General features: G+C 49.5%; 3 long non-coding RNA genes across 6 annotated transcripts; 2 read left to right on the forward strand and 1 right to left on the reverse strand.

The window, feature by feature from the left end:
• The first annotated feature begins 62843 nt into the window (after nt 1-62843).
• On the forward strand, nt 62844-91161 carry LOC140621681 (uncharacterized). 2 transcript variants are annotated; one of them, XR_012021459.1, is made up of 3 exons: nt 62844-64686; nt 68304-68419; nt 90575-91161. It is a non-coding gene; the product is annotated as an uncharacterized lncRNA (long non-coding RNA). The 2 variants fall into 2 exon arrangements; XR_012021458.1 differs by lacking the exon at nt 90575-91161 and adding an exon at nt 70726-71864.
• A 19683-nt stretch (nt 91162-110844) lies between these two features.
• Nucleotides 110845-112136, reverse strand: LOC140621350 (uncharacterized). The gene is made up of 2 exons (XR_012021064.1): nt 111995-112136; nt 110845-111540 (listed from the first exon to the last, which is right to left on the reverse strand). It is a non-coding gene; the product is annotated as an uncharacterized lncRNA (long non-coding RNA).
• Nucleotides 112137-116964: 4828 nt separating this feature from the next.
• LOC140621351 (uncharacterized) lies at nt 116965-128221 on the forward strand. 3 transcript variants are annotated; one of them, XR_012021065.1, is made up of 4 exons: nt 116965-117124; nt 125366-125431; nt 126144-126480; nt 126723-128221. It is a non-coding gene; the product is annotated as an uncharacterized lncRNA (long non-coding RNA). The 3 variants fall into 3 exon arrangements; XR_012021067.1 differs by having other exon boundaries at nt 126846-128221; XR_012021066.1 differs by lacking the exons at nt 125366-125431; nt 126144-126480; nt 126723-128221 and adding an exon at nt 120664-120849.
• The last annotated feature ends 15958 nt before the right edge of the window (nt 128222-144179 follow it).

Below are 144179 nucleotides of genomic sequence, written 5' to 3' on the forward strand. Positions count from 1 at the left end.
CCTCCAGCCAGAGACTGCAAGGGCCTCCAGATGCTGGACGAGCCAAGGAATGGATGCTCCCCTAGAGCCTCTAGTGAGAGCTCAGATCAGCCAACATCTTGGTTTCAGCTCAGTGAAACTGACCTCACCCCTCCAGCCTCCGGAACCATGAGACAATACATTTCCGTCCCTTGGAGCCACTAACATGTGGTGCTTTGTTACAGCCACTGAGAAAGCTCTTCCAGCCTAGAAAGGATGTAAGCCCCTATATTCTGTCTTCAGAACCTGCATGGTTGTTTTGTTTTATTTTGTTAAGATTTTGAAAAACTTTCTTCTTCAGGTTTTAAGATTTAAAACATTTTTTTAACAAGGTAAATTTCATAGAATGAAATACATAATACACTTTGTATTTCAAATGTAAACACCTGTGCAGCCCCTACCCTAATCAGGAGACATAGCGCACTATTCCCCTTTCCAGTCAGTCCATTTTATGCCCCGAGGCAGGGGCCAGAGTCCTGATTTCCATCATCATACACTGGTATGCCTGTTCTTCAACTTCTTTAAACAAGAGCATATGTTGCTTATGTGTATTCGTACTTTTTGCTTCTCATCCAACCACAGTCTGAATATCCCAGTTTGCTTATCATTTGCGTGGTGTCCCCAAGAGGGAGTTTTGAACATCTCCTGCACCATTGAAGTCAAACCAGAGAGAAATGCAAGCCAGCCAAGAGGGCCACATGGTGGGGTTTGTTGTGAGGTCGAAATGGGACAACCTATGAAAGTCCTGGGATAGCACCTCTCAGCACACAGTTAGTGCCATAGAAATAGTCCTTTGCTAAATGAGAGTTCTTTCATCTTAAAAGTAAGCAGCTTTGGACCATATGGCCACAAAATGACATTTTATGAGCTGTTGAGGAGGGACTTTCCTCTACCCTCCTAGGCTCCGCAGCTGGTGTATGAAATAAACAGACAACAGGCACATTAACAGCAGAGAAGAGAGACAAATGTATTCATTTTTGATATTACGCATTCAGGGGCATCATAGGGAAAAAAAGAGAAGACCCCAGAATGGGTGAGATTTGAAAGCTTATATATGTCTTCATAAGGGAAGGGAAAGGGTACAGGCAACTTCGAGGAGAGCAAATGGTTTTAGGAAAGTAGAAGGGACCCTCAGAAGACTCTATGTGGGGGGTCTGACAGTTGGGGACAGAGTGTGTCTGGGTGGGGTGTCAACTTCTAGTCTCATCCCCTGTGATGAGAGTCCATCTTCTGCTGAAGATACTCCCAGCAGGGGATTGATGACAACCGACGTCCTTTTGGAGGATCTGTCTTCAGGAAGATGAGGGAGATCTGAGAGGCACCCCTGCACCTGCTGTTGTTAAGTGCCTTCGACTCAAAGTAAACAATGTACCAAAGCAGCACCCATTTTGCAACCCCAGTGAGCGATCTGTAGTTCCCTCACAGATGAGGAAGATAGAAATGGCTCAGGAAATGGAGCTTGAGCCTTTCCACATGGAAGAAATGAAACTGGGCCCTCACCACACACTATCCACACAACTCCAGATAGCTCTAAGACTCAACTGCCAAAAGCAAAAAAGTAGAAAAGCGAGGTGAATATCTTCCTAACGTAAGTAGGGAAGGGTCTCTTAAGACACGAAAGGCGTACCCATAAATTAAATACTTGACAATTTTCACTCTTTTAAAGTTAATCATTTTTGTTCATCATAAAATACCTTAAAGAAGGCACCTGGGGGGCTCTGTCGGTTGAGCATCCAACTCTTGGTTTCAGCTCAGATCATGATCTCACAGTTATGAGATCGAGCCCTGAGTTAGGCTCCATGCTCAGTGTGGGGTCTTCTTCAGATTCTCTCTCTCCCTCTTCCCCTGCCTATCTTTCTCTAAAAAAAAAAGTTTAAATACCTCAAAGAAAGTGAAAAGACAAGATGATACTTTAATATACATAACAAAAAAGTGATTAGAATCAGAATATGTAAAGAACCCCTATGAAATAAGGGAAGTCCAAACAAACACAGATATGCCATTTTTAATATCTACGTGATATATATATACATTCTCTGATATTTCAGAGAAGACAAAACAAAGGCAATAAGCATATAAAGGGATATTAGAACACATTTGTGACCAAGAAACTACAAATACAGACCATAAGGAGGTTTCGGTTTGTACCCATTTTTTTAAATTTTTTTTTAATATTTTATTTATTTATGACAGATACAGAGAGAGAGAGAGAGAGAGAGGCAGAGACACAGGCAGAGGGAGAAGCAGGCTCCATGCACTGGGAGCCCGATGTGGGATTTGATCCCGGGTCTCCAGGATCACGCCCTGGGCCAAAGGCAGGCGCCAAACCGCTGCGCCACCCAGGGATCCCTTGTACCCATTTTATTGGCAAAATTGAGACCACCTGGCAGTGCCAGATGCTGGAGGAGGGTCACCGTGGCTGTTGTCTCTCCATCCACCTCCCCGGTCCCTGGCAGCCACGACCATCTGTGCATCTCTCCACTGGCCTACAGGACCCCCCACCACCCCGGGTGGTTCTCTGTTCATGCTCTGACCCTCCCTCAATCCCTTCTTCATACAGTAGGGGCTGTGCATTGTCTTTCCAAAGACCTGAATCAGGGTTTCCCTTCCCTGCAACTCTTCTTGAAAGAGTCCCTGACCACTCTGAAGCATCCCTCGGCCGCTTCACTCTGTCACTGCACACCACAGTTTCCTCTGTAGCCATCCTGCTCCCCGCTCCCCGCCAGGAAGAAGGAAGGGAAAACACTGCTTCCTGAGCCCGGATCAGGTCAGCCAGGGAGCAGGGGTTTTAGCAAAGGGAGGCTTCTTCGGGTGTCGGGACAGCAGCCTGTAGTGTCACATGTGAGACTGTGACCAGGACTTGGTCTAAAAACAGCCCTTCCATTCCAGGACTCTCCCGCCACCATGGCCCCAGGCATGCACATGTATGTGCACATGCATACACAGCCCTGGGATGTCAGGCTCTGCACACACACCCACACATGCACACTCACTGCAGATTAAACACTTCCCATACTTCCCATATCTCTCCAAATCCTCACAGCAACCGTCCTTACGAAGTTGGTGTCATTGCCAAGCCCCCTGTCATTGCACAGGTGAGGCTCTGAGAAGCGAAGCCCCTTACCCAAGGCACCAGCTCACGAGTGGCCGAACTGAGCTGCTAACACATTGCTGACATCCTGTCACTTCCAGGAAGCTGCAGGATGCCCACAGCAACCCAGAGGAGGCGCAGGCAAGGACACACCTCGTGCCCACACAGACCCCACGACCGACTGTGAATCACCACACATTTCTGTTTACCTGTCAGGAACTTGGCCTTTTCTGTCTGCGTCAAAGGTAGGAGGTAGAGGATGGGAAGTCGCTGTTGCTTATAAATATACTGTTAATAGCCTCCCCATGCTCCTGGTTACACAATGGAAAATGTGGGAGGAAACAGAGCTGCTTTAGCCCATCCAGTGCCTTTGTCTGTGTTAGAAAAGACTCCCCTTTCTCCAGGTACAGCAAGTGCTCATCAGGGCTCATACACTGTGTAAGGAGCAAAGGCAAGCTCAGACCTACAGAGCCCTTCTTTGGGTGCCTGGTGCGGGATGCAACCTGTGCAACTGTACATGGCAGCCATGTGACAGGAGAGATCAGCCTCGGATGCAGTGGGCTGAGGGTAGTTTTTACTGTGGTTAGTTTTGCTAAACCTTCTGGTGCCACGCTCAGAGCAGAGGAGCAAGGGGAGAGAGGCTCCAGTCTACCCCCAGCAGGAGCTAAAAATCTATTCAAAGAGACATGTGCCTCTTCCTAATGCCACTAACAGCTCCAGAAGTGCTTCTCCCATCCACTGTGTCTCTCTCTGTTCTCCCCTTTCTCTCTGTTAGGACCCCTCTTCTTTCTGTGCCCCTGCCCCCGATAGATTCTATTTAAATTTACTGCAAAAAAAAAAAGAAAAAAGGACACTGTGCTCAGGGAGACAGCATCTCAGAATCACGGAGGACCTTACAGAAGCGCTTGGCTCAGGGCGCAGGCCTGAACCCCGCCTGCGATTGGCCAGGGACCTCGTTGCCTTGGCGACGTGACTGGCGCTTCCTGCCCGACCCCCTGTGCCGGCATCCCCTTCATTACCCTCAGCGACACCATAGATTATTAAAGCACTTTAATTAAGTCAGCTTTGGTGTGGGGAGCTTCATCATTGTTCCGGGGATGGGACCCATCACTCTCTGCGGGAACCCGGGCCACCCCGTGGCAGCTCCAGAATCAGTGGTGGCCCTTCTGGCATTCTGGGCTAGAAGAAATTTATGGCCAAGTGGTCCCGGGTCAGCTTCTAAGCAAACAGCTACACCCACCTGTCTTGCCTTCCACAGGGCATGAGGTCCCTGTGTCTTCCTGAGACACATTCATCTCGAATAAACACTAACATCTTTGAGAAAAGAACGAGCCCATTGTTAGACATATCTAGGAAGAATATAATTTGTAGGGGTTCCAGAGCTGGGGAGTTGGTGCCCGGACCAGCGTAGACCCCACCCCTGCCTTCCTGGAACCTCACCCTGGAAGGAGGAACAAAGTGGGGAGGGAGGGGATGCCATGGAGCCAAACCAAGTGGGTAGGGCTCCTACCCTGGATCCAGGAATATAAAAGGTTAAACCTTGCTATTTTTCTTTTTTTTTTTTTAATTTTGGCAGGCCTCTAAATGAAATTCAACATTTCCTTCCAGTATGTGTGTAGGCAACAACCACAGTGTGTTTGCAGCCCTTGTGACCTTGAGAGCAACATAAATCACAGATCATTCCACACCATGTTCCATGTGTTGTAGAGACCCGGACACATCACTGATGCCCGTCGCCACTTCAAAAGCCCATGAGTGTTAGTCCCACCCATGGGTCTTGTTACAGGTCTGGTTATGATAACCATATAGGTCGCTCAGTAATCCATTTGTTCTATAATCATATCTTAATATCATTGATTCCCTTTATAACCCATGCGTTCTATTTCATGCATTTAAAAACCTTATTCTGAAAAGGGATCCATAGGCTTCACAGACTGCCGAACAGGGCCATGGACATACCTGGGTTAAGGATCCTGGAAAGGAAAAGATACCATCACCAGTGTTGTCCATTCTTATCAGGGTTTTTCCCTTTGTGGGACCTCATTGAGAAGACGTATGTCCATATCGACCTATTTTCCAATCCACTGATGGGAGAGATTAAAAAACCCTGGATAGGTATAGATAGATATGTATATGGGATACGGAGAGGGGGAGAGAGAAGGGAGAAAAGGAGAGACAGGTAGGTTTATTTGCAAGGAAAATTAAGGACTTCAACATTTCTGTACCTCTATTTTTTTATGATTCTTGTCCTTTACATATGACAGTGGGAACAGGTGAATTTGACCTGGGCTTTCTAATGAGGAAAAACATATTTAAGAAATTAAAACCCAAGGCACAGAAGATCATCTCATGAAGCTCACTGTATGCTTGAAACCATTACACTGGTTATTTAAAACCTAATTCTGTTTTAATTAATTCTGCCAAAACAGACACTGAAGAAGGATACTCTCCAACATAAATTGATCACACACAAGGTCCCAGAACAAGTGTTAAGAGTTTTACATAGACGGCCTCTCATTTATCCATTTCTTTACTTTGTTTAATAAATACTCATGTGCTCAGCAACATCCCAGGTCCTTCAAAAGCATTAGCTTATCTTAATAATTCACCGCCTACTGACAGCGCAACCACTGCCCCCCATTTTCAGATGAAGAACTGAGAACTGAGCCAGACAGTACAGTAACAGAGTGAAGACCCCGTAGATCAGGTAGGTGCCCCCACATCTGGTGCCACATCCCCTTAGCCAACCTCCCCCCAAAACACACACACCCAGGTGCTCTGGGCTTGGCCTCGGGGTCCCTGTCGTTTCCAGTCTTACCACCACTGCATGGTAGGACTCAAACCACGTCTGAGTGGGTACACGTGCTAACCAGCAGGCCTTCCCAAGCTGTCATTGAGGTGGGAAAACAGGCATCAAAGAACTAAAGGAGTTTGGTAAGATCATGCCTTGGGCTGCTTGGGAAATCCTCAGAGCAGCTCACCACCCTGTCCAGTCATGGGAGGGCATGAACTGTTAAGAGTCTCAAAGGAAACTCCTATTTCCCTGACTTTGCTTGCTTATTTTTCATTCTTCAAAGGACACCTGTTGTGCAGATACCAAACCAGCATCAGATAAAAGCTCAGGAGTGGTATCTAATGGGTCATCTTTATCCCATGCTTAATAGCCACCTGCCCCAACAGGTCCATCATTATGAGCGAGGCTGCTACTCAGCACTTACGCCACACTTGGTAATTGGTTCTAGAGCCACGTGATGGCCAGCCAGCGTACCAGCACCGCCCCGTGCCTCAGAACAGGGTCAGGGACATCGCTGCTTTCGGAGGATGGAGAAGCAGGCCTTGGCGACTCAATGACCTGGCTCAGCTCCACACAATCATCAGAGGCAAGATCCTAACCCAACTCAGTCTTGCGGGTCTCCTTCCTCCCAACCAATGACTGTGGCATTCCCTTGTTTCTAAATCAACATTATTGGCATATAATTTACGCGCAATAAGATGCACCCATTTGGTTTGCTCAGTTTGATGAGTTTTGACCAGTGTAAACACTCGTGTAACCAACACGACAATAAATACATAGAATGATCTCAACACCATGAAAGTTTCTCAAACCCTTTGACCCCAATCCCATCCCCGGCCCTCGGCAACCACTGAATGGCTCTCTGACACTGGATTTGGCTTCCCTTTTCTGGAACTTCATATAAATGAAATAAAGTGTACCCTGCATGTAGATGGAAGCTGGATGTGATGCTTGCTGAGCATTTACAATTGCTATGCTCTTGCAGAGGTTGGGAGGATACGTACGTACATCGATGCCACGTGAAGCATGGCTCCATCCTAAACAGGCACACCTCACGAACGAGAGTTGGAGGAGCCTGGCTGAAACAGGAATGACAAAGCCAGGTGCTCAGCCTCCATGCACAGAACTCGGCAGAGCTTTCTGCACACAGCTCCGCACACCCACGTACACCTGTCCCCTCCTCAGGCCGGTTGCTATGGAACATGTGCTCCTTTCCCCTTCATAGAGGATGCAGCGCATCACCTTGAGTTCCTGGGGTGGCTCTCCTCAGCTCGGCTTCATTGCCTCTTTCTCAGCTCAAATCCCTTTTGGGGTCAACAGGCTTCCCGAGCCTCCCCTTCTTGACTCCCCAGGCCCCCACTTCCAGCCTCCCTCTTCAGGTTGTAAACCATTTCCATCTCTGGCTCCCCCACCTGCCCTGGAACGTTGCTCACTGGTTAAGTAGTGTGCTTTCTCTTGACTCATAGGCAGAACCGATGCATTTCGATCTTGATAAACTGGAGAGGTGAACATTTTCTCTTCCCCAAATTGGCCTGGGGGGGGCCTCACTGGGCTCTCCCTAGAGCCCCTTCTCAATAGAGAAGCACAAGTAGGTGGTTCTTCCTGTTTCTTTTTTGGTGAACAGGAATGCAAAGCTATGGGCGATGGGTGGGGGGAGCTCTGGGAAGAAAAATCTCACAGAAGAGCAGGATTTCAGGCCTGGACAGTCCCTCTCACTGTCAGACGAGAGAGGCCCGTGTCCCGGAGCCTGTTTCCACATGAGACACGTGCGCTAAGCGTGGTCAGGGGAGCCCTCACCACCCGGCCTTGCATGTAGCACGAGTGCCCAGTAAGTGTTCACCATTGTTCATACACACCTTGCCTCAATGGCAGAGGGTAAGAATGAAGGGCAGTGAGAACAGTGGGCAAAGAGAGCCATGGCCTAGGCAACCCCACAGCGGCACCCACTTTATACAAGCTTCATACTCAGACCAATGAAACCATGCCCCTGTTTCAGAACCGTGGTGGGCACAACGGTCCCCAAAGATGTCCACATCCTAAACCCTGGGGCCCATGAATATGTTGCGCTTCCAAAGGGACTTTTCAGATATAGTTAAGGTTCATGCTTTAAAATAGAGAAGAGGGACACCTGGGTGGTTCAGTGGTTGAGTCTGCCTTTGGCCCAGGGCGTGATCCTGGAGTCCAGGGATCGAGTCCCACGTCAGGCTCCCGGCATGGGGCCTGCTTCTCCCTCTGCCTGGTCTCTGCCTCTCTCTGTGTGTCTCTCATGAATAAATAAATAAAATCTTTAAAAAAATAAAAAATAAAATAAAATAGAGAAGAATATCCTAGATTATTCAGGTGGGCCCAATCCACTTGTTTGACCCTTCAGAGAAGAGAACTTTCTCCCGCAGGAAGCAGAGAAATGAGGCAGCCGATGGAGAATCAGAGAGACTCCAAGAAGGGGAAGGGTTTGCGTGTCCTTCTCAGCTCTGAGATGCAGGCATGGAGAGCAGGGACCGGAGAGGGCCCCCAGCTGACAGCTGCAGGGAAACAGGACCTCAGCCTCCACAAGAACAGGGAACGGGATCCCGCTAACCACGTGGAAGAGCTTGGAAGCTGATTGCCCCCCTGAACATCGTGTGGGAACCCGGCTGGCCCACACCTTGATTTTCATCCACAAGACCCGAAGCAGAGAAACCAGTGAGCCCATCTGGCCCTCGGACCTGAGGATCTGTGAGATGACAGGTGTCATAAGGCCCATCTCTGCCTGTGCTGACCTCCCTGCAGCCCCAGTGCGTCAGTCTAGTCCTGGCTGCACAGCCCCTGAGCCTCTGGCCTGTGTCCTCCACAGCCCAGCCAACTGGCCCCTTGGACTTTGCTGGCACTTGCCAGGCATGCCCCTCTCCCAGGCTTCTTCACCCAGAACACTCTTGTCCACCATCACTTCTTTCCTCACCTCCTTGGGGACTTTGTTCAAGTGGTCCTTCTCAGTAAGACCCCCCCATGGCCCACTGTCCCCGACCCCTGCTTTATCTCTCCCTGTAATTTAGCGCATGTATTTCCTCACTTACTTCATTTATTGTCTGGCTTTTCTATTAGACCAATTGCTGCCAGGAGGGTGTGATGTCTGCCCCCATCCCACTCCCACCCTCAAGGGGGTAGATGGCACTGTCTGGAGATATTTCTGATTGTCAGGAATAACTGGGGTTACTATGGCGCCACTGGCAAGAGGCAGGCAGAGACCAGGGATGCTGCTGGACACCCCGTGGTGCTCAGGCCAGCCCCCCAAGCAAAGAATGGTCCTGCCCAAAACTACAACAGGGCTGAGGTTGAGAAACTCGATCTTAAACTACAAAGTGCACGAAGACCATTCTCCTTTTCAGCTCTGGGTCCCAGGGCCTAGAGCAAAACCTGGCACACAGTAGGAGCTCCACGGATTTGCGGACTAAGGAGAATGTAGAAGATTGTTCTTCAGGACTCAGAAGTGTTTGCTCATCCATAATTGGCTGGTCCCCTTCCCTTCTTTGGGAAGAGGTCATCCACCTCTTCCCAAAGTCGGAAAACCAGGAACTACGTTCAATGCTCCTCTTCCTGCTTCCCCTCCACTGTTCACAGGGGCCCTTCATCACTGGGCATGGGTCCCTCACCCCTCTCTCCACCCTCCTCTGCCCACCTTGATCCTCCCAACCAGCAATCTGTGGAAGATGATGGGATCCCATGGCCCCGAAGGCAGAAGTGGAGCAAAGAAACTGAGGCAGGCCCTTCCTCACCCTTCCAAAAACAACCCGCTGTTTCCTGCCCTTCTTAGCTCTCAAGAGCATTCAAGAATTCCGGAATGGGAGGAATCAAACTTAAATCCATCTCACAGTGGGAGACCAGCGCTCACATTTTGTTCCCGGGGCTGTGGGATGACCAGGGTCAGGGCAGCCTGATTTACTGGAGCTGTTTTAACAAAGTAAGTGAATGAAAGAGCCATGGAGTCCCTGTAAACAAAGCCAGACTTGCTGGCAGCCTGCTGAGCTGAAAACCGCAGGAAGAAAGAGAAGAGATTCAAGCCATGGCTCTCAAATAAGACTTTCTCCCAGAACCTAATGTTCTGGAAAAATCTTCCTAATTAGTCATTAATTGGTACATTATCAGCGCCGTGTGCCCAGGATTAAATGGGTAATGGCCATTATTTCTAGAGAGCAAGGTAATGCATCTCTCAGCTGGGCACCACCCCTTTGCTTATGTAAGTCCCAGCCGCCCCCACCAGCACCACGGAGACTCCTTTGCCACTTGTTGGATGTACACTTTTTGAGAATGGATTTTTCCTCTTAAAGGATCCTTTATCGTGGACGTCTCATTCTCCTGTTCAGGAACTCTGAGCTTCCAACCCTTTGGTCATTCAAGGAGAACGCTGCAGGTAATTTTAGTATGGCTAATTAGCTCTGCGAAAGAAACTTATTTTATGTTTTTTCTCATTTTATTTTATTTTTTTTAATTGGAGTTCAATTTGTCAACATAAAGAAACTTATTTTAAGCACTGTGATCCAGCTCTTAATCACAGCATTTTGTTATAATGTCATTACGAGAGGAAAAAAAAAAAAAAACCCTGGACTTTAGTCTCCACTAAATTAATTAATTAATTAATTAATTAAGCATCTTAAAGTTTGGCCATGTTCTCTGCTGGTCAAAACCTTCTATATTTCTATATCATCCAAATGTCTTATGGCCATATGTATCTTATGGCCATATGTCTTGTGGCACTGTGATACATGGAGAGAGAAATAGTGGGAGAGAGAGAGAGAGAAAGGGAAGGAGGGAGAGAGAAAGAGAGGAAGAGCTTGGGCATCAGAAGTCTTGGGTTTGAGTCCCAGTTCATTCTTGTACCTACTGACTGCATACGCACATCCTCACCCTACCTGGACCACAGGGACAGCCCTGTCTCAGGGACTGGGAGGGGATGACTTCTCAGGAGAGGTGAAGGGGAGCTGAGCTGAAGAAGCCATGATGAGCAAGATGCTGGCACCACCAGGGAGAGGAAGCAAATGCCCTAGAGAGGCTCAGATGTCAGGCTTGGATGGCAGGCTTGGGCCATGTCCACCAGTGGGATGGAAGGGCCAGACAGTGGTGGAGAGGGCTGTGGGGGTACGGGGAGTGTCAGGGGTTAGGAAGAGCTCAGGCTCTCTTTGGGTTGAAAAAGTAACCCCTCCTCCCCCTCCTCCTCCTCCTCCTCCTCCTCTTCCTCTCCCTCTGCCTCTCAGGACTTTCAGAAACAGAGACACTGAGAAGTGGGGGCAGATGCCCTGCCTTGGCTCTGTGCTTCTCTGCCTCTTCTTTCCCAGCGTGGCTGTCCCTGGGAGGAGAGCTGGACACCAGCCAGCCAGCACTGCAGTGGAGGTGCACAAGCATCTGGACCAGCCTGCAGGGCCGACAAGGGACCTGGGTCATTAAGTGCTTGATGCTGCTAGGAAGGGAGTGTGGGGGACCCTCCTGGACACTGTACCTCCTCCATTTGTTTGTTTCCTGCTCCTCTAACTTGGGTTGAAAGACTTGGAAGACCTCCCGCATCTCCTGGGGACTAGGTTTGTGGCCGCTGTTCTGCTTTCCCTTTTTTTTTTTTTTTTTTAAGGATCCAGACCCCAGAACATCTGTTGCAGCATCTCTGGGCTGTTCTCAGGCAGCGCACTGCACCCTGAGAGCCCATCATATGCGTCAACGGTGCTCTCTTGAGTGACCCGGGAGATGTGCCTTTTTAGATTGTTGCAAAAGGTGGAGCAGGCTGGGAGAACACAGGTACAACAAAGGGCAGCGGTCTTGGGGAAGCCAAGAGAAGCCACCCTCCTCTCTGGATGGCTGCTCCCTGGGCACCTAGTGGGTGGACCAGTGGTCTACACGCACTACTCAGACATCCCATTTTAGTCTGAAAAAGTCTGGAAGTGAAGGATTTGCATATTCCACCAGCTAGAACAAGGTTAGTGTCAGAGACACCATATACCAATAGTTTAAACACATGAATGGGGGCTTCCTTCTCTAGTAGAGTCCAGCAGAAGTGATCCAGGTCCAGTCCACCAGGCCCTAGGGCCCAGCTCCATCTGCCCTTCCAGTTGGCCACCCCTGGGTGGGGGGGTGGTCCTCAGCTCATGGACCATGGCACCCCAGGCACCAGACCTTCATTCCAAGCTGCAAGCAGGGGGAAGGCTCCAGGTTCCGCACTGGGACTCGATTTGCTGTTGTCTCCTTGGCTAGAACCAGTCACATGTCTTCACTTTGTTGCAAAGGAGGCTGGGAGATGTAGTCTTTCTTACAGGCGGCACATACCCAACTCAAATTTCTATTCTTTGGAAGGAAGATATTTAAGGCAAACAGCAAACTCTGCCTCACACATAATGGTGTGGGCAAGCGGTTGATTCCCGGAAAACAAAAAGATCTCCACGGCCCGTTTCTGTGAGCACCGCCCTGCATATGTCTGAACGACACAATAGGAAGGTGAGAACAGCTCAAGAGCAGGTCCCGGTGGGGGTGTAGAGCTGGCACCATGTGCAGACTACCCCCCATCCCAGAACCAGTGTCTCTCCCCCCATCCCAGGGCCAGTGTCTCTCCCCCCCATCCCAGAGCCAGTGTTTCTTCCCCTCCCCCAATCCCAGTGGCCAATGTTTCTTCCCTTCCCCCCACCATCCCAGGGCCAGTGATTCTTCCCCTCCCCCAATCCCAGTGGCCAATGTTTCTTCCCTTCCCCCGCCATCCCAGGACCAGTGTTTCTTCCCCTCCCCCAATCCCAGTGGCCAATGTTTCTTCTCCTCCCCCCCAATCCCAGTGGTCAATGTTTCTCCCCAAGTGTCAGTGAGGCTGAGACAGTGCTGGGCAGCCATATGGGACCCTGCATATGGCTTTCTGCAGGGACCCTGCTGGGCTCAGGCAAAGGGGTCTTTCTTCTGCAGTCTCCACAACACAAGCCCTGTGGGCCACCATCACCAGTCCCTCACCTCAACAAACTCCCTGCCACCACTCTACCCTAAACCAGTTTCCCATCAACAATGTGGGCTGGACACATCTTTGTTGTGGGGCTGTCCCGTGCTGTGCATGATATTTAGCAGCATCCCAGCTATGATAACCAAAATGCCTCCAGACATTGCTAAATACTCCTGGGAGCAAAATCACACATATCTCTCCCCTGCTGAGACCACTGTCCAGAGCCCAGTACCAACTACTTCTATACCCCCAGCTGAAGCATCCATGTTTTTAAGACCTAGAAAGGGAAGCAAGGATGGGTGGGATCTCCTCTATCTGCAAGGAGAGGAGGTGATTTTTGAAGCCGGGATGCAGGATTTCAAATGAAGAGATGGGCAATAGGGAAGAGAGGCAGAGTGACACAAGGGAATGCCACTGGAGATGTACTTATTTGAAAGCCTAAGGCTAGAGGTGGCCCAGAGTTCTTTGGGGAAATTGAAATAGAGCTTAGGGTAAGAAATCACTTCGTCTGTAGGTCTAAGAGCTCTTAGGGATCATCCTGCAACCACATGGAGAACGACCGCCTGAGGCTAAAGTTAAGCAGAGGCCGGTAGAGCTGCGAGAAGGGAGAGAGATAGGCCTGCTGACATCATCTGAGACCCTGGATCCAGCTGAGCCTGAAGCCTTATTCTTCTCTTCTCTTCTCTTCTCTTCTCTTCTCTTCTCTTCTCTTCTCTTCTCTTCTTTTTACTTGTTTTTTCTCTTTTCTTTCCTTTCCTTTTCCTTCCTTTTCCTTTTGCTTAACCCAGTCTAAACTTGATTTCTGTCACTTATACCTAAAGGAGTCCTGATCTAGGTAGTATTAGTATTTGGGTCTGGGTTGGTATTAGCTCTGTAAAGCCTCAGCATCTCCAGAGCTAATTGTTCTTAATGTTATTTAATTTCTGTTAACTGAGTGAGACGCTTTCCGATCTAGGGTTTGCATTTCTTCAGCATGAAAGTGAAGAACAGAACCAAATGCAGATTTTATTTTTAACTGGAACCTGGAGATAGAGTTTGGCTTCTAGAGGGAAAAAAAGAAAAAGAAAGAAGCTTCATTGATTTGAGCATGGAGGATGGGCTTAGGGAGCATCTTTGTGTGAACATAAGAAGCCTGTGCTTGCTTGGAGCCTCCAGAGCAGGCCTTGTCTACACCACTGGTCAAGCACAGAACGTGTTACTCAATATCTTTGCTTCAGAGAAAGCATGTAGATTGTAAGATTCACAAAGCTCTTGGTGACTTTTTTGTTTTCAACTCCTTTGCTAGACTTGACTCAAGGTCTGGACTAGAGATCACACTCAATAAGTAGTACTTATGGTTGAAAGAACATAGGTGACAGGAATCAGATACGTGAGATTGGTCTTTGATTTTAACAACCTATTATCCAGCATGATTATTCATTGAAAACCTTCCAAGTAGAAGACATTGTCCTTAGTTTCACACACTACGGAATTATTTTTAAGCTGCATAATAGTATCATATTTATTACGAAAACTTGCTGAATGAGGGATGACTAAAGTTACAGCAAAGAAAACCAAAGAGTACAAACAATCAAAAGCTTAGAGATCATTGAAAAGCATCTTTTAGTTTGTAGTATAAATAATATCAGTAGTTTTTAATTAGCTAATTGTGTCCCAGAAACACAGTGTGATTCAAAAGATTGTTATTATACTTAGGATCTCAGAAAGATTTCTTTTTGCCTTTGTTTTTTTTTTTTCTTTAAACACACAAGCCCAATCTGAGATATATCCCTCCAGTGTTTAGATTTTTCTGTTTGTATTAGAGACAAAACTGTTTTGTTGAGAGAAAACTATCTTTTCTGGTTTGGGTAACAGCAAGAATGGACCAACCAAAATAAAAGCCTTGGTTAATGAAAAAAAATCACTAGGAGGAAAAAAATCTTCGAAATAGAGTGAGTTTCCATATGTTTACGGTAAAAGTAACCTAGATTCCATCTTGAAGGTAATAGATATACAGACTGTTCATTGTATATATTGGCTTTGGTTTAAAAAAAAAAAAAAAGCTTTTGCAAACAAATCCTATTAAAACTTAATTGCTACTTTTATCATTTACTCAAATAACATATGAAAGGACTAGGGCACATTCATCACGGAAGTAGTCATTTTATGAAGGCTCAGGGACGGTGACTTATTGTGCAACGTCCCCTGTCTTTCTGGTTTATGAGACAGTTAGAGTACATAGCTGGTAAGTGTTATCTGCACACGGCTGTAAAGAGCCTTTTCAAGACTATCCAGAAACATCAACTCATTAAACAGCTCTATTTGTAAGTCTGTGTGTATATATTTTTCAATTTCCTAGGTCGTGTTTGTTTAAGAAAAAACCCAACCAAGTATCTTTCAGCCCAAACATTGGATTTCAACTCTGAATGTGGGGCAAAATGGGAAACTTTCATCAGGATTGAACGTTAGACCCAGGGCAACTTCCAGAAATCCTATTAAACCCTAAGAATCCCAGATGTTAGGTGGACGTAAACAGATTTCCATCAGGTGATTCCTGTGTGCTTGGGGCTAAGCCCGGTCCAGCATCTATTACTGAGTCCAGCTAGATTCTACAAGGTTGAATTTTTTTTTTTGTCTTCTTTTTATCATCAGGACATGGTGGCTCTGAGAGCCTTGCCTGGGAATGGAGTCAGGTGGCCGACCTTCAGCCTTTGAACAGTCCTTGCCAGCAACATGACAATCAGCTCAGGCCAATGTGACAACACAGATTCTGATTCAGGTTGGGGATGGGGCTGAGAGTCCACATTTCAACAACCTCCCCGTGATGTTGATGTGTCAGTGCCCCAGCACACCTGGAGGGAAAAGGCCCATCTGTCCAGCTAGTAAGGAGCTTGTCACAACCATCCCATCATCAGACTTCCCACTGAAAAGTGAGCTCCAGGATGCCTAGAAACTCCTATGGCCAAAATTACTCTGAAGACACCAAACCAGGGACACCTGGATTTTCATCTGCCAAGTGAGAATAACGAGCCTCCATTTAGAAGGTCTATAGGATCATCACTCTCAGTACAGGAATTTCACCAAGGAAATCTAGGTGACGCCGAAAAATGACATGTGGCCAATTCCCACAGAAATTATGGAATTGTTGGTCTGGAAAAGACACTAGAGGGATGAGCTCTCATTCTTCATCATTTAAAGATATCAGTTGTTATCAGGCTCTGCTCCTCCCCAGTTGAATTCTTCAGGTTCCAGAGGAAAGTCAGAAATGCTCAGATTTAATGCACTATTTTTCCTTCCTTTTTATCATGGAGGGCAAGTTCATATAAGACAAAATTAGCTATTTTAAACAATTCTGTGGCATTCAATATCTTCACAATGCTGGGCCTGTATCTGTCGAGCTCCAACACATTTTCATCCCCCCAGAAGACCCACACCCACTTAGCAGCCTGGTGCCTGGTGGCCACCAACCAGCCTTCTGTTTCAACACATTCACTTCGTCTAGATATTTCAGTTAAGTGGAATCATATGAAATGTGGTTTTTTGTATTGTCTTCTCCTGCTTTGAGGAAGGCTTTCAAGCTTCATCCACATGGCAGCATGTGTGAGAACCTCATTGATTTTATAGTGAGTTACATCCATTGTGCGGCAGGCCATGCTTTGTTTATTCACCCGTCCATGAACTGGGTTGCTTCCATCTTTTGGCCATTGTGAATAATGCTGCTACAAACCTGCATGTGTACAGATTTTAGTCCCCGTTGCTAATTCTTTGGGGGTAAATACCTCAGTGCACCAGTTTCCTAGGTGAAGAAGCAGGCCACAAGAGGCTGGGTGATTTGCCAGGGACTGGAGGGTCTAGCCCAGCTCCGAGGAGCATATCAGCCCACCATCCCCCCACTAGTCACCCCCACACTGGTTTACTGGCTGGCAGAGACTGCCTTATTTCTCTTCCTTTCCAGATCTTTCCACCTTCCAATCTCAGCTCTCTATCCACCTTCCAATGGGTTCATGATCCTCTCAGGAACTGAAACTGACCCCTATATGCAGAGGGCAGCGAGACCTCCAAGAGAGAGGTGGTCACTCCAGGCTGGTAGGTGGCAGCTCTAATAAGTAAATGAAACCTACATCTGAGGCTGATCTTGAATAGCAATGAGATGAAAAAATCCCCACTCAGCCCACTAAATCTATAAAGAGGCCTTACTTGGGTTCAGTCACGTGTACCCCATAGGTATCTCAATTTTATATCATCATCTCAAGGTCATAGCCCCTGGGAGCCAGAAAGTCCAGCAGAACTCACATTCCAAGGATGAGGAGAGGTGAGGAGCCTCTGAGTGCCTGGATCCAGCTCATGAGTCAGTTGGAGTCATGTTTTTTTGAAGACCTTCCCCAACACATCCCCATGAGCCTGCCCTGACCATGCCACGGTCCCTCTGCCCTCTGGCCCTCCTTCCTCTACTGTCCACAGTTTTATAATAATCTCAGCAGAGTCCCATATGGCACGCCATGTAATCCCACACTGCCACTTGTTTCATAGTATCTCGCCAACCTGCATAGACTATAAGATCTTGGAGGGCAGAAGCTCATCAAGTCTTTGTGATGAAAGCCTGTGTGTGCAGCCAGCCTGGTGACAGCCCATCTGTGGGTGTCCACTCGGGGTGATGTCATGGCTGTTGCAGGTGCATATGGTGGTGACCGTTCACCTCATTACCTGCGACACTGAGGGGCAGCCACTCTGGGTTCTGGAACTTGTTATACAGCACATTATAGCACCTGCTGGTGATGGCCACGCAGTGAAGTCACCAGGAATACACAGAGAGACACAAACCTTGTCAACCCCATCCTGCCCACTTCAGTCCATTAACCGAGTGCAGCCAGGAGGGGAACGGACAGCCCCCCTCTCACCCTTGAATGCAGAGTGGCCAGTGGAGGCCCTGCTGACTAGTGACAACCTCCATGAGCTCATCTGCTAGGGGATCTGGACCTCAGTTTTCCCAGTTTGGGCACCTGATCCTTTTGTAGAGATTGTTAAGGAAGTACTCTAGGGCCTCTGGGGAAAGGCCAATAAAAACTAGAATTTAACAAAATCCATCCCAGAGAGTTCCATTCTCCAATTTCCAGAGGCCCTCACTACCTCTGTTACAAGTGAGGAAACCGGGGGCAACAGTGCAGCTTCAGTGGTTAAGCATCTGCCTTCAACTCAGTTCTTGATCCCAGTGGGATCAAGTCCCTCATTGGGTTCCCTGCTCAGCGGGGAGCCTACTGGCTCTCTCCCTCTTTCTCTCCCTCTGCCCCGTATTCTCTCTTGTTGTTGCACTCTCTCTAATAAACTGAATCTCCCTTTTTAAAAAAGATTTATTTATTTATTTATTTATTTATTTATTTATTTATTTATGAATGAATGAAAGAGAGTAGGAGCAGGGGAAGGGGTAGAAGGAGAAGGCGAAGCAGATTCCCCAGTGAGCAGGGAGCCCAATACGGGGCTCGATCCCAGGATCCTGAGATCATGACCCAAGCCAAAGGCAGATGCTTAGCCAACTGAGGCACCCAGGTGCCCCTAATAAATAAAATCTTTAAAAAAGAGTGAGGAAACCAAAACTTGGGACAACCTCACAAGGACACCAGGTGATAAGCCCCACAGCTCTGCTTTCCCCCCAAACTTGAGAGGAAGTGATGGAAACTAGGGACTTTATAGAAGAGTCTGCAGAGTGGCCACCAGTACTCCAGTAGCACTTGGGCCGTGCCTGCCACCACCGTGTGCTTTGTGTCAGCTGGGCCCCAGGGAGGCACTGGGCCCCTTGACCTCTTCACCTGCTAAGCAAACCCCGTCATCCAAACAACCAGGTGCCCCAGGTGCTGTGTACACAAGACTCCAATAAGAGGACACCTGTGTGTATCCAATTTCTCACCAACACCAGCTCACCCACGAGCATGAAGGGGAGGGAAGCTGCTGAGCTGCTCATTAGGTGAATAGTCACTGTTTGTCTTCATGCTAGAATAACCCCCTGTGCAGGAAGATAAGGATGTGTGGAAAGGGGGAGAGACCAGGGGCAGGAAGCAGACCATCATAGGTGGGGAGCCTACTTCTCCACTCATGCGGACAAGGTACTCCCTCTTAGCCTCAGTATTCCTGTCTGAAAATGGGAGTAACAATCAAACCACCCTTGTATAAAAATAATGTTTGTCCATGGCAGTCAAAAGGCAGAAGCAACCCAAGTGTCCACTGACAGATGAACGGAGAAACCAAGTGAGCTCTTTACATGCAGTGTAGTAGTATCCAGTCTTAGAAAGGAAGAACATTTGACACTGCTCCAACATAAAGAAACCCTGAGGACATCACATGAGCGACATCAGCCGGTCACGAAAGGATGGATACTGTCTGATTCCACATGTATGAGGTCCCTAGAGGAGTTAGGAGCAGAACATGGATGCCAGGGGCTGAAGGGAGCAGGAAGTGAGGAGTGAGTGTTTGATGGGGACAGGTTTTCACTTCTGCAAGAGTTCTGGAGATGGACCGTGGGGATGGCTGCACCACGTTGTGAATGTCCGTAATGCCACTCTACACACAACTCAGAACTGGTTAAGATGGGTATGTGCATTCTATCACAATTTCAAAAATAATAATAATAGTAATATGTTTGCCCCAATTCCATCTTTGTTGCTAAGGAGAAGAGAAAGCCACCCTGCATCATGGACCTCCATTCACTGAGCCCATTGTTCTCAATCTTGGCTGCACGTGAGAGTCCCCCTCTGGCAGTGGAGAGGCCAACAACCAATGCCCATCTGGACAATTCAAATCAGAATCCTGGAGTGGGGTGCGAGCAGCAGATTTATCTGAAGATTTATCTTCTTCCCAGAAGTCCCATTGTGAGCATGGGCCACAGATTACCACCTAGACAAGAGCTCAGCTCAGCGGCTTTAGGCCTAATGCTTGTTCATGGCCCAGCTCTATGACAACAAAATGCATGGAGGGTACGTTGGCATCTGTGTGCTTTGCACTGAATTTTTTATTTAATTCAACTCAAGAAACATGCATTGCCTACAAACAAGGCTGGCATCATAGGCAAGAGTAACCTGTACGGTGGCACGGGCCTGCCTATAGAAGGGCCTCATTCTTGGTTAAATGCTCTGTAGTCACCATCTTGAAATTCTTAATAATTTTTCAACACAGGGTCCGAAGTTTAGGTAGCCAGTTAGCAAGCAATTGAATGTGAACTTGGGTCTTTGGCTTTGAAGTCTGCACCTCTGTCACTCACAATAATATACTCTCTGGTTGAACCGCAAGCAGTGGCATTTGGCCAAATACTATGGATTTCATAAGGCAGCATGTGACCCCACACAAACTGAGCCAATTCGTAAGCACTTTAGGAGGTCAGTGAACACACAGATAAATCTAGATCACTCCCTAATCTATATTTCCCTGTGCCTGGTAAACAGTTTTCCTAAGGAGAGATGTGAGGAGAGAGAACACACGAATCGAAAGCTCTGTAGGAACAGCACATTGTGGACCCTTGGCCTCTTTCCTCATTCCAACCAGCTTGCTTAACAGGGAAGGTGGCCAGTCTGCTAGGAGGAACTTTTTTAAAAAGTGACGGTGGACAGGTGCACTCTAGATAATGAAGCTGAGTGGGGCCATTAAGCCGCAGTAGAGATAATGCTGCTTTTCTCAGGAATAAATTTTAGGGCATGGTAAACTGAAAAATGTGTAATCTCAGGTAAGAGGCAATAAACACTCCGTCTTGGAGCTTCTAAATGAAGGTTGTGCACCTGGTTGCTGGGTGGCTATGGCGTTACCACCAAGGCTGCAGATGGCTTTGGACGCCAGCCGTCTCTGGTTTTCCCCAATAAAATACCACTCTGTACTTTGCCACCAGTTTCTTCATCTCTCTTGGTGGAAAACTACTGCCTCCTTAAACTAGTGCATGGAAAAATACATGGTCAGTGCCACTCCAGGCTAGAAAGGCACACATCCCACAGTGATTTCAAATGATCCAGGCTTTCATCATTTAAAAAAAAAAAAAAAGTCTGTGGGCGAGAAAGGAGGAAGAATCGTGAGGGCCCGCAGCAGATGAGTCACTTCAGAGAGAAATGACAAAGCCATTTTTGAGCAGATGGGTTGACAGGACACTTAGCCAACCTTCTCTTCATTCATTCATGCAGGCATGCGTGCATTCATTCAACAAACATTACTGAGTGCTCACTGAGCACTGGGATCCGGTGTGGGCGCTGGGGAAGTCTCGGGAACACATAGAACGAAACCACGACCTGGCTCTTCCCTTCGAGTTTCCACTCATGGGGGATGGAGAGGCAGCTGTTAGGAAACCATACCACGAGGTGATGAGCTGAGGGGTGCGGGGTGGGGTAGATGGGAGTCATGGGAGCAGGGGCTGCCGCAATTTCAAATGGGGATAGCCTCAGAGGAAATGTGTTATTACAGCCAAGAACTAAAGAAGGTGCAGCAGGAGCTATGAGGCTGTCTGGGGGAGAGGGGTCCCTCCAGGGAGTTGGGGGGGAGGTGAGGGGTGGAGACAGGCAGTGTGGCTAAAGCTGAGCCCACGGAGAGCAGGGTGGGAGGTGAGGCAAGTCTACAGAGGGCTGGATGGCCACCATGGGCATCGTAGCTTCTACTCTGGATGACATGGGAGCCACTGCTCTGTGCAAAGGGAAACTGTGATTGCATTTGCTTTGTCCTGGGCTCACTCCAGCTGCTGTGTGCAGTAAGGCTGAAGGGGAGCAAGTAGCTGGAGTCATGGAGGAGCTGATGAAGCGGGGGGGTGCAGTAGGGAACAGGATCTATCTGTGTGTTGATGGCCATGTGATTGCTAGACTAGAGATTTCTCTGGGTTGTGCACCCCATGGACAGAATGGCCACAGGAGTCTCACCAGGAAGCCTCCCTGGGGGCAGCCTGTGGGTAGCAGAGGTCCCTATCTGTCTTTGTGGCCAGGATTCACGGGCTCCTGGAGCTGTGGCAATGTCATTCCCCCAAAGCCTCAGAATTAGGTCGTGGTCTCTCTTTACTAACAGGAAAGGACACTTGGATGGAGGACTCAAATAGCTGGAAATGGTAGAAATGGCAGTTGTGGGTCACACACCTGCCTCTTCCCCATGCAGTGGCTGTCTTGTGTGCGCATACCTGTCCTGAGCCTGCTGACCCAGCAAGAAGGGCACTTCTCACTTCCATGGGAGCAAGGTATAGAATCACACCTTGTAACCTGATTCCTGTTTGCTCAGAAGACAATCTGTTTTTTACATCGTGATTAGGAAAGAGGAAATGATAAGTTTCAAGGTCTTCAGCCATTTATTGTTCAGGGCTTATCAGAATGAAATAAAAAGTAAAACAGTCTAACATGAAGAAAAGGTTTCCTTCCTCATCCAGAAACTTCAAGGCATGCATATATTTCTTTTAAAAAAACAGTGTATTGATCACCTGAAATGAAGAAGTAATTAAGCTCAGACCTCAAATGCAAATTATTCCAGAGCAAACAACCTAGCAGGTGTTACTTGAGCTAGCCTAGGTGATGATTAACTGGGTTTTGCACCTATACCTTGAATCATTTTCCAATCAATAGGACACAACTCTGTGTCGTGTTTCTGAAGATGCTGCTCTTATGCACTGAAGGTCTTTCACTCACATTAAAATTAATATAAGAAGTTTCCCTAGTGAAACCCCTGGGAGGCTTTGAGTGGGAAGGTTTTAACATGGGTGCCCCGAGCAAGGCAGTTGGAAAGGGTTGAATGATGCGCACCCCCAGATACGTCCATGTCCTAACCCTCAGACCCTGTGAATGCGACCTTTTCAGTAAAAAGGGTTTTTGCCGATGTGATTTAAGTTAAGGACCACAAGATGAGGTCATCCCAGATGTAGGGTGGGCCTTAACTCCTTATAAGAGACAGAAAGGAAGACACAGACACAGAGAAGAGCCATGTGAAGAGGCAGAGACGAAAGCCATTGAAAGCTGGAAGATATTTCCCACTCATTTTTTCTCCTTTCCCCTTTATTCCCTTCTATTATTTTTTATATTCCCCAAATGAATGAGACCATATAATGTTTCAGAAAGGGAGACAGAACATGAGAGACTCCTAACTCTGGGAAACGAACAGGGGGTGATGGAAAGGGAGGTGGGTGGGGGTGGGGGTGACTGGGTGATGGGCACTGAGGGGGGCACTTGATGGGATGAGCACCGGGTGTTATGCTATATGTTGGCAAATTGAACTCCAATAAAAAAATAAATAAATAAAGTAAAATAAAATAAAACAAAACAAAACAGGAAAAAAAAAAAAAAAAAAGAAAAGAAAGCTGGAAGATCCTGCCCTGGAGCCTACCAAGGGGACATCACTCTTTTGACTTTGATCTCTGACTTCTGGCCTCCAGAACTGTGAAAGCGTGAATTCTTGGGGTGTTTTTGTTTTTTGGACCACCTGGTTTGGAATGCTTTGTTGTAGCAGCCCCAGGAAAGGAAGGGAACATGGCCCCTGATTTCAAACTTGTGAGTCCTCAAACAGGGAACCAGCCAAGCACACTTCCACCTGGAGAACCATGAGCTAAGAACTCATGATGCTTTGTTACATCAGCAACTGGACACCAGCACAGTGGAGATGTCATGTGAGTGGCCAGCAGGGCCATTGGCCTCGCCAGAGGGTCAGAGAAGGCCTCCTTGAATGAGTGGCTTCAGGCTGACAGTGAAGGAGTGGGTCACAGAGAAAGCCCACTATGAAGGTCTCAGGGACCTGGAGGCATTGAACACCGGACTGACACCCTCAATTTTCATTTATAGTCAAAATCCCAGAGCCAGAGAAGCCATCGAGGGTGTTGAAAAGCAGACAATAGAGAACCCAAAGGTCTGGGGCAAGATGGTGGCCTCATGGACGCTGAAGGCAGCTGCTTCCTGAGAAACCCTGCAAACACTCTCGCTGGCCCAGAGGTTGCAGGTACGTGGGCCATGGCGTTTTCTGTATGCATGGTGATAGTCCAGGCAGCCCCATGACTGACATCTTACATCACCCAATAAATACTTAAGGGGTGAAACCAAGTCAACCAAGGGTAAATGGCACTTCTCTGTGGGATCTTGCCTCCTTGGAGACTTTCCAGTGGAGTGTAAGGCATGATGCTGGCTTTAAAATTTCTCAACAACATCAGCAATAAATCCCCCAAGTGGTTTCATCTTTCTCCAGTTTCTCTCCGAATGAAATTCAAGTCTGCCCAAATGTCTATTCCAAAACATTATTCAGACGCCAGCGACATTAAGCAAAGTGGCAGTTTTCAGAATATCTTGGGTAAGAGGCTAGAGCTGTGTGCACTTCCTGTGCAGAGAATCACGCAGAGTCCACAGTGTTTGCGTAGTTCCTCAATGGGCTCCTCACACAGAGCCCCGTTCCACAGTCACTGAGGGATGAGGCCCCGTCACCCACAGTCAGTGAGGTCTTGTGAATATTCCAAACACATTGACGTTGTTGTTTTTCACTACTAAATATCTTTGAGTAGCATCTTTATCGAAAACTAAACAGATCAGAACACCAATTGAGAAAATCTTCATTATATCTTTCCAGCCACACACAAACAAGGGCTTCCTGGCGAAGATTAAACTCAAATATTATCAGTGTTCTGCTGCCCCGGGGAACAGGTCCAAGGGAGGAGTCAGGTCGCACTATGACAATAAGAGCTTTCCCATTGTGTCTCTGACCCCCTCTTCTCACATCCCTGGTCCAACTCCCATCCTGGCCAAGGCTGCAGGTGGGGTCTGGGGAGAAGCACACCTGACACCCAATGGTCTCGCGGGGATTCGCCTGCTGGACACAAGCAGAGTGAACCTGTTAAGAATGAGCAGAGAGTCCATAGGCCAAAGAAAATTTAGCTTGTGTGTGATTGGTGGAGGCTAATCTAACACATGTTGCCACGTCCAGAGTCATGCTCTGTGTGTCTTGGGGGAAAAAAAATCACAGCAAATCCGGCAGCCGTGGGACTAGCACAGCTCTGAGTCTCTTTGCCGGAGGAACCTACCCATCACTGGGGGACAGAGGTCCCACCCATGCTTCTCACCCCACATCTGCCACTGGCCAAAGCAACTGGCTCTTATAAGAGACAGATGGGTCCCCAAAAATCCCCTTGGATCCATTCAGTGTTTCTTAGTAGGATTTAGTTCCCTGCATCTGGATTAGTTTCCTACAGCTGCTGTAACATGACTGCAATTTTAGTGGCTTAAAAAACACAAACTTGTTATCTTAAGGTTCTGAAGGTCAGAAGCTCAAAACTTAGTCTACTGGGCTACAATCAAGGTGTTGGCAGAGCTGGTTCCTTCTTCTTGGCCTTCTCTGGCTCCTAGAGGCACCACCTGTGCCCTTGGCTGTGCCCCCCACCCCCCGCCCGTCTTCAGGGCTAGCAGGAAAACCAGAGCATTCACCGACCTCTCTCTCTCTCTGCTTCCAGCATCACATCCTCTTTTTCTTTTTCTTACCTGCCTGCCTCCTTCCCCTAAGGACCGCCCATACAGATAATCTGGAACTGTCTCCCTGCTCAGCATCCTAAACATAGCCGCATCTGCAAAGGCCCGTCAGGAAACCACAGCCCCAGTTCCAGCTAGGGCCTCAGCCATGCCACACGGCGCCATGCACATCAGGTGGCAGGAGGGGGGATGGAGCAGCTGTGGCCTCCTGGTCTGGCGTCCCATGGTGACAATACCTATGGCCCAGTTCTCCAGAAAAAGCTCCCTGACCCTATAAATCCCTTTCTCTGGCCAGCCGAGCATACTGATCTGGCATCTGGAAAATATGGCCACCAGAAACCAAATGGGAACCCACCCACCCATCACTGTGGATGTCACCCCAGGATACACACACCCACTAAAAAGCTCAGGGCATCAGATGCCCTTTGCCACATCCGGCGGCATTCACTATCCTACATCCATGTGGGCTGTATGCTAATCCTCCGTGTGTCTGGGCAGCTCCATCAAAACCTGTCCCAAACCCATGCCCATCCTCCCTCTCTGCCCACTGTTCTCCTGGTCCAGGCTGCCAGTCTCTCCCTGGGACAACTGCCGCGGCCACATGAAACTTCTCCCGCAAAAAAAGAAAGAAAGAAAGAAAGAAAGAAAGAAAGAAAGAAAGAAAGAAAGAAAGAAAGAAAGAGAAAGAAAGAAACTTCTCCCGCTTCCCCAGCATGGCCCTCAGCTCCTCTGTTAGCATGCTTCCCAAAATGCACGCTCATCACGTCCCCTACTCCTACTGAGAACCTTCTGGCAGCTTCTCATCACACACAGAGTGAAATGTAACAGGTTCAAATGGCCTCAAAGTCCCCGTGACATGGTCCTAGCTCCATCACCACCCCATCCCACACCTCTCCCTTCACTCATTCTCCTGGCTCCAAGCTTGTCCTGCTCTCCCTCAAATGAAGCTCATTCTGGCATTAGACCTTTGTCGCCAACTGTTCCCTCTGAGTCGATTCTGGCCCCAGCAGCCCACCCCTTCTGGCCTGTGGTGGACAATGAGTAGACCTTCAGCCCTGTCCATTCCATCTTCCTTCCAGGTACCTTCCTCCTGCAGAGGCTGGGTGCTCTAGGTAGAACTGTGTCCCTCAAATTCATATGTTGAAGTCCTAACCCCCAGTTGTCTCAGAAGATGACCTAGTTTGGGAATATCATTCTTGCACATGTAATTAGTTATGGTGATGTCATGAGAGTAACCCGAAGTGACTGGTGTCCCCGTAAAGAGGGGAAATTTGGACACAGAAATAGGTGCATAAGGAGAATGCCATGCAAAGAAGCAGGCAGAAGGAGGTGATGCTTACACGAGCCATGGAACGCCGAAGATGCTGGCAAACCCCCAGAAGTTGGGGAAGAGCCCAGGATAGACTTATTCACTGCCCTCAGGAGGAACCAACCCTGCTGACCCCTTGATCTCAGACTTCCAGCCTCTAGAACTGAGAGACAATACATTCCTATTGTTCAAGCCACCAAGTGTGCGGTGCTCTGTTCCAGCAGCCCTAGGAATCTGATACTCCAGGGAAGCCAACAACCACATTACAAGACCCCCATGGCCGGGCCTCCAGGAGAAGTAGGTCCCACCGACTCAAGTACCTGTGTGAGATTTGGAGGAGGGTGAGCTCCTGCCCTGGGAGCACAGTGACAGCAAGGCCGGGGTAGGAGGGTGTTCCTGTAGCAGCATCCTAAGGCTTCCCTGTGTCCCGAGGCAGTTACAGGGCCAGCAGGTGCTGAATTAAAGCTCTGTGGGTGTCCAGAGGCATTTCCAGGGGCTTCCAGATCCTAAGTTCCAGCGTCTGATGGAGCCTCCTTCCTAAGCCAGGGCTCCCATCATTGACTGCTGGTTCCCTGCCTGCCCGATAGAAGCAGAGGGCACTGCTCCTGGCAGGCTATCTGAGTGCTCTAGGCCTTGGAAGGCTCCTGGGAGCACCTAGTTGCCCACATGGAATCTCGTTCCGATTAACACAGCCAGATGGCTGCTCTTCTACAGCTGGATGCTGAGTAGTAGATAGCATCCATGTGGACTCAGATATGGCTTTCCCCAAAATCGTCATCCACTCTTCTCTCGTGTTGGGCTTCCATTCTTGGTGCCTTCGCCAAACGAATTGTTTGGTGTTTACTGTCAGAGTGGTGACCTTGTGGAGACACTGATCTTGTCTCCCTTGCCCACAGCCCCCTGCCCAGCACAAGGCTCAGCTCACAGCTGGTGCTCGCTGGGTGTCTAGGGGAAGAAGGGACTGAGGGTCGCAGAAGAGGCCACCCCAGTATCGGCCTCTTTGGCAGGAGGATTCTTTTGAGCCGGTTGTTTTTGAGAAACTGCCGACACGGGAGGAGCTCTGAAAAGAAAGCTGAAGTTAGAGTTTATAAGGGACATTTACATGTGGCCATCTCCACGGGTAAGGGTGTCACCCTCTCTCCACCAGAACAGGGGGTGTCTCTCAATCACCAGAACCTTCATCAGTGGAGAAGGCCAGACTTCAATCTGCATATGGACCCTACCCCTGTTAGCTGTGCTTTTCCTGCTCACCTCCTATAACTGCCTCCTTCTCACCACCAACATCTTCCTTTTGTCTGGAGCTGAAAATTGTATTTAAGGCAGTGGCTTGGACCCTCTTGGGGTGTGTATTCATTTTCCCTGATCTTCCCCATGTGTCCATGAGGTATGCACACTAATTCACTTCTCTTTGTCTTGTTCATCTCTTTTATGACAGCAGGTCTAAGCCAAGAACCCAGAAGAGGGGAGGGAACATTATTTTTCTCTACAGGAGAGAAAGAAGGAATTGCTAAGTTTAGCTTCTCCTTCATGAAGCCTCCAAAGGCCTTGTCAAAACACTTAAAATATTTGAAAATAAGACCTACATAAGTTCTATGTTAAGTGAATTATGCTGAAGAAGACAGTCTGTGGCTGCTAGCTTCTTTCCTCTGCTATTAGGTATGTGTTACCATCTCAGACAAGAAAGTAACAGCTCCAAAATGGTGAGATAGTTTGCTTCCCTTTAAAAAGTCCTAGGAGGGACACTTCAGTTGGTTAAATGTCTAACTTCAGCTCAGCTCATGATCTCAGGGACCTGGGACTGAGCCCCACGCCGAGACCTAGGTTGGGCTCCCTGCTCAGCAGAGAGCCTGCTTCTCCCTCTCCCTCTGACCCTGCCCCCTGCTCATATTTGCTCTCTCAAATAAATAAATTAAATCTTTAAAAAAAAAAGTCACAAGAATGAAGGAAGTCCTTAAGGATCTATGGGTCACCTTAGTTACTGAATCCCTCACTATGGCCATTTTGGATACAGTGACAACTACCTCACTCTGCCCCACAGCTTACTGTGGCCCTCTCTGCCTGGCTGGCTTCACTTGGAATCCTATGTTTTTATTAAAAACACAATTTTGGTTTTCTGAAGGATGCCCTGGGCCACTCTAAACCAGAGTGCTAAACCAGAGTTTGCTGACTCTGGTTTAGAGTGGCCCACCTGCTTTTGTTAATAAAGTTTTATTGGAACACGGTCAATCCATTTGTTTACATTGTCCATGGCTGCTTTCCAGAGTTGAGCAGGTGAGTGTGAGACCCTTGGCCACAAAGCCTAAAACATTTACTGCCTGACCCTTTAGCAAATACGTGTTGACTCCTGCTCTCAATAAACCCCCCTGGCCAAATGGCCTCTGGCCCTGGCTACAATCTCTGTGGGCATGGTGCAGATCAACTGTGCCCACTGGCAGCCCATCCCCCTCTTCTTTCTGGGCACAAACAAACCCACCCTTGCCAGCCCCGTGGGACCCATTCTGGCCCATGAAACACAAGCAAAAGTGATACGTGTCCCTTCCAGGCTGAGGTGGTGACAAGCCCCTGTGCAATCCTCAGCACTCCTCCCCCCATCTTGGTGGAGACCCTGAGTGATAATAGAGAGCGGAGTCCCCACCACTGCTGATAGAAGGTGGGCATGCAGTGAGCAAGAAATAAACTTTCACATATTATGCCACTGAGTGTTTAGGACTATCTGTCACAGCGGCATGAGCCTAGCTTGTCCTGACTACTACAGCGGTCTTCTGGGGGAAATAATTGAGTGTCTCAAAGCTTAAAAGGGTGCACTTGTCCAAAATCTCAGATGGACATTTGTGAACTTACTCAGAGGAAACAACACAACTGAGACGAAAAGGCTTTTTGGCCAGCAAAGATGGCCACTCACTAGTACCTCTAAGCATGTTAAGGACTCCAAGACCCCAATTTCTGCTGCATGCCGCTGGGCTGGCAAGAGCCCATGTATACACCCACTGCTACTACTGCTACTAATACCACCACAACTACTACTAACAACTGTGCAGCAAAAACATTTTAAATATGCCAGGCACTGTGGCAACTGCTTTCCCAGCACTATCTTACTTCATCTGAACAAAACCCTATAAAGTAGAGACCATTCTCTACCATTTTATGGATCAGGAATCTGAAGTCCAAAGAAGGTAACTTGTTCAAGGTCACCCACAGCTATCAAGTGGTAGCACTTGGATATAAAACAGGCTCCTTTTGCAGACTACAGAGGGAAGGCAGAGAATACAGGATGTAAGAGACACTGATTCGCATTGTGGTCCTTGCAAAGGGGATGTGTTGAGACGCAAAGGCAGGAGGAAAATGAATGGCTATTTCTGACTGTCCAGCCAAGGAGGACTGGGGACACACATGCTAGTCCCCACTTTACTTTCCATCAGCAATGTCAACACCATCCCCCTTGAGATAATGAAAATAATATTATTTGATGTGGAGTTGTTTTTCATAATCTTAAGCAAATGTGGATAAAAGCATGTTGCTCATTTTATTAGCCTGAAACATGGCATCCTCGTAAGAATTTGCCAACTTCATGTACAAACTCAACTTTTCCTTCCATCCAGATTATATCTACAAGTCTCTCCTTTGGGGAGATTCTGGAACCCACACTGCTGCCCAGCCCACCTGTGAGCACACCTATGCCCCAGACATCAGGGTAGGGCTGAGGAGTTCGTCCCTCTGGTGACAAGAAACCAGGTGCTCCTCTTAACTCCCTCAATAGAAATCTCTTCTCTGGCATTTGACTTCACAACAACCATCTTACCTTTGTTATATACATTTTTTTTGTTTTGGTTTTTGTTTTTGTTTTTTTTCACATTTCGGCACATTTTGGTTTGGTTTTGAGATTTGGGGGTAAAGGTAGGTTTCATGACATTATGAAATAACCAGAGATACCCTGTTACCTATCAGGTCCTCTACAGAAAATCACTACCTTGAAAGAAGGAATAAAGGCAGCTGAGACATCTTTGCTTATGAACTAGAATGGCATTATCTCCCCTTCCCCAGATAACCCAACCCCAAGGATGAAGGGATGATTCTTATGATACCTTAAAGCATTGTAGCTCGGATATGGTCACTTTGGAGACCACGGTTCACAGCACTCTTGTTTGTATTTTGTGATTATCAAAATATCTACCTGAGTCCTGGGTGGCCCCAAGTCCTGGAGCTCTGAGGCTCCTAATCAGAGCAATCTGGCCCCCCCTCCAAGGGTATTTGGCCACATCTGGAATGGGGAGAAGCAAGTAAAGAACAAGGAAGAAATGCAGAAGGTCCTCCCTCTTGGGTCGTGCAAATGCCAGTCACCTCACTTGCCCACCCTTCTGGCCCAGGCCTGGAGACACTATTGGCTCTCACAACTGGAGGAGTAGCTACTGGCTAGACTTACTGGGTGGAGGCCAGGGTCATTGCTCAATATCCCACAATGTGCACAACAGCCCTCAGGACAAAGAATGATCGGGTCCAGAATATTGGCGGTGCCAAGCTTGAAAACCTCTGGACTAGCTTTGTGTATTTAATAAAGAAATGAGAGCCACAGTTGATTCTGGAATTCTAGACTCTTATGAGAGCCAACTGCCAGCTTCCACCCTGCTGTAATTACCCAGGCAAAGTGAGTTAGCAATCTGAGCCTCCCCATAAAACTAGCCCTCTAATTGTTGTGGTTTAACAGACTCAGACCTCAGCCTGAGCAAGAGAGGAGGGCAGGCCCCACAGAAGCCAGCCGAGGCCACTTCCACAGGGAATGCTGGGCAAGGGCATTTGGGCCCAGCCCTATGGTTCCCATTTGTTTTATAGAGAATACAATTTCCAAGGCCACCCGTAAGCTCAACATCATGTATGGGACAAAACAAGTGAAGCTGAGCCCGTGATTTAAATATTCCCAACTGTCTACAAAAATTGTAAGCCCAGCATTATTCTATTCCACTAAAAGCCCGGTGACGTATCACTAAGTTACTATCTACAGTTTTATCCCTTTTGGTTGATGAGTAGACTGAGGTTTAGGGAGGTCCAGTGACCCATGGGAGGTTGTACAGCCAACAGCAGCAATCCTAGGCAGCCAAGGTCTGCCTCCTAGACCCTTGGTCAGCCCACGCATCGACTTCAAAGCCAAGGAAGAAAAAAGATAGCACCTACTCATCTGTTCTAAATCTTTTTTTTTTTTTTCTTGAGAGGGCAGGGGAGGTTCTCATTCCAACTTAATACTGGGCGTCTTCACAGAGAGTTCTCCCTGTGGGTTCAGGCTTGACCTTGACTCTCATAGATGGGAACGACAGGACAGAGCCTTCGAACTGCCTGTACCCAAACAGACCACGTGTCCAGACCAGGGCCACTCAGTGATGAAGGAGGAGGCACCAAGTCTCATCTAACAGAAGAGGCTGGGTCAATTTTAGACATGTTTTTCCCTTAAATTGTGTGAACTAATGTCCTTCCGTGTCTTTTCTTGGAGGACCATCTGAACGGGAAATGGGATTGGAGCTTTGATCTTGGATTTTTGGGTCATTTCTCTTCCCAGTTCCTAATTCATTCTTCTCCATGGTTTTGCCGTAGCCTACTTGGGTCTTGTTTCACAAGACCTAGATCAGCCCAAGCCTGCTTTCAAAGAGAATTGAAGAAATCGCGTTAAATGTTCAAGATTTTGTCTTGCCCCACAAGTGTCCTTGCTTACTAAGTAAATGGCACTAATGGCTCATACTCCCATTTCTTGGACGTGGAAACCAGAAGCTGCTCTCTAGAAAGTGTCATACGCTCTCTTTACTGTAACCCCCACCCCAACCCCACTCTGTGATGCCCACACAGTGGGTACACCTCGCAGTGCTGACTTTAACCACCTTTTGGAGAACCTACTTTGTTCCAGGGCCTGGACCACAAAGGTCTCTACATATGCTGAGAAAACAAATAGATGTCAGCTCGACGCAGGCTCTGCTCATCTGGGACACACCTCAGGAAGCACTCAACTCACTTGAGACGGCATGGCAAAGAGGTGCGCACCTCCACTCCGAGCTGGATTGTGGGATAAATCCCAGCTCCACCACTTAGGACCGTGTGATCTTGGCAAGCTACCCAGCTGGAATGTACCTTTGCTCCCACTTCTGTCAAAAAGGGATAAAAGCCAAGCCTGCTCCTAGAGTTTGTCTTGGGAATTAAATGGGTCACCAGGCATGAAAGGCTCAGCCAAGTGCTGGCCAGGGGAATCCTCAGAAACAGGGACTGTTACCATCTACCTTCACGATAACCCTGGAAGTGGGTATTTTGGGGCCTCTTATCACAGATGAGGAACCTGAGGCTCAGAAAATGAATGTGACTCACTGAAGTTCACTCAGCTGCTAAGTGGCAGATAGAGGTAACCCTAAAGCCAGTAAATCCTTCCCCAGGGCAGCTACTACAGGAATTAGCCCAGTCCCAGCCTAACTGGGAAGAGAGGGCTCGCCTTGTTTTTGGTGACTGTACACCCTTCACAAGTGTGTTTTTGTTGTGACTCTAACCTGCTTCTAATGGAAATCTAACTTTGAGTCTAATGGGGACGATCGCCATGCCATGCCCTGCTGCACCTTCACTCATTTGCCCATGGCAAAGCCAAAAGCGTCAGGACCCAACACTGCCTTGTTGTGGACTTGATTTGAAAAACTCTCCCTTCAAGGGTTGGGACTCCATTTAATCCCTATTGTAATGCTGAAGTAGAGGATTTAATTAGAGGAATGGGGAAAGATGCCCTTGGCTGCTGACTGCTTTGCTTTGTGTCTCATTATATTGCTGTGCCTGAATGGTCTGCACAAGTGGCCAACTGGATACAAAGCCCCCCTACCCCACGCGATGGTCTGGGGTGGATGGGACATCAAGAGGGGAGAAGGGGAAGGCAGAGACAATGTCCACTCCAAGAAGAGGGAACTGGCCTTCCACTCTAAATAAGTCTCTAAGTGAGACTCACCTGACCTTTCCTCACACTCAACCCCCTGCTCTCCTCATACCCCTTCTTGACCCATTAACATCTTTCTAATGCAGCCCCTATTTGTGGGCAGCTGAGAGAGTAAGCGACTCATTGGCTTGGCCTGGCAATAAATGTTGGATGGCTAAAGGAAGGAAGGAAGAAAGGAAGGAAAGAAGGGAGGAAGGATGATCTATTCTGACATCTGTGTGCTCAAACAATAAGAAGTCATGGCTTCTACCACATGGCAGTACCAAGTCCCTTTCCTGCCCCCAAAACCAGGAAGCTAGACTTGCTGCTGACTCTTGACTTCATGCAGAGGCCAGGCCAGCTGGCCTCTTTCATGTTGTTGCTGCTGTCCTTGCAGACCCAGGCATGAGGGCCGGGGAGCGAGGAGCCCAGAGATGGTTGGGTTGGGTTAGAAGAGCCCAGACCTGGCTGGTCTCAGGCAGCATGCAAGGACAGAGCAGAGGAGTGTGTCCTGCTAGGAACCACAAGAGTCACTTCCCCAGAGAGGTGTGTCCCCACCTCCGAGTCCAGCCTGGACGCCCCTAGGACCATGCCTCCTGCACTCCTCCTCCCCTTTGTGGTTAGAGCCCTTAGCTTATTCATCACAGCTGCCTTAAATTCCCCATCTGATCATTCCAACCTCTCGGCCACAATGAAGTCAAGTGCTGATGCTTGCTCTGTCTCTTCAGGTTCCCTTTTCTCTCTTTTCGTATGTGTTGTGATTTTTTTTTGTTGAAAACTAGTGTCACATGGCATGTAGGTCCCAGGGAGGTTTGCTCCTCATATATTTCTGCTCCCAAGCTGTGTATCTCTCCCTCTCCACCTCACATTTTGGAGGCAGTGGTTTATCTTGTGACCTCAGTCCTCTGATAGTTGTTGAGCTTCCTTCTTGTTGTGTGAATGGGAGGGATGCCCTCCAAGCTCTTGACACGCCGGACCAGGAACCAAGTACCCCCACTCCTTTCTTGCTCCCCACACCTCCTGATCTCTGTCCCTGGGACTGCATCTGGGCCTAGGGTGATGCTGTGAGCTCCCCCTGAGTCCTCTCCCTCCCCTCCCTCCAGCTCCACATCTCAACATCTCTTGAGTCTGGCTAAAGGTTATTGCATCCTGCAAAGTCTTCTCTGAACCCCAATGCCTTTCAATGTCTTTGCTCCCTCTCTCCATTGGCACAAAGGACACTGTGCTCCGTGGAGTCACACATTGTGTATTGTCACTCGTGAGACAAAATGTGGGCCTGGTCATCTTTCCATTCCCAAGTGTGGATGCTTAGGAAATATTGCTCAGACAACTAAATTGTCACAGCAGAGCCCTTAATCTCCCTCCTACAGCCAACCCATGTTGTATGGATCTCCAAAAGTGTATTATCTTGTTACAAGAATATCTCTTAGGGAACGAGGTCTCTGTTTAGCAAAATTATCTCAATGAATCTGCTTAGAGGAGGAACTGAGGACCCAAGGGCATGGCTCAGTGTGAAAGAAGGAGCAGAAATGCAGGCCCAGGGTGGGGCACGGGGTCATCCTAGGAACTGGGGAAGGGGAAAAAGCAGAGAAGCAGGGGTAAGGGGAGGAGGGCTAAAAACCACAAAGTAAGCCGTGAGCTGATGCTGAGCGTGTGGCCCACAGCGACCATTTCAGGCACAGAAACGTTTCTTCCCAGAGCAGCTGCCATTGCTGTGGCATAAGTGGGCCAGCTCCCCATGCCACTGGTCAGCTCACACATGCTTTGCATGAGTGAATTTATAACAGAAAGCTCTAGAACCTGATGTGGGTGGACACTGTGAGAAACAGGGATTGTAGAGGGTTTCTAAAGGGAACCAATGCAACAGAAGTAGAAATTTAGAGGAACTGGGCTTATCACAGCCCACAAAGCAGATGGGACACAGCCTGGCATCGAAGGGGCCAAGGCACCGCAGCCAAGGTCTGCAGCCCAGATGCCCGAACCAGCTGTGACCGCTGTGCTGTTGTGTCGTGGTGCTGCGGGGAGGGTCTGCTGCTGTGGGCTCTGCGGTGACATGAGGAGCAGCACCGGCCACAGAGAGAGCGTGAAGGGAATACCGCTCAGGGCACAGACCTCTGCCAGTTTGCCTTGTTCTGCTGTATTTTGCAAAGCAGACACAATCATGACTTCATTTGCCCCAAAAGGAGTGAATGGGGAGGGATTTGCAGCCACCGTCTGCCAGCCATGAGTGAGGCGACCATGCAGGTGAAGAGCAAAGGTCAGGTGGCCATGCAGGTCAGAGCCACTGGGCTCATCAGGTGGCCTTTTGGTGCTGGTCTGGTCAGGGGACCCAGGGTGACCTCTTCTTCCTCCTGCCTGGGGGTCAGAGCATGGGCTCAGGACTGACCCAGGAGGGGGTGGTGACCTAGAATGGTTGGCCCAGAGGTAGAGTCTCTCTCTTCTCTCTGTCTCTATCTCTGTCTCTCTCTCTCTCTCCCCTTCCCCTCCTCTCTCTCATTTCTATTCGGAGCCTGGTTCTGAGAAGACTGCACCCTCAGATTCCTCCTATAAATCTTCCAGCCAGACTCCCTCCGGTAACCCCATTATCCAATACAAGGGAGAGACCCCCCCGCCCCCAGACAACCTCCAAACACACAATACAACATAAACTATTTGCCAGGAGACATCCCCAGAGATCACACGGAAACTCTACCAAAGGAAAATAAATCCCAACCACAAAAGCCCCTCTTCAAGAGGCCAAGGTGCTAAAGTATATTATAACGCAACACGGGTAATTTTGCTCAGGGAAACAAAGACCCGCATAACACATGGCTTTTCACAAAAAATCTTGAATGCTTTCATGCAGCTTCAACAACAGTGCTTGGTGGATTAAAGCCGTCACTATACCTACAGGTGTATATCAAGTTCAGACATCTGATTCCCGTTACCAGGCCCCAGCAGGGCTGGCGGGCTCGCAGCAGACATAACCATCCTGCTTACTGCTTTCCTCAAAGTCCATGTAATTCACTGCGGGCATCGTGTTTCATGTTTACCTTGTCTGGCTTTCTTTGTTCTTAAGAACCAACCAAGACCAGCAGACCAAACATTCTTAAGAGTCATGAAATCATAAAGGGTCAGCCTTGGGAGGCAGCTCAGAAATCCAGGCTCCGTTCTCTCTGGTTTTCAGGAAAGGTATGAGGCCTGCAGAAGGGAAGCAAAAGGCCAGGGGCACAAGGAATCTGGGAGGGAAGGGATAGCCCTCGGCCAAGAAGCAGATTCCAGAGCTTACATGAAATAGTCCCTCCCAATTTCACACCACTGGGATTCAACAATAAGAAACTCCACTGTTTATACAATGTTTTTCTGGTTTATAAAGAGCTCTCCATTGGAATCTCTTATGATGATCACAATGTGTATCTAAACATGTGTGTTATGATCCCCATTTTACAGAGCAGGAAATGAAGACGATGATGGTGATGGGGCGAATCAGTGATTTGCCCAAGATCCCAAGGCTGGAGCAAATGGTGAGGCTAATCACATCTTTTGTCAGCTTTGAGGGTTGGAGGGCCAATCGCGAACTGCACCAGTCACAGCCGGGGTCCGATCACCCCACCTGTGGCCTCGAGCCATACCAGTCCCACTCAGCCACATCGCCCCTGATCTGAAGTCCATTGCATTAGGATTCATAGTTTTCAAAGGACTTTTATGGCTCTCTGGTGCTAAGCGACCCTGTGAGTTAGGCAGGACAGGTGGAGGAAGACAAGATGAGGCCTCCAGAGTTGGCTTTTCCAAGACGATCCAGGGTCCTTTACTTCTGCTCTAGAGCCCCCTTCCCCACAGGCATTTCCCCCACCCATGGAACGGAGGGTGTTTACAGACTGGTTACATATGAAACCAAAAATATTTGTTTAAGAAAGAGAAAATGTTGGTAGACCAAAGCAGCACCTTCCCGGAGTCAGGCCTCCAGGCAATTTCCCAGAATCCAGTCTGTGAGAGCAGGTTCTGGGACAGCACGCCGACCAGGAGGATGAGGAGGATCCTAGTTGCCCACAGACCACAGGGCGCACAGCTATGAAAAGGAAGAGGCACCTGGTTATGTTGGTTTTTGAGACCAAATCATACCCTGACCCAGGGCCCCCGTCTGGGCAGCTCAACGGAGCCACCGGGAATCTGAGGCCCCCAGATCTAGCAGCCAGAGTCTGGTTTTAACCAGATCTCCAGGCAACTCCAGCGGGCAGCCAGGTGGGAGCCAGGGATTTCAAGGATTCCACTGGCCTTACAACGATGTGAAAATCTCTATTTTATTTCGAATGAGACAATGAAAAAAAAAATTTGTCAAAGTAAAAAAGCAAATTGTCTAATCATTATTTTTACAAAGCACTTTCAGGAAGCAGTTTTAAGGTATGTGGGTGAAGCCTGGGTTTGAGCAACAGAAGGCCCTGGGCTGAGATGCTGGCCCTGACCATAACGAGCTGGGAGGCCCCAGGCAAGTCACCCCATCTTCCCAAACCGTGGTTCTCCCAACTGTAAGGTGATGATGACGACGACGATGGTGATGGGATGAGCGTTGCAGGGTGTTTTTGAGCATCAGATGATCTGCTATGTCTATCCACCACCTTGTGCATTGGGAGCATCCAAAAAACAACAGCTTTTAGATATACTGTTTTGTTATCATTGTGCAGTTTGGTAATCTGGGAAATGCACACTGTGAAGTGCAGGACTTTACTTCTCTCCCTGAGTCACCACACTGGCACCCAGTTTGAGCCGAGGAAGCAGACCATACTTTGCCTTGCACTTTGCACCCGACCCTGCAGTCTGAGACGGTGTCTTGCTGTCCTGGATCTAAGGCAGTTATAGGAGCACAGGGTAGTTCTGTTGAATGTTTTCCCCGGTCGGGCTCAGACCCAGAGCCTCTGGGGGAGATGAGGGAGTGCAGTGAAAGCCTTTCCCATCAGTGAAATAGGAGAATCCCAAACCTGAACATGAGGTAGGCGTTGGAACAGCGCAGTGGGAGTTCCAAAGTGTGGCTGGGAAAGTGGTTGGGGGTGGAGACATCTCAGCCAGACTGTGATGAGCAGGTGAGATTTGGGCATTAAGGACGGCTGCGAGGGCTCTCTGGGCAAAGGGAGTGGTGCAGGCAAGAGCTCAGTGAGAGGTCCCAGTGGCCCGGAGTCTGAGCCACCATGAATTACCAGCCTGGTTGGTGGTGTGGCCACACTCGGGGAGAGGGGAGAGGGTGGGAAGAGCATGAGAGATGGGGCTGCTGGAGAGCCAGCAAATCCCTGCTCCTAATCCTTGCAGGACCTTTCATGCCCCAAACCAGCAGGGCAACCCACGCCTGAGCCATCTCTAAGAACCCCCTTTGCACAATGGGCTGAGAGGGACGAGGACGTATCGGGCCCTCTCCTTTCTTCTTCTGGTCTATATGTACTGCTTATACTCGGAGCCCGGGGTTGCCCGTGGGCCATGGTTTTGACTTTACAATTAAACTACAAGCAGCCTCGACTGTGTGACTATTCGGGAGTATTTATACCAAGAGTTATCAAAGTTAGACTGGAGGGCACCTACATGCTAGAAGGTGCTTAGGGGTGCTGGACAGCACTGGGCCAGGTGAGAAGCCACCATGAGGTCAAGGTGACATCCCAGCCATGATCTTTCCAATGGCTGACGCTGGGATAACATTTGGATTGGCCAAAAAGGGGGTTGGTACACGGCCTCCCTAACTCCTTTTGAGACACATTTCAATTTGGTTTCATGCTCAGGAGAAGGCATTGGGGGGCGGAAGGGCGTGTTGGCGAGTTTTCCTCCCCCAGGAGGCCGGGTCATGCAGCCCTGTATACTGTCCACTAAACCAGTACTGGCGCTGAGCTCCCGAGTTGGTTAGGCATTGAACACAATCTTGCAGTTAGAAGCTTTGTTCCCAAGGCCACGAAATTCAGGGGTCATATTAAATGTGGAATGGCCCTTTCTCTGCAAGATGATGGATGCCTCCGTTGAGAGAGGGGCAGGACTAACAAGAAAGAAAGCAAAGCACTCGGGATTGGAGACATGATCTTGTTCCATGGAATGCAGCTCCATGAAGGCCAGAGCGGGGCCGGTCTCACTCACTCCTTGTCACCCACGCCGGGCTCTCCAAAGTGCTCAGTAACTAGTAGTTGGAAGGATAAGATGAAGGGAACAGCTCTAGGTCTATGTAGAGGCAAAATTTACAAGCAATTTGAAGCAGTTATTTTTATCTTTTAAGATTTTATTTATTCATGAGAGACACAGAGAGAGGCAGAGACACAGACAGAGGGAGAAGCAGGCTCCCTGTGGGAAGCCTGATGTGGGACTCGATCCCAGGACCCTAGGAGCTGAAGGCAGATTCTCAACCACTGACCACCCAGAAGCCCTGAAGCAGTTACTAATAGCAAACTTCATAGTCTGGCTTCATAATTAGCCTTCAGGGTTTCTTTCTGCCTGTAATGTTCCACCTCCAGGTAGAACATTTATCAGAGTGGATCCTGTTTTTACATAAATCATAATATTGACACTTTAGGTCAACATACAGGCAAGCCATGTGTCCTCTCTCGGATCGTTCTACACAGAGGAAACTGCCCTCTGCACCCACGACAGGGATCCTCGGGGACTCGTGAGAAAGCAATTTCCTAGTCCCACTGACCAAACTCTCTGGCCATAGGCCAGGAATCTGCATTTTTCCGGGCTCCCCAGATGAATCTAGCAGACACTAATGTTTGAGAACCTACCTTGACTCCCTGAAGCAGTGTGGCCATTCACCCCGTGGAGGCTTCCTCTGGTACCTGGGGGCATAGTCACCTTTCCCAGGGCCACCCTGCCACTCCTCTGACCTCTTTTCATGATGGAAAGCTCCCAGCCACCAGCAAATCCACCACCCCCAAAATAAGTAAAACAGGAAAAGGGACCCTGCATAGAAGTGATGACAACTTTTTTTGCAAAAAGACAGAACTCTGAGAACACCTCTCATTTTATGTCACCAGTGAGCAGAGCTGACCCTACAGCCTCTGTCACAGTGAGTAAGCAGGTTTACAAGCTCCATAAATAAATCTGAGCAGAGCTATGATGTAATTACCTTTCCAAAACTACATCTCACAGCCCGGAGTTGACCTTCCTCAGGACCAGCCCGCGGCACCACCCACCCACCCGTGGGGCTCAGATAATCCCACACCAACCTCTCCAATCAGCTGTTTCTTCTGTCTTGCGTGTCCCCATGTATCACATTCCTCCAGCTAATTGTGGTTGTGTGGCCTTAACCTTGGCAATTAGCCATCATAAAAAGAAATGCTATACCTCCTGAAAGAAGTCTTCTTGGGACGCCTGGGTGGCGCAGTGGTTGAGCGTCTGCCTTCGGATCAGGTCATGATCCCAGGGTCCCAAGATTGAGTCCCACATCGGGCTCCCTGCAGGGAGCCTGTTTCTCCCTCTGCCTATGTTTCTGCCTTTCTCTGTGTGTCCCTCATGAATAAATAAATAAAATCTTTTTAAAAAGAAGAAGAAGAAGAAGAAGAAGAAGAAGAAGAAGAAGAAGAAGAAGAAGAAGAAGAAGTCTTCTGAAGCTACCAGAGAACTCATTCCTCCAACTTCCGACTGCTGTTCCACCTTCCCGGCAAGCTGGGCAAACATTTGCAGATTCTTAAACTCCTGAACCCATGCAGGAAGGATAGGAAGATAATTAAAGAAGAATCTAGAATCAGGGACCAAAGTCAGTCCCCCTGGTTCCTGATGAGCTAAGCAGAATTTCTTGCAAATGCATGGATACAAGGAGACCTTGTGGCTCTTCCTGCTGGATTAGATGAGCAGGTCAGGGCCAGCTCTGGACCCAGCACAGGGAGCCATGCCCAGAGCACGCCATGGATGGGAAAGGATACGCGGGCTTTGTCCAAGAGTACTAAGGGGCACCTCTGCCTGTTGTTCAGTATCTGGATGACAAAGAGTGTCCCATGCCCGGAGGACATAGCACTTGGTGCATTTGGCTCTCATGAGGCTGCAGAAAGCACTTCCTTCTTCCCCAATCAGGTAGGCTCTGGTTGCACATTTGGCCAGATGACCCCAGAGAACCAACTGATCTGGGGGCGCCTTTGTGTAGGTTCAGGGCTCCTGCATCACCAGTCTGTGCCCCATGGAGCACTTGTTGGCATTTTGACACACTCCAGCTTGGTTCATTACTAACTCTCCTTCCCTGGAGCCTTCCTTCCCAGGGTCCTTGGGTTGGGAGGGGATGTTCGTGGGGAGGAATTGGAGAGACCCAGGCCTCCGACATGTCTCCCATGCCATGCCCAGGTTAGAGGAACAGAGAAGCGCAGCGTGCAGATGTCCAGACACACCTGCACATTTTCGGGAAGATGATGCAACCTGATCAAGAGGTATTCAAGCTGCCCTTCATAAATGAGTCAGGAAAGTGGCAGGAAAGATGTCCCCCAAATGCCCCAAGTTCCAGCCTTTCACAGGAGGGGTGGGAACCCAGCGGGCCCTCCCCTAAGAGATGGCCACTCACCTTCACAGGTTGGCTTGTATTGCACTGTAAATTCAAAAGCAGCGGCTTCTCAGCGAGAAAGCCATCCAGGGCTCAGAAGGAACCTTGGCACAAACAGCATCAGGGAAGCACACACAGTCAGCCCCAGCACGCCTCGGCCTTGTGACTCGAGCACACGCACTCCTCCTCTCCCAGGGCGGGAGCTTCAGGCTGGGCACCCACAGCCCTTCCATCCTGTGACTCTCGTGCTCGCCCTTGGGCCCATTCCACACCTTGACCACATGCTTGACAGTTTCCCCAATGGTTTTTGATTCTTATCTGGACCAAGGTGGCACAGGAGTGATCCCCACAGCCTTGCGTACAGCTGGAACCTGCCTCCACTTATGAAGGACAAAGGCCACGAAAGCCCCACCCCATCTAAAGCACTGAGCTCCCTGAGGCAGAGCCAACTGCAGGATCTCCCTCCGTGTGTGCCAGTCACTGGGAACCCAGGCCAGCGGCGCCCGTCACGGTGTCCCCTCACCCCGTTGCCCCAGCAACAGGGCTGCCTCCTCCCCACTAACAAGCGCTGTTTGAGCTGTCATGATTGGGGCATGACTGTCTGCTTTCATTTCTTATTTAGTTTTCACTAGGGCCATCATAAAAAATAGACCAATGTTCAAGAAATCCCCCCAACTGCAAGAAAATGAATTGGGTGATCCCATAGCCAGTGGGTCCCCACCCATCTGTGAACACAATGAAGCTCAATCGAGTGGACTGCACCAAAAAATAAGGAGTTTAAGTTTATTTTATATCTAGGTCAAGGACACCATTGTAATCTCTGGACCTTTGTGAGAAAACCCAGTCTACCTCTTGCCTCGTCTTAGTGCGGTGGAGGAAGAGAATCTACTCGTGTGTTTCTGAGTGAGGAGGTCTGTGTCTTGTGGTTGTGTGGTTCTATGGTGGCCTCAGAGGACCCAGAGTGCAACCACCCTCTGACATCTCCTGGAATGCAGTTGACTTTTGAAATCTCTCTTCCACTGGTCTGCCTCTCATTGGCTTCTTTCTCCATCCACCTTATTTGTTGGGGGGAAAAAAAGGCCAGAACTGAGGATTCCAGGTATTACACCATTAATACAGGTATTATTATAAAATAAACATGAGCATCAATCTAGAGCAGTACTGCCCAAAAAACTTTCTGCACTATTGCAAAGTTTCCATGTCTGTGTTGTCCAACAGGGTGGCCACTCACCACCACTCCAGGAATGGGATTTTTAAGTTTTATTCCATTTTAATTATTTTATATTTAAATAGACACATGATGGGGCATGAGGGTGGCTCAGTTGGTAAAATATCCTACTTTTGGTTTTGGATCAAATCATGATCTCAGGGTTGTGAGATCAAGTCCTGAATCAGGATCCACACTCAGCAGAAAGTCTGCCTGAGGTTTTCTCTCCTCCTCTCACCTCCGCCCCCCTCACTTGCTCTCTCTCTCTCTCTCTCTCTCTCTCTCAAATAAATAGGGGCACCTGGGTGGCTCAGTTGGTTAAGCACCTGCCTTCGGCTCAGGTCATGATCCCAGAGTCCTGAGATCAAGCCCTGAGTCAGGCTCCCAGCTCAGCGCAGTGTCTGCCTTTCCCTCTTCCTCTGTGTGCTGCTGGGCCTACTTACACACATGCGCTCTCTCAAGTAGACTCCGTGCCAAGCATAGAGCCCAATACGAGGCTCCATCTCAAGACCCTGAGATCAGGACCTGAGCCGAAACTAGGAGTCAGATATTTTACCGACTGAGCCACCCAGGGGGATGGGGAACTCAATCTTATTTTTAATGCATTAGGACAGAAGTACATGGGTAATCATGTCACTCTTCTGGGTTTTTGTCGTATTTTATGACCTGTGTTTCAGAATAATGTTTTTTCTTTGTAATCCTGTGTGATTTATTTATTGCATTTTAAGTCCCTATTCAAAGGAGGGATCCGTAGGCCTCACGAGGCTGTCAAAGGGATCTGGGACACAACACAGGTTAAGAACTCCCTGATTTGGACATTAGGAACCTTCAAAGGTACAGTTGTGTCGCTTTCGAGACAAGCTTTGAGAAGCTCGAATTTTTTAAAGATGTACTGTCACATGAAGAAAACAGGTGACCGTCCTTAGGTGCTAACCAGAAGCAAACAGATTTGTCCCCATCTTTGTAGAACAATGCAACCGATAAATAGCCAATAATCTCCACCAAATTAGCACTGGTCCGCTGCCTACAGGGAACAGGCATATTTGTCTCTGTAAATTGTTTTACTATGACGCTGTCTTATTTCCAGGAACCAGATGGTAAAAATAATATATTTTTGTGGTTTGGCATTTGAAGCTTTGCTCTGGCTTTGCTGGTTACTGCCAACATCTGCAAATTATTATGTGCTTAAAAAAAACCCAACCGCCACCGCAGACTGCACCCACAGTCCCCAACCGGGCTCGGCCTCAACACAGCAAGTTGTGGGACCAGGAGGCAACTGGTCAGGACCCGAGGCTTCCTAGTAAACCCTTAAAGACATCCGTGGATCGAGCGGGGTGCACCCTCTATGTGTGGCTGTCTCGTGGTTCGCAAGTCCTGATTCTCACCATCGTTGGCCCATCGGGTCGAGGAGCGGAGAAACAAAGCTGTGGCCGCCCAAAATGAAGATTATTCATCATGTTCAGGTCACTGTCAAGAAACATTCAGTTTCGCGCCACATGTTAGCCCAAGGCCACCAGGACGAGGGCACAGGTGCTGGGTGCTTGTTCATAAATCCAGCAGCAGCAGCAGCCGCCACTCTGCAATCATGGAAGATGGTTCAGTCCAACCGGGAGGCTCAGGCCTGGTGCTCAGACACTTGGCAGCCCCCAGCACCTCACCCAGGAATCCGTGGCTGGCTCTCGTGACCGGCCGGGAACAGCGGAGCAGATGTTTGTGTGGGAAGCCAGCCGCACCCGACATCTGTCCTGCGGTGGGAGGCGTGTGCGTTCACAGACAGCCCGGGGTTCCCTGGGGGGGCGGGGCAGGCAATCAGAGGCCAGCATCACGAGCCATCTAACTACAGGGGAAATGGGGTAAAGCCCCGTGTGATAAGCAGTGCCACTGGCGGGGCGGGGAGGGGGGGTCCCTGTCATTTTTCTTCCATTGATTTGCTCCAAAACTCACATGAATGTCACACAGGTTATTTAAAGAGCATGGGTGGATTCCGTGTCACGTGTAACTGAGCAAAAAAAAGTGCTGCATGTCTGTTCGTGTGTGGAAGGGAGGAGGGAGCAATAGGCCACAAGCGTGGAGTGAAATTGAGGATTCCGGAAAGAAGCTACAGAAGGTCTGGGTGAAATCCCACACACGCAGTAAGGCAGTATGTCAGCACGCACCCACTTACGTATACTCCGATGGATTACGGAAAGAGGTGAGGATGGAAGGCTAAGGCATGATTCCAGGAAGCCTTCCTGGAAGAGGTGAGCTCTTAAAAGAGGCGACATGCATTTTTGGTGGGAAAGGGGCAGATATGGAAACAAGAGGTGGCTCAATGGTTGAGGGTCTGCCTTCGGCTCAGGTCATGATCCCGGGGTCCCAAGATCGAGCCGCACGTGGTGCTCCCCGCAGGGAGCCAGCTTTTCCCTCTGCCTGTGTCTCTGCTCCTCTCTCTGTGTCTCGAATGAATAAGTAAATAAAATATTTTTTAAAAGAAAAGGCATTAAAACCAAGGTAAAAGTAGGAGCAGAATCAAAGGGGCAAGAATCCAAACCACATGGTTGGAACTGCAAGACGAGGAAGCTGACTCAAGGGAGGGCCTTCGGGGATGCCAGCTGATGAAGAAGGGAGTGGAGAAAGCAGAGGGAGTCCAACCCCAGGCTGACGACAGACACCCAACCCTCACCTGCAACCTGGGTCAAAGCAGCAGAGCGCACCATTCATGTCACCCAGAGTCCCTGAGACACCAAATGTAGACACACCTGCCTGCCTGGTACACCGAAGCCTGGGAACATCTAGGAATCGCTGCCAGTAGGCAAGGGATGGGCAGGTGTCAAACCTAAGACCTTTGATCTAAACTCACCACCTCTACTGCTTGTGGATGAGCCAAATGAAAGAGCCCTCGGATTATCCAAGGCAGAGGCAGCGCATTATCCCAAGCAAAAGGTAACGAAACTGGAGTTTTCCATTCATCTCCATATTAGATCACAGGAGGATTACTTTGTGTTTCCGGAGCATACCCAGCTGATGGGGTTGGAGGGCGAAATGCAACACGTATCACCACCTCCCCACCCCGAGCAGGAGGCGTGTATATGAAAGCCACATTTCCCAAGAGGAGTCCTCATATCTAGAAATGAGACGGACTTTGCCAGCTTTGTCCTCTGAGCTAGTCACCTTGCTGACGATATCTCAGGCAATTATTTTAATGTGAGACTTCACGATGACAATCAAAGATTCCTTGAGTGCGACCCCAGCAGGGAAGGCATCATACAGAGCATAGTAAATAGATAATGTAAGACGCGTCCTTCGACCCACAAACACACACGCCTAAGTTAGGAATATGTGACAATGTACTCCGGGTGTTGCCAAGCCTGTAGTGGGCACGAGAAACAGTTCCCCCCTGGGTCTGGCCGGAGCAGCCTTATTTTTGTGTCTGGATTCACTAATTCTGGGAGACCTTCTCTATGCACGCTGCTATTTCACTGCCCTGAGTGTTGGCATAGCCTCTTCCTTGAATTCAGGACTTGGAATTAACTGTAGCGCATGCTCCGTCTTCTTGTTTGCAATCAAGGGGAGGTCGCTCTACAGTTTCACAGGGCTGCTGAAGCAAAGCACCACAGACGGGGTGGCTTAACCACCAGAAGTTTACTGTCTCTCGGTTCTAGAGACCTGAAGTGCAAAACCAAGGCGCAGGCAGGGTTGGTTCCTTCTCAGGGCTGTGAGGGGGGGTCCATTCCACGTCTCTGTGTCAGCCTCTGGGGTTGCCAGCAGTCCCTGGCGTTTCTTGGCTTGTAGACACATCACTCCCAACTCTGTCTCCGCCAACGTGGCCGTCTCCCTGTGGCTGTCAATAGGCTGCACCTTGTGTTTTCACACACTCCCACATACAGACACCAGGCCTTTGGCAGGAGGAGAATGATGTCTAGGTTGAGTTTATTTGAAGGAGCCTTCCCCCAGAAGTGTTGCCACATATAAATTTAAATTTCAGGGGCACCCGAGTGGCTCCGTGGGTGAGCATCTGCCTTTGGCTCAGGTTGTGACCCTGGGGTCCTGGGATCGGGTCTGACATCAGGCTCCCCACAAAGAGCCAGCTTCTCCCTCTGCCTTTGTCTTTGCCTCTCTCTCTCTCTCTCTGGGTCTCTCATGAATAAATTAATAAAATCTAAAAAAAAATTTCTATTTTGCATAAACAATGAATGATTTTTCCATATAAGTATGTATATATTTATAAATAATATAATATTTTGAACATATTTGTACATTAAAAACCATGAAATGGAAATGTAATTGGGTGCCCTGTATTTTGTGTGGCAACCCCACCCCCTGTGGTGGAAAAATCGTTGATATGGGCTGTGGGATCATCCTCAACCCCGTCTTCTATTCTGAATGGCTCTGACAACTCTCTCCACAGACTCACCAAGGTAACCCTCCTCCTCCTCCTTATCCAAACCTGATGGGAACGATGTCCTTGGTCTGGGCCCTTCCTCCTCTCTGCCCTGTACAGTGAATGCAGCTGAGGCCGGCTTCACACTGGCCCAGGACCATCTCTAGTCTCTAGTCAATAGCTGGCACCGTGTGCCTTTCCCCTTGGCCCGTGGAGAACCAGCTCACCTTCCCACCCCTGCCTTCCTCTCCCTCCCCTCTCCACCTCCGTGGACACATTTGGGAGCTGGACATCAGCCAACCTGAGTGGTGCTCAGGAAGACTTTGAGATCCAGTTGTGATCTTGCCAGGCTTCGGAGTGTTCTAATGCTCCACACGCACAGCTTCTGCCTCACTTTTTGCTCCAACTTAAAAATGAGACTAGAAACATCCCCTTAAAATAAGGCTTTTTTAACTGTGGCGAAGCATATCATTTTCTGAGACCGCAGACCTAAAATCTGATTGCTAATTTCCAGGGCAGTTTTGCGTCTATTCCTGACTTTCCTGTCCATCTGTCCCTTCCGTAGGCCACACCCGTGCGCTGCTGCAGAGATGTCCCTCTCGGCTCAGGAAACCAAGCACTGTCCCAACCTGAGAAGGTGCCACCCCACTCCCCGCTGGGCTGGCAGCAGCTGTTTTGTTTATCTCGATCATCACTAGCAGCTCATGACTCTCCCCTTGCCCGCCCTGGTCACAGGAAGGTAGGCCCAGTTCTGACTTTTTGTCGGAATGCGTCAAAGCATAAAGAAGATTGTAGCCGCCCAAGACCATGAATCGGGCAACAGGTGCAGGCAAGGAGTCTGAGCTGTGCCCCAGTGGAAGAGGCAGCAAGTAGGGGTCAGGCGGGCACTTAGAGGTCAGTAAAATATAAGACGGGCCGGTGGCAATGCCCACTGTCCACCAGGTAAGGGACTTTGTCTTGCCATCAGTTGAATGGATGGATGTCCTTGGAGATGGGAAAACAGTGTCCTTCTGGTTGGTCACCTGGAGCTATCCTGAGCTGGAAACAGCATCAGAGTCTCCACCCCGCAGCAGAAAGGGGGCACCTTATCTGAGTCCCTTGCTGTGAGCCCTGACACCTTCTCTAGCCTTGACTCCCCTCTCAGGACAAATGAGATTTAAAAAAAAAAAAAAAAAGTGAATGAAAGGATGATAAGTATGAGTGAAAGGGGTTTTCTTCAACTGGAAAATCCATACCAGCATCTCTTCCGTGAGCCTGGGCAGGCAAGGCTCATCAACAACTGAGTAGATTAGCCCTTTCAGCAGAGCTGCGTGCTGGCGTGGCCGTCACTATGGTCTGAACACCAGGCTGGTGTCAGGCTGGTATGGTCCCCAAAACAAAAACTCCAAGAAAATGAGATTAGAGTCCGCAAGGGGTTTGTTTGTTGACATCAGGATCACATGCCCCTTTCACGTCCGGTTCCAAAAACTCCCCATACCGAGGCTCCAAGGGAGGGAGTCGGCAGGCAGGGTGTAGGTGGGCTGTTCATCCAGCCCAGTCTTGGGAGGCTGGTCCTTCCTGTCTCTATGGAGCAGAGTGTCTCTATGGAGCAGAGTGTCTCTATGGAGCAGAGTGTCTCTATGGAGCAGAAATGCAGAAGGGTAATCACCGGATCACCGCCCTCTTTGCATTTCCTGGGGGTCACTGTGCAAGCTGCATCTGCAAGGGCTTTTTCTGCTCGTTATTCTGCTTTGCCTTTTCTGATCCATCTGGGAGAGATCCCTGTGGCAAGAGCTCTGCAAGTAAAAGATGTGCTGTAATCCAGGCGCTGGGCAGTAGCTCCGTGCAGGACAGAGCTGCTGCCCACAAGGTTTGCAGAAAGCGCCCACATACCTCCCGGGGCCCCGGCAGAGAGGCGTGCTGTCGGCAGCCAACCTCCTAAAATGCTGGTGGGAATTGCACTCGAAATTGGAGGCACAGAGCTTGCTCCACCCAGCCTGGCTCTGTGGACACCAGACGGGCTTTCTGGGGAAGGGGGCCACCCGGGCTTCTCCTTCACTCATTTTCGTCTGGGTGAACATAGCCTGGTAGCCCAGCAGCCAGGAAACGCTCCATCACCTGGAATCGTGCTCCTCAGAGAATTCCACTCCCCTCCCTGACTCCGCACACAGAAACTCCTCTGCCAGTAGAGAGCGTGTGCCAACGTGAGAGTCTGCGTGTGTGCGTGTGCATGTGTGTGGGCATGTGTGCATGTATATATGGGCATGTGTGTGCTTATGTATATGGGTATCTGTGTGTGTGTATGTGTGCATGTGTATGTGTGCATGTGTGTGGGCATGAGTATGTGGGCATGTGTGTGTCCATGTGTGCATGTGTGTGTGCGTGGGGGGGCATGTGTGTGGGCATTTGTGTGTATGCATGCATGTGTGTGAGTGTGTGTATGTGGGCATGTGAGTGGACATGTGGAGGGGCATGTGGGGGGCATGTGTGCATATGTGGGCATGTGTGTGAGTGGGGGGCATGTGCTTATGTGTGCGGGCATGTGTGTGTGGACATGTGTGTGCTTGTGGGGACATGTGCATGTGGGGGGGGTGTTGGCATATGGGGGCATGTGTGTGCATATGTGGGGGGGCACGCACATGCATGTGTATGTGAGCATGTGTATGGACATGTGTGTGCACATGTTTAATGAAAAGCAACTTGTTCAGAGTCCGTCAAAGCCCTTGCAAGTCAAGCGTGGCTTTGAGTCTCCCCACTGCGGAGCGTGCACCCTCTCAGGGGAGGCGTTGACTGGTCAGAACGCGGAACCAGAAGCCTGGACTGCCGCCATCCAAACCCAAACCAGCTCCCTTGCGGGGGCCATGCAGGGCGTTTCATTCCTCTGCTTGTCCTTCCTTCCATCTACAAAAATCTAGAAGTAGAAGGGGAGAGACTATGAGACCAAAAACGCTTATTATTACCGGACCCAGAGGGCCACTGGACTTGACCAAAGTCGGCGAAACGCTTTGAAGATTAATGGGGCCCAGCGAACGTGCACCTGTTCTGAGGCCTCTCCGGGACGCACACAGAGCACGGGGATCTGCTTATAAAATGCAGCACAGGGCCCTCTGCTTTAGTGACGGTCTCTATGGGCTTCCTGGTGACATTCAGGTGAAGCCATCGCCCAGGGGTCGAGGAGCTCATCCAGCGCTCTTTCCTTTAGACAAAGAAAGTGAGACTGTGGGTTGATAGGTTCTTCATGATCGTGGCGTGGGAAGCAAAGACACCAAGGGGAGGAGTCAATGACCCTCCATGAACGTGGGGACATCCAACGGGACCCCCTCTGGGGGACTCAGAGTCCCTCAAGCTGACCAAGGTGACCAACATCTTTGGTCTGCCATCATCTGCAGGGCGCTCCCTGCTCTGAGTTAGAGAGGATGAGTCTCCACAAGTGCAGGCTTTTGAAAACACTGGAAACACCCCTTCCCACAAAGTCAGGGTGCTTCTTGTGGGAACACACCTCCTACCTGTTGACAGCAAAGAGGTACAGCTGGCCTTGAAATCCTCTCAGGGAGGGGGCGCCGGGGTGGCTCAGTGGTTGAGGGTCTGCCTTTGGCTCAGGTTGTGACCCCAGGGTCCTGGGGTCCCCCCAGGGAGCCTGCTTCTCCCTCTGCCTGTGTCTCTGCCTCTCTGTGTCTCTCATGACTAAGTAAATAAAATCTTAAAAAAAGAAGAAAAGAAAAGAAATCTGTTGTTTAAGCCACCTAGCTTGTAGTATTTGGTATGGCAGCCCTAGCTGTTTCGAGACCCAGAGACCACAGGGCTCCCTCCAGCCTGGACATCGTGGGCACCACACCCCCACTTGGGGTCCTGTGTGCCCTGCCCTAACCCCTCACTGCCCGACATCAGCTCAAGGCTACAACTCCACGGTTGCAGGAGCCTAGTAGGCAGTGGTAGGTACTGAGGAGAATGCTCATCTGAGGGGTCACCTCCTCCAGGCAGCTTTTCCTGATTGCTGCCCCCTCTTCTGGGCTGGGGGTCCTGTGCTCCTCTTCCAGCCTTTCGAAGAACCCTAGAGTCTCATGTATAAACCACTTTGGACGCCCTATGGTAGTTCCCTGCCTCCCCCCGCCAGCCCCAGGAGACCCTAACCCTGTGTTTTTTGCTAGGCCCAACGTCCCTGTGCCCACCTCGGTGCCAGCAATTATCCAGTAGTTATCAGCCGACTACTGTGAGCAGGCCCTGGGGAGAGAGGGGCAGCACATAGGCCTGGTCCTCGCAGAGCTGACACACCAGGTGAGGGGGCACTGAGGCCAGAGGCTGACCCCTGGGGTCCTGCCTGCACCATCCTAGGAAACCATGAGGCATGTGGGAGCACAGGGCCAAGCCCCCGATGCGTTTACGGTGGTCAAGGATGACCACGCTCGGGGGTACCCCACGGAAGCTGAAACCTGCTGGGGGATTAGGACACTGCAGGCAGGGCAGGGAAGAGTGTTTTGTCAGAAGGAACAGAACATATGACAGCCCAGAGGTGAGTGAGGGCGGTTCCAGTAGCTGGAAGAAGCTGAGGATGGCTGCGGGCCAGAGCTCAGGGAGCTCAAGACAGGGCTCGCATGGGGCTGGGAGGTTGTAAGAGCAGAGCATGAAGCATCTTTGTCAACCAAGGTCAGGGCTGTGACAATCCACTGAAAAAGGAATGGCTCAGGCCAGGGCGGACTGAGGGGGACGGGGAGGTGGGGATCCACCCCTGAGGCTCTTCTGCTGGTTCCAAACCCTATAGCACCTACCAGCTCATGGCTCTCAAATAGCATAACCCCAACCCATGGAATCCTGCCCCTAAAGATACCCATGGGTGAAGGCTGCCTCCCTGCAAGGCTCTTGTAAGGGGACCCTCGGAACTTACCCAGGGAGCTGCGGAGGGTGGGAGCTGCTCTGCTCTGGGGCCTTATCCTATTCCCCTCCACCTCCCCGAAATGAGAGAGTCAGATGGCAATGTTAGTCACTGCAGGGGTCAGAGGCCGGCCCTGCCTCTGAGTGACAGGGCTGCGAGACCCTGACACCTTTGTCAAAAGATGGTCAGCCTGGCCCCTGCCCCGGGAAGACCCAGCCTGCAGCCCGGGCAGACAAAGACAAGCTTCTGTCCAAGTGGCGAGTAAACAGCACAATCTGGTCCATGGATGTGAAAAAACCCGATGGCTTTTCGGAGAGGAGACAAAATATGGGCATCACCAGCATGTCCTTGGCCCCATCGAAGGGCCCAGTCGCGGGGGGTTATGCATCCCAGAAACCAGCAGAACTGGAGAAGTCGACGAGGAAAACATGCGGCTTTCCGAACAAAGGGAGGAAGTGGCCAAAAAACAGAGGAAATGATCATTTCCAAACAGCCCCTGAATGTGCAGAAGAATGGGAGAAGAAGGCGACAGGATGGTGGCTCTCCAACCTGAGTGGCATCAGACTCCCCCCGACGGCTCCGTGAGTCTCTGACTCAGGAGGCCTCGTGGCGCCAGAGAATCTGCATTTCCAGTGACACCGGAGCTCTGCTGACCTCCGGGATGGGGCAGGGACGCCCCTCTTGGGGGACACTCAGCAGCCCAGAGGAGGGGTCACGGCATCAGTGACTGGACTCCACAGACCAGGACGGCGAGCAGAAGGCTGCCCATCCTCCCTACCCTGGTGCCTGGCTGAATTCACAGGGCGTCAGGCATGGCTCTCCAGGGAGCACCTTCCAGAAGGCGTCAGGGAACCCCGACGTCAGCAGTCCAGTTACCTGCACAAGCCCGGGGTCGCCGTGCTGAGGAATGCACACAGAACAACCCCAAGCCAGTCCCAACATCACGGGGTTGTCCCCCAGCAGAGGTCCCCAAGCCTCCAGCCCCCGTGAGAGGGGGGTAGCCGTGGTCTCTGGGACGTGGCCTCGGCCCCTCATGATGATGTGGCCCCCTTCCCACTCGGCTACAACATTTGAACAGGAAACCCTAAAAAGTGATTTCATCGGGTTCATTCAGCGACCCTTGACTCCTCCAAGGAGTCCTCCCAGGTCATCTACTCAACACCGGTGCCCAGAGACCCAGATCGTTTCCAGAGGGGACCTAGCTGCACCCAGCAAACTCACTCCTCTGCTGCCTGAGGAGGAGCCCTGTGCCCCCCGCACCCGCTGTAGGGCCGGTCCTCCCTGCCTCCACCTGTCAGCCCACCTGCCTCTGGCGGCTGAACCCCGTTCCCCTCATGCATTTCACTGTTCGGCTCAGAATCTCTAAGAGCTGCCCGGGCCCGCGTCCCTGCAGAGGCCCCGACCTCCCTAATTTACCATTTACTTGCCCTTTGTCAAGCCCTCATCTACAGCCCCGCGATGGGGTCGGGCTCCACTTCGGAACATGACGTCCTCCCTCTGGTCCCTGGCCAGCCTGACGTCCCCTCCCCACCCACCCGAATCCCTCCTGTCCTCCAAGGACACCTCCTCCGCGAAGACTTTCCAGCCCCTGAACATACAAAATACCCTACCCTCCTCTGGTGCCCGTGAAGCAGGAACCGCTCCCCAACTAGGATTTCTCGTGAGCCACGGTAATTAGACACATGAGGGCCAGCCAGAGGCGCGCGAGGGTAATATAGAGATACACGTCACCCTTTATCGTTACTGGAACGTAGGCCTTCCCAAACTCCCCACCACCACACCCCCTGCCACTCCACCCAGACCCAGAACACCTACCTTCCCCCAGGAAAGCACCCTGAGCAACTCAGCATCGCGAACCTATATAACATGAGAGTTATTTTACAAGTATACAAACATAAATTTATATCATATTGTAATTACTACTCACATGAGTATGTATCTGTGGGAGGCAGGAAAATGCCCCCCAAATTACGCGCCCGTCCCAAGCCCTGGGAACTGGACATGTGCTACATCACATGGCAAAGGGCCTTTGCAGGCAGGTGTGAGCAGGTTGTGAGGCAGGAGGGGCCTCTGGATTACCCGGGTGGGCCCACCCAACCCCACGGGTCCTTACAAGCAGAGACCCTTTCCCTGCTGTGGCCACAGAGACATGAGGACAGGGAAAGAGGGTCAGAGATGCGGGAGGGGACCACCAGCCAAGGGACCACCAGATGCTGGAAAACGCAAGAAACCAGGTGCTCCAGAAAGGAGAGCACGCGGCTGACACCCGATCTTAGACCCATGAGACCTGTTCGGGTTTCGGACTTCCAGAATGGTAGAGACGACCTTTGTCTTGTTTTAAGCCACGGAAGTCCCGGTCAACGGTTACCGTAGCAACAGAACCGATACAATATTATGCTGCGTATGAGGTCTAGGGGCCAAATGATGTCTGATTCGCCCCGACCTCTTACGGAACCCAGAAAGTGCCATCGCTCAGTGCGTGCTTTTCATATACGTCTGTGTGATTCCTCCTCTCGATTGGTAATTTTTGCAATGACACAGCATATCCATTGATGAGGGCCAATATTCATTCCCAGGTGGAAAAATGGGGCCGGGATGCAGAAAGCAAAGAGGATGGGTGCCCTCAGGGTTCCCCAAAATCTCTCACCCCAGAAGAGGCTTTCAGGGAAGAGACGTGGCCCACATCAGACCACGAGGGATTGCTCGCTGGCCTGTAATTACTTCATCTGATAACCACCTGAAACCCGCTGGCTGCCAGGGAGCCGGGGCTGCTGCTGAGTCATGTTCGAGGGCCTTCGCCCACGGATGCTCCCGGGTGGGCCTGAGTAGCTGCAGAACAGCAGAAGGCAGAGTCTGTGGCCGGAGCGATGGGGAAGGCCCAGGCAGGTGCTGGGGAGCAGCGGGAGGGTGTCCCCAGGATGGAGACTCCTCTGGGGAAGCCCTGATCCCGACCCGATGGCCAGGACCCCGGGGTTCCCTGCTGAGCTGAAGAGCCTGGTGATGGTCACAGCACCCGGTGGCCCAGCCCAAACCACCAGGGCAGGTGCACGCTGACCCACGGCTGACCGAAATCTGAGAAACCCTACAACAAACATAGAGGGAAGCTCTTCTGCCGATGAAGGCGAGGCGGTAAGCTGCGTGGGTAGCTTCCTTACAGAATTACAGAAATGTCGTTCGAGGCGACCTTCCTCTGAACGGACGCTGGCTGCTGAGTTACCACGGGCCAGGCAGCAAGGACACAGGTGGCATTTCCAGTCTGCAGGGACGAAGAATAGGTTCCTGGGACTAAAATCTGATGGGCGCCCTACACAATCCCCAATTAGTCTTCCCAGCAGCAGATGAGCCATCCAAGGTATCAACAGAGGCCCATTGTAGAGAAGAAACACTGAGTGTCTGGAGGTCAGCCATTGACCCCGGGTCGGGGGAGCATACTTGTAGCCTGGGTCCCTCAGAGGAGGAGGTGCCGGACACCCAGGCAGCCGGGTTCGGAGGCAGGAGGGTATCGGGTTCGGAGCCGGGGCTGCGACACCACCTTGGCTCTGGCCGACACCTCCTCTCTCTGCCTCAACTCCCCCGTCTGTAAAATGGGACAGTAGCTCTATCGCAGGGCCTAGCGAGGAGCCCCCGGGCCCACGCTCAGTAAGCAGTGGCTCTTTTGCTTATGTCCTTTCCCTCCCCAAGCAGCTCTGTGACCTCGGGTGACCTACTTTCTCTGCAGCCCCACTCAACACACGAGCTCCCCTCCTCCGGGGGCGGGTTATAGGATCAGTGAGCGTCCAACATCCAAGAAAAGGAATCCCCGAAGGAAGGTATCACCAATTTCTGGACATTAGTCTTCGGTTTCTCGGATGTTCCGAGGGGCGGATACTGTGAAAATGTTCTCTGGCCGCTGCACCACGCAGAAGCTCCTTGTCAGGACATAATATCTGATGGAGCACAGAGTCGCCGTCTAAAAGCTGCAGAAGCCCTCGAGGCCTTCTTGGAAGCGAGGGCGAAAGGCCAGCGTGGTTCGTGCAGTTGCGATCGACCACACGCATGTGTCTCCCTATTGGCGTCACCGCAGCGCGGGGTGTGACAGCGTGAGGCAGGGGTGCATGTGTGCACGTCCCCCCCCCCACCTGGGGCACAAACTCGCCCAGGCTGGGAGCTACCCCCTAGAGAGATGAGAGCCCAGCCGGTGCCACCTCCCCGCCTGCCACCCCGAGAAGCACCACGGCTGGGCACTTGGCCGTGGGAACCTGCCAAATGGCAACATTTGGTCACCAAGGAGACCACAGCGTCACGGCCAGACACTGATGGCCAGCGCGTGACGGCGCTTGACCGACGCGACAATGTTCTTGCCTACGGGGACACGCGTGTCCCCGGTAGAGCTGGCCAGGGCGCATGTTCACGTGTCCCGAGCCCACCTCTCAGCTGAGCAGACAGTGGCTCAGAGCCCGTCTGCTGAGAGACAGAGCGGTGACCTCGCAGGCCTCGACAGAGGTAGGTCGGGAAGGCACTGTCCCCCGACACTGGGGGGGGCGCTTCTCGGCGCCAGTCTGTCACTTTGTGCTGAAGTCACGCTCCCACTTCTCCCCTCCCTTATCTCCTGAGCACACAGGGGGAAAGAGACACAAGATTTATGTCCAGCGCGGAGCCTCCTCTTGAGACCCCGCCTGCGCGTGGGGGCCCCGCCAGGGCGGAAACCAGCGATGAGGGAGATAGGGGAGCTCGGGGGCTCCGCCGCTTCTGAACTTTATTAGAATGTGGTTCCTTTTTAAAATTTTTTAATTTAAATTTAATTAACACATAGCCTATTATGAGTTTCAGAGGTAGAGCTCGATGACTGATCCGGTGCGGAGAACACCCAGTGCTCAGACGTTGGGTGCCCGTCACCCAGTCACCCCAATCCCCCACTCCCTCCCCTCCAGAGCCCTCAGTTTGTTTCCCAGATTTCAGAGTCTCTTATGGTTTGTCTCCCTCTCTGTTTTCATCTTATTTTATTTTTCCTTCCCTTCCTCTACGTCCATCTGTTTTGTTTCTCTAATTCGACATTTAAGTGAAATCTATGAAGGTTTGTCTCTCTCTTATTATGACTTATTTCACTCAGCAGAATACCCTCTGGTTCATCCATGTCAATGCAAATGGTAGGTGTTCATCCTTTCTGCTGGCTGAGCCACATTCGCTGCGTATACAGGCCACATCGTCTCTATCCAGTCATCTGTCGAAGGACATTGGGGCTCCTTCCACAGTTTGGCTCTCGCGGACATTGCTGCTGTGAACACTGGGGTGTAGGAGCCCCTTCGGATCATTGCATTTGTGTCTTCGGGGTAAATCCCCAGTAGTGCAATCGCCAGGTCACAAGGTAGATCTACTTTTAACTTTTTGAGGAACCTCCACTGTTTTCCAAAGTGGCCGCACCAGCTTGCGTTCCCACCAACAGCGTAAGAGGCTTCCCCTTTCTCCGAATCCTCACCAACATCTGTGGTTTCCTGAGTTGTTCATTTTAGCCGTTCTGACTGGTGTGAGATGGTATCTCATTGTGGTTTTGATTTGTATTTCCCCGACGCTGAGCGATGCTGAGCCTTTCTTCGTGTGTCTGTTGGCCATGTGTAGATCTTCTTTGGAGAAATGTCTGTTCACGTCTTCTGCCCGTTTCTTGACTGGCTTTTTTGTCCCTCGGGTGTTGAGTTTGAGAAGTTCTTTGTAGATTTTTGGATACCAGCCTTTTATGTGATAAGACATTTGCAGATCTCTTCTCCCATGGAACGTGGTTTCTTCTATGCTTTCGGACATATGTCCCCAGTAAAAAGCCTTCCTCATTGTATTCCTTTCCAGGGCTGCTATAACAAAGCACCCATTGGGGGCCTGGGAGTCCAGAAACGGGGTGGCACTGCCCCTGCTTCCTCCCAGGGCTCCAGTGGAGGACCCTTCCTGCCTGCCTGTGCCAGTGCTGGCAGCGTCTGGTGGTGGCCAGCCGTCCCTGGCGTTCTTGGCTGTGGCCGCATCACTGCAGTGTCTTCCTCATGCTCACACGCCTTCTCCCCTGTGGGTCTCTGTGCCCTCTCCTATTCTCACTCAGCTTAGGGCCCACCCTCATCAGGATGGCCTCATCCTGATGTCACTAATTCTATCTGCAAAGCCCCTGTTGAAGATGACCCAAAGTAAGGTGGCAATCTGAGGCTGTGGGTGGAAATGAATGGAGTGGGGGACACTGTTGAACCCACAACCCCAGCTTATCAGTGCCCTGTACCCACTGTCTCTGCATGCCTCCCCTCAAAGCAAACTGCTGGAGAAGACCACTCGGGCAAGATTCAAAACAGCATTCCAGGGACACCTGGGTGGCTCAGTGGTTGAGCGTCTGCCTTTGGCTCAGGTCATGATCCTGGGGTCCTGGGATCCGCATTGGGCTCCCCGTGGGGAGCCTGCTTCTCCCTCTGCCTGTGTCTCTGCCTCTCTCTGTGTGTCTCTCATGAATAAATAAATAAAATCTTTAAAAAAAAAAAAAACAGCATTCCAGCACCTGGCAGAGACAAGTGTATCTGTCATCAGGAAGGCTAGAGAAGGGGGTTTGGGTCCCAGCACCCCACGTCCTGCCCCACCTCAGTCCTTTCTTTGGGTGCAAATGCTTCATTCTTTCCAAGATACCAAGGCAAAGGGCTGAGAACCTTCCATTGATCTAACGCCCCATCTTTTTCCACAGCTAAAGAACACTTAGTGTAGACTCTGGGTGGGTGACTTATGAATTTTTTCCGTGATATGACACAGGACTGTAAATAACTTCCAAATGGTATGGATTGGTGGGTGGAGGAGGGTGGGATGTGAGAAGCTCAAGTTTGATGCAGTCCATGCCGAGGCATCGCTGCATCGTTTCCCCGGGCTCACGCAAGCTGGAAAAGATGCATTTCTGTAACACGCATGTGTGGCCCTCATTCCTCAGTGATCCTGCCTCGTACAGAATATTAACCACCTGGTTTTCCAGCTCTGGGTTTCCAAGGAGATTGCACACACACACACACATACACACACACACACACACACCCCACGTTAGAAGATTCTCCACATTGAAAAGACCTGCAGTTGGGGTCAGAAGTCCTGGCTGGGCTTCCTGGTTTTGTAACCCTGGGCAGGTCAGTTGGTCTTGCCAGAGTTTTGGCCCTGGTCATACAGAGAGAACAGAGGGTGGGAAGCGCCCACGCCAGGGCTAGCCTGCAGCGGCCGACAATACACACACACCGCATGACAGCTCCTCTCACCCCCTATCAGAACAGATCACATGCAGCTCCTGGGTGGCTCAGTTGGTTAGGTGGCCCGCTCTTGATCTCAGCTCAGGTCTTAATCGTGAGATTGCGAGTTCAAGCCCCTTGTTGGCCTCCAAGTAGGCATGAAAAAAAAAAAAAAAAGAATGGATCACATGATGGTTGAAATGCATATATTGGGTCAGAAAGGAAAGAGTGTGCAGCAGCTACCAGCCCCCGCTGCAGGGCAAGTCCCTCAGAAGGCAGCAGGCGACAGCCACTCGAAGAGGGCCAAGATGTAGGTCTGAAGGCTTGTTTAAAGTGTGCGGGCTGCTCCTGGTTCTCCACTTGGTTTAGTCAAAGAGGTTGATTCTGTCCCAACTCCTTGCCCCATGGAGAGACATCATGGCCCTGTGCTTTGTCTCCTGTCTCCTACCAGCCCTCATTATTAAGGAACCATTTTACCCTTCAGGTGGATGACACCTGACACCTGATGAAAACAAAATATACTGAGCCCATCCATGAGAGGGACTCACAATTTACTTTGTGTTTGAAATATTTTCTTAAAAAAAAAAAAGATTTATTTCTTTGACAAGAGGAAGGGGGCAGAGGGAGAAGGAGAGAGAGAATCCCAAGCAGACTCTCAGTTGAACACAGAGCCTGATGCAGGGCTCGAACCCAAGACCCCAAGACCATGACCTGAGCTGAAAGGAGAGGAGGTTTTTATTGGGACAGCTCAGCATCCAGGCTTGACAGAAACCAGAAACAGGTTAGGCGCTCAACCAGCTGAGCCACCTGGGAGCCTGTAAATATTTCTTTTTTTTTTTTTTTTTTTTTTTTTTTTACCTGAATTCAGAGGCCCCTGAATTCAGTTGTTAGCTCAGTTGGTGGAAACTACAACTCTTAATCTCAGGGTGGTGACTTTGAGCCCACGCTGGGCTTGGAATCTACTTAAATGAAAAAAAAAAAAAAGCAGTCATAACCTAAACTAAATTTGGGAGCTAGCCAACAGCCTAGAATTCACCCCAGAACCCTGCCCTCCCACCTGGGAAGTCCAGCTTCCCAGCACAGGACCCTGCCAGCCTGGCCCATGGAAGCCTCTGTGCTGCCAACAGGGGACGCACACCCTGCACGGGGCTCACACCCAAGGACCGAGGGCCCAGGGGGTATGCACAGCCCGTGGCCACTCAGCGATGGCAGGACTCGAAATTCAAACCCAGACCCTCCCAACCCTTCCCATGCTTACCTCCTCGTTACCCTTAAGAATACGAGGAAATCCAAAATGTTTCTGTGTTAGGATCCTGTTTCCCAGATTAGATCCTAGGGGCTGCATCTCACCATGAAAAATGTTTCAATATTCACTTCAATGATGCCATAAATGCACAAAATTATCCCACTTTCACAAATTCAACTTTCAAAGGTAGTTTCACAGACTAAGACTAACTCGGTGTCTCACAGACAAAAGAGAATCCAGTGATTCTTTCCCCCTTTTACGTGAGGTCTAAGCGTTACTCCTATTTGGAGGGGAAAACCCAGTGTGAGAGTCTATAACCCAGTGGTCCTGGAGTTGCATCTCCCACCAGCTGCAGCAACAGGATCACCTGTGAACTTGCTGGCCTAATTCTTCACAGGCTGGCGTGTTCACTGAGCACTAAACCCAACAATCTTTGAGATTCTAAAAAAAAAAAAAATATATTAACTTCATTTCTCAGATGAGAAAAATGAGGCCCAGAGAAGTTAAGCTGTTTGCCCAAAGTCACACAGCTGATTGGGACAGAAACGGGGCTCCAGCCCACATTGCCTACAAGCTGTAGGCACCTACAAGTTGTCACCTCTACAGGAAAGAATCTTTGTTCAGAGATGCGTTCTAGAACAGAATAGACCCCCAAATGGCAAAGGACTTCAGAAGCAAACAAGTCCAACCCCGAAGGCCAGGCGGGGGGTCCCCAAGCAGAGCCAGGGGACAAACCCAAGGTCCGAAACTTCCCAACGGGTGTCCCCCCTGCACTGTCATGGACTTTGTGCTTTGAAAAGCAGTCGGCCCAGAGGGCAGTGAGGGGCAGCTCTGAGGCCCGGGGTCCCTGAATCTCCAGAGCATTCACAGTTCCCAAAATACAAGAACGCGAGACCCGACTTAATGTGAACAGAAGAGTATTTCAATTAATAATGAACCAAGTAATTCTCTTCTTTGGAGAAGGATATTTTCAGCAGAATAAGTCCGGTTGTAATAATTCAGCCTTTTCTAAGGAAGTCATTACTCTTCTCAACACATCACAAGAAAGAGGATTTTAGCTTCAAGTCGTTTTAACCTGTTTCTGGTTTCTGTCAAGCCTGGATGCTGAGCTGTCCCAATAAAAAGCTCCTCTCCTTTCTTTTCTCTCTTTTTTTTTCCTTCCCTGCCACTGTGACTTTTGTTTTCAGATATCTTCTCCCCCCACCGCTCTCCAGTCTCTGCTCATCTACCTCTAGAAGCTCCATTTTTTTTCATTCTGGAATGTTCTATCACAACTGCTTCCACCCCTGTCCCTGTGTTCCAGGACTAGATTTTGAGCTCTAGCCATTTTCATGGCCCTGCCTATGTTTCCTCAACAAAATATAGCTTCGGGGGGCCTTATTTATGCCCCTCGCCGTGTCGTCTTGACAGTAAGCCTGCATTTCACATGCTCCCTACACAGGACACCTGCCACCAGGCAGCATCCTTGAGCCCCAGGACGCCTTACAGACTCCCTGGGAAGACAAAACCTATACTCACCCAATGTCAGATTTAGGAACATGGTGTGCTCACTGGGCAGCTTCTGAAGTCCCCGTCCTGGGTGAGCCACAGAATTATGACAAGGGCGCTATGGATCCAGACGTCAGTCGGGTGTTGTCTCAAAATTGAGTATGATTAACTATTCTTCAGTACTGTGTGGATGCGGGAGCACCCGGGTGGCTCAGTGGTTGAGTATCTGCCTTTGGCTCAGGGCATGATCCCAGGGACCTGGGATCGAGTCCCACATCAGGCTCCCTGCAGGGAGCCTGCTACTCCCTCTGCCTCTCTCTCTGTGTGTCTCTCATGAATAAATAAATAAAATCTTTTAAAAAAATACTATACGGATGCCATTAGGATTGACAAAACCCAAACTCTTTAGAGGGGTTAGGAATTTATAACACCTTTCTGACAATCTTTTCCCAATCAGCAAACGCCAAAGTCCTATGGATCTTTAAGACCTGTTGACATCACAAAGGAGCCTCATGTTCCAAGACTCTGGGAGCCCATGGTCCAGGCAGTAGATGCCCTGAAGGCTAGGTATGGGAAGGGTGGGGACAGGCTGGGAGCAAAAGGTGGACTTCTAGAGGGAGGACAGCATTCCTGGCAGGGGAAGAGCCTGAGCAAATGTGCTGGGGAAGAAGCAGACCTGACCTTGGCCTCTCTTCCCTGCTCCCGCCCCTGTCCCCACCTCCTGTTGCATTTGGTGGTTGGTATCTGAAGACCTGAAAAAGACTTGCTTGGGCAAGTTTGACCTCTCTGTGCACAGGTAACCGTCCCCTGGCCTCGCCCACGTTCTGCGGCACCTCCAGGCCTTGCTCAATCGCCACCCGGCCAAGATGAATCCATTGAAAATGCAGGCCCTGGAGCCAGAAACCTGACTCAGGGCAGCAGGCAGGGCTGGAGGGATGTCCCACACCTGGTGGCACAGTGCATCCCCTGCTCTGTCCTCTCTGAAGCCCTCGCTCCCACCGAGGAAAACAGATCTGCTCCCGTTGTGGGTTTGGGGTGAGAGGCAGCGATTCGGAAGGGAAGCTGAATCCCCTGGACTTAAGTGATCACATGCTGGGAGGATTGGAGTCCCTCCAGTCGCCGTGGAAGCACTTCGGTGATGCCCATTAAATAGCACGGCCTCGATTGCCAGCTTCCAAGATGAGAGAAGGGAGCCGAGGGGTTCACCCACACACCCCAGAATAAGAACACTCTTCGTGAGTGTTCAGACCCAATAGCCCAGGGTCAGGGGTCCCGAGGCCCACGCTAGGATGGGAGGCCGTCGTGTGCTGGCTCCTGTCCCCTTACTCCTGACGCACATCCTCTTCCTGCACAGCGGTTGACAAAGCCTGACACCCTACCAGGTGCTGACCTTTGTCCCGGTCCGTGGCCTTGACGCCAGGGCCTCCCGCCTAAGAGCAGGGCCCACATTGTGTTAGCGCCCGCAGCACCACCTGCTTCCTGCTCGGCCCCCCACCCCTACCCCCACCCCACAGCCAGAGTCCACTTTGTTCTGAGTCCTTATCCCCTTCACTCCCGGGATGGAGCCTGCCTCCCGAGAGCGCTGCCCCAGGCCCTCCAGGCTTTTCCCCGCAGCCCCCCAGCACCAGCACCTCCCTCCACATTGCCAATTCCGCCCCCAGTCCTGGACCCCAGCTCTCGGTTTCCCAGACTGGCCAAGGCCACCTCGTGTGCAGTCCTTCTGTTCCAGGAATTCCCTGGCCCCTCGGGCTCAGATTTTCTGCAGAGCAACCAACCCGAGAGGAGAGGCACAGATATTTGTTATAAGGAACTGGCTCTTGCAGTCACGCCGGCTGAGAAGTCCCTGGGCCAGCAGCGAGCAAGCTGAGCTCCAGTCCAGCCTGAGTCTGAGCCTGAGCCTGAGCCTGAGTCTGAAGGCAGGAGAACCATTGACGGCCCAACTCGGAATCAGACAGAGACACCCTTTCCTCCCTCCCTCCACACTTGGTTCTATTCTGACCCTCAACGGATTAGACACGGCCCTCGCACATGACGAATCTATTCAAGTGCTCGCCTCATCCAGAGACACGTTCACAGACACACCCCAAGAGTGTTTTAGCAAATACCCAAGCACCCCGTGGCCCTGTCGGGGCGACACATAAAATGAGCCACAGGGAGTCGTGGAGGGGAAGACGGTGTGTGCGGCCTGGAGGCCCTGCAAGCTGCCCACGTGAGCTGGAAGCCACACACGCGGGTGCAGGGCTAACACAGGAAGCAGCAGCTGTGGCCCGGATGGAGCCCAGAGATCATGAACTTTCTGAAGGAGAAGGGGCTGCAGAGAGAGGCAGTTCCTGCACTGAGCCCTGAGGAACCCCAACATCTGAAGCTTGAGCGGGTAGGAGGCTGCAGTGGTGAAGACACCCGAGAAGGAGCTGGGGTGGGCCGGCCGGGTGGAGCGCCCACTCACTCACCCTGCAATACAGCTCTGGGGGCGGGGGTGGAACACAGCAAAGGCGAATTAGTCATCCAAAATGTTTTTGATAGTTATTTTTTTTAATCTTCTCCACTAGTTTCCTAAACAAAAGTATGAATGAATGAATGTGTCTTGGTCTCTGCACGTCCCTCTGCAGTTGCACAAACAGCCCCATCACTGCAGGGCACATCCGCCCCCGCCGCCACCAGCACATCAGCTCAGCCTGACCTGCGCTCCCTCCACTTCCCCCAGTCAAGGATTCTCTCTCTGCCAGAATGCAAGACTTTCCCTCTTTTTAAAAATATTTTATTTATTTATTTGAGAGACAGAGAGCGCACACACGTGAGTGGGGGGAGGACCAGAGGGAGAGCGAGAAGCAGGCTCCCCAGTGAGCACAGAGCCCCATGCTGGGCTCCATCCCACGGCCCTGAGATCATGACCTGATCCAAAACCAAGAGTTAGATGGGGCAGCCCGGGGGGCCTAGCGGTTTAGCGCCGCCTTCAGCCCAGGATGTGATCCTGGAGACCCAGGATCGAGTCCCACGTCAGGCTCCCTGCATGGAGCCTGCTTCTCTCTCTCTCTCTCTCTCTCTCTCTCTCTCCATCTCCATCTCTATCTCTATCATCTCTCTCATGAATAAATAAATAAAAATTTTAAAAAAAGATGTGCCTCATGAGGCAACATGACACAGTGTAGAAAAATCTGCCAGCAAACTTTGTTCACCCACGTGAATGAACGTCCACAGCAGGGCTCCTACCCAGAGAAGCCCCGAGCCCGTGCTGGGAGTTGTCTTCATGAATGGGTTTACAGGGCATGCCTGCCACAACCACACCACACATGCACACACAACTTTATACACACAAGCTCATACACATACTCACATGTGCTCACACTCATACACATACACTTATATATACACAGGCTCATACACATACTCCCACTTGCACACATATACACACTCCTATACACAGATTCAGACACACATGCTCACACACATGCTCATATATGCACAGGCTCACACACACACCCTCATACACTGGTGCTCACATACACACTCACACTCCTGCTTGTGCACACAATTCCACACTCATGCAGGCATCCCCATCTTCCTAGTGGCACCTCCACTTCTGACTCATTCTGTTTGGCCTGAGAGTGTGTCTGGAGGAGATGAGGACACGGGGATGGAAGGTGGTTCAGAGGGCAAAGCCATCAGGAGATAATTTAGATGATCCTTCAGAAGAAGCTCTTCATCACTGACAGTGGTAACATAAAGCAGGATAAAGAGTGAGGAGAGGGGTGGGCAGCTTCGTGACCTCGGTTAACACTTCAAATGAAAGAACCCGGATCTGCTTTGGGACTGTGACCCTGGCTCCATTGTCATCTGCATTGGCACTGTGTACAGACACGGGAGTCCAGTAGGATCTTCTGTCCTGAGCTTGTCCCTAGAAGTACACAGCAGGCAAATTCTGGGGGTAAGAAAGAGCATGGCTTTTGTGCCCCTGGTTACAGAAAGAGCCATGCATTTCACGTAATCTGAGGTTGACCCCAAAAAGTCTGTGCGCGCCATTCCTGAGAGCGTTCTAAAACATGTGTAAGTTAAAATTCAAAAAACTGAAATAGTCACATTTGGGTGGTGGATTTAGAGTTTCAAATTGTATTCCTCTAATGTTATCATCTCACACTATTAAATATTTATTGAAAGGAGAAGTATTAGCCCTTTTTTTTTAGACCTTGTCAAGTGATTACAGTGTCATGCCCTGTCTCCACAGCTGGGAGCTGGGGCTCTCCATTCCACGCATCTGCCGTACACCACCACCTAAGCATCCTGAGGGACCCCACTCCAAAGGGCAGAGGTGTCTGGGCCTCACGTCCCCCCACCAGGTCACCACAAATGTTTTCTTTTTTAAAAAATTTTTAAAAAAAAATTTTTTTAATATTTTGTTAATTTATTTGAGAGAGAGAGTGAGAGAGAGCATGAGCACAGAGAAGAGGGAGAAGCAGACTCCCCACGGAGGAGGAAGCCCAATGCTGGGCTCGATCCCAGGACCCGGAGATCATGACCTGAACCAAAGGCAGACTCTTAACTGACTGAGCCACCCAGGCGCCCCCACCACAAATGTTTTCTAAGAAAACCGAAACCTCCCACTTCGTTACTAACACCCAGAGATGTGTGTTTCTTGGATACGGGGAGAAGGGCATCACCAGCTTCAACAGAAATCTCACGAGTGGTTACCAACACACAAAGAAAGGAGAAGTGAGCACTCTGCCCACTGTTGTGGTTTTGCTTTTCTGGAAAGTTTGCTTTTGTACATCCTCGTGCTTCGGTCCCTCTGTAATATTTCTAAGCAAAATTTACTCAGAGCTACACAGTTTCTGCGCTGTCAGAATTCAGTGAATGTCACCGAGTACATTCTTCCCCCTGGAACAAAGTTTTCCACCCTCTCTAAGGTACAGTGGCCCAATCAGGGCCATTTCCTTTCTCAGCAGTTGGAGGCTTTCAACTTACTATCTGAAGGGAAAATGTGTCTCTTTGATGTGTGGATTATTTTAGACTTGTTATTTTTAAAAAAACAGAAGACTCGCAAAGTTGGTTTGTTTTTTTTGTTTTGTTTTGTTTTTGTTTTTTTTTTCCTCCTCCCCAACCTCCTAAAAGAATTTAGATAGAGAACCAGTTCTAGGAAGGGAACTATCGCAATAGATAACTTCCGTATAAATGAACTAGGTACGGTAGACAGAGAGAAACCAAGCAAGGTCTGTTTGATCAGAGTCCTCTCTAGGTCTCGTTGTTTCTGGGTGGCCCAGAAAACATTAGTTTACCAAACATTTACCCTTTCCATTCTTTCCGTGAATTGCCTTCCTTCCCCTTTGAAGCTCCAGCCTTCCCTACGCCCTTCCCTTTAGTCCAAAATGACATATGTACCCCATTTTGCCTGATTGTCTTCATAATCTCTCAGGTTTATGTGGACTCCCAATATGTTTGTAATTAAATCTGATTTTCTCTTGTTAATCTGTCTCATATCAAATTAATTCTTAGATCAACCAGAAGAATCTTGAAGACTACAGGAAAAAGTTTTCCTCCCCAGTGGCTGCTTCCTTCCCCAGGGCCTCGGGTCTCTCCCAGGATTCCTAGATCCCATTTTTGTAGAGTAACCAGTTTTCTAAACATGTATGCATTTTCTCTCCTGGGTTCTCTAGAGCTCCTTTTCGGACACACACACACACACACACTCCTGTTAAGATGAACTTTTTACCCCATAGTAGAAGCCTGTGGTGCTCAGCAAACCTTTGAGATAACCGGGGATCCTGGAACCTGTCTTACAAAAGATAGCAGAGTGGCTGATCAAAAAAGAGTCAGACAAGCAAAGTTCCATTTTGGGATAAGTTGAAGTGCAGCAACTAGACCCAGTCATTCAACTCTGTTCCTTAGTTTAAAAAAAACTGCAGAAGAAAAAATATCTGTGAACAACCACGTGGACTTTGCTGAAAGGTTCTCCCATATTGATAAGGGTTTGTCTGTTTTTCTTTCATGTGCCCAAAGGGAAGTGAACTGATCACAAGAAATCTTATCCAATGGAAACACCCCCCAGGAATGTTATGGGAAGAAATAAACACACATGAAGGACAATGAGCTCCAACGGGAAGGGAGCTTGCTCAGTAAGTATAGTATAGGCAGCATGATTACTAATATGATGATGGTGATGACTCCCTAACTACTGGGTAACTCCAGTATCAACACACAAACAACGATAATGATAAGGTGAAGGGGACAAGGATGGCTTGCCCTTGAACACATTCCTGTCCTATCAAGTCAACTCCTTGTATAGCTTCTTGACTTCTCAAAATCTGACTTCAAGACTTTCTTGAAAAGCTTTCTCAGCTTTTCCCAGCCCTTCCTTTACCACCTCCCAGCTGACTCAGGAAAAAAAAAAAAACCCTTCAGAGGTCATCCAAGACAAATGTTGGAAGTTATTTAAGGAAGTTATGTTTTTTCAGCTTAAAAATACTCTATTTCCACCAAGGTGAGTCGATATAAAAATATTATCCCAGGAACTGACGCTAGTGTTCTGAGGGCGGGGGCTGGCCAACTTCTTTCTGTAAGGACCAGAGAGTAAATATTTTCGGCTTTATGGACCATTTGGTCTTTCTGCGGCTATTCAGCTCTGCCACTGAGGTGTGCAAAAGCAGCCATAGATAATATGTAAGTGGATGGGCATAAACATGTTCCAATAAAACTTTACTTATGGATTCTAACATTTAAATTTCTTATAATTTTCATGTGTCACAAAATATATTCTTTTGGTTTTTTTTCCCAATCATTTAAAAATGTAAAAAAAAAAAAAAAAAAAAAAAAAACCACCACTGTTAGCTCGTAGGCCATACATAAACCCCTGTGAGCCTGTTTTGATTTGTGGGCTGAAGTTTGCAGACCCCTGGTCTGACTTATCAGTAACAGAATCACTGTGCTTACCTCTAACCTTAATGCTCATGTACATTTTACTGTGTATGTGATAAAACCTACTCAAAAAATCTATTATGCTGAGTGAAATAAGTCAATCAGAGAAGGACAAACATTATATGGTCTCATTTATTTGGGGAATACAAATAATAGTGAAAGGGAATATAAGGGAAGGGAGAAGAAATGTGTGGGAAATATCAGAAAGGGAGACAAAACATAAAGACTCCTAACTCTGGGAAACGAACTAGGGGTGGTGGAAGGGGAGGAGGGTGGGGGATGGGGGTGACTGGGTGGCGGGCACTGAGGGGGACATTTGACGGGATGAGCACTGGGTGTTATTCTGTATGTTGGCAAATTGAACACCAATAAAAAATAAATTTATTATTTAAAAAAATCTATAAGGTGATTGACATTCTCGAATTTTCTTCCTGAACTCGTCCAGTGGGTCATCTTATAATGTCCTGGGTGCACCCAGTTTGGACCTAGCAAATAAGAAGAGAAAACTCCTATGATGAGACTTACATTTTCTCTTAACCCACTGTTTCAAGAGAAAAAGGAACTGTGGCTCACTCAACATCTCAATCTGAGTTATTTTTATAAAATGAAGACATGCTGGCTTGTATTCACAAAGCTTAAACATGGGGAAAGAAAAAGAATTCAGTATTTCATGATCTGAGTGAGAGCCATGCTAAAATCATTCAGCTAAAAATCCACAGAGGCACTTCAGTTTGCTCAGAACCAGTCAGACTTGCACTCTGGGGACAATAGGTCTATTATTTTATCTCAATTGGAGAAGGATGTACTGTGCCCTCCTCCAACCTCCTTCTTTGTTTTCATTAGGGCATGAAACCATCCCTTTCTTTTTTGAATTTTGACACTGAATATAAGGTGTCCTCCTAACTTTGGAATGGACCATTACTGGATGCCCATAGAAACAGTCTATGTGGGGTATATCCTTATCTTCTGTCGCCATAGGGTCCAGCCCAAATCTGGACCAGTCAACAGTCTGATTCCCACCCTCCAACAATCCCCTCAGGTTTAAGTTTGTCCCCCACACAATTCAGAACTAGAGGTTAGCTCAAGAACAGTCTAAACAGCCTTGGTGCACCACCCCATGCCTCTCTCTTGGTCTCTTTCCATTTCTCTGTCTCTGTCTCTCCCTCCCTCTCTCTCTCTCCTTCACACACATACACACACACACACACACACACACACACCCCAAAGGTCAAGCCTTTGAAGCCAGACCCAAAGGGAAAAAGGGAAAACAGGAATGAAGCATGTCAAATCATCATTCCCTCTCCTAAGCATCTTTGCTGGTTCTGAAACTGCCATCGGGCAATGTGCAAGAGCCTGGGCGTTCTGGAAAGTAAGCTAAGGCCCTGAGAATTTCCACCAAGGACTGTAGATACCACCCCCTCGTGCAAGGGGACCGGATGGCCTGGATTTCCCAGGCTAGTGCCCATTGCAAACATTCTGTCTTCTTGTCTTTTGACTGTACTCACAGATCAGGGAAGTAGACCATGGTCAGACGGTGTGTCCTGATTTGAGGGTCAGAACATATGGTCATAATCCTGCTGGAGATGAATTTTAAACATCGCTACAAATTGAGGCGAACATATATGCTCAATTCACCTGCCACCAAATGCTCTCTTCTAACTCTCCCTCCCACTTGGTGGGGATAAAGACTTCTGAGAACTTCTGAAGAGCCCAAAGACAGGTCCCATAGCTCCTGGGCCATTTAGGAGATTCGTAGAAACTCTACATGAGCCATCCTTTGGCCTCTGAAAGGCTTGAGATGAAAATCCTGGTGAATTATCCCTGTATTGCAGAAGATTAAAATCAGGAAAGTGAACAGAAATGAGGAGCTGGCACTTTGCACAGATAAAAGGCCACCGCACCCTCCCGCCCGCGTGGGCGCCCTCGGGACACCCTGCACATCAGCAACTGCCTCGGCCCCTCAATGAAGACATCCCCTGACTGATCCTGTCTCTCCAGTCAGGAAGAAAATCACGGGCCTCTCAACCTCCATCGTCAGCTCACGCAAGACACAGTTGCAGATCGTCCTCCAAATAAATCCCTTTCTGTTGTCCTACAACGTGCTAATTGCCCGTAATGAGCAAATTATAATAATTACGGACAGTTGCACAAAACCTTTGACTTAAGTAGCAATCCTTCACCCGTGAATTGCAGGGCCTTCCCTAAATATTAATTAAAAGCCACGCCAGTCACCTGACCCGAGACAGCGTTAGCCCACTCTAGAGGTGGGGAAGACAGAGGCGCAGAACGGCACGTAACTTATTCTGCACAAATTCATTTAAGTTACATTCCAGACATGATCTATAAGGAGTCAAAGAAGTGGCTTAGCTTTTCCAAAGAATGGAAAACAGGCAGCTGTTAAAATTTTTCCCATTTTCAAAGACACCGGGAAGGATGCTGATGGTGGAATTTTAAATGAAAACAAAGGATATATGCTGCATTTGTAGGGCGGTCTCAGTCGTGTGTGAGGGTGTCTGTCTGGGTGTCTGAGCGTTTATCAAGACTATGCCGCACAGTTTGCAAGGTTTGGCTGTCAGTTTCTGGTGGGATTCAAGATGACTTTTAGCTCGTCCCTGACCCTTTTCTGTCACTTCTAGATTTCTCACAATAAACATTTAAACTCTTATGATAAGGAAAAAAAAAAAGTTAAATGCTGTTTTAAAGTGTTTTTTTTTGTTTTTTTGTTTTTTTTTTTGTTTTTTGTTTTGTTTTGTTTTGTTTTGTTTTTTGAGGGCACCTGGGTGGCTCAGTGGCTGAGCATCTGCTTTGGGCCCAGGGCGTGACCCCGGGGTCCTGGGATCAAGGCCCACGTCGGGCTCCCTGCAGGGAGCCTGCTTCTCCCTCTGCCTGTGTCTCTGCCTCTCTCTGTGTGTCTCTCACGAATAAATAAAATCTTTTAAAAAAAGAAGATGCTTTTCGTTTTTTAAAAAATTAAGATATTTTTAAAGACTTCTCCATTCCCCGTTTTAAATCAGATTCCTTAATTTTTCGGATGCATCTAGGACATTTCCTTTTCCACTCTCTGCTCACAGAGATGCAATCCCCAGTCACCTCCACTCTTGTTTGTGGTGAATGAATACACCTGTCCCAGGTGGGACTCCCACTTAAGTTGCCTCCTGGCTAGAATGCACGGAGAAAGGGTGGGAATGTCCACTGAAGTCTGGAGACGAGGATCCCAGGTGTCAGAGCAGGTGCTCCCCAGGTCCCCGTTCAGATTCCGCAGGGTGGCTTTTGCCAGCCGCTGCTTTCCTGGAACCGGATGCATGCCCTCTCCTCCCTCTAAGCCACCCGGCTGTCCGGTGGTCAGGGAGAGGGGAGGGGGCAGCCAACATCAAAGACATAGCAACTGCCTGGAGAAATCCTCCCCTGCCAGCCCGGAGGTGTCGCTTCCTGCGGCAGGGCAGCTGCTCTCTCTTCTTGCCCTTCAACTAAAGGGTAACAGGTTCACACCACCCTGTAAACACCACCCTGACCCGCTAACACTCTTGTCCTAAACAAAACAGCAACCAGGCATCATGGGTCAACTCTGACGCCCCTCTAGGATGGGCCAGGTGGAAGGGGTCGTGTCCACCAAAAAAATCCACCTGCCACACCCCAAAAGGAAAGAGCCACCACCCCGTAATCCTTCAGATCTGGCCCTCCGGCCAGGTGGCTGCTGCTAGGGGCTCCGGGATGGGGAGCACTGGGTGGAGGGGGAGGGTCCTGGTATTGCTGGATGCCGCCGAGCACAAGCTGGCCATCTCTGCCTCCATCAGGATTCCAGCTGCACACGGAGAACAGGGGACACCGTGCGCTGTGGGCCTCAACTTGTCTCCGGCTTGTGACTGCAGCACTGTCCAGGCCAATCTGACGTGTTCTTGGAGATACAGGAATCCCAGGCTCTGCGCCCCCGCCCCTTTCTGCAGGGCTGTCCTGCCTTTGCAAGGAAACTTGCACAAAAGTCTTGTCCCCGTTCAGCCCTGGACAAAGGAGCAAATGGGAGCAAACACAATCTTTGCCCCACGAGGGTCACAGCCCAGTTGGTTGGAACCTGTCCGTTTTAGGGTGAGGATCGGAGGATGGTGTTCAGCCCTCCTTTCCCCGGACTGGTAGCCCAGGGTGTGGCCCCAACCCCTTCTCCAGAAGTCCTGGATGGCTACTCAAGCCCCTCACTTCCTCCAAGCCCACCCTGGCCCACATATCATGTTCTGCCTCTCTCCCAACAGAGGACCTGATGACAAATGCCTTTCCCAGGTGCCCCCAAACCTCCTACCCCACATACAACAGGCCTATGGAGGCTGTGACTGCAGGGAAGCTCTGGGAAAGCTCAGAAAGCCGGGGGGTGGCCCCACGGACAGTCACCGTCCACCAAATCGACCCTCAGGGAAAGCACTGTCGGGCCACCCAACTGTTGGGTCACTGGGCTGGCACGCTCAGCGACTGGGGACAGTGTTGGTAGTAATATCTATTGTCATTATCCCATAGAGAGGTGGGGGTTTTTTAAAGATTTTATTTATTTATTTATTTATTTATTTGAGAGAAAAAAAGAGAGAGAGCATGAACAAGGGGGAGAGGGAGAGGCAGGCTCCCCAGTGAGCAAGGATCCTGACATGGAGCTCGAACCCAGGGCCCTGGGATCATGACCCGAGCCTAAGGCAGACACTTAACCAGCTGAGCCACCCAGGCGCCTCTAGACAGGTGTTTTGTTGTCCCAAATATGGGACAGGAACAAAGCATGGACTGGGAATTTCGGGAGACTTGGATCCCCACCCCCTTCTGGCTCTCACCCTTGTGTAATGTAATATACGACTCTGCCTCAGTTTCTTCATTTACAAAGTTGCTGACAAGACACCTGGGACTTTTGCCCCAACTGTGAAATCAGCGTCGACAACAAGGTGCCTGCCACCGCTCAGGAACAGTTTCCCTCATGCTCTTCCTGCCATCAGCAGCCTCTCCCCTCTCCAACCCCAGAGCCGAGACCCCCCCACACACACAGGGTGCCCACCCTTCCTCCCCCGTCTGGCAGTCATGCACGGGAGACATAAGCCCCTAAATGCCATTTTCCAGGTGGCTGAGAAGAGACCATAGTCCTGGACCAAGGATGTCCGGGGAGAGGCAGGAACCTGGTCCCCATGGAACCTTATCACCCTGCGTCCTCATGCCTGCCTCTAGGATAACCCGGGCTGTGAGGGGGTTTCATCTCTGTCAAAGCTTAGCTGGTGCCTTCAGCTCAGCTCAAAATCTAGTGCAGGGAGAAAAAGTGACCAAGTTGGGGGGTGAGGCGGGAGGGTCATCTTTTTGGGCCACCAGAGAGCATTGCGAGGCAGCAGAGCCGCAAACTGGTGGGTGAAGAAGGACTGTTCGTTCTCACCGACATTAATCCGGGCCCAGCAGCATCAGCTGACAGTGAAATAACGATGTCACTGCCGCCCGGGCAGAGGCAGGCCCACTCGGGAGGCAGGAACCCACCCCTACCTCCAGGATCAGCCTTTAACTGGACACGCGCGGCGCCCCTGGAGCTGTGATGTCAGGGACAAAGACGACAGTGACAGCCAGCAGTGAGGAAGGTGGGCAAGCTCCGGGCGGGGGAAGGTGGGGGGAGGAGGGAGGAGGGAGGAGGGAGGAGGGAGTCCTCCCGGAGCCCGCACCTGCGTCTCAACCTGCGGGCGGAGCTCCAACCTGCAGGGTGATGACACACGGTCAAAGGCCCACCTAAAGTGAAGCTGGCCCCGGCGGGCCCCCTGGCTGGGCGTCCTGCTGACCTTGACGGGGCCAAGTCAACAGATCCCACCCCCACCGGGGACGCCGCTGGAGGAATGGCAGCCCAGCCCGCAGGAGGCTCCACACCAAGGTGGCGGGACCTGTACCAGCCCGTGGGCGCCGACGGTCACCGGGCTCTGCAGGACCTGTTAGTGAGACACTGGAGACGGTTCCAGATTCAAGTCTGTGTTCACTCCCTGTGGCTGCTGCGAGGCTAAAGTAACAGGAGTGGACAGACTCACAGCCTGGAGGCCAGAAGTCGGGTATCAAGGTGTCGCTCGGCCGTGCACCGTCCAAAGCCTGCAGGGGAAGACCCTTCCGTGTCTCTCCCAGGTTCCGGTGGTGGTTGGCAGGCCCCGACAGTCCTGGTTTGCAGCGTCCGTCCCCACACGGCCTCCTCTCATGTCCCTCTGACCCCGAGCTGTGGTCTCCTCCTCTCCTATGAACACCAGTCTTGTGGGATCAGCACCCACCCTAATGACCTCATCCTAGCTGGATTACACCCGCAAAGACCCTACTTCCAGGTAAGGTCCCATCCAGAGGTACCGAGGGCTTAGGACTCCGACCTCTATTTGGGAGGACACATCAATCCATAACTGAGTTCTTAAACCTGGTCTCAAAAGAAAGGAAGCAATGTGACTCAAAATCTTTCACCGCAACGTTGTAGCTTAAAAATATAAAGAAACGACCTGAAGGCATGTTATTTGGAATCTGTATTTGTTGGACTACTACGCAGCCATTAAAAATGACTATTGAGAGGGGCACCTGCGTGCCTCAGTCTGTGAAGCATCTGTCTTCGGCTCAGGTCATGATCCCAGGGTCATGAGATCGAGTCCCATGTCAGGCTCCCTGCTCAGGGGGGAGCCTGCTTCTCCCTCTGCGCCCCCCCCAACTCATTCTCTCTGTCTCTCTCTGTCTCTCTCAAATAAATAAATACATAAATAAATAAATAAATAAAATCTTTAAAAATTTATTTTTGAGGGAGTATGTGGCAATCTGACGATGAAACATTTCTGGTGATGTTGACCACAGTCGTGTGAAAACAACGCCTGGTGGGGAAGGAAATGAAAGCAGCTGAGTCGGTGGTGAGGGGTTCTGGGCAAATTTCCCTCAGCATTTTCATCTTAAACTTCTCTTGATAATCTATTTTTTGACTTAAAAGCAAGGAAGGAATGATCGGTGTGCATCATCTCTAACACTCCAGGGCTATGAGCTTAGGGAAGGCATTCGGCTCTGCAAACCTGTTTTCTAGCTGCAGGAGAGGATGGAACATGTGTCCCCCTCAATCTGCCGGCGGGTGCACAAGGGCCGGGGTGATTGGGATGGAAGGGGACCCCCTTGATGGCCAGGGCCACTGGACCAAACCTTCCATTGTTTCTGTTGTTGGAGAACAAGGCTCCGTTTCTGTCACTGTCCTTTCCGATGCCTGCGAGTGCTCTGTGACTTACAGATATTTGGGGCAATAAAAAAGAAGGAAGAAGAGGAAGGCTCTAAAGAGCACAGAATCAAAGCACAGTCAACAAGTAGACGGGGTGGGGGGTGGGCAGAAACTTCTGGACGTTTGGGGATCACGTGATTTCCCTGCCACAGTCTTAGAGCCAAACCGAGACCTCACTCCCTTCTGGAGCCCACGGCCCGGCCGGCCTCCCACCCTCTCCCCCAGCACGAGCTTCGTTCACTGTGCACCATGTACCTGCTGAGCACCCAGGACGACGGGAAAGCATCCCCCTGGGATTGGGGTGGCGCCATGGGCAACCCAAGAGTCCCCAAGGGAGACGGTCGACAGACAGCCTGCACACTGCAGGTCCGGAAGCCACAAATGCCAGGAGGGAAAAAATGAGGCAAGGAGGAGCCCCGTTGGATGAGGGGGTGTTTTGGCAAAGACATTGAGAAGAGAGGGCGCCAGGCTTTGTCCGTGTGCCCTGGAGAAAGAACGTCTCACCCACAAGGGCCAGCAAGTGAGAAGGCAGAGATGAGGGCAGGCGGGGGTAGGACAGCCACAGCAAGGGGACCGGTGTGTGAGACAGAGTAGGCTAGAGCCCTGAAAACAAAGATCCAGACCTACAGATTCTACTCTGCGTGAAAAGGGAAGATGCTACAGGGTTTGAGCAAAGGAGTGACTTTTTTTAAAGATTTGTAATGTATTTATTCATGCGAGACACATAGAGAGAGAGAGGCAGAGACACAGGCAGAGGGAGAAGCAGGCTCCATGCAGGGAGGCCTATGCAGGACTCGGTCCCAGAACCCCAGGATCACGCCCTGAACCGAAGGTAGACACTCAACAGCTGAGCCACCCGGGTGCCCAGCAAGTGACATTTTTTAAAAGATCGCTCTGACTGCTGTGTAGGGGACAGGTCGGGACAGAGAGAGAGACACAGTGCTGCTCCGAGGGCACAAGTGGTGGGAGGAATGAGAAGCGCCTCGCTAGGTTCTGGGCAGTTGTTAAGGGATTTGCAGATGGACCGGATGTCAGAGAAGAGAAGAGTCTCAAACTCAAGAGTTTGGGTCCAAGGACCTGGAATAATGGAGTTTCCGTGTCCTGATATTGGAAGACCTCAAGAGGAACAGACTGGGGAAAGCAAGGGGATGGAGACCGCAGGTAAACTGATCAAAACCGCCCCTGCTTGTTGAGTGAAATAAGTCAATCGGAGAAGGACAAACATTATATGGTCTCATTCATTGGGGGAATATAAAAATAGTGAAAGGGAATAAAGCGGAAAGGAGAGAAAACGAATGGGAAATATAGAGGGAGACAGAACATGAGAGACTCCTAACTCTGGGAAACGAACTAGGGGTGGTGGAAGGGGAGGAGGGCGGGGGGTGGGGGTGACTGGGTGACGGGCACTGAGGGGGGCACTTGATGGGATGAGCACTGGGTGTTATTCTATACGTTGGCAAATTAAACACCAATAAAAAATAAATTTATAAAAAAAGAAAAAAAACCGACCCTGCTTCCAGAATTGCCCCCAGCCGGCACTGTGACTTCCCAGAACCAGAACTGTGAGTAATTGGAGATGCTCTTCCACACGGGTTTTGTGCAAAGACATGAAAACACTGTTCAAAGGAGGGAAGATCCCCAGGGCATGATCTCCAACGGGGTTGATTTTTGGGTTGAGAAGAGAGAAGGCTCTTCTCAGTGCTTCTCCTAAACTAAACCCGCGACCGATTTTGGTTTCTCGCCCTGACAGGGAGAGAAGGACAGGTGGCTTAATAACCACACGGGTGCCACGGACCTGCCCCAGTCAGGGCCTTGGGTGTGTGGGTGGCCCGGCAGTGCTAGGGACCAGTAGCTGTATGATGGGAACGTGGGATTAGAGTAAAAACAACAGGCCCTTACCTGCTGTGGCAGGGGCCGGGGAAGCCAAGGTGGGCCGGGTCCCTGCAGCGTGGGCAAGCACAGGCCAAGCACAGGCCAAGCACGCCCAGCAGCCGAGGCGGGACTGCCAAGGGGAGCTCGGGGCACGATGTGTGGGAAGCCATCAGCAGGGCTGCAGAGCAGAAGAGGAAACAAGCTGCGGTTCACTGGGCACCCCTGCTCTGCCCCCAACTGCCTCGGACCACGATTACCTTCTGAGCCCCACGCAAGTTTGCAAAGTTGTGGTGGAAAATGCAGACTGTCAACACAGGCTCTTTTTCTAGCAGAAGCACATTTCTTGCAATACTTGAGACACACTTATCCTAAGAAACTATTGGCTATTGATCTGAAATTCAAATTTAACTGAGAGTCCTGTTCTTTTCTTTGCTAAATCTTTGGCCAGCTTCTACCAGAACTTTCCAAGGAAGGGGTCGAAGACAGGACGCCAGCCCCCTTGGAAGACAAGAGCCCCTGCTACCGTGATTAAGTGCTTACGGCACCAAGTCCAGCTCATACATCTAACCCCCCACAGCCGCGGAGGACGGGAGGCATTACTATTGCACTGCAGACGGGAAAACAGAGCTTCCAAAAATAACAATTTGCCAAAAAAATCCTAGAGGTGGGAATGATAATGGTAGCGAACACCTGCCAGGCGCTTGGAAGGTCAGGCGCAGCTCAGAGAGGTCCGTGCCTAAGACCTCGTGTAATCCTTTTTAGCAACTGCACGGGGAGCTGTGGTTGGACCCATTTTACAGATAAGGACATGAAGTCACACTGATAGTAAGTGGTCAGGATTGGACCCCAGGGAGTGTGATTACAGGCCATGCTCTCACCCCTCATCCTAAACCACCACCGAACACGACCTCCATCGTCTCCTGCCCTTGACAAGGTGCTATTTATTCATGCACACGAACCCCGCGGAGGCCAAGTGGCAGGTCCCATCACAAGCTCGTTGGGCTCCACTTGTAAGCGTTTATATCCTCAAACTCAAGACTGAAGGGCACACGTAGCACAGCTGGATCCAGTAAAATGTATGTCATCACTCCTTCTGCGACAGTGACAGAGCCGGGGCTTTGTTCTGAGAAATTCGGTCTCCATCTCAGAAACCTGCAGATGCTCTCCCTGGGGGCCGAGCAGCCTTCCGCTCCCAGGAGCCAGAAGAGGGGTGAGCTGCAGGCTCCTCTGGCAGAGAGCTCACCAGACAGGGAAAACCCCGGCAGAAGCTTCCACCCAGGGAGATGGAGGAAGGCAGGAAGAAAGGCCACCTCCTCCCTGGAGGCCACCTCTAAACCTTGCCTGAGGTTCACAGCTTCAACCAAAATGCACGAGTTTTCCGAGAATGGTCCAGTGGGTGCATCAGAGCTTTTGGTTACGGGGGTGGAGAGCCTGGGCGTTCTGATCCACATTTGCCACCTACTCGGCAAGGCCACCCCAACACCTGATGGCCAGTGCTACTCTGAGTCACTTAACAAACTAATTAGAATCAGGACAGGGTCAGGCATCAGCTTGTGCCCGCAGTGCTAATGGGGTGGCCATGAAGGACTCGCACTTGGCACCCGCAGAGCCACAGCCTGAGACCCACCTGGGGCCTCCCCGTGTTGATCCATCTTTTGATCCCTTGCTTCCCCGCCCCTGGGTAGAGGCGACCCGAGAGGTCTGTCCGAGTGGTCCAGACTCGCCAGCGCACTCGTCCGTCGTTCCCAGCTACGAGCCTGTCGCGGCCTCCTGGGCCGCAGGTGCTCACGACAGTGAGCCCGGAGCTGAAAGTCAGAGGGACATGCACGTGGATTCACACACTAGGGACGTGCACGTGGATTCAGCATCTCGGGTTCCAGAGACGCTGCTAGAAGCAGGACCGTCCAACCAGAACGCCAGCGCACAGGCGAGGACGGCCCCAGCCCCTCGGCGTCTGCACTCTGACCCGCTTTTACCCTCTTTCTCTGGGCGAGTTTGTAATTTTTGAGTTTTATATAAGTTTATGTTTCATTTACAATAAGATGAGGCGCCTGGGTGGCTCCATCGGTGAAGTGTCTGCCTTGGGCTCTGGTCTTGATCTCAAGGTCCTGGGATCGAGCCCCGCATCAGGCTCCCTGCTGCTTCTCCCTCTCCCTCTGCTGCTCCCCTGCTCATGCTGTCTCTCTCTCGCTCTCTCTCTCTCTCTCTCAAATACATAAATGAATAAAATCTTTAAATAAATAAATAAATAAAATGAGAAAAAAAACATTTCAAAACGTGGGAAAAAAGGAAATGAAAAGCAAAACTAAAAGAAATGACTAGTGAGGGCAGCAGTTGCCGACCCCTGGGCCACGGACTTCAGCCCATTTCACCTACAAAACACATCACGCCTTCTGCTTCCCTAATTTAATAAATCACGGTAAACGTGTGACCTGAAGTACTGAATCCACTTCTCTGTTCAAGAGGCTTTTCTCCTCGGCTGCTTTAAAATCACTCAGTGGGGGATCCCTGGGTGGCTCAGCAATTTGGCGTCTGCCTTTGGCCCAGGGCGCGATCCTGGAGTCCCGGGATCGAGTCCCGAGTCGGGCTCCCTGCGTGGAGCCTGCTTCTCCCTCTGCCCGTGTCTCTGCCTCTCTCTCTCTCTTTCTTTCTCTATGTCTATCATGAATAATTAAATAAAATCTTTTTAAAAATAAATAAATAAATAAATCTTTAAAAAAATAAAAAATAAAATCACTCAGTGGATGGCGCTTCGTCTGAGAAGTTGTGCTGAGCACATCCATCCCCAGGGGGACACGGAGAGCGGTCCTGGGGCGGCGGGCAAGGTGAGCCTGTGGACTTTATTCCGCGGCAGTGTGAGGCCACTTCCAAACCGTTTCTCAGCTGGGGCCCATTGTCCCCGACCTGCTGGGTCCTCTCCGCCACCGAGGAAAATCGCTATTAACACCCATCTCGGCGTTGGTGCAGGACGCGCAGGGCTCTCCAGATGCCACTGCCGGTGAGTCAATCCTGCATCAACAGAAGCAACTCGGAAAGTAGGCGGGCGCCAGGTGGAGTAACGGGGCAGGCCATCCCGCGGGCCAGGGGAAGGATGCTCATTCACAGTGACCTACCCAGCTTCTCTCTCTCTTTTTTTTTTTTTTTTTTTAAGATTTCACCTACTTATTCATGAGAGACACAGAGAGGCAGAGACACAGGCAGAGGGAGAAGCAGGCTCCCTGCGGGGAGCCCAATAGGGAGCTTGATCCCAGGACCCCAGGGTCACATCCCGAGCCAAAGGCAGATGCTCAACCACTGAGCCACCCAGGTGCCCCCTACCGAGCTTCTAAAGCCAGCATGCAGGTGACCAAGCAGGCAGGGGATGACCGGAAACAGCTCACCCTGGCTCGGCGCCCACCCCCTCTGGCCGCTCACCTGCTGCACCACCTTCACCCCCCTGAGTTACTGGGTTGATTGCAGGTGCCTCCTGCCTGCCCTCCCTGGGCCCAGAGAGAGTCCTTCACCATCAGTCTGCTGGAAATTACCCAAATGTCCATCTCCTGACGACCGGGTACACATAATGAGGTCCATCCAGACAGTGGAATATTATTCAGCCATAAAAAGGAAGGAAGCACTGACGCCTGCTAGGACATGGATGAAGCTTGGGAATCCGAGGAAATACGAGTGAAAGAAGCCAGTCACGGAGGACCCCGTGTTGCATGATTCCACGTCCATGAGGAGCCCAGAAGAGGCAAATCCACAGACACGGGAGAGCAGTGGTTGCCAGATGCCAGGGGACGGAGGGAGGAAGGGGTGGGTCGGCTGAGGGGGTATCTGGTTTCTTCTGGAAAAATGGTTAATGAACTAGAGAGTGCTGATGGCCACACAACATGTGAGCATACGAAAACCACTGAATCATACACTCCAAAATGATTGCAGTGATGACCCTTAGGTGACCTTTATCTCAATTTTAAAAACCAGTAAGTCAGGGGAGCCTGGGTGGCTCAGTCGGTGAAGCGTCTGCCTTCAGCTCTGGTCATGATCTCGGGGTCCTGCGATGGAGCTCCCTGCTCACCAGGGAGCCTGCTTCTCCCTCTCCCTCTGCCACTCTCCCCCACTCATGTGCTCTCTCTTGCTCTCAAATAAATGAGATTTTTTAAAAATTAAAATTAAAAAAATTAGAGTCACACCATGACATTCCTTTGATCCAGAGGCTCCCACCTCTGGATCAAAGGAAAGTCCTCTGGAAAGTCCTTTGATCCAGAGGCTCCCACCCTCCCTGAGGACTGGGCAAAGCCTCCCCATGACCTACAAGGCCCTCCCTGTGTGTTCCCACCCCTGGCCTCCTCCCTGCCCGCATCTCCTACCGCCTCCTCATCCCCACTGCTCTCCAGCCACACTGGCCTTACTCCTGAACTGGAATGGCCCAGATATGGCCCTGCCTCTGGGCCTTGGCACACGCCATCCCCTTTGCTTTAGATCTTCCCCAGGCTTTTCCATGACCTGCTCCCTCCTTCCAACCAGGTCTCATCTCAGATGCTACTTTGTCTCACACCTTGAGCCAAAATGCCTCCCACCCCCCACTATGCCCCATTACTCTCTTGCCCCTGCCACTTTATTTTCTCTTGGCATCACCCCTACTGAAACCTTACTTTTATACTTTTATTCTTTCATGTATTCAGTTGTTCAGTATCTGTCTCCCACACCAGCAAGCCAGCTCCAGGGCAGGGGAAACAGGTCTGGTCTACCCACTGCAGCCTCCCCGGGACCCAGGGCAGCACCTGGTGCCTACTGCAGATTCATGGTAGACACTAGATGAATAGATTTAGTAACATAATGCTAAATATTTCTAAACTCTATTTTTAGTATCAATGTTATCAATTAAAATGGCTGGTACTACCTGCTATGAAAGCCTGTTGGGCACAGGGTAACAGGGGTTTAGATGAAGGAAATATTGTTAGGTGAGCATGGGGAGAAGACCAGGCAGGGTGGACATGCAGGCAGGCAGCTAGTAGGTCGTGGGCTTTGGGGAAGACACAGGCTAACCGATGGCGCTCCCAGGAGGGACAGGGCCCACAGAGGGTCATGTCCTTGCTAGGCTTGGCCATTCGCATTTTTAAAATTCTCTGTCACTATGCCAGGTGAAAGTAGCATTTCGCATTAATTAACATTTCTTCACTGGCTAGCAAAGGTTGACTGCTTTTCAAATGTCTATCAATCATTCCCATTTCTTCTGTGATTGTCCGTCTTTGTTCAGAACTCCTTCTTTCATTGAACGCTGTTGGTTTAATTTGTGTCGAAAGTGATCTTAGGGGCACCTGGGTAGCTCAGTCGGTTAGGCATCTGCCTTCTGCTCAGGTCATGATCGCGGGGTCCTGGGATGGAGTCCTACGCTGGGCTCTCTGCTCAATGGGGAGCCTGCTTCTCCCTCTCCCTCTGCCTCTCCCCCTGCTTGTGCTTCCTTTCTCTCTCTTTCAAATAAATGAATAAAATCTTTTCAAAAGTGATCTTAGTAAGAGATGGATGCTGTCTCACACATGCACACACAAACACACAGAGATACATACGTGATATACATGTAGAGCAAAGAGAGATTTCTAGCTTCATTGTTTAGCTTTTAATTTGGTTCATGCCATTTTTGGATATATAGTGAGATCTTTTCATTTTTTTATTATATTGCTCCTTTGCTTCTATGGCTAAAATCCCTTTACCCTGAAAATAGATCAGTGTTCATCCATATATCATAACTTGTCTCTAGTTTTATTTTCTATATTTCACTTTTACACACACGGAATTTATTTGGTTGTGTATGATGGCCACGTGTACCCAAAACCTCTAAAAAGTTCCCACCAATGAACCCTGAAATTCCACTTCTGGAGTCCTGAAATGTCCCCTGAGGTGCATGACCGTGGACCAGGTGAGGGTAAGGGCTTGGGGTCCTGGTCACATCTCTCTGGATATCTGTTGCCCTGAAAAGCTTTGGGGGTCAGGCTAGATTTAGGTCACTTAGGTGATTAGTAACTGAAGGCAGCATTTCAACAACATGGAAGAGAAGGTAAAATTCCCATAACATTTAAAGAACAAAGTGAAGATCTCAATGTTGCTGTGAAAGCTACACTCTGGGGGAAAGTTGGAGAACCCCCATCCAAAGCAACAAATCTGAGATATGTATCAAAATGTACTTCCAGGGATGTTCATTGCTGCATAACTGATCTTGCAAAAAATTAGAAACAGCCTAAGATCCAACTCTTGTAAATTGGTAATATCACTTACGATATGATAGTACATACTATGATGAAGAGAGATTAATTAAAATCATCTTCATAAAAATGGTTTTAATTACACAGATGTCTGGGCGGCACAGTCAGTTAAGTGTCCAACTCTTGACTTCTGCTCAGGTCCTAATCTCAGGGTCATGAGATCGAGCCCTGCATCAGGCTCCACGCTCAGCTCGGAGTCTGCCTGAAATTTTCTCTCTCCCCCTGCCCCTCCCACTCATGCTCTCTCTCTCTCTTTTTCTCTCACCCAAATAAATAAATAGTCAAAAAATGGTTTTAATTATAATCAGTAATTTTTCAAAGTTGAATGTGATCACCAGATACTATTAAGTGAAAATATGTAGGAAGCATAAGAATATCCAGGTTATTATCTTAGCTCTGCAACGCCACGGAAACACGTGAACATGGAGAAAACAAATAGGAAGGAAAGTGTCTTTCCTTTCCAAGATGTGAACAGCAGCACAATCACTGGTGGTTGTTCGTTTCTTCTTTATACTTTTCTGAAGTTCCCATTGCTTCACAGTGATTTGAGGATTTTTCTACTAAGATAAGTAACCTGGGGTTTGTGGTTGATGCTGCTTGGCTGGGTACTTAGTTTTGTTTTTAAAAGAGAAGTGGGAGTGGTCACAGGGCTCCACCCACTTCCACAAATGGCCCAGGGAGAGTTCTGGAAATAGGGTCCATTTTATCTCTTTTCCACATTTTAGGAATAGAGATACATTCATGTTTTTTCCATCTGTCTTAGCATCACCCTTCACCAGTCTCCATGTCTGGAAACAGCCCAATGTAGTGTTGCATGTTCCAGAGCGAGGTACATCCCCCTCAGCTCCCCCTGTGACATTTACAAGGTGACTTGGAGTCACATTTGTCTGTTACAAGTTTTTGATCAGCTTCATTTCCAAAACTGAGCACTCAGCAGAGTAGTTCATGGTCATTAATGTGAGATGGGTCTTCAGAGCCATTCACTGGTTAGGAAACCTTAAGGAACACCATGATAGCATCAGCTGTCTTTTGGGGATGGGGCTGCTTGGGGATGGTGCCTCCTACACATCATATGTGCACTCTCTGCAGACATGGGGCTGCCCAGCCCCCACCCTCCTTAGCCCCCCAACCCCCCCTGGGGAGCAAACACCCTGGGACTACAAGGTTACCACAGAGCCAAGGAGATATGACCTCCCTGGTCCTGCCTTCTAGGATGCCAACTTGAAGGAAATGCTTCTGGTTTATGGAACACTGGATTACTCAATAACTCTTTGATGATTCTATTCTACACACACAGGAAAAAGATAAAACCCAGAGGGAGACAGGCAATTCAGGAAAACAGGAATAAAAGAAATTATTGTCGAAAGATAATAGGATATGAAGAAAAGTACCCCCAGGCTGATCAGCAGAAACATTTTAAGACAGCAGAACAGAATGGAATCTTCATTCTTTTCTCCACCTTACACTCACCTTCATTTGCTCCCCGCTTCATACACAACCCAGGGAAATGAGGAAAGCCATGGGCATCACTTCCTTGGCCTGGGGGTGGGGGAGGTCCCAGGACCTGTGGTAGAAAATGACCCTGCTGGGAAAGAAACTTTCCTCCTCTATCTTTCTAGGTTCTTTGGCTGGTAAATTGATATAAGATAAATTAACAAGAGAAAAACAAATTTAATTATGTATGTGCATGGGCCCCACAAAGACAATGAGACCCAAGGACAAGTCAGGCAATGAAGGCTTATATGCCATCTTGAGGTAAAGAATGGGATGGGGCTGGGTGCCTCAAAGGAAAGGGGGTGATCTGCAGGAGACAAGAAGAACAGATGCGTGATAAGCAGATGTTGGTCCTGCCATACAGATGGGTCATTTGGATAAAAGTTATGCCTTGGTAATAGTTCTCCTTCTGGGCCAGGCCCCCGATCTAAATTCCTTTAGGCAGTTTAAGAGAGAAGTTAGTTTCTTTTCAGTCTGTTGGGCCTTGGTTGACTTCAGCTCAAAATAGTCCACATGTCAAAATGGCACACTTTGGGGAGACTTGTTCTAAACCCCTTCAGCCCCTTTATTTATAATTCCCAGCCCTCCCTATTATACTACCTTCATTTTGCACATGCATACCTCGTTTTAATATGTAGTATGTGCCAAGCAAATGTGCAGACAAGCTGTGTAGGTGAAGAGCATAGGTGCTGGAAACAGATGGCCTGAATGAAGCCAACACCGCCTCTTACCATCTGTGTAACCCTGTGCAAGATGTATGACCTCTCTGTGCCTCAGATGGCTCAGCAACCAAACGGAAAGGATAATCAACCCACCTCATAGCTACTGTGAGGTTAAAGAGTTGTCACAAATGAAGCGTTCATAGTAAGGATCATGAAGCGTTAGCTACTGTTACTGTCTTGGTAGGCGTTCCCTCGCTGTTCATTCACCATAGTCCCTGATGGTTGGATGTTGATTAGCATTACCCCATTTCACAGCAGTGGAAACAGAGGCTCAGGTCTGTCTGACTCTGGAGCCCTTCCTGCTCCCTTCACACCACTAATATGCAAGAGGTGCCCCTGCGTGAAACTGTCTAACACCAGTTAGCTGCCTACTACCTCCTCTCACCTCCTCTCCTTTCTCTGTCCTCTCTCTGCCTGCTTTTCCATCTGTAAGTCAAAAAATTATAACATCTAAGAAAATCCAATAACGAACAAAGCCATCCACATGCCAATCTGTGTCCTTGACCCCGATCTCTCTCCCGAATTCCAGACTTGTGTGTTTAACAGCCAGCTCAACACAACCCTAGCATCTCACTCTCAGTGTGCCCAAAGCTGAGCTCCTGCTGTCTACACCCAAACTCACTGCCCCCACATAACTTCTATCCCATCTTCTGGTTGCTCAGTTCTTCCTCTCACTCTCTCCCAACACCACTCACATACCTCTAATTAGTCAGGAAATCCTGTTGGCCTTTCCTTCACATCATGTCCAGGACCCAACCCCTGTTCACCCCTCTAGGCTCAGGGCCTGGCCACCCTCAGCTCACACCTGGTTCTCACTCCAGCCTCCTGTCAGTCTCTCTGTTCCTGTCCTCATCACCTTAACTATATGGTGCCAGTCTTCTGCTCAGCAACCTGCATGTCCCCCAGTTCACTCAAACCTAAATGCAGACTCCTTGCAATGGTTTACAAGACCCTCCGTGATGCCTCTTCCACTGCAGCTATCTGTCCTACCCACTCCCTCTACCCTGGCCACTTTGCTCCTTGACTACATCAGGCCAGCCCCATCTCAGGGATCTTATCCCAGCTGCCCCCTCTTCCTGGAACATATTTAACCCTGAAAGCCTTCTGGCTCACTCCCTCATTTCCTTTAAGTTTTCTTCCATCTTACATTCTCATTGAAGTCTATGCTGACCTACCCCGTACTGGGCCTAATAGTCCCCCCAAAAACTCATACCTACGTGGAGCCTGTATATGTGAATACATTTCCTTATTTGGAAATAGAGTCTTTGCAAATATGATTACCTAAAAATCTTGAGATGACATCATCCTGGATTTAGGATGGGCCCTAAATCCAGTGACTGGTGTCTATATAGGAAGAAGAAAGGGAAATTTGAAGCACAGAGAAACACATAGTAGCAGAAACCCAGCTAAAGACTGAGGCAGGGGTGGAGTGATGCAGCCACAAGCCCAGGAAAACCTAGAACCACCAAAAGCTGGAAAGGGCTGGAAAAATCCTCCCCCAGAGCCTTCAGAGGGAGCATGGGCCTGTCAACACATTGATTTTGGACTTCTGTGCTCCAGAAGTGTGAGAGAATCAGTCACTGTTGTTAAAAACCACCCAGTCTGTGGTCTTTTGTTACAACTGCCCTAGGAAACGAATCCACTCCCCTGTTGGCTGTTGCCACCTGCCCATCCCTTCCCAACCTCAATGTCCTCAATGGTCCCACTCCCTCCTACTCTGCTCTGCCTTTTCTTTGCCATAATACATACATACATATATGTACATGTACACAAACACTTGAGAGTGGGTTATATACATCATGGCCCTTTACACCTCAACACTACAGCAATAATTTCCGAGGCACCTCAGTTACAGAGCTGCAGGAAAGCTATCAAATTCAGAAAATTTAGCTTTGATACAATACTTTTATCTAACCTAGAGTCTATATTCCACTTCCATCAATTACTCCCAAAACTGTTAGTTGGGGTACTTCCCCCCCTTTCATACGGGATCCAGTCCAGAATCGCAGATTGTGCTTAGTTATCATGTCTCTTTAGGCTCCTTTAATTTCTTTTAATAGCTCTCAACTTTGCTTGTCTTTCATGACATTTGAATGTTCCTCTACTTGGGTTTGTTTGATGTTTCCTCTTGGTTAGTGTCAGGCTCTGCACCCCAACTAGATATGTCATAAGAAATGTTTTGTCCTTCGTGGGGTGTCCTGTCTTGAGCACCCAGTGTCACTTCCTCCTCAATTATGATGTTGATTCTAGTCATCTAGTAAAAGTGTGACCTGGTGTCTGCACAGTACTATCTTTATTTCCTCCCTTGCAAATAATGAGCAATCTATGCAATGGGCAGGGAGATGCTCTACACAAGTATGTAAATATCTTGCTCCTCGTCAAACTCTATCTCTGTCTCTGTCTCTGTCTCTGTCTCTCTCTTTCACACACACACACACACACACACACACTCACACATGCATGATGATATTCTTGCCTTAAGCAGTATTTACTGCAATGATTGCAATATGTTGATCTTTGCAAATGCAACACTTGCACCCTCCTCTCAGTCAGCACCCTCCTATAAGAAAGTCTCCCTCTCCCTCACTTACTTATCAATTTATTGTCAGCACAGAGAAAGCCTAGCTTTCAAAATCATTGTTTCCACCATGCACTTAAAAACCGTTCAATATTTACTCCAGAAGCTGAGAAATAACTTCTTTGTTCTCAATTCCATCTGCACTCTGATGGAAGAAATAGATACTTTTGCATGCACAAAAAATAGTGGGAATAAAACATATACCAGCCAACCTTTTAAAAATATTATTCCATGATGGCTATATCTCAATCCAGAGAATGTAAGTTTGTAAGCAACATAATGCTAAAGTTTTAACAGAAATAGCTAAATAGGGGCGCCTGGGTGGCTCAGTGGTTGAGTGTCTGCCTTTGGCTCAGGGCATGATCCTGGAGACTTGGGATCGAGTCCCACATCGGGCTCCCTGCATGGAGCCTGCTTCTCCCTCTGCCTGTATCTCTGCCTTTCTCTCTGTATCTCTCATGAATAAATAAATAAAATCTTAAAAAAAAAAAAAAGAAATAGCTAAATAGTACATGGTCCTGAGACTGGATGGAAACCATTGATGATCAGAGTAGCAATGAAAGAGTATGGTCTGTATTTAAAGAACCAGAGGAGTAACAAGAGGAGAAGTCACGAGCACTGCATGTCCCAAAGCATGGATGGAGAGGTATGGGGGCTTTAGAGTATTTAGCCAAGGACAACATCAAAGGTGGCCAGGACATGAGGCTGTTTTCTGAATATACAACAGGCCACCAGCCAGGTAGAAGATGAGCAATGTCGAATACAGATCCAAAATTGGGCTGGAGGACCAGGTCCCTAGTGATGGTGCCTGTGGATGATAAACCAGGCATTGGCAGGAGGCCTGATACTAATACAAGTAAAGCATCTGAGTAATGCTTGGCATGCCTCCTGAGAAATTTCATTGTTTACAACTCTGACCAGCCCCAATCACTAGGCGGCCCTAACAGCCAGTCACACAGGGGGGTGCCTTTAAATGGAAAGATTCCAGTTAATGCAGCCTCCTAGCATGTGACCCTGACCATGACCGCTTGTGACTCACAGGGCTGGAGTGGGGGTGGGGGGACAGACAAAGTGTCTACTTGGGGTCTGTGTAATCACCTCTGCCTCTCCTCAGTGCTTAGACCAGTATATTCCACAGGCACGAAATTCACTTTTACCTTATGTTCCTAACACACAGCATTGTTCACACGCAATCCGGGAAGCATGTTTTAAAACAATCTTTTCCTCTGTCGTAGAGCTGCAGTTGATAAAGAAATGTATGCACCCAGATGAGTAGAAAACCTGTTTCCACACACAAACCTGGGCACAGATGCCCGTAGCTGCTTTCTTCAAAATTACCAAGTCAGAAGCAACCCAGGTGTCCTTCAACAGGCGAATGGATAAATTAAAGCCGGCACCTGTGCACGATGGAGAGTTATTCAGCAATTGCACAAAAAGAAGCTATCGAGCCGCAAGAAGACCTTGAGGAACCTTAAATGCATGCCACCAAGGGCAAGAAGACGACCTGAGGAGGTTGCACACTCTACGAATCCACCTCTGTGACATTCTAGGAAAGTCAACACTATGGAGACAGTAAAAAGCCCAGTGGTGGCCCAGGCTTGTGGTAGGTTGGGGGCTGCATAGTCAGGGCACTTGTAGGGCAGTGACACTCTGCTGTGTGATACCGTAGTGACTGTACTCATCAGCACACGTGTGTCAAAACATAGAAGGCACAACGCGAAGAGTGAACCCGAGTGTAAGCAAGGGGCTCTAGTGAACGATAGTGAACAATGTTGGCTCGTCCTTTGCAGCAAACATGCCACAGTAATACAGCCCGTGTATAACTGGGACACTGCAGGGAGGGAGGGCGGGGAGGTGACTCTCTGGACTTTCCACTCTATTTTTCAATAAAAACTAAAACCCCTAGAGAGAAAAAAAAAATGGTGTAATATGCATAAAATCCACTCTCGATTATACAGGCTTCATATGATATTGTTGTACATGTTAAAATGAATAGGCTAAAAAAATAAAAATAAAAATAAAAAAATAAAAAATAAATAAAAATAAAATGAATAGGCTAAAGATGTCAAGGCCGTCTACTGGATGTGGATCCCACAATATGCATGACCGTGCGCTAAAAATGAATATTTTGAAAATTTAGACAGCAGTACTCCAGCTGTGATTTCTGGCACGGATGAAAGGTCGTTCATCTCCAAACATGCACAGATAGGTCAAGGGAAAAGAGTTGGTAGAATGTTTTTAAAAGATAAATTTTAAAAGAAAAAATTCAGTTGGGCGTTTCAGACTTTCTTAAAGGATTGAGTTAAAACCAAACCCTCTGCCCAGTTGTTTCTGACACGTCCTGATGAAGCACAAAGGCTAAAACACGAGGATGCTCCCCGAGGCCATGTCCCATCCTCCTTTGGCATAGTCCTGCTTACGTAAAAGAGCTGGTTTGTTAACGTAGCCTCAGGTAAACTGAGAGATAATCCTTCAGCAGAGCACAGCAGCCCATTTCAAAACTACAGACAATTTTCGGGCGAAAGTATATGTTTGCCCAATATGCTTTTTGAAATTAAAACTCTTCACACCTTCCAAGAAAAATAAAAAGAAATTTTCCCTGGTAGCTCCATAGATCCCACTGAAGGTTCTACTTCAATGCAAACCTAAACACACACCCACCCATGGTGATAAAGCTGTTTAAACACTCAATGTATATAATAAAATAATTCGCTGGTACCGAGTTTCATTTACCTTAGGTGGGGGCTCTGGTTTTGTGGTTTCTCAGCCCCTCCTATGCCAACAAATATTTAATTCCAGGAAAGATTATGAGCCAATTATCAGGGGTTATTCCACAAAACAATTCCAGTAGACAGACTGCCTTTATAGAAAACCAACCTGCAGAGTGTTTTTAAAATGAAATAGGGGCACCTGGGGGACTCAGGGGTTGAGCATCTGTCTCCAGCCCAGGGCGTGATCCCAGGGTACTGGGATCGAGTCCCACATCGGGCTCCCCACAGGGAGCCTGCTTCTCCCTCTGCCTGTGTCTCTGCCTCTCTTTGTGTGTCTCTCAGGAATAAATAAATAACATCTTTTTTCTTTTAATTTTTAAAGAAGAAAATGAAATAAAATTCAAGAAGAGCAGACTTCTCCTTTAAAGTTCAACTTGATAAATTGAGTTAATAATAACTTTAAAAAAAAAAAAAAGAGCTGTGATAGAATTCTGGCTCCAAGTGCAATGAGTTAAATGCAGGACGCCCACATAATTTGGGCACCCAGTGCAAAATGAAAATAGGAGTTCCCTTGTTCAAACTTGAAGAAATTCACGATGGCAAGAGCATTTAGTCAAGCACAGAGGCCTTCCGAGCACATGCCCACAGGCGGGAGCCGACCCAGATGGGACACGGGAAGCCAGCTCGGACTTACAATGATGTTTTACTTTGCTGTTTGCAGGCACAGATGCACAGCCGGTATATTCGAGCAAAGGGAAGTGCACGAAGAAAAGTTGTAATCCTATTTCTCCTCATTAATTAAGCAACAACTTTGGCTTTTGTTTACTATACAATACTATGAGAGTCATGTGCTTTTATTTATTTTCTTTTAAAGATTTTGTTTATTTATTCATGAGAGAGAGGCAGAGACACAGGCAGAGGGAGAAGCAGGCTCCCTGTGGGGAACCCTACACGGGACTCGATCCCAGGACCCCAGGATCACACCCTGAGCCAAAGGCAAACGCTCAACCACTGAGCCACCTCAGTGCCCCAAGAGTCATGTGCTTTTAAAAACATTTGAAAATGATACTTTTGGTCAGGACCCAGCCCTTTTCATTCCTGCCTCATGTGAGCCGTCTCCAGATCCCATACCTAAGGCCACAACTGCCTTGAAAACACTTAGGCCGCCACCACCTTCTCCAGATCTTGTTAATTGAGAGCTTCCCTTCCCCTACCGCCTTCCTGCCCAGGGACTCAGGGAGGACCGTCCTGCTGACGATTTGCACACTCAGGCACCCAATCGAAGAATGCTTGGCCGCTCCTGGCCCCTTCCAAGGCACACTGCGGTAGCCCCGTGCTCAACCCAGCCTTTCCCTACATTCTCTTTCTAAATAAAAATAAAGTCAGTGAGAGGCTGTGCAGAGCCAGACAGTGGTGATCTGGGCCCGAGCCTTTGTGCATCCATCCCAGTTAGGCAGTGGTCAAGTCTGACGTCGTTAAAACCAAAAGGTCATGAGCTGTTGGCCATGTCTGTGTCTTCCTTGGTGAAATTTCTGTTCATCTCTTTTGCCCATTTCATGATTGGATTGTTTGTTTCTTTGCTGTTGAGTTTAACAAGTTCTTTATAGATCTTGGATACTAGCCCTTTATCTTATATGTCACTTGCAAATATCTTCTCCCTTTCTGTAGGTTGTGTTTTAGTTTTGTTGACTGTTTCTTTTGCTGTACAGAAGCTTTCTATCTTGATTAAGTCCCAATAATTCATTTTTGTTTTTGTTTCCCTTGCCTTCATGGATGTATCTTGCAAGAAGTTGTTGTGGCCAAGTCCAAACAGGGTGTTGCCTGTGTTCTCCTCTAGGATTTTGATGGATTCTTGTCTCACATTTAGATCTTTCATCCATTTTGAGTTTATCTTTGTGTCTGGTGTAAGAGAATGGTCCAGTTTCATTCTTCTGCATGTGGCTGTCCAATTTCCCAGCACCATTTATTGAAGAGACTGTCTTTTTTCCAGTGGATAGTCTTCCCTGCTTTGTTGGATATTAGTTGACCATAGAGTTGAGGGTCCATTTCTGGGTTCTCTATTCTGTTCCATTGATCTATGTGTCTGTTTTTGTGCCAGTATCAGACTGAGAAAATGCTCCACATCACTTGCCATCAGGGAAATACAGATCAAAACCACAGTGAGATCCCACCTCACACCAGTGAGAATGGGGAAAATTAACAAGGCAGGAAACCACAAATGTTGGAGAGGATGTGGAGAAAGGGGAGCCCTCTTACACTGTTGGGAATGTGAACTGGTGCAGCCACTCTGGAAAACTGTGTGGAGGTTCCTCAAAGAGTTAAAAGTAGACCTGCCCTACGACCCAGCAATTGCACTGCTGGGGATTTACCCCAAAGATTCAGATGCAGTGAAACGCCAGGACACCTGCACCCCGATGTTTCTAGCAGCAATGTTCACAGTAGCCCAACTGTGGAAGGAGCCTCGGTGTCCATCAAAAGATGAATGGATAGAGAAGATGTGGTCTATGTATACAATGGAATATTCCTCAGCCATTAGAAATGACAAATACCCACCATTTGCTTCAACATGGATGGAACTGGAGGGTATTATGCTGAGTGAAGTAAGTCAATCGGAGAAGGACAAACATTATATGGTCTCATTCATTTGGGGAATATAAAAAATAGTGAAAGGGAATAAAGGGGAAAGGAGAAAAAATGAGTGGGAAATATCAGAAAGGGAGACAGAACATGAGAGACTCCTAACTCTGGGAAACTAACTAGGGGTGGTGGAAGGGGAGGTGGGCGGGGGTTTGGGGTGACTGGGTGATGGGCACTGAGGGGGGCACTTGGCGGGATGAGCACTGGGTGTTATGCTATATGTTGGCAAATTGAACTCCAATAAAAAAAAAAAAAAAAGAAAGATTAAAAAAAAAGAAAGTCATTCACCTTAGCCCAGGGCTGCCTCAGTTTACAGGGCTCCCTCCAGTCCTTGTCCAGAAAAACCAAAGGGCTTCGGTGAAAAAGATTTGCATTGCTTTTGACCTGGGGTTTTTTTATTTATTTTATTATTCTTAGACTTAATGTTTGAACGCGTCTCACAGGTACTGGGTAGCAGAAGGCTTAAGAAGGCACTCATACGAGAAGTTCCCCACCCTCACCCCCACCCCACCCAGAGGTCCCCACCCTCAAGAGATGGTTTTATATATTCTTCAACTGCTATTATGCAAATACAAGCAGATATATATTCCCCCTTTCACACAAAGAATAGCACGCTGTCCGCCGTCTTCTGCACTTTGCTTTTTAAGTGACCGCGCAGAGCTATCCCCTTCGGTACCAGAAAGCACACCCCTTGATGCATCCCATTGTATGGATGTCCCCCCACATACAGGCACAACCAGTCTTCTTTTAGGAGACAGTTATGCTGTTGCCAACACTACGCGATTACAAAATTACTCACATCTCAGACCTATTGACTGGCACCAGGCACAGCGCGGGGTCGCAGTCCTGAAAAGTGGGTTTCCAACAGGTAGCCACTTGTTTCCACCCATCAGAAATTTGGAGCTGGAGATATCTCCCTTTCCACCTAAATTCTTCCAGAAATTTTTCTGAGAATTGCCTTCATTCCAAGGATGTGTGACCCCCATGTTCCCAATATACAAGAGTCCAGGGGTACCGGGGGATGCAGACAGCTCGAAGCTATCAGGCAGTCAGAGGGCCCAGGAGCACCTCCACATTTTCATAACATTTGATTCATTGGCCTCAAGCTCTTTGTTATGCTAACAGTGCACAAAGGAGAGGCACCTGGGTGGTTCAGTAGGTTACCTTTGGCTCAGGTCATGATCTGGGGGTCCTGACGTAGAGTATTTCCTTGGGCTCCCTGCTCAACGGGAAGTCTGCACCTCTCTCTGCTCCAGCCCCCCCATTCGTGCTCTCTCTCTCAAATAAATAAATAAAATATTTTTTATTTTATTAAATAATATAATATATATTATTATATAATAATATATAATAATATATTTTATTTATTAAAAATAAATAAAATACAATAAAATTTCACAAAGGATAGACAGATTTTAGCAAAACAAAGAGATCAGCAAAATGACAAACCCCTAGGAACTGCTCAGTAAATACCAGTGGGAAAAAAAAAATCAATGAGCCACCTATATCCTACTTCTTATAGTCAAAAAAAAAAAAAAAATGAGCATGGATGAAACACTCCAAAGATATAAAGAAACCCTGAAAAGAAAGTTTATGGCGTGCAGTGCCTCAGTTTCCCCCCACCTCTGATTTGTGTGTCACTATGTGATGATCTCAACCAGACTTCAGCCCTGGATCTCTACAGGGTCAAGGCACTGACCACACTTTCACAGGAGCCAGTGCCCGTGGTTCTCAGAGTGTGGGCGAGCCAGGGACCCCTGGGAGACTCAGACCCTTCAGGGACTCCATAAAGTCAAAGCCATTTTTGTAATGACACTAAGACGTTATTTGTCGTTATCACTCTTGTTCTTCTGGTGTAGAGTGGGGTTTTTCCAGAAGCTTTGTGATATGTGATATTCCAATGGGTTGAATTCAGAAGCAGATATGAGGATCCAGGGTCCTGCTTTACGTACAATCCAGCCCATAAAGGGACTGGGGAAAAAAGGCAAAATAATGCTGCTCTTCCTATGAGATGATTTTGTTTGGGAAAATACAGGTTTTTTAATAAAAGGATCTTATTTATGCCAACATGCAATGGGTTTGTTACTTTTTTAATCAGTCATTATTTCTGAAATTTCTCAGTTTTACTTTCTAATACAATAAAAATGCTCTGCTTAGCATATTCCACAAAAACAAAAGCTCTTTGAGGTCTTCAATAATTTTTAAGAGCAGGATGCCTGGGTGGCTCAGCAGTCGAGCGTCTGCCTTTGGCTCAGGTCATGATCCCGGGGTTCTGGGATCGAGTCCCACATCGGGCTCCCTGCAGGGAGTCTGCTTCTCCCTCTGCCTATGTCTCTGCCTCTCTCTCTCTCTCTGGGTCTTTCATGAATAAATTAAAAAAATATTTTTAAAATAATAATAATAATTTTTAAGAGCATTAAGAAATCAAAAAGGTTGAGAACTGCTGGCCTTTATGACAAATAAAAGGTACGTAGATTATCATCAGTTCATGAACATGAAGTTCCAGAAGGTCAGCTAGCCTGGGGGCTTGGTTCCCTCTTGCACTCCAGGCACACAGCACGGCACCAGCACATGAGGGGCGTCCCAGGTGTGAACGAAGAAGGGAGGGAGGGAGCGGGGAGGACAGGAGGGCCTTTCCAATGATCCTTAGTAACTAACACAACGAAGACGACTGTAGGAAAGCTCTCCAATGATAAATGGCAAGTTATTGGGGGTGAGTTGGTTAGTGGTAAAGAAAACCGGGGAGCTGTGTTGGAAGAGGGGAAGGGCGAGACATCAGTGGAGTGTACGTGAGCCAGTGAGGACCGCCCAGCACATCTGGTTCATCAGCTGTGCTGGTGCTCCCCCCACATCACCCGCCTGCGGGCCCCAGCAGTGGGCAGCCAGGTGTGTCCAGCTTCCTGGGACCTCCCACAACAGTGCAGCTCCCCCTACACCCCCCCCACCTAGGGTGCTGATCAACATGCATTTGAGATCTTTGCCCAGAAGCACTATTGCTGGGTGCTCCTATTACGGGTGTTTATTACTGAGTGTGCTTATGCCAACTTAGATTAAGTGTACCGTTTTGCTCCCCAGAGTACTGTACCTGTCTACACCTGCCAGCAAAGCCTGAGGTTCCTCTCTCCACTGACACACCCACTCTTAAAATTAGAAAGCATCCTAATTTTGCCTAATGGACTTCAAGCGGTATCTTATTCTTTCGCTTTGTATTCTCCTGATGTGAACGGGGAGCTCCTCATATGCTTGCGGATGGGGTCGTCGCCTCTCCTGTAAATCACCCGCCTATATCCTTCACCCTTTCCTCCTCTAGAAGTCCTCCTTTCTCTTGTTGGTCTGTAGGTGTTTCTAGCACCTTCTTCATTGGTCTTAGTTAGGGACATAACTTTCTACAACCCAATACTTGCTCTACATCTGTCATCCTCTAACTTTGTTCATGGGGTCCTCATGGGCAACAACGTTTTATGCACTATTTTTGCTTATGAGATGAGCTTTTTAAAGTTTGCTCCCTAATCCTTTCCAATCTCTAGGGCCAAAAATTTCCTCCTACATTTTCTTCTATTGAATTTAGGGTTTTCCTGTTCACTTTTAGGGCTGTAGTCTAGTTGGAGTCAAAAGAGATAACGAAGTGTTTTTATATTGCCAAACAGTAGAAGAGCCACTGCGGAAGCCAGGAGCTTCCTTGCAATGACCAGAGCTTGCCATGGATCCTGCACCTCTGGGGACTGCTCTGTAGGAATATTCTACGTTCTAGGGGCTGAAGGCATCTTACTTCTAAGGAAGCTGCTCCAACCAGAGGCCCCGGGAGGAACACGTTCTCCTTCCTCACTGTGACAAACCCCACTGAGCACCAGCATGTTGGGCCATCTTGGTGCCCCATTTCCAAGAGAAACCAATTTGTGGTTCTAATGTGGTAGGAGCAGTTATCATCAGAGGAGCTCCCGAAATACATTCATGTCCTAATGACTGGTGTCTACTCTCTGCCAGGAACTAGCACTTCACACGCTTTATCCCAGGATCCCGTCCGTTGTGTAAGTTCTCCCCCAAAGCCACAAAGGACACACTCCAGGAAGTGTTGAGACATGGCTGGGGAGAAATCATGAGGCTGGCTTCTGCAGTGGAACGTGGGATGACACACTATACCCCGACTTCCCAATGGCCTTAGCCAACCTTCCAGCATATGCTTCAGGAAACCACTAATAGCTCGTGCGTCTTTTGAGTCCAGCTGTCTGCTGGGGGGTAATGGTGACAGCGTGACTTCCTTACAGCCAAGCAGGGCAAATGCACAACTGTGGTGAGAAATTCTCCCTAATAAAGTTGCGACCCAATGTGGGAGCTAAAAAATTTAAATTAAAATTAAAAATTAAAAAAAGTCAGGGCACCTGAGTGGCTCAGTGGTTGAGCATCTATCTGCCTTTGGCTCAGGGCATGATCCTAGGGTCCTGGGATCAAAGTAGGGAGCCTGCTGCTCCCTCTGCCTGTGTCTCTGCCTCTCTCTCTCTCTGTGTCTCTCATGAATAAATAAATAAAATCTTTAAATAAATAAATAAAAGTCAAACTCATAGAAGCAGAAAGTAGAATATTGTTGCCAGGGGTGGGGCCAGGGGGAAGAGGAGGAGGAGGTCAGTAAAAAGGGTACAAACATTGAGTTAGAAGAGAAATAAGATCTGACCATCTCATGTATAACGCAGTGACTACAGCTGATAACACTGTATCATTGTGATTTTAATTGCAATTTGCCAAGAGAGTAGAAGTGGAGTCACACAGGCACAGAAAAGCAAACATGTGAGTTGAAGGATGGTGGTGATTAGCTCAGCGGTGGGAATCTTTCACAAGGTGGACATTTACCAGATCATCACATTGTACCTCGATTATCAGCTATACCTCAATAAAATAGGGGAAAAAATAAATAAATCTGTAACTCAGATGTTAAGCAGAGCTCTCCTGGTCCCCAGACCTAGCTGAAGTGAGCTTGAACCCCCAATTCCATGTGGGCTGAGGCATCAATTCTAAGGGTTCCTGACGTTACGGTCTCCATAAGCACGGGTGAGCCACAGGGGTTGTCTGCAGCCCACATGGTGCTAACCAGATGGAACCACAGCTCACCTCCTCTGACTTACACAGAAACACGTGCGTGTGCGTGAACACGTGCACGCCTGGACACGTACATGCAGGTGAACGCGAATGTGCACGCAACGAGCTTAGCACAGTGAACACTGCACATGCAGACGCAAGCACGCGTGAATGTGCAGGTGTGAACATGTGTGCATGCATGAACACACACGAACAAGAGTACACACATGAAGATACACATGCCTATGAACACGCGCGCGTTCTCACAAAACTCACACAGAGCATCTATTAGGATGACTGGCTGGACTCAAGGTTAGGGAAGGGGGGTTCACACTGAAGGTTTGAAAACACTCTCCAGCTGCAGACGAGGCTCTTGAGTTAGCAGTCCTCTCAGCTCCTGTCGGGTCCACCCCAACCCAAACGCACCATCACTAACATTTCCTGACATCTCCCTCCTCCTCCCTCTTGCCCGCTCCCACCTCTTCTTGTCTCTGACAAAGCAGTTCACTTCGCTGGCTTTCATGAGCCCCCGTAATGCACTGCTTCTTGGGGGTCATTTTCCTACCCCAAGGTATTTTCCAAACATCATGATGAGTTCCCCCTGTGGAAGGAGTCTACTGCCAGTCGTTTACATAATTAATTTTTTAAATCTCTGTGTAATAAGAAGAAACCTACAGTTTCAAGAATTTCCTCTCGTGGGCTAGCCTTCCAATGTGAACTCTTGAATGAGGCTCTCTGTCACCTGCCACGAAAGGTTGGGTGCCACTGAGGGGTCTCACCGGATCAGAACCAATGCCACAGGGGCACCTGGTTGGCTCAGTCCATTAAGCATTTAACTCTTGATTTCAGCTCAGGTTTCAATCTTGTGAGCTGTGAGTTCAAGCCCCACATTGGACTCCAGGCTGAGTGTGGAGCCTACTAAAAATAATAATAATAATAATAATAAGCTAATGCCAGGATTCCAGAACAACGCACTGAAGCATTCTCAATAAGCAGGCAGACAATTCACACTGGCAGCTGATAAACATTTTTAATCCCTTGGGACACTTCCTGCTGACCACCTTCTCCACACCAAGTTCCATTGCTTATAAAGTTCACCAACCTGGAACAGGGGATGGAAAACCCTGTGGAAACAGCACAGTAAATTTGGAACCCTTAAAGACAAGTAGTTCAAGACATGGCCATCCTGAGAGTGGCCTTTCAGGAAAGTGGATGAGGCAAGCACTGAAGGAAGACTCCATGACGGATGAAGAGGAGCAAAATCAAGGCCACAGAGTCTCCTTCTTCTATTAGAAAAAGAATGAGGCTCATCTTTAAACTTAAAGTGGGTTCATCCTGGGCTGTCTAAACTTTTTGATGGATCAAAGGTCAGTATTATTTCTCCTGAAATAATAGTCTAAAAGGATAACATAAATTTTCCAATCTCACATTTTGTCCCCTTTGGAATCCAAACATCAAATCGCAAAGGAAATTCTGGATTCTTTCCACATGGTCATCCTCTGTTGAGCTGACGAATAGGTCATCAGAATATGGTACCATGCTTGGAATCCTAGAAGGTGGTGACTCTACCGTGCTTACAAAATTCAAGCTCAACAGAAACTCTCAGTCCAAGGATTTGGGGGATGTTGAGTGAGTGTTGTTCAGACATTTGCAGAAGCAACGTTGAGATTTGTTGTTCAGCTTTAGCAAAGAGACATTCCTGGCCACCCTGTCTCCTAATCCACCCAGAACCTAGACACTGGTGCAATGGGAGTGTCTAATTCTCAGCGCTCTTGACGCCTCCATAAAGACTCACCTTAGAATTAGTATTTGGTGTCTAATTAAATATTGGTTGTGTGTGGCTGGAGCGAAGGTTCTCACCATATATAAGTAAACACTCGGGCTCTTTTATAAGCATCTTCCCTTGGAGCAAAGATTAATTTATCTTGGCTGAGTCCAAGTGAAGGGGTTGGATTCCATTGTAAGCTTCCAGTTCCTCAGAGCCTCGATGGGGAGTTTAGACCAGTAATGACCACCTGCATACCTCCATTCATAGTGGTGTGAACTGGTTTCTTCCCAAGAGGATTCTGTGCCAATTACCTTACAATGAAAGGAACTGATCCAGAAATACATACTGAATTAGGAAAAAGAGTCCCCTTTGCCCTGCCAACTCCAATGACAAACATCCTCTAAGTGAGCAAGCATTCATTGTTTCCCAAAAATTCAAGGGCTGGGCAAGGCTGCCTCTTAGGAAGGCAGCCCACCATAGGGCATCCTCGACAAGTGAATGAAATCCTGCGGAGCATCCACTCAGTGCCAAATGTTATCCTTACCCCTAATGACAAAACTACTGGCAAAGTGTATTAATCCTTCATCACTTATCAAGCTCAGGATGATTAAATGTCTTGTCTGAGTTCTTCAATCAGCAAGTGGAAGACCCAGAATTCACCCTAACTTCATCTGATCTAAAACTATTGGACTGTTCCGTGTGCTCAGGCTGCTAAAACAACCTAGCACAGGCTGAGTGAGTGGCATAAACCACAGAAGCTTATTTTCTCACAATTCTGGAGACTGGGAAAAAGTCTATGATGAAGGCGCCGGCCTGGCCAGTTTCTGATGAGAACTCTCCTACTAGCTTGCTGGCACCCAGACTCCCTGGTGGCTCTTCTTATAAGGACTCTAATCCTTTCTTTTTTTAAAAAGATTTTATTTATTTATTCATGAGAGACACACAGAGAGAGAGGCAGAGTCATAGGCAGAGGGAGAAGCAGCTCCCTGCAGGGAGCCCAATGCGGGACTCGATCCCAGGACCCCGGGATCACGACCTAAGCCAAAGGCAGATGCTCAACTGCTGAGTCACCCAGGCGCCCCTACATTAAAATTTTCTATATTTTGAGTCATGACATCACAAACGGACCCTTAGGCCTTCCCTGGCCTAAATATTTTCTACCATTAAAACCTTTTCTTCCTTACTTATAAAGGACAGATGTTTAAAAGAAAAAAACAATCAAGAAGCAAGAATGCAAGTTAGCCAGACAGCCAACCTTTTTCCTGATAATCTCCAAGAATTTTTTTCTGTGTCATCAGACCTCCACTTTAATCCTCTATCCATCTGAGATGGTACAAATATTTTCTCCGGTGGGACACCTGCAAGCCTGCCTTGTCCTAGGTCTCTTTCACTGAACAGAAAGTCTTCATTTTAATGTGATCAATGGGATAGCATCAGCAGAGACCCATCCGGAAGAACAAAGGACAACGTGGGATTTTGCTTTGCTGGCCGCAGAGATGCATTTCCTTGGTTCAGGAACCAACAGGGGGCTCTTCTAACCCCTCCATGCCAGCCGTGCCAAATAAATCTGTTCCTCGCTTAGAATGCTGAAGAATTAAGATTACCCCCCCCCCAAAGAATATTGAGCCACAAATCAATGAAAGGCGCCAGAGAAAAATAAGACTTGTTCCCAGCTGTGAAAGACATAATCTTCCTTTAATATTTTGATCCCCTGGCAGAAGAGAAGTCATTCCCCCCAGCATCGTACTCAGTAAGGGGGGTCCTCACCACAGGAGGGATTTTGAAATGTATGCAACGTTGTGCTGTCATGTCTAAGGCTCCAGGGATTCACAGAGAGGCGGGCCTGGTGGCCACGGTGGCGCGGAGCCAGGAGGCAGCTCGGGGGCCCTCGCAGGTTGCAGGTGTGGAGTCACGCACCACGACGGGCCCGGCACCGACTGCCCTGCAGGGCTGCTTGGTCTGATGGGGGAGGCAGGTGGGCAAACAAGCACACGAAAGACACCAAGACTTTGTCCTTTCGGAGCACAAGCGCCATGAGGACACGCAACAGGAAGCAACTCCCAGCCTGGAAAGTGCGAGATGCTTTCAGGGAGAAGGGGAATCTGAACAACGGTTTTTGAAAAAAATGAATGATGATAAATATGAGCAGTTAAGACCGTGGCCTTAGAATAGATGGACAAGGGTCTAGTTTCGGTTCCTTTCTTTCTTTTTTTTTTTTTTAAGTTATTTATTCATGAGAGACACACAGAGAGAGGCAGAGACACAGGGAGAGGGAGAAACAGGCTCCCTGCGGGGAGCCCGATGTGGGACTCGATCCCAGGACCCTGGGGTCACAACCTGAGCCGAAGGCAGATGCTCAAACACTGAGCCACCCAGGTGTCCCAGTAGTTTCGGGTTCTAGCACGTTCTGGCTGCATGACTTAGGAGTAATGTAGCCGATGCAGGCTGGCATCCGACCTGGAAGAGGAGGCAGTGGGTGAACCAGCCCGCTTCAGCGCCCGCGCCTGGCTCCCACCCCCAGCAGGTGCCTGCGGCTGGGAGACAGTCCACCCCTGGGAGCAGCGTTCCACTGAAGACGAAGCACCTTGACCTTGGGATTTGCTCCTGCTCCCGGCTCAGTGGGGAGGCCAGGGCGTCCAGGCAGAGAAGCCGCGTCAGGGCGCCCAGCGCTTGGGAAGGATCATCTCAAGTCTCTCCCAGTGGCAGTGGGGGGCTGGCCTCTCACACTGGCTTTCTGTTTTCTTACCTTTATTTTTTCTTAATTGAGGCATAACACAATATTTATCATATTGATCATGGTTAAAGGCCCAGTTCACCGGCATTAGCGCCTTCACGGTGCTGCGCGACCATCACCACCACCTGCCTCCGGAAACCGTTCATCCTCTGAGTAGGTGACCAGTCCAGGAAAAGTTCCAGAACAATTCTCTGGAGAATGTCCTGGGTCCCTGGCACTTGAGAGAGGGATCTAAGTCCCCTCTTTCTGAGCAAGCACAGGTGACACAATATCCACCCACCCCCTGAAGGTGTCAGAGGAGCTACTACTTTCTTGTCTTTTTGGTCAGACAATATTTTGGGGACCTGCCTTCGTCCCAAGTAGAGAGAATGACCTAGAGTTTCCTGGATCCAGAGTCCGATGACCTCTAAACAAGGAGCCTCCATGCAAGCGTGGCTCACCAGGACACAAGGACGACCCTCGAGGGACTATGGGTCCCAAGCTGGAGCCCAGGGCTCCTCTAACTGGACGATTCACCCCCACCCCCGAGGGTGCGGGGATGACTGTGCGTGTGTCCCTGGAGGAGGCATTTCACTTCAAGATCTGAGGGCGGGAGTAGAGAGATGTGCGGACCAAAAGATCAAGTGTTCAACTGGCGATCAATATCCACATTTAAGAATAAAGCAGACTCCTATATTAAGAGTCAGAATCCGAATTTTTTTCAGGAATCTGTGCAGAATATGAGAAAGGGTCTGTGTAAACACCCTCCAAGGCCTGCTCATTTTGCACCAGAGAAGCAAGTCTGTCTTGTCCCCCATTTCTTCCCCGGGCCCCCTGGCGAGGTCGGAGCCACAGTGGGGGAAGGGGTCAGCAAGAAGATATGCAGTATAGACAGAAGCGGCCCCCATCCCCATCCTCCTTTCCTGAGGCTGGGGACTCCCACCAAAGTGAGGGGTTTGAGCACACGGGCCGGACACGTCATGCCTGAGCTGAGGGTCTTGGGGTGGGGGTAGGAGCCCAGATACTGATGGTGCAAAAGCAACCAGAAGAGCCACGGGGCCTGCCCTGATTTCAAACAAGGTGGCAGGAACGAAGGGCTTGTCCCACAGGGCGGTGTGCGGACAGGAGGCAGGTGGCTTCCCCTCATAACCCGTGTGTCCTGCTCACTCACGGCAGCAGCCCCGGGAGCTGCCAGGAAAAGCCTCCCTGGCTGGCAGGACAGATGACAGGTTGTGTGGGGGTAACTAGGGAAAGCTCCAGAGGTGGGGCACTCAGAAAACAGGAGCCACCTCTGTGCTGCCGAGGAGTCGGGAGGCTCTGGGCTGATGGGTGTCTGACTCAGGTAGCCCAGGGGGTTTGAAAACTGGCAAATAGGGCCCCTGGGTGGCTCTGCAGTTGAGCGTCTGCCTTTGGCTCAGGGCGTGACCCCGGGGTCCCAGGTTCGAGTCCCACATCGGGCTCCCCGCAGAGAGCCTGCTTCTCCTTCTGCCTCTGCCTCTCTCTCTGGGTCTCTCATGAATAAATAAATAAAATCTTAAAAAAAAAAAAAAAAAAAACAACTAGCAAATACCAGCTTCAGTGACTCTCAAAGCTATTCTCACACGACTGAAGGGCGCTCTGAGATGGGGTGCAGGGCGCCCAGTTAAATTTAAATTTCACATAAACAATGACTGAGGTTTTGGTATGTCCCAAATGTTGCAAGAGACACACTTATCCTAACAAATCAGCCATTATTTATCTGAAATTCAAATTTAACTCGGCCTGATGGATTTTTAACAGCTGTGCTGAGATAGAATTTATGTGTCATATAATTCACCCATTTAATGTGTATAATTCAGTGGCCTTTAATATATGCACGGAGTTGTGCAACCGGCACCACAGTCCATTTTAGAATGTTTTCATCACCCCAATAAGGAACCCCGGTCAGAAGTTTAGCAACTGAAACAAAGTGTGGGTTCCTTTCATCCTCGGTGGCTTACGGCCAGTCTTTCCTAGGAACCTGCCCAACCCTTCTTTGCTCGCAGCAGGAATCCCATCTCCCTTCAGCCCTTGACTTGCCGCAGAGGTGGGGGCTGCAGAGGTGAAACCACTGAGCCCAGCCTCTGGCAGCAGGTCCCCGTCTTCCCAGAGTGGGCGCGGCCCTCACTGGATCCAGCTTCTTGGCCAGGGCCCAATGCTCTAACCTTTCTTCCCATTCTCTGCAGATGTGAAGCTCTAGGGGCACCTGGGAGGCTCAGTGGTTGAGCATCTGCCTTTGGCTCAGGTCATGATCCCGGGGTCCTGGGATCGAGTCCCACGTCGGGCTCCCCGCAGGGAGCCTGCTTCTCCCTCTGCCTGTGTCTCTGACTCTCTCTGTGAGTCTCTCATGAATAAATATATAAAATCTTAAAAAAAAAAAAAACCACTGAAGGTCTGAATCCTGAAACAGCCACTGAAATTCACGAATGTTCCTTCTCCCCAGAAGCAAGCCCCCAACCCCCCATCTCCGATGTTTCCTCCATTTTAACTGTCCTATTTTCCAGAATGATGGGTACCAGAAGGCCCCCTTGTCTGTCCAGGGCCTCTGAGCCATGTCCATGGTGGCCTTTTGACTCTCTGGCCTCTGCAGTGAGTCATTCTCCCCAGCCACTGCCACCCCGGTGGCCAGGAATCCCCTTCTGGTTTGCAGGCCATTGGCCAAACCACACGAAGGCCCTGCCTGCGAGCACTGAGAGGCACTTGTTGCATGGCTTCTGGGAGGGGGACAGAGGCTGCTGAGCACAGCCAGTGCCTGGGAGAAGACCCCGCCCCGTAGCCTGTGCCCTCCCCCTGCCTGGCGCTCAGCCCGAAAGTTACCAACCTGCTAACTTACTTTAAGGGTCAGACTCAACACGGCTCATAACTTTCTTCTGTGGCCCTGAAGTCATTTCCCCAGGCTGGCTCGGCTGTCTACACAGATGACTTGTTCATTAGCAAGGGTGAATAATGCCTAAACGCACTGCTGGATTTTTCCCACAAAGCCCTGCTGGGGTATGCATGACCGGAGTAATCTCACCTGCGGAGCTGGAATTAGGCAAGCACCTACAATGCCTGCAAGTGTCTTGAATCATACCTGGGAGTCATGACTGAACATCTCCTCCATGGCCAGTCTAGACAAACTGGGGTTGGGGGCGGGGGACCCATCACCAACCACACTTACAAAGGGTTTGATTTAACAGACGTTCTGTTCTCTCTGGATTACCCCAAGGAGGAAGGCAAAAGAATCAAAAAGGATCCACCTTCTCCACTCAAGACAGATTATTTTTTTCTACCTTCATAATGGAAAACATACCATTAAACTCACTTTATTGGGACGCCTGGGTGGCTCAGGGGTTGAGTGTCTGCCTTTGGCTCAGGGTGTGATCTCGGGGTCCTGGGATCGAGTTTCACATTAGACTCCCCGCAGGGAGCCTGCTTCTCCCTCTGCCTATGTCTCTGCCTCTCTCTCTCTCTCTCTCTCTCTCTGTCTGTCTCTCATGAATAAATAAATAAAAATCTTTTAAAAAAAAACAAAGTAAAATCACTTTATTAATAAAATTCATCATCACAGACCTCAGTGTTGCCCTTACCAAATGCATCAGTGAGGGCCCTAGAAGAACACAGAACCAGTAGCATGTGTGTGTATGTGTGTGTGGAGAGAGAGACAGAGAGACAGAGACAGAGAGAGACAGAGACCGAGAGAGAGAGATGGGTGCATGTCCAGGAATTGGGGTGTATCAGTGTGGGTTCTAGCTGGCCAAGTCTGAAGTCTGTAGGGCAGCTGGCAACTCTCAGGCAGAGCAGGAGCCTCAGTCCACAGGTGAAATTTCTTCTTACTCGAGAAAACCCCAGATACGCTCCTATGACCTTGGAGTGGAGAGGCCCGGCCAGATTATGGAGGATAATCTCCTTTACTGAAAGTTAGCTGTTCAGTCAGCCTCACGTCTCCAAAATACCTCCACAGCCACACCTAGATTAGTGTTTAATTAAATAACTGCGTACTAGAGCCAGGCTCAGCTGACACATAAAAATGATCATCGAACCATAAAATGCCTTTCCGTCTTTGGGTGAGGTAACTGGCACTACCACCTGCCAGGTGAATAATCTGGGACGCACACACACACGCACACACACACACACACAGGGTGAGGAATCTGCTAGCCGGCCCAAGGTCACAGACACAAGCGGCTGAACTTGAAGACCCTCAGGAGTTGTGAGCCCAGGGCCAGACCTACAGAGAGGACTCACACCTCATCCAAGGGTCCTCAGGCCAAGGCCAAGCATCGGCATCCCCATGGGGCAGGGATCCCAGCACTGCGATGCCCCTTCCCACTGTCCTCCAAGTCCTGATCGTGTCTGCTCAAAACCCCTCAGTGCTCGGCAGCACCCAAACTCCTTTGCATGAAGTGGGAGACCATTCATGGCTTGGTCCTGGCCTGCCTTTCCAGTCTCTTTTGCAACCAAAGTTGGTCCTTTTGATCTAGGTGGTGACACACCAGGGCGCATGCAGGACCCACACACTCCAGCTCGCCTTTGCAAGGGCCGTTGGTTTTCCCTGAATCCCCTTCTGGCTTGACGTTCTGAAGCTCCTGCTTTCTCCTCAAAATCCATCTGGAGGACCACTATACCTGAGAAGCTCCCAGACTCTCTCTTTCCTCCAGGTCTTTTCACCCAACGGGAGCCCCCATTTGGGGTAGATTAAATAGGTGCCCCTCCTCTGTGGCCTACTAGCACTTTCTGCGTTCCTCTAGCCTTTCAGTTCTTCTCCAAGTATGATGTAATTATGCTTTTATAGTCAAAAAGCTGAGATAATGAGAAACGGGTTAGTTCCCTGTCTTTCAGTTTTTTGAGGACAGAAACGGGCAAATTGCAGCCAACTGGGCAAATCTGGCTGCCTACCTGTCTATGCAAATAAAGCTTTATTGGAACACAGCTGTGGTCATTCACATAAGTATTGTCCGTAACGGCTCTCATGCTATAAGGGCAGAGCTGATAACTGTCCAGATGATCAGCAAACCTTAAAAAATACCTACTATTTGGCCCCTACAGGAAAAGTTTGCCGATCACTGCTATAAACTCATCAGCAGGAAGGCGCTTTTCCTCCTGCCCTCTCCACTCCCAGGAACACAGACACGCTCTTCAGTTCCAAAACTCCTTGAACCCCGGAGGTCAACAATATTTGTGGGGCTTCAAGAACTTCCAGGGAAGACCTCCCCAACCCTGGCCTTTGTCAGAAGGAGGCTGCCCAAGAAGGAGAAATGCTTCATGGGGAAGACCCTGGAGGAGGAGTGTCAGATTGGGGGCCAATCCCAAAGTTTCTTAAAGTCAATGCAAATATGGCTCAGTGTTGGCTCAGTCCTTATTGACTTGTTGCCCTCAATAAAACTCCAGGGGAAAGACTCCATAGAATCTGTGAAGAAGCTTGAGGTTCTGGAAATAGAACATCAGGTATTTGCTCCTCAAGGAAGAGATCAGCCCATGGAAGATGGGAGAGAAAAAGATCAAAATTCCTTCTTCCCCTCCCATCTTCAGATGGGAGGCCCTGAAGCTGGCTGTGTCTTTGTAGCCAGATGCTTCAAGAGCAAGTTGGCCACAAAGCCAGTGACAGTAGCCAGGATCCAAACAAAGCCATTCAGATGCCATTTCTCCCACTGGAAGGTGCTCTGCATCCCAGATTCGTAAATAGCTTTAGTAATTTCAAGTCAGAACAAGAGCCTCAGGGCTAACTTTCACTTGGATGCTACACTGACATAATTGCAGCCGTTGCAAATTTTCTGAAGTCCAAGGTGTGGGACAGAGTCACATTCATGGCAGGCAGGTCTTAGAGAGGTCAGCCACCCCACAGGCTTTGAGACTGGTCGATCAATACTTCCATTAAGAGATGGTCAACATCCTTATTGGTCTGCCCTTTTGGCAACTGGCATGAAATAGTTGCGTACTATGGGAGAAATCTCACTCATCTGCAATATCCACTCTCCTGGAAGGTGGCACAGCCCATCTTCCAGCCAATCCAAGAGAACTGCCCTAGGATTTCAAATTATTTGTAGAGCCATGTGGCCATTTATCATGTTGCTGCCATCCCGTCTGAAGCTCCACACAAGGGCACCTGGCAAAATCACACGCTGTTCAAGGAAAAGAAAAAATAGTCCATCTCCCCCTCCCCAAAGGAAACCAGAAACCACACTTGTTTTTCCAAGACTCTCATACCAGAGGCTGACAAGGCACCCAGAGAGATTTCTCATCAAATGATTCAAGACAATGACAATTTCCAACACGATCAGAATTGCAACTGCAAAAATAGCTGCTCTGCTATTCAGAAACTTTCTAATTGCCTTGGCTGATCTCTAACCTTGCTTCCAGTAATATTATTATTATTATTATTACTATTACTATTATTAGAGGCTTTTTTTTTTTTTTAGAAAACATCTCAGTATGTTTTCAACAGTTGTCATGGAGAGTTGGCACCGCAGAGGCTCGTGTCCTCGAGACAAACACACCAAAAGGGAAAAAAAGGAAAGAAAGAAAGAAAGAAAGAAAGAAAGAAAGAAAGAAAGAAAGAAAGACAGACTTTGCAGGAGAAAAAGAAAGGAAGACAAAAATACCAGGAAATGATCTATAAATTCTTTCTCTCTCTGGCACCCATTTGTATCCTCACCATCTGCCATCACCTACAAATTATTGGCTTTTATTACCCTGTTATGATTGCACATGACAGCAAATACAAAACTTTAACAAATTAATGAAACATAATTACCACAACTGATACATGATTGAACAACAGTTGCAAATAAAAGCTCTAGTGAGCAGGGAAAGGCACTGGAGAGCAGGTCTGCACGCAAGTGCGCACAAGTGTTTGGAAACCTCTCTGCGTCGTCGAGACTGTCAGCTCAGAGGCGCGGGCTGATTACCAATATCAGGAGGCATTTCCTAATTTCCAAGCAGTTCTGCAGCAGATGACTGCTGAATAACCCGCAAAGTCACCGGGCAAATTACGTCCAAGTTCCATAATGCTGAGTGTGTGAGGACAGTGTTTTGCATGTTCCACAAACGTATATACACACAAGACCCTAAACACTGTGCCTTTCAGCCATAAGGACCATATACGTATTTGGAGTCAGGCGATTAACGTGCAGGATACAAAGGTACAGTGGACAGAACTGCTCCACGCGGCCTTGCAGCTAGAAAAGAGATGTGATCGATGCATTGAGACTCGGCGATCGAAATCACTGGAATTGCCATTCAGGAGCTGTGAGAAAGTGCATAATTCCAAAAGTCATTCGTTCTTCCGAGTGCAATGTTGCGTTCCTAAGAGAAAACAAAAGATCAGAAGAGAAAAATCAGCGTTTGGTTTCATCCGGCCCAGGGCACCTGTGTGCTGATTTTAGGCTCTCCCCTTCCCCACTTGTCCCCACACCCTTTGGTACACATCGAAGACTCTCAATAACACGGATGGAGGAGCCACCACACTCCTTCTGGCTCCTTCCAGCCTAGCCTGGAAATCTCTTCAGAGATTATCCAATCTCTGCCATGGCTACCCATAAACACTCCTTGGCCCGCTGTGCTCACCCTACAAACAACACTTCAGGAGTGCGTCCTAACCTCAGCAGCCCTGGCCAGTTCCCACCAGGAGGGGTGCATTCCTGGTGAGCCCCCTCTCCCCTTGCCCAGCACATTGGCTTCCTCCTGCTACTGTAACAAGTAACCACAAACGTAGTGGCTTTAAACCACACACACACACAAAAAAAATGTATTCTCTTACAGTTCTGAAGTTCTGGGTTTCTCTGCGTCTTGGGCACCCAGCTGGACCACCTCTCCAGGCTCCCTCGCAGACAGGTGGACATGTGACTGTTGCGGCCCATGGAATGTGGAAAGAAGGAATATGTGCCACTTCCTCGTCTGGCCCCTAAGACTTCTGTGCAATCCTGCATATGCTCCCTTCCCACATCTGCTGGCTGAATGAAAAGGATGTTATGGTCCTCGAGAAGGGCCTCGGCCAGACCTCGAAGCATGCCGTGGAGCAAACTTCCTCCCCACCAGACTTCCACCACCCGTCAGACTTTACACGAGTAAGGAATAAATTCTATTGCATTAAGCCACTAAAATATTGAGGTCATCTGTTACAGAGGGTAGCCCATGGTGACTAATTCAGACAGTTTCTGTATACGGATCTCCGGATTATCTCACACTCACATGCACACACACACACACAAATATACAGACACATGTAGAGCAGTGACACACAGCTGTGCGGAGAGAAATGCCAGGACACAGTGGCCCTGCCCTGTCACACTAAATCTTCTCTTCCCCACCCCAAATCGTGCAGGCTCCTCGAATTCAGAGAAATGCCCCAGATTTGTGTATTATAATTGCTGTTATTTTTAGCAAATGGCATGTCATAAAGTCATATAAATTTTACGTGACCACTTCCACTTGTGGAAAAATACGTAGAAGGCTGCTTGGTTCAGAAGGAGACTCAGGTCACCAACAAGGAAGACACTGGTAGTCCAATCCTCCCGGTGACACCGAGAATTCAGTGTCCCTGAGCTTTGTCGGCGGAGTTTGTGCAACCAGAGCTCCTGGCACTTCCTTTGTGGATCAGATGGTCTCCTTGTTGGAGCTGCTGGGAGACCCAGCTAAGGACCAAGCAGTCAGCACCTCAGTTCCAAACGAAGACACTGAGCTGCTGTGGTGTTTGTTTAAACCAAGCCCCACACTTAAAATCGTCCAACCCAGACACCCCTTTATGCAGGTAAGAGGTAGACCAGATGCATGGCGTTTAGTCCAGACTCCCTTTTTGCTGTTTCTGACTCAGGGAACAGTTCTAACTGGGGAATGTGACAGATGCGATGGGTCAGATGCCCACTGCACATAGCGCATGAGGACCCGTGCTCGGCACCCAGAAGGGCGCTGGGTGGGAAGAGCCTCAGGCCCTGTCCGTGTGCCTGGTAACGGGGACCACGCTTCCCGTTCCTTGGCCTCAAGAGCATTTCTCAAACACCCTCTCCTTATCCACCCGCCACAGCACTGTGAGGTAGGAGGGCTTGCTGCCCCATTTTACAGATGAGGAAAGTAAGGTTTAGAAAGCACGAAGGAGCTGCTGAGGTCAGCTCATCATCCACGGCGGGGCTGAGGTCCAAATGCAGCTCGGTGCTCTGCCCACGTCACTAGGCAAATACAGAAACTTGATCACAATCCATCCAAGTTACGTTCAGTCAATAATGGGTAATACCGAGACTTTGAGAACCAAACTCACTACATTGCAACCAACCAACACAATCCAACCTAGAGGTAAGGCAGTTATCCAGGTATTTTACACACAGACACACACACACACACACACACAGGCCCCTCGCCCCCACCTCTTGAGTCTTCTGGAAACTTGTCCCCACTCTTCTTTTTGTGGGGCTCGTGTTTGCAGCCCCTCTCGGCAAATACCATGGGAGTAAGTCACTGGGTGACGGTTTCCTCAGGGAAGAAATGACCTGCAGGATGACCCACAGCTGGAATTACCTGTTGACGCATGCCTGTTTATTCATGCGGTGACACCCCTTCTTGGGATTCTGACTCCCCCTCCAAGCACGCTCTGACTTGCAGACTTGCTGAAAGACCTTGATGATGACCATGAAGGGCCATCTGCGGAGCCTGGCACCTTTCCTGTAGGGGACCCCCAGCCGCTCCTCATCCAGCGGGCATGGAGCAGACTGAAGCCCGTGCCCACCACAGTAGAGGGGTTGCCAGGATCCAAGCCCAGAACCTGCCACCCTGTCCGCATGGGTTGTCCTCCTGGGGGGTGCAGAGCAGGGCCAGAAAGTTCTCAAGGGACAGCCAAGGAATTAGCAAGAGGGACGTAGAGCCGCAGGTGGCCTCTGTGCACAGCCCAGGCTCAGAGGGACCCCTTCAGCTACAGCCTTCCAACTCTCTCTGCATGGCCACCTGCTGTGCACCCTAATCCGCAGGCCCAATTCCACATTCCGCCAACAAGGTTGAAGAACCTCTGATATTTTTGCACCAACAGTTTGGGCTTCCACACTAGGAAGCTTGTAGTCACCGTGCCCTGGTTAATAACCCCGCCTGCAAGCTGAAATGCATCTCCGGGGGAAGTAGAGAAAATCACTAGCTTGCAGAGCGCCGGAACCAGACTAAGACATGTTGAGTAGTAGAGGCATCTTTCAACCTGTTTGGGGACTGTCCCATGGTTCAGGCAGCAGGGTCTAAGGTGCCCAGCTGGCGGCCAAGTGCAGGCTGCCCAATCCTCATCCCAGAACACAGGAGAGGGAGGTTCTGGACAAGAGCAGGTGCTGCTGGTGCAAGTGCTGCTCAGATTTTCCAAACCAGGCATCCCGTCTGACCTTCTGGACACTTCTATCTGTCCCTCACATGGATACACTGGTGACAGTTTGTCTGCCCTGGTGGGGCTGCAATCAAATGAGGAGACACCAGGAGGGTGCCACTCCCTCTTGGGTCATTTAACTCAGTCGTGTAACTCAGCTTCCTAATGACCATGAACCTCAGGAAGGCCAAGACAGTGTTGTCCACATTTTAGAAGTTCCTAGAACCTTGCATCTCCAGGCACAGGGTTGTCTTGGCCCCACCCTCCCTGATCAGGGGCAGACTGCCAGGCTGTGAGGGAGCCGTCACCATGGGTTTCCAAGCACAATTACCCATGACCTCACCCTGGGCCACCCCAAGGCAGCTACAGGCTGACAGTCACCCAGGGTAGGCCCAGTATGAGCCTCTTGACCCCCAAGCAAGCCAACAGGGAGAAGTCCCCCAGAGAGGCACCAGCTCCAGCATGAGTGAAGCTGGCCAGGTCTTTGTCCACAGGGTCACAGCCACTCCATCCATCACCCCCTGGGTCTCGTCCTGCCCGCAGGGTGAACAGGTGCGCAGAGAGCATAGCAACAACCGTGGAGCTACCAGCTTCGGGGGCAGCAAGACTACTGGGGCCTTGGGAGGTGTCGTTGGACACAATGACCTTGCTATCCCCGAGGCCTCACTGTCTTTCTCCTCCCCTGAAGTCCTGGGCAGCAGCCCCCACAGCTGGGGTCCTCCGAGTCTACTCCCTGGGTGCCCTGGGCTGCCTGTCCCCATTTCCTGGGCACCACCCTTTGCAGTTAGCTCATCCTGGTCTAAGTCAGCCCTCCCTCCTTCACCTTCTGAATACCTTGGTACATTTGCACAACCCTGGACCTTCACTCACCAGACACTGTGCTTAGAGGGCAGTTTGGCTGCCTGGCAATTGCTGGAGCTCAGTTGTGCTCTGAGCCCCAGCCCACTTCTCTCTCTCTCTCTCTCTCTCTCCTGCATTCCTGTACCGCCCCCCCCCCCCCCCCGCACCAGCCACAATGGAAGCAGGGTCAGCCAGAACGCCTTAGGGGCATAGGAAAAGCTGGTTCAAGGATTCCCTCCCCCTCCAGGCTTCAGGAATGAACCTCATGAGCACCTTGGTGGCACTCGGCCCCCACCCTCTGAGTGGTCTGCTCAACACTAACCAAGAGCCAGAAGGTGTAAGTAATGTCCGGAGATGGAAAAGAACTGTGGGAGCAGCAAGGAGGCAGTGGGCACTGAGAGCACCAAAGAAAGGCTTCGGAAGGCAAAAGCCTGCTTCTGGCTTCTGCCTCACACCATCTACCTTAAAATATTGTGCAGATGAAAAAAAATATATTGTGCAGATGTATCCAGAGTGGAGAAGCACGGACATAAGGACTGGTGCTGAGTGGTAAATCCTCCCCTGTGGAGCTGAGAATAAAAGATGGATATAATGATAAAAGCCTGGTGTGCGATGGCGTTACACTCTGACAGGGAGATGCAGGACAGCTCTAACAAGTGGTGCAATGATGGGAGGTGTGTATAAGGTAGACTAAGCTTTCTGATTGTTACCTCAAGTCCAATGATGGAAATAGGAAGGAAATTGAAAAAATAGTAGAAAGAAGAGGTTAATCGCAGATTTCAATATTGCTCATTTTAAGGAGTCCTCAGACTAGAGGCAAAAATAGAATGGGAGACTCCAGATATTATATGCAGGCATGAGCAAAAAGGTAGCTGTCAGCACAAAACCATAAGTTTTCAATGGTAGACTGAAGATGGCCCCATAGTCTTTGACATTCCTTATGTGAAGAGGTGGACTCTGGCTTTCATCTTTTTATAGAAGTTTTTTTATTTTTATTTATTTATGATAGTCACACACACACACAGAGAGAGAGATAGGCAGAGGGAGAAGCAGGCTCCATGCACCGGGAGCCCAACATGGGATTCGATCCCGGGTCTCCAGGATCGCGCCCTGGGCCAAAGGCAGGTGCCAAACCACTGCGCCACCCAGGGATCCCTGGCTTTCATCTTCTTAAACCAAGGCTGGCCTGAGAGAACTGCCTCACCCACAGAATGTGATGGAAATGACATCCTGAGACTTCTGCAACATCCAAGAAGCCTCTGGGAGCATGCTCTCAGGAGCCCGGAGCTACCATGTAGGATGTCCAGCCAGCCTGAGGATGCTTTTCTCAGGAGCCCCAGCTGAGCCCATGCTTCCAGCATCCACTTCAGGCCACCAGACTTGAGAATGAAGCCCCCTAGAGCCCTCTAGACTGACACACCCACCAGCGGAATACCACTGAGGGACCTCTGTCCTTGCCTTCTGGAACAGAGGAGTCATCCAGCCACGCCCTGCCCAACCATATGACATAAAATAATGTATCAGTATGAGTTCACAATATGTCTTATCTTTAAGAAACTACATGCTGCTCACTGAGAAGGCCTAGAAACAGTCATCAAACCTAGCACTGAGCACCCACAGTACTGTACTGTGGTCTCTAAATACCATTTCCCATGTAAAAAGTCCAAGGGCTCCTTGTTTGAATGGCTGATCCCAGGTCAGAGCAGGAAAGCACTCAAGGTAAATGTAAAACTTACCATCCAGAAAATAAGGAAGCTACCAAAAATTTCTAGGAACACGTCGAAAGAAATCAGGAGTCAATCTTAAAGAATAATGTGAGCATTAAATTAAATCTCTAAGTTCATAATAATATCAAAAAGCTCATTGGTCACGATTGGAGGATGGTATTGAACACATCACTACTTTGAAAATTGGCAAAGAAAATGAATCTGGCCTTTATTGTCCTTTGCCTCCACAATGGAAACTGCAGAGTAATAAAAGAATTGATGAGAAAAAGAATTAACAATTAATAAACAGAGGAAAAAATGATCTACTGATACCATCTTAAAACTCCTAGTGAATTAATGGATCTGGGCAATAATAATCACAAGAAAATAGAAAATCTGACATGAAGTGTATCCTGGTGAAGGACCAACAACATCTATATAGTTGTGTTAACACTCCCAAAAACCAAGTCGAATCTGACCAAACCTCTGCATCTAAGCATTAATGGATAGAAAAAGGACTAAAGAGACATGTTAGACAAAATCATGGGGATTCCATCAAACTCTAGAAAATTACAGGGTAAATGTGTTGGTCTCTTCAATAAATAAATTACAACAGAATAAGAGAGAGACACACAGACCAATCTCAATGAACTAACTTTGTTGAGTGCCCACTTTGACTAAATTGTTAAAAAACACACAAAATTCACAAGACAATCAAGGAAATGTAAACATTGGCTATTTAGTAATACCTAAAAATTATTGTTCTTAGATGAGATTATATTGTGGCTTTATTAGAATTATTTGTTTTTAAGGCTTTCATCTTTTCCTTATCTGTCAGATACGTACTGAAGTATTTAGAGATAAAATTATATAATTCCTGGAATGTGCTTCTAAATAATTTGGGTTGGGGGTCTGGGGGGTGATGTTAGAGGCTTCGGAACAAGAGTGGCCAGATACTGAGAGTTGTCCCATGCTTCAAGCTCATGATAAACTGCTCTAACTTGGTACATGGTTTTAAATTTCCATAATAAGAGTTTTTAATTTTTTAAAGATTTATTTATTTATTTCAAAGAGAGAGAGAGCAATAGCAGGAGGGGTAGAGGGAGAGGGAGAGAGGAACTCAAGTAGACTCCATGCTGAGCACAGGGCTTGACCCAGGGCTCCAGTCATGACCCTGAGATCACGACCTGAGCTGAAACTAAAAGTCAGGTGCTTTAACCAACTGTGCCCCCCAGGTGCCCCCATAATAAAAGTTTTTAAATCGTGCTTACAAATAATTTTCAGTTATACAAATCAGTATGTTCTCTACCAAAACATTCCGCAGTGACTATGTTGGTTGGTGGGGTTGTTACAGTAAATTTCATCCCTTACTCTACACTCTAATTTCCCAGCTTTCTCCAAGGGCATGGGTAAGTTAGATAATGAGGGGAAATAGCTATTTACTTTAATTTTTAAGGGTAGATGAACTCTGAGCCATTTGAAGTTAACGCTCTTCAGTCTTCAGCCATGTGTGGGTACCATTCTCTCAGGAAGGGCGAATGCATCCCATGGTGCATTAAAAGTCTGTGTCTGGTGAGAGATGGTGAGCGTATCACGCAACGTTTTACATAAGGCACCGTATCACAGAATCAAGGATGTATTTGTGCATCCAGAATTCCATTCTGTGTTACCAGAGAAATAAAAGAATCCAATCGTTTCACATGTTTGACTACCTGCAAGTGCCCGAAAGAACAGAGCCTATAAAAACTATTAGGTAATTAGTAAATAATTATTATTAGAAAGTTCTAGAAACTTTTATCCCAGAGTTGACTTGGACGTTTTACCTCTTGTTTTAGTGAAAGATAGCAATCCAGAGGAGTCCACATCCTCTGTGCCTGTGTCCAGGGAAAATCAGACCTCTGGCCCTTGCCGTATGGGTGGGCCAAGCCCGGCGGCACTGCCTCTGGCAATCCTTTTCTCGAAGACCCTGAGTTGTGCTGCGTTGTACAAGCAAGGAATTTGTTTCCCAGTGGAGTTTTTGTGCCGCTGCCTTCTTAGGAACCTTCTTAAAGAGGCATGTAAAAGGAATGTTGATCGAGATCGGAGCAAGGGTGTACATCACCCACCAGCCTAGAAATCTCCAGAAGCGCTCAAAATGTGAATGTAGCTACCAGCAGGTTTTTTCCACTCCCATTGAGTCATGTATAACCTGTGATGATAGGGCTAAATATCTTTCTCCATAATCTCTTGGGTTTCTTTGTGGTTTTATTTTATTTTTCCTCTTTTTAAAAAGATTTATTTATTCATTTAAGAGAGAGAGAGTGTGTGTGAGCAGGGGTGATGGGCAGGGGAAGGAGAGAGAGAATCCTCAAGCAGACTCCCCACTGAGCACAGAACCCAGTGAGGGGCTCAGTCTCAGGACCCTGAGATCATGACCTGAGTCCAAATCAAGAGTCAGATGCTTAACCTACTGAGCCACCCAGATACCCCTCCTCTTTTTGTCTCTATATTGCCTATGGATGATTTGACCTCTCTGGCTAAATCTCACCTTGGGAATTTCTTGGATTTCCTGCTCAGAGATCATCACCCCAACATCTCCATATCTCTTCTGCACACATGTGTTATTCCCAGAAGCTATACTTCATTCCTTCCCTCCCGGGAGCCTCTCAAATGTCTTCTCCAATGTCAACAAACCACCCTCTAGGGCTGTCAATTGCATTTTATGGATGGGAAAATAGAAATGCCAAGAGGCTAAAGTGACTTGCCACCAAGGAAGTAGGCTCCAAAGTTTTTTTGCCTTTGCCACTGGAGTCCCAGCTGGCTCCCCTTAGCCAGAGGCACGGGGATAAAATGAATGCCCACACTCACATGCAAGCCTAGCATGTTCCCTTCTGGCATCTGAGGAGGCCTCCTATTTACGCACTCAATCCCCTCAAACAGGAGACTGTGGCAACTCCCCTCCAAGCTTCACGTCCCAACCACAGGCATGTCTTGCTGTGACCACATCTACCCCGGGATCAGCAGGGGAATGAATCGAAGTCACAGCACTGAGGCAAGCTAGCCAATAAATTTCACAAGATGGAGTTGCAATTTATACGGATCCTCTAAATGGGAATCTAAACTGCAGGAAGAGTATTATTCTCCAGAAAGTAGGAGAAAAGCTTGGATGACCCACCCACCCCCTGACTTCACCCAGATACGACAAAAAAGCTGGCTCCTCTGACCTACGACACAAGCACAGTTTTTTATATGACAGTGAACACTGTCCCTCCTGCCTCAGGACTAAGAGCAATCAACTGTCCATTGCTGAGCGTCCTGAACCAAAGCAGGGCCTTCCAAAGCCCCAATTTCTAGAGGAAGGAATTGAACGTTTCTTTTCTCTTTGGCTGTGTGCAGCAATTCAGGGCACCACCCCCAGAGAGATGGGAGCAGTTGCACACTCCATGTGCAGGGCAGCAGGATCAGCAGGGACCCCAAGCCCAGGGCAACGAGAAGCTAGGGGACAGGAGAGCAGCTGCAGGTCTGCGGTCAAGCCACAGGGAAAGAGATACCTTCTCATTTCTCTCTGTGCAGAAGGCTCCTGCCCCAAGGGTCTGAAGAGGTGAAGTCTGCAACAGAGCTGCTCAAACTGCAATGAGCCAACATGCGTGGGAGTCATCTGGTTAAAATACAGATGCTGATTCAGCAGGTCCAGGCCGGTGGGGAGTGAGACTCTGCATGTTGGCAAATTGAATTCCAATAAAAAAATTTTTAAAAATTTGCTGAGATTAATAAATTTTCTCAATTAATAAACATGCCAAGGTTAATCAAAAAAATGAATATATGGTGATATAACCATATCTGGCAGATATAATAAATGAGCTATATTATTAAAATTAACTTCATTACATCACTACAATATTTTAGGTAACGAGAGGTCTCACATTACATTTCTCTCGGACGGCACTGATCTATAGGATTCCCCTAAGCTTCAAAGTCATAATGTTTGTAAGTATTCTTTTTTTTTTTTTTTTTTTTTTTTTTTAAGTAGGCTTCACGCCCAGCGCAGAGCCCAATGCAGGGCTCAATCTCAACAACCGTGAGATGAAAACCTGAGCCGAGATCAAGAGCTGGACACTTAACCAGCTGAGCCACCTACGAGCCCCTTTTGTAAATATTCCTTTCTTTTAAGATTCTATTTATTTATTTATTTATTTATTTATTTATTTGAGAGAGAGACAGAGAGAGAAAACGAGCACGGGAGGTGGGGCAGAGGAAGAGGAAGAGAGGGACTCTCAGGCAGACTCTCTACTGAGTGCAGAGCCTGATGCAAGGCTTCATCTCACCACCATGAGATCATGACTGAACCAAAACCAAGAGTCGGATGCTCAACTGACTGAGCCACCCAGGTGCCCCTGTAAGTATTCTTAAAAGCCATTTTATATCTGTTTGTCCCTTCGAAAATTCACACAACTTTTCAGCCTGCCAAAATGGGCTTGGCGTCCCACCTCTTCTCACTGGAAAGCAGAAGAAAAAGGACTAATGGAAACCAGATATTTATCTGCTACAAATTGTCCTTCACCCTAGCCAGGGCTTCCTTTGACTATTTTCACAGTGACCTTTGGTTTAATACAACCGACCCAGACATCAGAGGTCTATGCTTGTTAAAATGATCATCACGTCTATTCAACAAAGGATTATCGCCCTTGTTTCTGATAAAAGCAGCTAATGTGATGAGAGTCCCAGGCTGACTTTGCTTTACCAACGTGATGTGTGGTCAATACCTCTTTGGCAATGATGGCACTGTCTTCCGTCCCTTTCAGCGAGAAATGTCTTTCTCGTTAGCCAACGTTTTTGAAATAGAAAGGTTGTTTGTTTTAGGCTTCAAGACCGAGGCAAACATTTGTTATAAGGCTCCAAAGGATTTTGCAAACAGTTTCCACCCATGATTTCCAAAGCTTGTGTAACATTCTGTGCAAAATGCGTGGGCTGCTTCCATGAAGCAAGCATTTCCAGAAATGTTTACTTTGCAGAAGTAAGCGTGCATGTTGGCCATCCCATGTGAAAACTTCCCCAAGTCCGCACAACCGCTGGAGCGTTGAGCAGATGCACACTTGCCCCTCTATCGACAGCTCCCGCCCTCTCTGTGCCTGTTGTCTGATGAGCTGTGTTTCTATCACTTGACACCTCTGGATTTACCGCGGCTGATTGTTCACAGGCCAGGTAGAAAGGTTCTCCAGGCCTCTGAATACAAGTTTAAGAACAGAAAGGCCCTCGATGGTCCTGGGACCGTGTTATGGGTTGAATTGTGTTCCCAAAAAAAAGATATGCTGAAGTCCTAAGACCTATACTGTAGGCTGGATATGCACACCCCCCCCCCCCAAATTCACATATTGAAGCCCTGATACCAAATGTGATGGTACTAGAAGGTCGAGTCTTTGGGAGGTGATTAGGTCAGGAGGGAGGAACCCTCTTGAAGGGATTACTGCCCTTATAAGAAGATACCCCAGGGATCCCTGAGTGGCTCAGTGGGTTTAGCGCCCGCCTTCCACCCAGGGCGTGATCCTGGAGTCCGGGGATCGAGTCCCACGTCAGGCTCCCTGCATGGAGCCTGCTTCTCCCTCTGCCTGTGTCTCTGCCTCTCTTGCTCTCTCTCTCTCTGTGTCTCTCGTGAATAAATAAATAAAATCTGTAAAAAAAAAAAAAAAAAGAAGAAGAAGAAGAAGAAGATACCCCAGAAAGCTCCTCACTCCTTCTGCCCTGTGAGGACACGGCAACAGGCACCATCTATGAACCAGAAAGTGGATTCTCACCAAACACCTTACCTGCCACACCTTAATCTCAGACTTCCCAGCCTCCAGGACAGTGAGAAATAATTTCCATTGTTTATAAGCCACCCAGTCTGTGGTGTTCCATTAAATCAGCCCAAATGGACTAAGACACCATGATATCTCAGAATGTTTCCTGATTTGGAAATGGGGTCTTTCCAGAAGCAGGCAAGGCAAGGTGAGGTCATTAGGTGAGACCCCAATCTAATATGACCAGTGTCCTCATAAAAAGGGGTAATTGGGACATAGACCCGCAGAAAAGGAAGAACAACATGAGGAGAAGAAGAGAGGATGCTGTGTGAAAATTCGACTTGCACCTTCCCCGAGTCACAGAATGTCAGAGGCCCTCGGAAGTGGGGAGAGGGGCCTGGAATGCATCCTTCCCAGCATCTTCATCGAGGGCACAGCCATGGCTTCCCCGAAACTGAGACAGAACACACTTCTCTCATCCTAGGCCACCCCGGTTGTGGGACTTCGTTACAGCGGCCAGAGGAAGGTACTACAGACCCGCAGCCTAACAGCTCCCGTAGTTGGTTTACTCACCATCACTCAGACCCGTCAGCCCACCTGGGTCTCCAGATCCACATCAGTGGTTTGGAAGCTACCACCCTAAAGTCCCAGTGTCTTAAGAATGCACTGGAGACAGAGTTTGCCAGATTTAACAAATAAAAATACAAGATAACCAACAAAAACCTGAATTTCAGCAAAGTAACCAATGATTTCTTAGCATAAGTATGTCCCAAGCAATATTCGGGACATACTTATACCAAGAATTATTTGCTGTCTATCTGAAATTCAGCTTACGTGGGTGTCCTATATCATATGTGGCAACCCTAGATAGAGAGCATCTTTGGACTATTTTATTTTGTTGTTGTTGTTTTTGTTTTTTTATCTTTGGACTATTTTAAAGGCCCTGGAAAAGATACGTCCTTAGCACCACAAGGAAGGCGGGGAGAACTGCATGGGGCTAGGCCAGATAACAGGGTCACTATCTGGCATCAGATCACCGATGCTCACATGGTGAATGGCAGAAATCTGGTTGCCCTGGTAGAAAGCTCAATTCTGACATTTCCTAAGTGGGTAAAATAGTTCTGTTGTTGCAATGTATCCAATACCTGTATAGTCATCCAAAATGTAGAGTCAAGGGGCACCCAGGGGGCTCAGCGGCTGAGCATCTGCCTTTGGCTCAGGGCATGATCCCAGGGTCCGGGATCGAGGCCCACACCACCACACCAGGTTTCCTGCAGGGAGCCTGCTTCTCCCTCTGCCTGTGTCTCTGCTTCTCTCTGTGTGTATCTCATGAATAAATACATAAAATCTTAAAAAAAAAAATGCAGAGTCAAAAAAAAAACGTAGAGTCCATTTAAATCCATGTGGATGACTGGTTGTCCGGCCTGAAACGAGAATAACCATCTTGGACTGTTTAGAGCAGATAGGACTGGCTTCCCGGGCCGATGGCCCACGCGGCCACACAGAGCCCCGTGCACAGAAGGGCCCTGTGTTTGGTTCAAAAGCGTGCTGTTGCCGTACTGGAATTCTGAATAATGTTTGAGCCGGGGCCCTGCGTTTTTATTTTGCTTGGGCCCCCCTGGGTACCTAGCCAGTCCTGAGGACGGACACTCCTGAAGAGGGGTAAGCAGGCTACGCAAAATGCTCTCCTCTCTAAAACCTGCAAGACACCCCCCCCCCCCGCCGCCCCCGGTCTGTTCCTGGCTGAACTCACTTCCAAGCCAAGTGAGCCCTTTCGCCCCTGGCATCTCTTCTCAGCCCCTTGCTGGTGTTTCCAGTGCTGCTTTGATTTCATCAGTGTCTGGCTGGTTCAAAGGATTAGAGTAGATCCTGTGGGTGCTGGGAGAGCTGCAGTCTGGATCCTGAGAGCGTCAGTGGAGAACCCACTGCTTTGGCTCCACGGAACTGTGGTTTTTATTTTTTTTTTAAATAATAAATTTAATTTTTATTGGTGTTCAATTTGCCAACATACAGAATAACACCCAGTGCTCATCCCGTCACGTGGTTCTCCTGGCAAGTGGAAGGCTGGGTGGAGGTCTCCCTGACTCCCCCCTGAACCAGCGGCCCCAGGGCCGACTTCCCACCAGGAGCTGATTCCCACGTCCCTGCCATTGGCTGCACTTGTTCCTCTGTCCTGCCCTTCCCACACAGACTTTAGTTTCTCTCTCCCTCTGAGCATTTCTCTCTAAATGTCCCTGGCTCGTGTCTGACACACCCCTTCCCTTGTCCTCTCCGTGTGACTCACCCTTCCATGATCCTACCAACCCCGGGGCCAAACTACTTGTCGCTTGGGTCACTCTCCAAGGAAAAAGGCACAAAAGATGACATTCGAGTTCATTCTGCTGTGCGGTGACGGCCCTTTTAAAAGGTCTGTCCAGGGCAGTAGAGCCAAAGGTTAGAGGGAGAGGATTTGGAAGTTGGTTTTCCAATTCATTCCATTTCTACATTAACCTCATCAGAAATTACGCAGAGAGTATCGGAAGAGGACAGGATTACGGCCCATAGATTCCGCCCTGTGACCTCGGGTAAGTCACTTAACCTCTCAGAATCCTGCCTTCCTCGTTTCTCAAACAAGAGTTAGACCTGATAATGCTCTCAGACGAGTCTATGGTCTGTGTCTTCGCCTCGTCACAACGGCCCGAGCTGTCCAGCCCCTGCTCCTCTGGCCTGTCTGCCGTCCCCGCTCCCGTGGCAATGGACAGGAGGCTCTCCAGAGAAATGCCCTCACTCCCTGACCCACAGTGTTTTTCTCTTGCCTTCACCATGTGAGTCCCTTGAGGGGAGTCCTACATTTGTTCGGAAAACATACTCCAAGGTCCCAGATTGGCCAAACGCCACAGGAAGCCAGAACCGTCTCCTAACTGAGCAGTGTGGGCTTGACCACGTCTCACGCTGGGGTCACCCTGGGATCACCCTGGGGTCACCCTGGGATCAGCCTGGGCCCCCAGCAGTACCAGCACATCAGCGTGCTCCTGGCCCTGGGAAGCTGGAGGGGAAACCAATCAGCCAACCAAAACACAAGAGAAAGTCCCAAAGTTTCCAGTGAGAAGAAAGGAACGTGTGGTTCTGGGGTCCTGGTGTATTCAATCCCCTCCCCAGTTGGGTAAGCTTTCACGGAAATGAGACGTCAGGAACACGCTTCAAGGGCCCAGGGGGAAGCCCGTGAGCTCTGCGGATTTGTCCTGGAAGCTGGGAGGGCAGGATTCACCCAAGAGAGGCTCTTCCCTCTGTTTGCAGGCCGGGCACATGGAGGAGTGGAAACACCAGCACGTGGCAAGGGTCAGGGCCGGGAAGGTGGCCCCGGGGTGCAGAGGGGCCGGGACCGAGGACAGCTGGCCCTCGGGGAGGAGCCAAGACTTGGGGAGCACTGCGTCCACACCGCTCGCCTGTACACACACACTGTGCTTCCCGCACACACAAGCCCCCGAGTTCTAGAAGGCAGGGACTCGGGCGGAGCTCCTTTTTTCTCAACACAGTACACAGGACTGGGCCCCCGACGGAAGCTGCCCTCGTGCCTGTGGTTGGAGGACTTCATTCACTGTCAGAAATATTTACCGAGGCCTACGTGAACCAGGTGAGGTGTGAGGCTGGGAACACAGTGGGGAGGAAGGGAGGGGGGAGGGAGGGGGAGGAGAGAGAGAGAGAGAGAGATGGTGAGGTGAGAAGAGAGGAGGAGGGGGAAGGAGGAGGGCGGAGGAGGGATGGGGGACGTAGGTGAGGGACAGGGACGTGCCGCACAGCTGTGGGAAGCCAGCCAGGCCATCCTGGTAGGTAAGCTCTCATTTGAGGGGTTTTATTTATTTTTTTTTATTTGAGGGGTTTTAATCAGGAGTCCACATTCTCCCAGAGAATCCAGGGGGTCCGGGAACTTGCACAGGAAGATAGAGATATTTTTATTTTCGCTGATCTCTACCTGAAAATCAGCACTTCTTGCGACAGCGAATGGACGCAAACGCCAGGGACAGACCCGGGACTCGGTCACGGATTAGAGATACACTCTGATGTGACCTTCGGTTTGTCCCAGCGATCTCAAAACCGCACCGATCGCCCGTGGCTACTTTGAAATTGTAGAATGGTCGTCAGAACTGCCGGGAGATCTTATTACAAAATGCATTAAAAAGAAGAACACACAGTTTTAAAATTGGTAAGCGGGTATCAAGGGAACTTGATTTACTCTGCAATCCAGAGTGTTTTCTTTGACGCGTTTAGAAATATTATCCTAAAAAAAAAAAAAAAAGAAAAGAAATATTATCCTAACAAGGGGGCCGAAGGCTTCACCAAAGAGGAAGGAATCCCAGCCCCAATCAGAACCTCAGTGACACCCTGGGGAAAGGCTGCTTTCAGGAAAGGGCCACTTCTTAGCTTTCAGAATCTTGGTTCACACTTGATAATAATTAAGCTGATTCAAAGCCTCTCTGCAGAGCAGCGATGGCTGGCTGCGTGTTTTATTCTCACATAACAGTTTGCAGAGAGTATGCGCCGCTCTAGAGCCCATAATGCAAGGCTGGCAAGTGAGTAATTTGCCATTTTATTTTATTTTATTTTAAAGATTTTATTTATTCATGAGAGACACAAAGGCAGAGACACAGGCAGAGGGAGAAGCAAGCTCCCCACGGGGTGCCCGATGCGGGACTCGATCCCGGGACCCTGGGGTGACGCCCTGAGCTGGAGGCAGACACTCAGCCACTGAGCCACCCGGGCGTCCCTATCGAGTAGAACTTACATCACATGAAATCCACCATTTTAAGCGTGTCATGGGTAAATTTTAGTGACTTTACCAAGTCATGCAGCCACAACCGTGACTCACTTTTAGAGCATCTCCATCACTGGGTTGTTGTTGTTGTTTTTTTTTTTTTTAAGATTTTATTTATTTATTCATGAGAGACACAGAGAGAGGCAGAGACACAGGCAGAGGGAGAAGCAGGCTCCATGCAGGGAGCCCGATGCGGGACTCGATCCCAGGACCCAGGGATCATGCCCAGAGCCAAAGGCAGATAGATGCTCAACCACTGAGCCACCCAGGTGTCCCCGTTTTATCATTTTTTTAAAACAAAGAAGCTGAAACTCAAAGAAATGTAGTCTCTGGCCCAGCGTCACTCAACCCATCCATGGGTGGTGACAAAGCCTCGCAGCTCGGCCTGCTGATCGGAGCCCTGGTGCCACCCGCCCTCCACGTGCCAGCCCGTGCACCTGCTGCTGCCGCACATGCACCTGTGCAGGGGGTGCGGGCCCCACACCCGGCCCGGCCCTCTCCTGCCCGCCGCCCTCCGCCCGCTGCTCGGTCTGCTCTTAGGTGCCTGGGACAGCACGCGATGAGGCTCATCAGGCCAAGTGTGCACTAGCTTATTGGCCTGGGAGCCCCGTGGTTTCTCAGGGCTCGGTGCTGTCTCCCCATCTTCTGTCCAGGGGCCCTCGGTGAGGCTGCCGGGGAAGCCGTGCAACAGCAAACAGCCTTCATGCAGGTAACAATGACGCGGGCACCCCGCCAGCCCCCCGCTTGCTTCAGGATATCTGTAAAATTACATGTAAAAGGTCAATAAACGTTTTCATTTCCTGACCCACTTCGGCCCTTCGAGTTCTGCTTCTCTAAGTGGGTTCCTCATAAAATCCAACACCTGGGGTGCGGGGAGCCCGCTCTGGCCCCTGTCACTGGGCAGGGCCAGGCCGGCACCCGGTGATGGGAAACCTCCCCGGGCAGGTGGGCAAGGGGCCCCGACTTCCCACGCACATCCTCTCACCTGTCCCTCGGTGGGGATCCGGGAGGATATGTCCCTCCCGTTTTGCAGATGTGGAGGCAGAGAGGTGCCACCTGAATGTGAGGGAGCCTGGTTGGCCCCTGCTCCCCTTCCTGAGCTCCCACCCCACACCCGCCCCCTGGTTCTGAGTAGGAGAGAGCACAGACCCCCCCACGTTCTGGATGAATCTGGATTCCCCTTCCTCTATGTGCTACTGTTGTGGTTGCCCTGAAATGGAGCCTCGGCAGCAGCAAAAGCTGCCCTTTGCCCCGTCCCTCTGCCCTCTCACCTCTTAAATCTCCTTCTGGTCTCTAGGACTTCTTCAGAGGAATCTTCCTAAGTACTAGTCACAGGGTCGCCAGTCCGGAATAAACTACAGGCTGTTTTTGCAAATTCCTGTGTTTTGCATACATCAGTCTCCTGAGTGTGTGGGACTGGGGGTGGGGGTCATGACTCAAGGAGACAACTTGCCATAAGCTTTGCTCAGAGCCGCTGGATAGTATCTCTGCCTTCTTGAGAGATTGAAGGTTAAGGATCCAAATCCCTGCAATCAGGCTAGCTGAGCCTCCTGGCAAGGAAACAGTCAACAGCAGCTAAATTTGGGGGGATGCAGGGGGACACTGTGAGGTCCAGGACCCGGGCCTGTTGAGCTTGAGCAAAGTGAAAATTTTCCTCCCTGGTGCTGGGACCTCACAGTTGAGAGTATTGAATGGAACGAGTGGCCTGCAAGGTGCCAAGCATAACATGATGGGCATTCAGGCACCTACTGGACCCACATTCGTGGCCACACTGTTGCTGCGGCAGGTCCTGGCAGTGGGAGACACCGGGGCTTGACAGCAGGGTGACAGACACTTCCTTCCTGGGAAGGCGGAGCTCCTACCCCACCCGCTCTCCCCATTTGGCCCAGGGTAAGAGTCATGGGGGTGTTTGTTCAAGATGCAGGTTAGGAACCCTGCCCCAGAGCCCCCGAATTCAGCTCTCCAGCTCCCCTGTGCATATGCCAGTGGCTCTCAAATATCAGAATCCCAGGGACGCCGCCCAAATATGTGCATTCACCCCAATACATGGCAGACTGACTAGATCAAAATCTCCCAAAACTAGGCCCGGGTGACTCTCAGGCATCCGGAGTTTGGGATCCCATGTTGGACAAGTGGTTCTCAAAGGGTGGTCCCCAGACAGGCAGCAAGAGCATCACTTGGAAGCTTGTTAGACACGCAGATTCTCAGGCCCCCACCCCAGACCTGTTGAATCAGGAACTCTGGGGGTGGGGCCCTGCCCTGCAGGTGACTCTGATGTAGCCGAAGGCAGACCTGCAAGGAGATTGTGAGCCTCCTGAGAGCATGGACTTACCCCAGCGCTGGCTGCAGCAGAGGGGAGCCGTCCTCTCTGGGGACGCTCCTAGGGAAGGCTGCCACCGTGAGCCAACAGAGCCTGCCTGTCGCTGCTATTACGAGAACCTTCTGCAGGCTCTGGTCTTGCTCCAAAGCTGCCCAAGAACCTGCCCAGAGCCTTGTACACTTCACTTCAGAGTCCAGGGGCACCAAGTCCAGCGTGGAGGGTGCTTTCTCTGCTAGAGTGAAGCACAGGACAAATACTCAAGGCTCCCACATGCACACGTGGCCCATCCTAGCCACGGCTCTGCACGACATCCGGCCCCTTGCCCATCGCCTTCCAGGTGACGCGGGCATCGGTGTCGGCAGTAGTCCCGCCGGTTCCCTGATAATCACGGAGCACACGGAGCCCCCACGCCTTCCATCCCGGTGCACCCTCCCTCCCCCCTGGAAGCCCCCCCACATGCTCCCCATCACCCATGAAACATTCCTGGCCCCGTCCAGCCCTCCCAGACCTGCCCACTCCCCGCACGTGGAGGCGCAGGAGCCTTCAGTACTTGGCACTTTCAGGTCCCTTGAAACCTCCACTTTATTTCCCCACTGAAAACACCAGTCTGCTGAGCCAGGGACAATAATACTCCTTTATTGTTTTGTTTTCCTTCCCTCAAATTGCTCAGCATCTGAGGGACTTGTCATCAAGGTGCCCAGTGAGTATCTGCTCGATGACAGTCAAAAGCCTCATCACGAAAAGCTAGAACCGTGTGTCACCACCACTGCATGGAAGGCTCTAGATTTGCACACACACCCCGTTAGAATGGTTCCAGGTCAACGGGCCGTTTGTGCTGAGGCCTGAGAGTGAGCTTGGGGTCCTTTACAAATACGGGAAGGCAGCCCCAGCCCTGAAAACCGGGGCTCACCATCAGGCTGGCTCCCGACGGCTTTGGGTTCCTGCTCCTGTCGGTGCAAGAAGGGCCTGAGCTCAACAGCCCTGTGTGCAAGTCTCAGCCTCGCGACTTACAAACAGTGGTAACATAACTGTTAGCCAACAGGGACCTCGGCCACCCCCTCCGCCGGCCTTGGCACACCCTGCACGCCCAGGGTCTGGGAAAACCTGCTTTGCACACCCGGGGACTGCCCTTCCTGCCTCTAGAAGGCATTTGAGTTTGGGGGTCAAGGAGAAAGGGTTGAATGGTGTCCCCCGCCAGCGTGGAGGTCAGGAGAAGAAGGTGACCGGGGGGTGTGAGAAGCCTGTGGTGCCCAGGAGATTCAGGATTGAAACTGCCGGGACTGCCCATCTTCCCAGAGGCACAGATGAAGGTGGCATTTCCTTGACACGATCTCTGACAATCAACTGTGCCTCCGAAACATGGCGATTCTCAGGCAGGGTCTCAGCCCGATGACAGGTCACGACAAGGCCAATGCCCGTTCACGGGGCGCTGGGGCTAAGGATGTCACGGCAGGCACCCTTAGGGTGGCGTAGGGACCGTGGTCATAACCACATTATGAGAGTCAAGTAAGGCGCAGAGAGGTTCGGAAATTGCTTCGGGTCCCACGGCTCGGCGTGCAAAGCAGGTGCTCGGCCCCTTGCTCTCGGACACGCCGTCCTGTGTCTAGGCAGAGACGTGGGTGCCCCGAGCCAGCCAGCAGGGCTCTCCCCGGGCCCTTGTCCCCCTTTCCTGGAAAGCGAGCCAGGTCCAGAACTGCAAGCCTGAGGCCTCCAGCCTTGGAAGGGGATCCGAGCCGACGTCCGAGGCTCCAGTTCGCTCTGTGCCCGCCGCACGAGATGCCGCCTGAGGGCTGAGCGGGGCGGCGGGGACACAGCCCCCGGGGGGGCAGTGCCAGCGGGGCTGCGACGCGGAGGGCGCGCCGCCGGGCTGGGGGTGCGGAATGGAAACCAGACGGGGCTCTGCGTGCAGAGGGTCTGCAATTAATTAAGCCTGAAGGGGATGCTGAATAACCCTTTTGTGGATCAAAAGCGCTCAGTTGGAAACGCAGCTGACAAGCCCAAGAAAACCAACTTCGTGGTTTCTTATGAGAAACCCAGGACGTCGAGGACTGAAGAAGCGCTTTGTTCCAGGCCTTCGCGTGAGCCCCAGAGATTCGGATTACAAAGCCCCGTTAGAACAAACATCGCCCGCTGAAGCCAAGGCCGTCCAGGTGTAGAAAGGCCAGAAATAACACATGACAGCTGAAGCCTGAGCCAGGGTGCCCAGAACCGCTCTTTCACAAAGAGGACACACATACCCCCCACCCAATCCGAGTAGGCACCAGGCAAGACTAGAAATTGCCCCGAACCCTCCACCGGGTGGACCCCCACCTCGCCCCCGCCGCCAGGCCTGTTTCAGGTTGGATTTTTCCAGCCGTTTAAAAGGCAACTGGAAACACAAAGGCTTCTTTTGGTTTTGCAATCAGGAGCTCTGCAACCTCCCCGGGACTGCGTCCCCCGCGCTGAGGGTGCTGGGGTAATTAGGAGGTGAGCCCGGACATCAGGACCTTTGAAAACGCTCCAGGGATCATAGGTGGAATGGTGTCTCCCACCAGAAAGTGGGTCCACCTGGAGCCCCTGAATTCGGGCTGACTGGGAATCATGGGCTTTGCAGGTGTAACAAAGGGAAGGCTCCCCAGGCGAGATCACCCCAGGTAGGGCGGCCCTAAATCCAGTGACCGGTGTCCTTATGAGACAGAGAAGGAGACACACAGAGACCCAGAGAGAAGGACATGTGAGGGAGGAGGCGGGGACGGAGTGACGCACCTACAGGCCAAGGGATGCCAAGCACTGTGGGAACCACCAGAAGCTGGGAGCCAGGCCTCGAACAGGTCCTCCCCCCAAGCCTCCACGAGGAGGCTGACCGCGCGGTGTCGGCCTCCCGAGCTCTGAGAGAGCACCGTTCTGTGCTGAGCTGCTTTGTTACCAACCCCCCCCCCACCCCCCGGGAGGAACCCACCAGCCAACTGGCAGGTGAGCAAGGACCGGGAACCGCCGTCGAGTCAGGACCTTCCTGGTGCACATGGGCGAGTGAGGCTAGGAAGTCTGGGGTGCTGGGGGGAGGCGGGGTCACTGGCAGGATCTAGAACACCGCATCTCCTCAACCACTGGCCCTCAGGCCCACTGTGCGCTTGAATCCACTTTGGGAGACGCCGATCCCCTCCCTGCCCACCCCTCGAAGACTCCTCTCACTGGTCTGTGCAGGGCTCTGTCTCGAGCACTTTTCTAAAAGCTCCCAAGGTGATTCTGATGTGCAATCGGGACCAAAAACTTGAGGCTTTTGGAAAGCAAAGCTTGACTGTGTCCATATGGACGTAGACCTCCGGTGACCTGGCCCTTACTCGGCCCAACGAACAGAGATCCCAGTTCAGGGCCTTTCTGTGCTGCATTTTCTGCTGCTTTTGCTGAGCTGAGCAGCCTCACTGACGAGAGAAAGCCCCTCTGCCAGCCGCTTCCCCCGCTGGAATCCGGATCCAGGAGTGGAGCTCTTACGTCTTCGTTGTTGTTGTTGGGTCGGTTGGCTGGTTTTTGTGGGGTTCTTCTCTTTGGTTTTTGAGATGCCTCCAGATAAGTGATGCCCAAAATCAAACCAGACATGCCAAGAAAGCAGATCCAATCAGGCTTCCCAGGAGGCCACCACAGGCAGGTGCTCCAGCCACCAAACAAAGTCCCACAAACTGGGAAGTTTGCAAAGAATTGTACTGTCTCAGGCTCCGGGGGCCAGAAGTCTGAGATCAGGATGTGGGCAGGGCTGGTTCCTCCCTCTGCTCCCTCCTCTCTCCCTGGCTTCTGGGGGTTTTCTGGGTTCTGGAACCTTCTTTGGGGTTCCTTAGCTTGTAGGAGCACTGCCCCAGCTCTGCCTGAATCATCACAGGGTGTTCTCCCCATGTGTCTGCGTCCTTTTTGTAAGAACACGGTCCTATTGGATGAAGGCCCACCCTAATGGCCTCACTTAACTTGATTAGCTCTGTTAAGACCCCACTGAAAATCAAGTCCTATTTGAGGTATTGGGGTACCTTTACGGGGGGACACAATGTCCCCTGACAGGCCCCAAGCTCACACTCCTGTCCAGACCCCAGAGGCTGGCGCGCCGAAAGGGTTCCCCGAGATGAATGAACACCTCGAGGCTCCAGCCTGCTCCTGAGCTACACCCTGTTAACACATCACAGGTCCTAGTGCCTCCACCTGAGACCCCAGCCCCAGCTTGTCCTGAGATCTTTGGCCCAAGTTTGAGAGTGGGTGAAAGAGAGAGGTCCCCGGAGGTCAAAGTGGAGGTGTCAGGGCTTCTCAGGGGGAGCATTCAGGGCCTAGGAAACTTCCAGAAGGGGCTCCTTCCCATGGTAACCCAGGAGGGTGATGCTGTGTTTCTATTAAGAAACGGAGTAAAAAAAAGAAAAAGAAAAAGAAAAGAAACGATGTAGTCACTTACAACAGGGACTAGATTTTAGCTCCCTGTAATAACGCTGGGGTGTCTGGGAGGCTCAATCAAACTCTTGATTTCAGCTCAGGCCACGATCTCGGGGTCATGAGATGGAGCCCCGCGTTCCCCGTGTCGGGCTTGCACTCAGCCAGGAGCCTGCTTGAGATTTTCTCTCTCACTCCCTGTGCTCCTCCCCACTGCACTCTCTTTCTCTAATAAATGAATAATAAAATCTTTTAAAATTAACAATGCCACCCACATTTTATACTGAAATAAGCTATTCTCAGCATCTTTACCAAAAGTAGCTATTTGGGGGCAGCCCGGGTGGCCCAGCGGTTTAGCGCCACCTTCGGCCCAGGGCATGATCCTGGAGACCCAGGATCGAGTCCCACGTCGGGCTCCCTGCAGGGGCCTGCTTCTCCCTCTGCCTCTCTCTCTCTCTCTCTCTCTCTCTTTCTGTGTGTTTCTCATGAATAAATAAATAATTTTTTTAAAGTAGCTATTTTGATCCATAAAACAGACCAGACTCAGAAAAAGTAAATAGGTGCTCAGTTAAAGCCCACGAGAGGTAATGTTAAACCTAAGATCTTACTAGCTCTAATTAGAGACAAAGCCAGACCCAAGCCCTTGGGTTCTAGAAGTTTCTGTACTCAGCACAACACTCACTACAACCCACCCTTTTAGGAAGTTGACTCATGGGTCCATACACAGCCTGGGTCAGATGGATACACTCTCCCTTCCCTTCCTCCCTCGCAGACGCAGCCCCTGGACGCTGACCACCTCCCACTCTGCTGTCCTCGTCCCTTCCTGGGCAGGAAGTTCCCCAGGCATCTGGCTGGTTCCTGGGCCACAGAAGGGGTCTTCCGTGTTGACTGAATTTGTTCCTAAATGGACAAACACCCCAGCTGCTTACTTTGAAGTTTCCATTTTTATCTTAATTTCTAGGTCTCATAGTTAGTATTGCCCGTAAACAACAACAACAACAACAAAAAGCCTCCTGGCAACTGCACTTCAATAAAAGAGAGATGGGGGGGAAGGAGGGAGGGAGGGAGGAGCCTCCTTTATAGATTAAGAGACAAATCTCCTGAGCTAAATAAATATTGATTCATGAACACAGGATGGGCATCATTTAAAAGAATCACCATGGGAACCGCAGCAGATTGAAGAACTACATTAGGAATAAAGATTAATTCTGCACATTGAGAAAGTAGGTCGAATTGAAGAAATAGTAGAGCAAAACATGTTAGCATGGGAAGGTGCTCCTAATAAACCGCTAAGCAAGAGAAGCTGGTTACACGCAGTGTGTAGACGGAGGCCCCTTCAAGCGTCAAAAGATCGACCCCTGGGCGTCCGGCTCGCACAGTCAGTAGAGCGTGTGACTCTTGATCTTGAGGTTGTGAGTTCGAGCCCCACAGGGGGTCTAGAGACTACTTAAAAAATAAAATCTTTTTTTAAAAATAAAATCTTAAAAAGAAAAAAAAAAGATTGACCCCAAAACTTTAGCAGCATATTTGAGAGGCAGAAATTCACATTGAAGTTTTTCCTTTCAATGGATCGATTTTCTGCAATGAACAACATTAATACTTGCACAATAAAATAGCTTTCTTTAAATAAAGTTAGAGGATAGGGATCCCTGGGTGGCGCAGCGGTTTGGCGCCTGCCTTTGGCCCAGGGCGCGATCCTGGAGACCCGGGATCGAATCCCACATCGGGCTCCCGGTGCATGGAGCCTGCTTCTCCCTCTGCCTGTGTCTCTGCCTCTCTCTCTCTATCTGTGTGTGACTATCATAAATAAATAAAAATTTTAAAAAAATTTAAAAAAATAAAATAAAGTTAGAGGATAAATAAATAAATAAATAAATAAATAAATAAATAAATAAAGTTGGAAAGAAAACTTCCATGCATGTCATGGACTACTCCCCGCCCCCCACCCCCTGCCTCTCGCCCCCGCCTGTCCCGGGTCTCTAGGAACTTTCCAGTGGAGGAGATGTAGGAACCCAATTCTCATCAAAAAAAAAAAAAAAAAAAAAATCAGCCCCGCCAGAGGGGTCTGAGTTCGAAGCAGGACCTTTGAGGGGAAATCAAAGAAACACCAGATCCCTGGCTAGACTTTCATTTAGTCCCAGGGCACCTGGCCCCCACGCTGACCCAGCCTCTGACCCTCCCCGCCACAGGGGTATTGCCAGCCTGGCCCCGGGGGTGGGGTGCATGGCAACCCCAACTTAGTGCTGATTCTCCATCACCCCCAGAGTTTCTGTGAGCAGAGTGACGAGTTGGGTGCTGAGGCCAAAGAAAGGGGAAAGACCATCTGTGTCTGAGGTCCCGATCTGTGTGACCATATGGTGAAGCCTGCAGAACCCCTTCCCAGAAGAGTGCTTATAAAATAATAAAATAAAATAAAATAAATAAAATAAAATAATAAAATATAAAATAAATAAAATAAAATAAATAAATAAAATAAAATAAAATATAAAATGAAATAAAATAAAATAAAATAAAATAAAATAAAATAAAATAAATACGTGGGGTTGCAAAGAAAACCAATGTCACTGGAACACACTGAGCTATGGAAACAGTTCTGAAGTTTCCGGCATAAGAGGAGGTGTGCTCCTTTAACACACTGGGTACCAGGAGCCAGCTGGGCGTCCAAGAACCCCGATGACACTAGGAAGGAGGGACAAGCGTCAGCCCTTGGTTCTAGAAATCTGGAAGAAGAGTGACACAATACAAAGTTTCTTGGGCACTCGGTCAAGATGATGTGACAGGAAGGACTCGGCTGCCGTGTGCCACTCGCCCCACCACGGGCGGAGATGCTCGATCTGTCTTGGAGTCGAGGTCAGTACAAATGGAGGTGCAGGTGTCCCGGGGGGTGAGTCCACAGACCCTCGAACCCCTTGAGAATGGCCCATCTCTGGGCAGAGGGGAAGGCCCACAGGTGCTCCCTCCCCATGCCCCCCGCCTGGCAGGACACACACAGCCCAGGCTGACACTTGCCTGTCACCGGGAGGTCCTGGTGACTGCGCAGCAGCCCTGGGTGGACAGTGTCCCTCACAGACGTTCCCACTCTCTGTGCCCCCCCCCCACACACACACACACACGCAGGCACCCAAGGCCAAATGAGGCAGGACAGGGCAAGGGGCCGCCAGACAGGTGCAGCCGAGCTGCTTCTCCCACCCCCACCCCCCACCCTGCCCCAAGCAAGTGAATTCACCCACCTTGCAGGGAACCCTGAGAAAACCTTCGGGAGCTCTCAAGGGAGGAAGAGCGGGCCCCGACATCCCTGTCCTCGTCCCCCTCTCCTCCCCGACACGTGTGCAATGGGCCAGCCCGCTCTCAGGAGCTCCCGTTCCCCAGGGGAGTGGGGCCCCAGCGCGGGTGGGGCCGGTGGGAAGGGCAGGCCCCCTGCGGACGAGCCAGAGTGATAGAGCAGGCGGCCTGTCCTGAATCCAAACGGATAAGCAAAGCCGGGCCTCATCAAAAGGCGTCTACAAGGCAGACCGCTCACAAGAGAACTTCCCTGGGCTTCTTTTTCTTTATTTTTGTATTTAAATTCTAATTAGTTGACATATAGTTCAATATTGGCTCAGGGGCACCGGGTGGCTCAATGGTTGAGCATCTGCCTTCGGCTCAGGTCATGACCCCAGGGTCCTGGGATCGAGTCCTACATCGGGTTCCCCGCAGGGACCCTGCTTCTTTCTCTGCCTGTGTCTCTGCCTCTCTCTCTCTCTCTCTCTCTCTCTCTCTGGGTCTCTCATGAATAAATAAATAAAATCATTAAAAAAAAAAAGACACTGGCTCAGGGGTAGAGTCCAGGGATTCATCATTTACACACGAGGGCTCATCACAGCAAGTGCTCTCCTCACTGCCCACCCCCACCCAGCTCCCTTCAGCAACCCTGTTTGTCCTCTATCATTAAGTCTCTCGTGGTTTGTTCCCCTCTCTCTTTTACCCCCTCTCGAACGTTCCTCCATTTTGTTTCTTAAATTCCATATGTTGAGTGAGATCATATGGTATTTGAATTTCTCTGTTTCACTTAGCATAATACCCTCTAGCTCCACCCGTGCCGTTGCAAATGGCAAGATCTCATCCTTTTTGATGGCTGAGTAGTATTTCATTGCATATATTTCATATACACATATATATTTCATATGGACATATATACCACGCCTTCTCTATCCACTCGTCAGGCGATGGGCATTTGGGCTCTCTCCATCACTTGGCTATTGTTGATAATGCTGCTATAAACTTCAGGGTGCATGTACTCCTTCGAAGGCATATTTTTGCATCCTTTGGGTAAATACTAGTAGTGAAATTTCCTCAGTGTCTTTTTTTTAAGATTTATTTATTTATTCATGAGACATAGAGAGAGAGGTAGAGACACAGGCAGAGGGAGAAGCAGGCTCCCTGTGGAGAGCCCGATACGGGACTGGATCCCAGGACCCCAGGATCACACCCTGGACCAAAGGCAGACGCTCAACCACTGAGCCATCCAGGCATCCTTCTTCAGCTTCTTTTTAGAGTCAGTTGGCAAAGGGGAAAAGAAGAGAGAGAGAGGCCGTAGAAACAGACTCTTAACTGCTGGTTATGAGGGCAGGTGGGTGGGGGGAGGATGGGGGAAACCGATGACCGGGATGAAGAGGACACTTGTGATGAGCCCTGGGTGATGTATGGAAGTGTTGAGTCACTATACTGGGCGCCCACAACACCTACAACTAATACTACACTGACTGTTAACTAACTGGAATTTCAATAAAAACTTAAAAATAGAATAAAATAAAATAAAGTCAGCTGGCCAGGGGGCACCTTTCCAACCGTGAACCACAGGCCTTGTGTGGAGAATCCGTTTGGCAGGGGGTCATGTTCAACACAAAGAACGAGGTGAACCCTACGCCCAGGGAACCCGGGATGACTCCTCATTTCCTCATTTCATTCTTAAAAAGCCTTTCCAGAGTCTCCCGCTGAGCACTGACCTCAATTTAGGAGGCTGTTCATCGTAGGGACAAGTCATATTTCTATAAGCAGTTCCTGGGCGGGGGGGGGGGGGGGGGGAGGTTGAATGGAATTGTTTTGCTCGTTTGTTTCACTTCCCCTTTGGGGATACCAGGGAACATGAGTTCCCCTTTTCCTGGTATTAGAAGTACGTCAGTCTGAGTATGAGGACATGAAAAGTGAAGTAGAAGAGGCTGGCTCTATTGTGTGACAAATCACGTTCGCTGTGAGATTTGGAAAGCGATGGCTTGTCATTGTTTTCCTTTCCAAAACACTCACAGAATGTGCGTGGGGCTCTGAAAGGGAGGGTCCGCACCAGGTAACACATGACACGGAGGGCAGGATGGGGGTCCCAGGGCGTGGCCCCAGGGCCTCCTGGCCACCAAGGTATACTGAGCAGCAGAGAGCACGGGGTAGCCGAACTCACTGGTTACTCACAGTTCTATGCTTTCTCTGCCCCAAAGGGGTTTTTCGGGTCTTTTTAAAGATTTTATTTATTTATTCATGAGAGACACACAGAGAGAGGCAGAGACACAGGCAGAGGGAGAAGCAGGCCCCATGCGGGAAGCCCAGTGTGGGACTTGATCCCGGGTCTCCAAGGATCACGCCCTGGGCCGAAGGCAGGTGCCCAACCACTGAGTCACTCAGGCGTCCCCCCAAAGGGATTTTGAACCTCTGAAAGCTTTGGGTGTGAACCATGAATCATGCATATAAAGGAGACCACTTCTGGTCTGTTCCATTGTAACATCCCAGCATGATTCAATAATAGAGCAGCAAAATCATAAGCACCCCCAAAAAATGCAGTGTCATCCGGTGCGAATGGCAGCATGGATTTCTTCCCTTGCTCAAGGGAGGTGGACAGAAGCCCGTAAGGGCTGCTGTACACGCAGCCCCAGGGTGACAGCAGGTAGGAATGTCCCGGGCGCCTTCACCGGTGAGAGCCATAATGCCATCAGCACACAGCCCACAAGGGGGTGAGCCCACAAAGCCACATGGAACCCCAAAACGGCCCTCCCGACAGCACCTGCTGGGGTCAACTACCTCCTTCATCAAGTCCTCATGAGCTTAAAGTAACTCATCTTTATAATCTGCCCCCTTAATATAAATAATAGTGAAAGGGAATATAAGGGAAGGGAGAAGAAATGTGTGGGAAATATCAGAAAGGGAGACAAAACATGAAGACTCCTAACTCTGGGAAACGAACTAGGGGTGGTGGAAGGGGAGGAGGGCAGGGGGTGGGGGTGACCGGGTGACGGGCACTGAGGGGGGCACTTGACGGGATGAGCACTGGGTGTTATTCTGAATGTTGGTAAATTGAACACCAATAAAAAATAAATTTATTATTTAAAAAATAAAATAAATAAAATAAAATAAAATCTGTCCCCTTTTGGGGCACCTGAGTGGCTCAGTAGGTGAGCATCTGCCTTCAGCTCAGGTCGTGATCCCGGGGTCCTGGGATCAAGTCCCATGTCGGGCTCCCCACGGGGACCCTGCTTCTCCCTCCGCCTGTGTCTCTGCTGCCTCTCTGTGTGTGTGTCTCTCATGAATAAATAAAATCTTTTTAAAAATAAAAAATAAAATAAAATCCCTTTTGAAGTTTCCCCAAACCTCTCCCTCCCTGCGGGGAGAGGCTCATGTGCTATTCCCATGTCCTGATTCTCCTTTTCAATCCCAAAGCTGGGCGCCTTTTTCATCCAGAGCTTCTCTGGCACGCGATTTTCCACTGTGCATTTTCTTCCTTGGCGTTTATCTCTAAATAAAGCCAGCAGTGTATTAACTCAGGGTGTGGGAGTCGCTTGCACCATGTAGCAGGCATTCATGGGCATGGGGGTTGGTAGTGAAATTCGGGGGGCCACACAGACCTGGCAGGCCCAGCTCTGCACCCTCCTGTGTGGTCCGAGGCAATTACTCTGATTTCTCCGATTAAAGGAGATCATTCATATAAAGCACCGACCGCTCTTTGTAGCCCAAGTGAGGAGGACTGGAGGACCAAGTGGTGCCCCGTGCTGGGTATTGACGCCAGCCCAGGGAAAGACTGGAGGTGGGCCCGACCCAGAGGCGGAATGCTTCCCCAGGCCTGGCCCCTGCATGGGACCCAAGAGCCTTCCCCCACTGGTGGTTTTGCAGCTGGGGGGGTTCCAGAAGAGCCACCCCCGGAGCTCTTCTGGGCCAGATCTGAAGGTATTGAGATTTGAGGCAGCTGCAAAAATCTAACTTCAGACCTCGGTTTCCAGAGAAGTCACTGTCTCTTCCAAGCAGTGGAACCACTTACAAATGCCCCTGGAGCACGTCTAGAGCCTTCAAAATCCTACTCTGTGGGAGGCTGACAACAAAAACGCGTCCCATCCATTACAGTAGAAACTCCAGGAGTGGAAGGGGAGAGGTAATGCAATGCACAGGACCACCGGTCAGGGAGTGACAGTGGACGAAATGAGCGTTCAAGAGGCACACAGGGAAACGTGCCCACGGGGAAACTGTGACATGGAATATTAAATTGCAAAGGATCTGAAGCCCAGATAAACACCAGGAGCTAATGTCAGCCAAGGAAAGCTCAGTTCGCTCGGTGGAAATAGGCGCGTTCACATTAATGCTTATAAACAGGCCCTTTAATAATTTCTCCCCAAGGAAGAAACTTGACGGCTGGTTCTTCAGTGTGGCCATAGAGTGAGGAGACGCTCGCTTTCCAGCGACTGGCTTCAAGTGTTTGGGCTCCTGTCCAGGCTCCCCACAGGGGTCTGCGGAGACCCAGCAGCAAAGCCCACCCAGGTTTAATCTGGTTGGAAACAAGACAGAAAACGTCTGGAAAAAAGTTAAAAGAGTTTGTATATACATGTTTATACGTCTATGTGCGTATGTATGTATGGGGGGGTGTTTAAAATATGTTATTTTATATATTTATTACACACACACACACACACACACACATCTTTTTCCAACCACAGAAAGACAGCATATCTTTCCTGTTCTAGGAAGCGCACTCTACTGATACGGATTCAAGTGGTCAAAGAACACTGGACAATGTGGAAGAAAATCTGCACAGGCATCCTACTCCTCCAGTAGGGACGGTACAAAGAGAAGGGGCTCACTCCCGAAACCTCAGGAAATGGCTGGGCAATAGAAGGTGTCACCCATATTCCCACGACTCAAGTCACTGTTTCAGATTTCTTTGTTTTCCTTCCAGACTTCTATTCCTTAAACACACCTGTATCGAATGCCATCTACACTTTGTCACCTCATGTTATGTCATACCGCCGTTTATATGATGGCCTACTCTCTGCAGTCATCATTTTCATGGTGGTGTGACATTCCATCCAGTGGTACTCTGATTTCCATTATCCGTTCCCTACTCTCAAATAGTGTTTTGAATCTCTTCTTAGCAAACAGTCACATAGCCATGATTATCTCTGAGAAAAAAAAAAAATCTATGTGCTTCTCAAGCCTGGAAACTTGTTTTATTTGTCTTCATATCCTCACCAGTACTTGGGGAAATAAAGGGAGGCAAATACATGGAGGGAGGGAGGAAGGGAGGGAGGGATGATGAGTAGATGACGGGTGGATGGATGGACAATGGATGGGCGATTGGATGGATGGATGATGGGTGGATGGACGATGGATGGATGGGCAATGGGTGGATGGATGAATGGATGGATGGATGACGGATAGATGAATGGATGGACAGTGGATGGGTAGATGGATGGATGGTGATGAGTGAATTGTAGGCTTTAATCATAGGCTTCTCTGGACTCAGAGTTCTCAAACAAAATACCATTTCTCCAGGCAGCATATGGGTCACTTGCTATTTGTGATGTGACAACTGAACCTCCTAGATATGTCTTTTTTCGGCACAGTCTTTACCTACCTACTCTTTTTTGAAAATGAACTCTTGGTTTCTTAAAAAAAAAAAAATCTGAAAGAGGAATCCACCACAACACCCATTCATTTCTCCAGCTGGCATGTATCAAATACCTCTTGTTTCTACTTGTTTGGAGGCAAAGGTGAGAAGAAGGTCTTGCTGGCCTCAGGGTGGTGGGCAGCACCTGGACACCAGGTAGATGCATAGATCAAGGCTGGCTTGTAAGTGCTTTCCGAACAGAAGGGAAGACCGTGCACAAGACCATGCGCTCTCTGGTGGCTGGAGGGCTGAGCTTTGGCTCCCACACAGCGGGCAGACGCTGGTGTTTGGACTGTGCCCAGTGAATGCGCTCAGCACTACCGAGTGAGGAAGGAAGTGAGGGCATTCCAGACAATGAAAAGTCAGCTGTAGGGACCAGATGTGTCCAGAACACACCAGGCACCTAGTTAGCTGGAGCACGGGAGCCATGGAGGGAAGATGAGGAAGAGGGGAGGCTGGTAAATTGAGGCAGATCACGGGCACTGTACAGACCAGGAAATGGGAGCCTGTGAAGCCGTAGGGCATGTTCACAAGCTGTGGGGCTGCTCCCATTCTCCCCAGAGAAGCCTTGGGCTGTGAAAGGCAGTTTCTTTTTTTTTAAGATTTTATTTATTTATTCATGAGAGACACACAGAGAGGCAGAGACACAGGCAGAGGGAGAAGCAGGATGCAGGATTCGATCCCAGGATCCCAGGATCATGCCCTGAGCCAAAGGCAGATGCTCAACCACTGAGCCACCCAGGTGCCCCTGAAATGGAGTTTTTCTTAAGAGTCAGGTCAACACGTGGGTCCCCAAGGGAACCATGCTCCAAAAAGCAAGAGAACCCCTGGTTGTAGATCCGGTGGCCCAGTCACTGGAGCAGTGGGAAGAGGTGGACCCTCCCCCGAGCCTGCTGCCCACAGTAACATCAAGGCCACTGA

This window comes from Canis lupus, chromosome 30 (genome assembly GCF_048164855.1).
Source record: "Canis lupus baileyi chromosome 30, mCanLup2.hap1, whole genome shotgun sequence".
Lineage (NCBI taxonomy): Eukaryota > Metazoa > Chordata > Mammalia > Carnivora > Canidae > Canis > Canis lupus.